General features: G+C 50.9%; 5 protein-coding genes across 11 annotated transcripts in view; 2 read left to right on the plus strand and 3 right to left on the minus strand.

Annotated features, from left to right (window-relative positions):
• Window positions 1-6,065: 6,065 nt before the first annotated feature.
• On the minus strand, window positions 6,066-65,231 carry CBX5 (chromobox 5). The gene is given in 6 exon segments (XM_074935352.1): window positions 6,066-14,985; window positions 24,163-24,260; window positions 28,521-28,707; window positions 29,872-30,050; window positions 65,086-65,112; window positions 65,115-65,231. Coding segments are annotated over 6 exon segments (759 nt in total). The 3' UTR covers window positions 6,066-14,834.
• A 689-nt stretch (window positions 65,232-65,920) lies between these two features.
• HNRNPA1 (heterogeneous nuclear ribonucleoprotein A1) lies at window positions 65,921-74,404 on the plus strand. Of its 5 annotated transcripts, none has more exons than XM_074935746.1 (11): window positions 65,921-65,960; window positions 66,680-66,796; window positions 67,450-67,596; window positions 68,749-68,959; window positions 69,114-69,206; window positions 69,301-69,396; window positions 69,755-69,826; window positions 70,188-70,307; window positions 70,725-70,850; window positions 71,653-71,715; window positions 71,946-74,404. In XM_074935746.1, the coding sequence occupies exons 1-10, from the start codon at window positions 65,946-65,948 to the stop codon at window positions 71,706-71,708; spliced, it is 1,053 nt and encodes a 350-aa protein (XP_074791847.1). In that variant the 5' UTR covers window positions 65,921-65,945; the 3' UTR covers window positions 71,709-71,715; window positions 71,946-74,404. The 5 variants fall into 5 exon arrangements, with proteins under 5 accessions (XP_074791847.1, XP_074791848.1, XP_074791846.1 ...); XM_074935745.1 differs by lacking the exon at window positions 65,921-65,960 and adding an exon at window positions 66,203-66,330; XM_074935743.1 differs by lacking the exon at window positions 65,921-65,960 and adding an exon at window positions 66,280-66,405.
• An 8,780-nt stretch (window positions 74,405-83,184) lies between these two features.
• Window positions 83,185-103,110, minus strand: NFE2 (nuclear factor, erythroid 2). 3 transcript variants are annotated; one of them, XM_074935083.1, is made up of 4 exons: window positions 102,810-103,110; window positions 91,661-91,742; window positions 90,209-90,340; window positions 83,185-84,850 (listed from the first exon to the last, which is right to left on the minus strand). In XM_074935083.1, the coding sequence occupies exons 2-4, from the start codon at window positions 91,709-91,711 to the stop codon at window positions 83,738-83,740; spliced, it is 1,296 nt and encodes a 431-aa protein (XP_074791184.1). In that variant the 5' UTR covers window positions 91,712-91,742; window positions 102,810-103,110; the 3' UTR covers window positions 83,185-83,737. The 3 variants fall into 3 exon arrangements, with proteins under 3 accessions (XP_074791184.1, XP_074791183.1, XP_074791185.1); XM_074935082.1 differs by having other exon boundaries at window positions 90,137-90,340; window positions 102,810-103,108; XM_074935084.1 differs by lacking the exon at window positions 102,810-103,110 and adding an exon at window positions 90,639-90,720 and having other exon boundaries at window positions 90,137-90,340; window positions 91,661-91,824.
• A 17,730-nt stretch (window positions 103,111-120,840) lies between these two features.
• On the minus strand, window positions 120,841-127,111 carry LOC141975280 (protein mono-ADP-ribosyltransferase TIPARP-like). Its single transcript, XM_074935577.1, has 6 exons — window positions 127,094-127,111; window positions 123,381-123,736; window positions 122,970-123,141; window positions 122,067-122,254; window positions 121,716-121,976; window positions 120,841-121,282 (listed from the first exon to the last, which is right to left on the minus strand). Exons 1-6 carry the CDS (start codon window positions 127,109-127,111, stop codon window positions 120,841-120,843), a joined length of 1,437 nt encoding a protein of 478 aa, XP_074791678.1.
• Window positions 127,112-127,294: 183 nt separating this feature from the next.
• Window positions 127,295-141,413, plus strand: part of COPZ1 (COPI coat complex subunit zeta 1) — an 18,216-nt gene continuing 4,097 nt past the window's right edge. The window contains exons 1-5 of the mRNA XM_074934759.1: window positions 127,295-127,436; window positions 137,350-137,418; window positions 138,196-138,277; window positions 138,888-138,979; window positions 139,756-139,811. Coding sequence (XP_074790860.1) covers window positions 127,302-127,436; window positions 137,350-137,418; window positions 138,196-138,277; window positions 138,888-138,979; window positions 139,756-139,811 — 434 coding nt within the window. The 5' untranslated portion in view covers window positions 127,295-127,301. The remainder of the gene's footprint in view (window positions 127,437-137,349; window positions 137,419-138,195; window positions 138,278-138,887; window positions 138,980-139,755; window positions 139,812-141,413) is intronic.

Raw genomic sequence — 141,413 nt, forward strand, 5'->3', positions numbered from 1 at the left:
GGGGACACGGCCTTGGATCCGCAGCTTCCCCGCACCGGGTCGGAGCAGCGATCTGTTACCAACTGGTTCCTCTGCAGAGACAGGGCCTGGGAGGCTATAAAATCGCCCAGCCTCCAGCAGGGACAGGCGCCACCCAGTGGCCATTCTAGGGACAGCAACGCCAAAAACGCACAGCTATAAAAGGTCAGAGCAAATGGATTAAATTATAGTAAAATCAGTAAATCTAATAACTCCAATACATGTAGAGTATGACACGAGTAACAAAATACCCTCTAAATATAAATTGCATTAAAATATCATATACAGAAATATAGGCCTATATTCATGATTATTACTACATTATTTGATTATTAATATACTATTATTACTGCTAAATATGTAGACTACAATAGTACCTTAAATATGTAGAGTACAATAGCCACTTGGGCATTGTCCTGTATGAACACAGAGAGTCCTGTTCTAATAAGAAATATAAAATATCAATAATAAAAGAGGGGCTAAGAAATGAATGAATGAATCCAATAATGTGTAAATATTAAGTAAATCTTATGTAAAATATGAAATATCACAAAATCAGAACATATTTTCCCTGGGTACATTGGGGTGTTATTGATTATTTTCATGTGGTTATTCTACTATGTAATGAAACACCTCTTGCAGTCTGAGTGTGCAGGATAAAGGCCTTTTGATGGCTTTTGGCAGAGAAAGGGAACAGATGTGCGGGTTTTAGTTCAATGAAACTGTTTCAAAGTTCATTCAATTGTCAGTAAAACAACAACACACCAAGGTGGCTGTTCCCTGGCACCTCCCCCCTTTTTTGGGCCCCCTTTTTTCTTCCACAGCCTCTGAAGTAGATTGAGGTGCATTCAGAAGATGGGAAAACTGAGGCACAGAGAGAGGAGGGGATCTGTCCACAGTCACACAGCACAAGTCCATGGCAGAGCTCAGGATAGAGCACACTTGTCCCGACTCCCAGCCCGCCCTGCTCTGAGCCGCTGGATTAGTTGTTTTCAGCGTGGGGCCCACAGACCACTGGGGTCCACAGAGGGTGTCTGAGATTTCCAAAGGGGTCCCACCCCTCCATTCAAAATATTTTTTAGGGGCTCACAAACGAAAAGAGGTTGAAAATCACTGCACTAGACTCGCCTCCCCTCCCAGGGCTGGGGAGAGAACCCAGGCGTTCGGGCCTGCACCAGCATTTGAACCAGGGCCTTGTAGGCCCCTTGGGGGGCACTGAACCGCACTGGCCACTGCCCTTTGCCAGCCCGCTCCGTTCCAACTCATGCCCAGGGCAGCACGGATGATGCCTGCTCCATTCCCAAGCACAAGGCCCAGCTCGGCCACCAGGTGTCGCTGGAGGACAGGGTTAGGGAGCCACCTGGCCTGCGGGCTGCATGGGGCTCTGGGATGACTCCTGTGTGCAGGAAAGTAGGGGGGAGGGTGGGGGTGGGATAATGGAGCCTCTACAGGAGCCCAGCAAGGGGGGGCTGGAGCCGGAGGGGCGAGGTGAGCTGAGGACCAAGTCCTGGTGAGCTAGCACACAGCTAATGAATGGATGGCAGGGGCAAGAAGAGAACCCAGAGGTCTTGGCTCCTAGCCCCGCATCCCTTGAGGCCACCCCCCCAAGCTGGGGATAGAACCCAGGAATCCTGACTCCTAGACCCCTTGACCCCACTCCGCTCCCCGAGCCGGGGATAGACCCAGGAGTCCTGGCTCCCAGCCCCTGCAGTTAATGGTGTCGCAGCATCTGTCTGTGTAAACTGCTCTGTGAAGGAAGCTCTGCCCCACCCCAATTTGCTTCAAACCCCACAGCCAATCACCCCCCCCCACCCGCTTCCCTGAAGTCTCTCCCCTTCTCCACTCCAGTTCCCACCCCATGGCCTGCTGCCCCCTCCAATGCCCTGGCCCCGCTTCCGAGTCTGCCCCCTTCCTCCAAACAGCCCCACGAAGAAACCACAGAGCTGAACTCCGACAGCCTTCCATGTTCTGCCAGCCACCCTCGCGGCCCCATCGTCCCCCTGGCGCCAGCCACAGCACTGCTGGCCCCACAGCAAGGCAGGGGAGCAGCACGCAGACCTGTCTGAGCCCACGGGCAAGTCCTCGCCAAAGCCACTGCAGCCAGGGCCCACATGCCCACAGACACGCTCAGGTGTGCAGGCTGGTGCTCCAGGTTGGACTCCCAGAATCTCTCCCCAGCTCTGAGGGAGGAATGAGGTCAGGACTCCTGGGTCCCACTGCAGACTAAGCAAGCCATTCAGTGTCCGTGCTTGGGCAGGGGCCTGAGGGACAGAGATGCTGGGACCTGCAACCCATGGGGTTTGGGTGCTGGGAGCAATCAGGCCACACACCCTCAAACTGGGCAGCCCCAGCAGAGGCCACTTGTGAAAGCTGCAGCTTGTCCCCTGTGTGGCTCCATTTGCTCCCCTGCAGCAGAGCCAACGTGAACTTGCCTTTGCAAAGCCCTGAGTGCCGCCAGCACAGCGTGCTCCTAGCTCCGCCACTGACCCGCTGGGCACAGCAGGAAGAAAAGAACCCAGGAATCCTGGCTCCCAGCCCCCGCTGCTCTAACCACTAGAGTCCACTCCATGCTCTGCACTAGGACTGGAACCCAGGAGTCCGGCCAGCCAGATACCCCGAGGCAGGAAGTGTTGCATCAGATTTAGCACCCGTGGGACTAAGCCTGCATTGGGGGTCACATGGCTGCAGCCCCCTCTAGGGAACATGCCACCCCGAAGAATTGAAGCTTGCAGTGTAATCACCCTTTCAGGTTGCCCAGGGAACCACCCATCTGCAACCCCATGGGACTGACTGCCTGGAGTCTACACTGCAAACTGGCATTCGCCAATAACTCCACCTCCGCGAGAGGCAGCGGGAGAAGCCCTACACAGGGAGTTAGTTGGTGTAACTGCTTCGCTTGGGGGAGTGGATTTTTCACAACCCTGAGCGATCTAATTACACCAAACTGTGTAGCACAGACCTGGCTGCTGCGTTGACACTGGAATTTAGTGACACCACTGACATTTTGAAGCATTAACTCCCACTGCTGACCATCTAGCAGTCACACCAGCCGGCTGTGCCGGGATTGTGGGGCCAGCATGGGCACAGGGGGGTGACTTGTCCATAGGCCCCTCTTGTGGGAGGAGCCTAAGGGAGCGGTGAAAGGAATCTCCATGGGAAGCCCCCAACGCAGGAGAGAGATCAGGTCAGAATGGGACACGGCAAAGGAAAGGGACAGTCCTGTTCGAGGGCAGGACTGAGGCACATGGGGGGGGGGCCAGGTGTGTGGGAGATCACCCCATAACTGCCTGCCCCTTATATCCTCACAGGACATTAGTCTGTGGGGCTGAGAAACAGCAGCTTGCACCAGCCTTGACTTCACCGCAGGTGTAAGCGGGGGAATAGTCACGCTCTTGGGGGGAACTTTCCTGGCTTCTGCACTACCCCGGTGAAGTGGGCTAGTGAAAGGATCCGAGTCCTCACTCCCACACTTCCTTTACCCAGTGGCCTTCCTGCCCTTGAGGACTCCCCTTCCACTCTCCTGTCTGGCAAGAGTCCTCATAACCCCAACAAGGCTGGGCCCAGGATTCCTGGGGGGCTCGACCCCCAACCCTGCTGTGGTCACCTAGGACAGGGGCTAGGGTGTCCCCACTCCGGGGTACTCTCTCTGCACTGGGCACTCCTCTGACCCACTGACCATTACATACAAGTTAAAGCAAATGCAGGTTATTTAATCAACAATTTTAAAAGGAATAAGGAAAACTGGGAAAGGTTAAAGGAAACACATCACCCCGCTCTGTGGCAGGGAACATCACAAACAGTGCCTCTGGAACGTCCGGGCAGATCACAGTCTGTTCCTTGTAAGTCCCAGGCCTCCTGCTCAGGCCCCGGCTGTGCTGCAGGGATGCTGTGGGTTGGACACTTGCTCTGATGGTGGCCACACGCTCTCAGGCTCTAAGTGGTAGGACCCTTCTTCCCAGTGTCGCCCCTGCCCTGTCGGGGTTACGATCCAAGCCTGGCCTGCAGAGCCTCTTAAATGAGGCGTCTCCCTGTGCTGGGCCCACTGCCCAGGGTCCCCCTCGCTCTCCCCAGCTGCTCACCGCCCCCAGTTCCAGACTGCTCCAGCCCCAGCTGCACCACTCGGTCTCTGCACTGCTGCTGCTGCTCTGCCTCCAGCGCCCTGGGCTGCTTCTCTGGCCTCTCTGGCTCTGGCTGCTGCAGCTCAGCTCCCAGCACAGGTCTGCTCTGCAGCCTGTGACTCTGCTCCCAGCACTGACCTGCTTCCTGGGCTGCTTTTCGGGCCCCTCTGGCTCTGGTTGCTGCAGCTCTGCTCCCAGGGCACGTCTGCTCTCTCTGGGCTGTGCCTCTGGCTTTGGGGCTGCAGCTCTGCTCCCAGGACAGGGTCTGCTCTCTCTGGGCTGCTTTTCTGGCCCCTCTGGATCTGGCCCAGCTCTGCTGCCCAGCTCAGCTTGGGCCCCTGCTTTCTCCTTAGCTCGGCCCCCCTCTGTCTGACCCAGGCAAATCCAGCTCACACGGAGGACGGGACCTCCCTGGCCTCCTGACTGCCTCATTAGCCTGCCTGCCCCATCATTCAGGCTGACCTGGAGCATTCACCTCTCCCCATTGATCCTGGGGGCTGTCAGTCTCAGGGTCCTGATTCCCCATCGACCCTTCCCCCTTTTTAGTACTGGGAGCTAGCAACTAAAACACCCCCACTGAACGTTAGTAAGGGGGCAACAGTCCCCTTACACAGGGAAGAATTTCCCGCTCCGACTGTGCCTGAAAGGACGTTGGTTAAATCGGCGTAGCTTCCATGGCTCTATGACAGGGGTGGGCAAACTTTTTGGCCCAAGGGCTACTTCGGGGTGCAAAACTGTATGTAGGGCTGGGTAGGGAAGGCTGTGCCTCCCCAAACAGTATGGCCCCTGTCCCCTATTTGCCCCCTCCCACTTCTGCCCCCTGACTGCCCCCCTCAGAACCCCCCACCCATCCAACACCCCCCTGCTCCTTGTCCCCTGACCACCCCTTCCCGGGACCCCCCCCATCTAATTCCCCCCCCCCCCGTTCCCTTCCCTGTCCCCTGACCACCCCACCACAGAACCTCCACCCCATCCAACCGCCCCCTGTTCCCTGTCCCCTGACTGCCCCCTGGGACCTCCTGGCTCTTATTCAACCCCCCTTACCATGCCGCTCAGAGCAGCATGGCCAGAGCCACACCACCCAGCCGGAGCCAGACACGCTGCTGCACTGCCCTGCATGACCGGGCAGCCCTGCCGCCCAGAGCACTGCCCGCGCAGCGGTGTGGCTACGGGGGAAGGAGGACAGGAGGGGAGGGGCCAGGGGCTAGCCTCCTGGGCCAGGAGCTCAGGGGCCGGGCAGGACAGTCCCGTGGGCTGGATATGGCCCGCGGGCCGTAGTTTGCCCACCTCTGCTCTAGGGTGCTTTGCACCAGCTTAGAATCTGGCCTGATGTGTCTGTTTCGCCCACATGACTGAGTGATGCACCAAGAGCAGGGTGTGCGTGGTGGGGGTGTCTATGCAGGACAATTATATCCACACACACAGAGACAAGAGCAGGGGAGGAAAAATCACACAGGATACTGTACTGAAAAGTAACCATTTATTAGAACCAATACAAGAGTATGAAAGAGTGCGAAGGGACAGGGGGCCTTTGTAACATGTCAGTCTCATGATGGGAAAAAAATCCCTAGTTTAAAAACATCACTATTTAAAAAAAGCATAACATACATTAGCGGAGAGACAGGCTACGCTACTGAACATCACACGGGAGAGGGGAGAGCCGTGAGCCACACGCCGGCTCAGACAGACACTTTGCGCCACACAGTAGCGCCTGGCTAAGGTCTGGAGGACAGAGTCCCACTCTTCCCTAGCAAGTCAGTTCTAACAGGGAGATGGGTTTGAATGCTGCCCACGGCCCCCACACCAACAGTGCTGTGCCACCTACTGCCTAGGCAACACAGCGGTGACACAGCAAGGAAACACACACACCTGGCACGTGGTGGGAGCAGCCATGGGTTTTTCTCAAGTCTCTTCCAATCGCGCTTCATCTTGCAGCCCTTACTCACGCCAAGCAGTGATTGGATGGCTGGCGGGAGCGGAGGTTGGGCCCATAGATTAAAGTAACACTGTCAAAATAATTTAGGACTAAAATGTGTCAGACCTTGAAATGATCCAGCCTGCTGAGCAATGGCTTCTGAACTCTCCAGGGGAAGAGTCTCATTTTGTCAGAGATGTACTTTTTTAAAAAAGGGGGTTCACCCCCTGTTCAGGGGAGGGGGGAACATCAAAAATGTGGGAGCTGAACCCCTAAAAGCTCAGATTGGCTAGGAAGGAAAGATGCCCCCAAATGGAATGGCAGGACCTAGCCCCCTGGAATACTAGAAACTGACAAGTAGAAAGTAGCCCTGTATTTTGCCGATTCACCCTTATAGGAGCATGGACTATACATTTGATCAAAAGGAGGCATGTATGCTACAACAAAACAACTGCGCTAGGAGACAACACCAGGCTGAACTAAGGCTCTGTCTTGCCTCTGCGTGTGGGATCAGAGCACGTTTTAATCATTAGCAAATCATGCCTCACCAATGGACTTTTAATCAGGGGGAGTCCAATTTATAAGAGGAGGAAGACAATCATCATGTTCCAGCTTAGAGAAGGCTCAGCTGTGATCCCAGATAAAATTAGAACATCTGTGACAAAAATTCATGTGTTTAATTAAAATGTAATTAATTTCCCCACTTCACTTGCAAGTTACCAGTCCTTGCAAGTGGCAATGTCCATGGAACAGACAGAGAGGACAGACTGGAACTAGACTCTCTAAAAGTTAATAGTTGTTTAAACGCAGGCCGGATCCAACCTTTAGCACAAAAGACTTGAAATCGTTGGCAATTGGCTTTGAGAACTGACTCGGCCTAAAAAGTGTCCACACAGAAGTGCTCAGTATATAAAAGAAAGATTTTTAAAAAAACACACTAGTTACAAAGTTGGCCAGAGACCACGCCCATATCTCAGAATGATCCCTCCCCAGATCCCTTCTATGTAACAACAACAAAAGAAATTTGACAAAAAATTAGCGTTCTGCTTTGCCATAAAAAAAAAAAACAACAACAACACCAGGAACAGCAACTTGACAGAGGGAGGAGATTGGCCAAGGGGACCGTTTCCCACAAAGGGGAGTGCGGATACGTGTCGGAGGACTGCCCAGTGCAGCAGGGCTGGGGAGCGTTGAGTTGGCACAGGGAGTTCTAGCTGCCTTGACTGCACTGGGTTACAGCCACTTACAAGGGATTAAAATAAAGAGCAAGAGAGGTCAGAAAAGCATTTTACCCACCCACAGCCCTGGATTCTGGGTGTTCCTCCTTGGGAGAGTTGGAGATAAGAGTCCCCCTCAAAATGGCATTTTTAAACAGGTGCAACAGCTGCGGCCTGTCCCCCAGCTTTACTGAAAACCAGCCCCACACGACCAGTGTTTGAATGTGGGTCTTGTTCAGTGACAACTGCACGTCAGGAGACCAGGAGCCTCAACTTGGGTCTTGGCAGATATGGAAGAGTGACTTCCATCTACAGTGCAGCTTCCTTATTGTGATGTGGGCATCCTGCACCCCCAGCCATTCCTTTGGGCGGGTTCTCACTCAGAGGCTCGCTCCTTTGCCTTTGGTCAGGTTTGTCTGAGCAGTGTGAGTGGAGAGAGGGGGCAGATTTAGGATCCAAGATTAAATGCTTTTCAGTTCCCCTTCCGCGTGCCACATGCCAGCCCCGTCCCAGTCGCAGCCGACCCCGCTTTGTGTTTGAAAATTACCCTGGTCCCCCCACCACTACAAACCGAGCGTTGAAGTGGCAGCTGGCTGGGGAATCGCTTTGACCTCCCTAGCTAGCATCAGACTTCAACTTGAAAACTATGGTGCAACAAGAGGATCCCAATCCTGGTGTCCATCCTCCCCCAGACGTAGCACACACAGGGGGGAATCAGACCGCATGTGACAACGGGAGGCATGCAGTACGTACTGCATTCTCGGGGCTTCCCTCAGTCTGGCTTTAGCCTTTCTCAATTTATTTTGCAGAACCAGTGTGAACACTTGTGTGGACAATTATCTCAGGTTGGCTTAAGCCAATTCTTAACAAGCTAAATAAGTGCAGCATCCACACAGCCTTTCACACTCGTTTAATTAGGTTAGTTTCAAACCGCGCCATTACGGGCAGCTTGTTCACAGACACTAAGCTGTTTTCTTGAGCAAGGGACAATTTGAGAGGGCTGTTTGCGATAAATGGGGCCAAGGAAAAGGGTTGAGTTTTGGTTCCCAATAGATGCCACAAGGAAAATGTCTCCAATTTCAGATGGTACATGCCATTCCAGGAACTTAGTCTGGCACTTAACCTCCTGCCCCAAACACCCTGTGAGAAGAGGATTAGGACCAGGGTACTGCTCACAGCTAGACATGCAGGCTGGGACACAAAATAAGCAATGCCCGGAGAGCTTTTCAGTCTAGCATTAAGTATTTGGTTTTGGCCACAAACACCGAAAACCTCCCCCGACCTACTCAGAGTTTGCTAAGGGGTTTCTGACATCACTTCTTTACCCACCCCCTTCCTCCCATGCCAGCTGCTGCATCTACTTTTCGAGCAACACTGACACCAGAAATTAGCAAAACAAAATCTAGCCAGAAGGGAAGGTGGCTGGCCAGCTGCAGAGAAGCTTCCTCTCTGCAATAGGAAAAGCAGCAGGACTGAGCATTCAAGAGCAGTTAAAAGGGAGCAACTGGGGAGGGATCTGGGGCAGACTCAATAGGCAGAGATCTGTCTGGCGCACGAGCTTGCAGGGAGGTCCAGGACAGCCCTATTGACAGGAGATGACACCACATACTACGCTGCCTGAGGCTGCAACCAACACAATCTATTACTCTGTCTAGAAGCCACTTTGAATGCTGAAGCAACTTAAGAACCATTTTGCATCTCCCAAAGGGGCATAATTCAGGCTGGAAGGGAGAAGACTAACAGCTACCCTCAAGACTGACTGCTGAAACAGCACCTGACATACCAAGCCTGCTGAGCCATGTGGCTCTAATCTGATTCATATCAGGCTTTTTATCCAGAGCCATTTTACTGCTTCTATTAGAACACGCAGCACAGCTAAAATGAGAGTCCAATAGGATCATGGGGAGTGTATTTGCAACCAGCTCTGGTCACAACCAGTGTTCCCTCTAATTTTTTCCACACATGTGCGGAATTAATTTTGTTATGTGCACCAACATGTAAGTGATGTTGTACCATATTGGTGCACATAACAAAATTCATGTGGTGGGGGTGGGGCTGAGGGGTTCAGAGTGTGGGAGGGGGCTCAGGGCTGGGGCAGAGAGTTTAGAGTGTGCGGTCTCCGGCTAGGGGTGTGGGCTCTGGGGTGGGGCCAGAGATGAGGGGTTTGGGTGTAGGAGGGGGCTGGGGCAGGGGGGTGAGGGCTCCGGCTGGGGGTGCAGGCTTTGGGGTGGGCCAGAGATGAGGGGTTTGCAGATGACACTAAACTGGGAGGAGAGGTAGATACGCTGGCCGGTAAGGATAGGATACAGAGGGACCCCAGACAAATTAGAGGATTGTGCCAAAAGAAATCTGATGGAGGTTCAACAAGGGGCTCTTAGGATGGAAGTATCCCATGCACCGCTACAGACTAGGGACTGAGTGGCTAGGCAGCAGTTCTGCAGAAAAGGACCTAGGGGTGACAGTGGACGAGAAGCTGGATATGAGTCAGTGTGCCCTTGTTGCCAAGAAGGCTAACGGCATTTTGGGCTGTATAAGTAAGAGCATTGCCAGCAGATCGAGGGAAGTGATCATTCCCCTCTCTCTGGCATTGGTGAAGCCTCATCTGGAGTACTGTGTCCAGTTTTGGGCCTCACACTACAAGAAGGATGTGGAAAAATGGGAAAGAGTCCAGCGAAGGGCAACAAAAATGATTAGGGGGCTGGAGCACATGACTTATGTGGAGAGGCTGAGGGAATTGGGGTTATTTAGTCTGCAAAAGAGAAGAATGAGGCGGGATTTGATAGCTGCTTTCAACGAACTGAAAGGGTGTTCCAAAGAGGATGCATCTAGACTGTTCTCAGTGGTACCAGATGACAGAACGAGGAGTAATGGTCTCAAGTTGCAGTGGGGGAGGTTTAAGCTGGGTACTAGGAAAAACTTTTTCACTAGGAGGGTGGTGAAGCACTGGAATGGATTACCTAGGGAGGTGGTGGAATCTCCTTCCTTAAAGGTTTTTAAGGCCCAGCTTGACAAAGCCCTGGCTGGGATGATTTAGTTGGGGATTGGTCCTGCTTTGAGCAAGGGGTTGGACTAGATGACCTCCTGAGGTCCCTTCTAAGCCTAATATTCTATGATTCTATTAACTCCCCCCAGCTCTCTCTCCCCACAGCAGCACCTGGGCTGCCGGGGAGAGGCGCCTTTCCCCACCGCAGCAGCTCCGGGGCTGGGGCCACGGTATAGGCACCTCTTCCCTGTCCACAGCAGGTCCTTCCACAGTCCGGGCCGCCAGCGATGGTCCACCGATTCGGGCTTCCCATCCCTCACCAGCGGCCCGGAGGAGCAGCAGTGGCTGTGGGCTCCTTTCTGCCTCCCGCCCCGTCACTGCCTGCTGGTGACGGAGGGCGGGGATGGAGAGAGAAGTCCTGGGATGGCAGGCGAGGCCCCTACTTAGCATGGGTCGGGCGCCATTATAAACTTGGTACTGTCTGGGCTGGGCTGGGTCGGGGCTAGGAGAGAGGCATCTCTCCCCACCACAGCCCCGAGCGTCTGTGCGGTGCTTAATAGGCTGCTGAGCAGCCACGCAGCTTAGAGGGAACTTAGGTCACAACACAATCAATGGTGGATTTCGCTTAGATTTGCTTCCAGAGAGCAAAGAGTTAAAGAGAGACAGTCTGTGCGGGAAGAAGGGGCCGGTCTCCTGTTAACAGTGCCTGTCCTCTGCGTGCTGCTCCATGTTCTATAGCATTTCACACTAGCTCAGAGATCGCCAGCAGGCTTATCCACTCCCGAACACTTATCCACTCCCATCTGCAGCAGACACAGAAAGAGCATTAATCCATCTTTATTTGCAACTCCTGCAGTGGTTCTCAACCTTTCCAGACTACTGTACCCCTTTCAAGGATCTGCTTTCAGCCCAGGGAGGCGGGACTCATGCTTTGGCTTCAGCATGTATCTGTTCGCAGCTCTCCTGCTTGCCACCCCCGTAATGATGGCCCTGCACTTGCAATCCCCCATAACCCATCCTGTCAGACCCAGGTTGAGAAACAGTGATACAGTATATAGGGCAGTATAAACAAATGATTGTCTGTATGAAATTTTAGTTTGTACTGACTTTGTACTGACGTGTACCCCTAATTGAGAAGCACTGCTGTATAGCAGCTGCCTTGCTCCCTCTGAGTTTGGTGCAAAGGGCTGTAGGAGGTTGGGGGCTGCAGGGAGAGAAAGAGGAAAACAGAGTTGGCAAAGATCAAGACTCCAGCAAATCACGGGAAGACTAGCTGACTCCCTTCAGAGAAAAGAAATCCATGCAGAGGCAGGGATAAAGCAACAGCAGCAAGTCTGCCTGCTGGAACGGCTGGAGAGGAAGGGGAAGAACAAGGAGCATGTGATGCTGGGAGAATGGGGGCCAGAGAAGAAGTGGAAGCCACAGGTTGACATGCCAGCAGCTTTTTCTATACCTGAGCTAATACCTGAAAGCAGCGCACCAAGTGGTACAGACTACAGCCAGGCTATGCTCTTGCATCCCGCCCTGTAAAAGCTTCTTTCGATATCCCCACCTCCCCCCACATTACAGGTGGGGAAGCCCCTAAACTAATGCAGTTGGAAGGTAGCCAGCTGTTGCCATTACCTATTGTACCAACTACATCCTACAGCAATTCACATACTAGCATCAATGTTTGCTAACAAGCTACACAGCAAGGAGCCCATGCTACCCAGCTCAGATCCAAATACAGATGCGTCAGGCTTAGCCCTAAACCTACGCAAATCCTAACCAAGTGAGAATGACGGGAATCCCCAAGCTCCTCCCAAAGCATCATCACCACATGCCCTGGCTCTGGGAGTGCTCTCTGACTAGCCCAAGGTCACTCAAAGCAAATTAAAAAAAATGTCATAACCCCATAAAAACACACTCAATCTCTGTGGATTGTGCTACTGCCAGAGGTACCTGTGCAAGCCCCACAGTTATTGGAACAAGAGGCTGTAAGACCACAGGCGCTTAATGATGAGCAAAGTCAGTTACAGAGATGCCAGGAACGCTGCTAAGCAGAAGCCTTGGAAGGGTGCCAGGGCCAGGAGCACCTCCCAGCACATATGAAAAAGTGTGCAGCATTAGGAACTTCAGCATTTCTACTCTGTGTGCTGGCAGCTGCAGCTTGGCTGGCCTGTTTGGCAGTGTGGCTCAGAAGGCAGATTTTTTAATTTCAAATCACTCTCAACATCAGCCAGGACAATGCAACTAGAAATACTGACCGTGCCAATGGGAACTTTCAAAAGTAAATGATGTATTGAGTATGCTGCTCTAAGCAATGGCCATGCTAACCCTTTGCCTGCACGCACCTCCAAAAGGCACAGAAGACGATGGCAGGTGCGTCAGTGAAGTGGAAATACTGCTTAGTGATATGTGCTCAACTAGAAGTTGTGTTAGAGACAGAGTGAAATCCTGGCCCCACGGAAGTCAATGAGAGCTCTGGCATTGATTTCCAGGGCGCCTGGATTTCCCCCACAGCATCTGAACCGCTTGCAAGCAGAGTTCATCCAACAGTGTGAACATTATACTGAAAGGGCTTGTGCCCAGAAGAGAGACAGACAGACACAAAGGCTGAGAACAAACTGCGTCATGTGCTCTAGAAAAGCAGAACAAGCAAAATTCTGTGTGCCCACAACAAAGACTAACCAGAGTTCAAGGGCCAGGAAGGGAGTCAGCACTGATAAAACTCCCTCTGTACCCAGTCTACAGATATGCCCCAACGCCATTCAAGATTTCCAAGCTCACTATAAAGGGAGAGAATCAGGGTAGCAAAGGGGTGGGAATGACGGAAGATAAACAAGAACAGGACCAGGCCTTTGGACTGAGGAAAGTCAGGATGCAACAAGGATATTTTCATTCGAGAGAATAAACCCACAACCCCTTTCCAATTCATCCACTTGCAGGTCCCCACTTTATGCAATAAGCCTTTCCAAGCCACAGTGAAGGCCACAAAACCAACTAGCTCTCATTCTTGCAGAAGTTTTGCACAGGGAATGAGCCAACCAGAAACCAGTGTCGACACCGCAATACCATAATTTTATTACTTCTAGTCATCAAGGAGGACTCCGTTTGCAACATTAGGAGCGGGGAGCTTAAGACATCCACCAGTTCCTGCGGGCAAGGAGACCGCCACAGGCAAGAGCCCAAGTCCAGCTAAACTACACAGGACGTAGGATCAGCATGAAGAGTGAACATGATGCTGGAAAGCAAAAGAGGGCTGTGCGGAGATGCTAAGGAGCAGACCTTGCAACCAGCCCTGGGTCAGTTCTCCACTCTGGCCTCACCATACTCAGGGAGGGAAAGAAAAAGGAACCCCCGAGAGCAGTGCCTAATGCTGTAGTGGCTCAGTTCTGCACCACCTTGCTGTACTGCCAGCTCTCTTGGGCAGCAGAGCGACTGTCCCAGATACCCATGCCTTGCAAAACGAGCATTCATCCCCCTGGGAAACAGCAATGCCCTCTCTGCTCCACTGGCAGGTCCTACAGCCTGGGGCATATTTTCCAGGGAGAAGTGCTGTGCACACCAGACCAGATCAGCTGTCCACGTTTCCAAGGCAGAGCTCATGGGGGAGGGAAGGAGAGGTCCTCAAGGGGGAAGCCACTTTGGTAACACAATGCTTGTGGCCTTTGAAGCAACAGCCAATGACAGAAATGGATCAGGTGCCTTGGCACAAAGCCAGGCCACCTGATACGCTCACACTATGGAAATACACAGCCCAAATGAGAAACGAATATATACATACATACTGTATAAGATCATACAAAAGCAGTGGCAGGCCTCCACCTGCGCCTGACAGGGGATACACAAATCGTATTTAAAGTTAAGAAGGCTCTGCTTTTCCTATCTCCCACGCATTAGACTCCTCCTGGAGGAAGGGGGCTCGCTCTGCATCTGGGAACCAATACTAATGCAGGCTGGGCTTGCAAAGAGAACACAACTAGCCTGGAAACTATCCTAGGCACGAGACAGGCTGGAAGGCATCACAACCCAGGACAACTGGTGTCCCCCAGCATGGAGTCCAGATGCATAGTCCCAACAAGACTTTGCCAGTTATGTAACAACACACAAGCCAGCATACAAAGGCCACACTGACCATCTCAGGATGTTGCCCTGTGTAGCATTAGCAGGAGGGACAGGAGGGATTTCCCAAATGCAGACAGCTCCTATTGCTTTTCCAGCCAACAGCCATTTGTGCACCTGGACAGGATAACTCCACTTAGTTCTGTTTAGGAAGAGCATCGCTGCCATTCTCGGCATTTAAAGCGGCAAAAAGGGATGGAACCAAAGGGAACCAACAACTCTGTAAACCCCTGGAGGCTCTAAGAGGATGTGAGAAGTCAAAACCGTTTTCTGGAGGGTGGGGGGAAGAGAGAGGAGACACAGCACATAAATCTCGTGGGTTTCACTAGAGATGAAGCCGAACATGAAGCAAACCATTTATGTTATGACTGAACCAATAACAGGTTTCTCCTGGGAGCACAGTAATAAGCACATTTCAATGGATGTGGTCGGGTCAGGTGGATGTGTATGTACAGCTAAGGATGGCCCAGGGTGGCACTTTAGCTTTTCGCTGCTTCTCTCTCTTTGTTTTCCGTGTCCTCTGGATACGCGTGCCAGGTCAGTCTCTCCTCATAAAACGCTATCACAATCTGCGGGCATTTCACGTTGGCTTCCTTTGCTAGGACCAGGTCTGCTTCATCTGTGTCTTTCCTGAAGATTCAAAGAGAGAGTATTACTAGGTTCCTTGTTAGCTCTGGGCTCCCACTGGCCAGCTTTCAACATTACCTTAGAACCTCAGAGTTACAAACACCTTGGGAATGGAGGTTGTTCATAACTCTGAAATGTTCATAATTCTCAACAAAACATTATAATTGTTCTTTCAAAAGTTGACAAGTGAACATTGACTTAATACAGCTTTGAAATTTTACTATGCAGAAGAAAAATGCTTGATTTAACCATGTTGATTTAAATGAAACAAGCACAGAAACAGTTTCCTTATCTTGTCAAATATTTTTTTAAAACTTTCCTTTTATATTTTTAGTATAACACAGTACTGTACGGTGTTTGCTTTTATTTTCTGTCTCTACTGCTGCCTGATTGTGTGCTTCCGGTTCCAAAGGAGGTGTGCGGTTGACTAGTCAGTTTGTAACTCTGGTGTTCGTAACTCTGAGGTTCTACTGTAATAGGACTATAAAACTCTGCTGTGAGCAACAGCGTGAACATGCGCGCGGACACACACACACACACACACAGATACCTCCCTCCTTCACAGGATGTGTGTCTGTCTCTTTATGTATATACATAGCTCTTCTCACCACAATCCCTGAGCACTTTCCAGACATTAATGGGTGTGATCTCCACAGCTCCCTTGTGAGGAAGGGAAGCATCGTACCCATTTCACAGATGGGAACCTGCGGGGCAGAGAGACTAAGTGACTTGCCCAAGGACACAAAGGGAGTCTGGGAGTAACTGAACCCAGGTCTCCTAAATTCCTGTCCACTAGATTATCCTTCTCACTCAGTGTGCAGATTAGTTTTGGACAGTGCCTTGAAAGCACATAGCACTGTGAATGCGGCTAACAACTTTAGTCAGATGTCAAGGCTAGACTATTAAGCAGCTTCAGTTTCTATGGAATGCTTTCCATTCCCAAAAATCACTTTAGCATGTGACTAAACACTGACCACCCCAACTACCATTGGTGTTAGCGAGTTAGAGCATTCCTTAGGAACTCTCCACAGACCTGCACTAGCTTGGGGACCAATACAGTGCCCTTTCAATTTCTTGTTTTGTGCAGCACAAGCAATCGTCTCTGGGGTGGAACAGCCAACACAACGATACCCATATACGTAAGGCAAGAAATTTCCTGTTAAACTGTACGTTCACCATAAACGTAAAAGAAGTTACTCACTTTGTCCAGTAACAATGACTCTTTGAGATGTGTGTCCCTATGGGTGCTCCACTGTAGGTGTGCTTGTGTCCCTGCACTGCTGATCAGAGAACTTTGGTAGCAGTGTCTGCTGGGCCCACGCGTTCTGTTTCTCCTCATGCTGAGCCATGAGGCTAGTCAGCGTGCACGGGCTAAGCCCCCTCAGTTCCTTCTCTACCGCGGTCATTGACAAGAACTCTGAAGTAGAGGGGAGGAGGGTGGGTCATTACTGCACAGGTGAGTAACTTCTTCTTCAAGTAGTGTCCTTATGGGCGTTCCACTGTAGGTGACTCCCGAGCAGTACCCGTTCTGGAGGGCTGGAACTTCAGAGTTGGGTCAGTTACAGATGACAGTATTATGGAGCTGAAGATGGCATTGGAGGCAGAGTCCCCAGTGATCGCATAATGTTCTGCGAAAGTGTGGACTGATGCCCATGTGACATTATCTGATTAGAGTATAATAATGCAAATCATTGTTGCTACCACTGTTATATAATTGCAACAAATCTTATACAAAGTGTAATGCATGGCCAGAAAGGGTTAAGCAGCTCGCAGGCTAAATGACCCAGAGCCAACCTTTAGAGACATGTAGAAAAGTATGCGAATGGTAATTAGGGCCATTCCATGGTGGTTAGGCTAGAAATTTGAAATGCAAACCTATACAGTTAGAAATCAGAGGTGATACTAATTGTATGTGTGTACTCATATCGTTAGATGTTAGTTATGTAAACAGACAGTTCAAAGGGAAATATTAACATTTAAATGAACCGTAATCACTGTATTCATCTCTCTTTGAAATGTATAGCAAATCACCTGAGAATGGTGGAAAACGGGCAACTGCCTCATGATAATCTGTGTAGCTAATTACCGGTGATGCTTAGGAAATAGGTCAACGTCAAAAGCTCCATAATTGCCTATTGTTTGCCTAAGGACTCCGAGTTGCCGAAGAAGACCTGGAACTGTATAAAAACCCTTTGGAGCCTGATCCTTTTTATCTCAGATGTGCTTAATGCTTCATGAAGGGGAAGTTTAAGCCATAAGACTGAGATCTCCAGTCCTAATCTGGATCACCCTGAATATGAACATTGGACTATAACCTATGGACTAATTCTGAAAGAACTCTTTGCAACTACAAAACTCACTATCTATACTATGAATCTGATCTCACAACTGTACTCATGTCTGTATGTAGATTGATCTTTTAACCAATACTCACTCTTTTCTTTAATAAATTTTAGTTTAGTTAATAAGAACTGGCTGTAAGCGCATAATTCGGTAAGATCTGAAATATTCATTAACCTGGGAGGTAGTGTGTCCTATCATTTGGGATTGGTAGAACTTTTTAATATGATGAATAAGATCCTCATCATATTTCACTTGGGTGTCTCGGTGGAGGCCTGAGGCTGGGTTGCTTTAAGTGAACTGTGTTGTTGGCTTCTGGGTAACCAGTGAGGTATTATAGAAGCTGTTTTGTGCTGGCTTGGTAAATCTAAGTACTGGAATATCCACCAGCTTTGGGGACTGTCTGCCCCATTCTTTGCAGTTCACCCTAACTGAGTAACTTCATCGTGACTCCCCAGGACTCCAGTCACAGCCCATGTCACACTTCTATAGATCTCTGAGATAGGAACATTCTTGAAAAAGGCGATATATGAGGAGATCAACCTTGTGGAGTGTGTAAGAGTAGTATCTGGAGGGGTCATACTGCGAACTTGGTAACATTGTCTGATGCAGTTCGAGACCCACTTGGAGAGTCTTTGGGCTGATACTGGTGAGCCCCTGGATCTGTCCACAATGGAAAGGAAAAGCTTGGGGAACTTTCTGAAAGCTTTCATCCTGCCCAGGTAGAAGGCTAGGGCTCTCCTGCCATTTGGAGTGTGTAATTTAGCCTCCCTGTTGTCTTGGTGAGGCTTGGGATAGAAGGTTGAAAGATGAATCAACCTTAGGTTATCTTCGGAATGAATTCTGGATGCAGCCTGAGCGTAACCTTGTCCTAAAAGGATACCATTGAAGGGGGGGATGTGCCAGCAGAGCCACTATTTCTCCTATTCTCCTGGCCGAGGTAATTGCTATCAAGAAGGCCGTTGTCACTGACAGGTATGTAAGCGAACAGGTGGCCATGGGTTCGAAGGGACGCCTAGTCAGTCCCTAGTCATATTTAAGTCCCATGTGGGAGTAGGAAGTTGAGGTTATGGGAAAAGGTTCACTGTACCCTTGAGGATCCTTTGGTGGTTGGGTGTGACAGCACTGAGCACCCCTCTACTGGATAGTGGAAGGCTGTTAGCGCTGCTACGTGCACTCAGAGAGAGCTCAGAGACAGCCCCAATATTTTTAGGGCCAGAACATAGTCTAAGATGTGTGGAATAGTCACGGATGTTGGGGAGATTTGTTGTGAAGTATACCAAATCCGAAACCTGGACAATTTTTGGAGTTAAGTACCTTGTGTTGAGGACTTTCTACTGTGTAATAATACCTCCTGCACATCGTTCAAACAGGAGCTTTCTAGGTGTTTGAACCAAGGATCCATGCCTTAAGGCAGAGAACCCCCAAGCCAGGATGTAGGTCCTGGGAGAGGAGGTACGGAGTGACAGGGAGAGGGATCGGCAGGCACGTTATGCATTGTGATAGCTAAGGGACCACGGTGTGTCTCAGCCAAGTAGGAGCGATCAGAATGACGTGTGCTCCATTTCTTTTTATTTTCAGCAGAACCTTCAAGAGTAGGGGAAAAGGAGGAAAGGCATAAAGAAGGTCCCCATCCCAGGGGAGGAGGAGGAGAGCATCACCTTGGGAGTGTTGTCTTATCCCTGCTCTGGAGCAGCAGCATGTACATTTCTTGTACAGGTAAGCGGCAAACAAGACTGTGGTCGGTGTTCCCAGCGACCAAATAGACTGTGAAGTACTACTGGGTTTAGCTCTCACTTGTGGTCATGTGGGTGTGACATTACACCCATATTCTTCATAGAAATATTGTTGTGATATGAATATAGCATAACTAAGATATGTTTTATGCAAGATGGGTCATGTGAGGCATCACTGAAAAGGTTATGATCTACTGAATGTGTTTATCCAATTTGCATACATGTATAATTTCTGTATCTGAAGTTAGGAATATTGACTATGTAACAATTACAACTGTGTGTACACGAGGGAGAACACCCACCAGACAGTAAGCAATCAGCCTGAATGAGCCATTTAAGGACAATAGAACTTTGAAGATACTAATCTCCCACCTTTCTGAGGAGCTTCCTGGGATGTTGCTTTGACATTGCAGGGTCATCTGATGAGGTCACCTGATATGGAGTACCACCGTGGACACTGCTGGTATTTTTCCAGTGGAAACAAAAGATTCCCGCCTTATGTAAATTCTATTTATGGCTGGGAAGTAATGCCATCAGGACTCTTCTCCATTGCCTCCCTATCCAAGAAGGAAGATTGCTAAAAACACCTGAAGGGAAAGACTGAGACAGGGGTCCAGTCTGTAAAGAAATAACTGGAACCCTAAGCTACAGAAACTCTGCAACCTGCCTAAAACAACGTTTAGGGTGAAAAATTACATTTTGTAGCCTGTTTCTTGAGTGTGTTAAGCTTAGTTTGCATATTTTGTTTTATTTGCTCAGTAATCTGCTTTGTTCTGTTTTCTATCCCTTATAAACCTTTTGTAGTTAATAAACTTATTTCTTGTTTATTTCAAAACCCAGTTTGTGCAGATCTTTCTATTCAGTACAAGACATTATTATTTTGGGTTTATATCCCAAAGGAGGTGTGCATGTGAGTGCTGGCCATTCTCCTAGCTACGTCCTCCCACATAGAGCGGATTTCAGTCTGTGTCTGCAGCAGGTTATGACCTTACCTATGTGTGTGCTGGAGAAGGCTTGAGAGCCTAGCACAGCAAGAACAGGGTGAGGAAACCCAGGCTGGTGGAAAGGGCAGGCTCAGTGAGACCCCAGCACATCAGGTAGCACCCCAAAAGGGAGGTCCAACCTGTCACAGTGGGAATTTGCAACTAAGACTGTCCACTATTGAGTTTTGTGTGCCCAGGAGGTAGGCTGCTGCCAGTGTGACGTTGCGGGAGTTCCACAGTCTCATTGCCTCCATGCAGAGGGAGGGTGACCAGGCTTCCCCTTGTCAATTTATGTAGTACATGCAGGCTACATTGTCTGTTAGGACTCATCTGCGGTCCTTTGATCAGCAGAAGGAAGTGGGCGCAGGCATTCCTGACTGCTCTTAGTTTGAGGAGGTTGATGTGAAGGGATATCTTTGTGAGTGACCATTTGCCTTGTGTCGTAAGGCTGGTGGAAAGGGCAGGCTCAGTGAGACCCCAGCACATCAGGTGGCAACGTGCACCACCCTATGAGCAATGTGTTGGTGGTGAAAAGCAACACACTGTGGAGATGGACCTGGCCGCAGTGTCAGTTGTGTCAAAGGCAGATGATAGCGCTGTCTTTGCTTCTAGCTGTCCCTCCTGAACGATGACCTTAAATTGGTCACAATGTGACTCGGGCAGCTGTTCAATAAAATCATTCAGTTTTGAATAGTTTACGTAGTTGTATTTCACCATGAGGGCTTGGTAATTGGCGATTCAATTGGAGCGTGGCCAAGAAGTACTCCTTCCTCCCAAAAAGATCCAAACGCTTCCAGTCCGTCATAGGGAGTGGACCTCATCTGGTGTTGACAGCCATGGGAGTTAACAGTATCCACCACAATGGAGTTGAGTGGAGGGTGGGAAAAGAGGAATTCGGTCTCCCTTGCTAGGACATCTTGCTAGGTCCTGGAAGAGGAAAAATTGTATGCCAGAAACAGCGGGGGAGGCATAACGGCATCATCCGGAGAAGAGGAGGAAATGGTCCTCAGGGTCACTTCTTCGTCAATGCCACCCTCCTATTCCTCCACGATTTCTTCCAGTGGTTCTGAGGCCTGGGACATCCCGGCCGAAGGGGTGTAACTCATGGGTTCTCGAGTGGGGCTAGAGGTTCAAAAGGCATGGTGGTGATATGCAGCCCAACGGTCCCAGTATGGCCACTGGGGTGGTGGCATAGACATCAGTGGTGGTGCTCATGGATTGCCATACCAAGGTGGTGGTGGTGGGGCCATCTGAGGGTATCCTTGAGGGCTCTTCTGATATTGGGCACCACAAGGAGCCTGTGAGGAGTATTGAGATGTCATCTCCTCAGCTTCACTGTCCGAGCCCTCACTGGAGGGCGGGGGAGCATGGCACGACAGCGGGGAAGACTCCTGTGCCGAACGAAAACTCTGTGTGGCGGTACCGGCACTAAAGAGGAGACCACCTCAGCATGTCTGTTACAGAGGTCCCTGGAGTGTCGGAATTCGGCAGTGCCGGGGGGGGGGGGAACGGGACAGGGACGGGATCTAGGCAGTACCAGTTGCTCTGGTGCTGGATGAAGCATCAAGTACGGTACCAATGCAGGATCGCGTACCAGTAACGCCTTCTTGGAGGAGTGCTTACTCCTGTGTTTGTTCCTCGGTGCCACTGACTCAGCGCCCATGCCCATCGGGTCCAAAGGCTTATCAACGGTACCTGCCACTGAGGACTTCCATGAGCCATAGGAACAGGACTGAAAAGGTCTTGGTGCCAGCAGTACTGAGGATACTGAGTTTGCCAGAGAATGTTTACAGCTATCTCGGTGCTCACTGCGGGGACTTCTCACTCTCTTTTTTGATGATTTGTGAGAAGCAGCTTTTTTCTTTGACCCACAGTCTTTAAGTGTTAAGGGTTGTCGAGAAGACTCACATCTGCCAGGTGACTTGTGGTGCAGGTCTGGAGAGGGTCGGAGAGCTGACTCCATGCAGATAACCTGCCTGAGCTCTCTATTCTTAGAAGACGGGGGCCTGAGTTGCTGGCAAAGACCATGCTTTTGTTGGGGGTATCCTTCCCCAAGGCAGCGAATACATTGGGAGTGCTTGTCTGCGATAGGGACAGCCACTTTACAAGAGAGGGACTTCTTGAAGCCTGGTGAGCCGGGCACACCCCATTGGGGGAAGGGAGAGACAGTTCATGTGAAGTTCTCTGATCGGCAGCGCAGGGACGCAGGCACACCTACAGTGGAGCAGCCGCCGGGACGCTACTCGAAGAAGAACTGAATAGTGGAGCAACAGCTGCCCCAGCGCTACCATCAAGTAAAACTGCCAGATAAATTCAATTCAATTCATGTACTGGATTATAGGAAACTTCATTTCCTGCTCCCCACGATCACCTTCCACCCCAATCAGTGTAATGCTGTCCACTTTGGTAATGTTAAGAACAACATTAGTTTAGTATCCACCCCTCACCAGGGAGCTCTCTCTCTCTGCCTCTCTCATCTACCAAGATTTTGCCATCTTCATCTTGTGGGATCACTTGCAGTTTCCACCTCTGTTCCATAAACATAGTCCATTTATATAGGATACTTTTATGCACACCTTCTTCCTGGAGTATCACCATTCCTACACCGGGTGTAATCTGTGCTGTGCAACTGAGGTGGCAGGATAAGACCTGTCAATCACCATGTCAGGGGCTGCCTCTACCTTCAGGAACACAACCCAGTGAGAAGGTATCCAAACCTGAAAGCCCACTTAATTATTAACTTCCCCAATTAAATCCATCTGCAGAACACAGCAGTGTAACTCTTCTACTGATCTGACCCAAAACGTAGAAGGGTAACGGTGAATTAGGACAAGACTGAACAGTCAAAGTGCAGATGTTCTCCCCCCAATGCAGAAATGGCAGCAGCAAAACCCCCTGGCTGAGCTCAGAGTGAATGTTTTAGAGGCAAAACTTTTGTTTTCCATTTGTAAAGACAATATCCCAGGACCAGAGAGGCCTCTGCAGATGTTGCCTTCACTCCTTGTTTGCAGCATCTGGCAAAAGCCTGCAAGATGACCAAGTTGCTGCCTTACACATTTCTTCATACAGCACGTGAATTTACAATGTAGAAGTGTGCTCACTCTTAATAAGCTTATTACTCCTCTAATACAACATCTTTAGCCACCTGGTAATGTATGCGTAAGGTGCTTTTTCACCTTTAACTAGCGAGTACAGAACAAAGAGAACTGTTGGATTTCTATATGCACAAGAGCTTACCAGAAGATAGGCTCAATTAACAGCTGTAAGGGCAACACCCAGTGTGTGTCACTTTGTCCTTATAATGTTTAGATTTGGTGCATATTGCGGGCAGAGGACCCGGAGACCTGTGGGAAGTACAAGACTCTGCCTGCTGATGTGAGGGAATTGAGGGAATCTGCTTCTGTCCTGCTGGGTTTCAGGGAAGCCAAAGCAGAGCCAGGGCTCACTCTGTGCTGGACTCTGGGCCAACGAGGGCAGGTGCCACGAGCCAGGGAGCTATTTACGGCAGGGCTGGGAACTGGAGCAGGCAGGCCAAACAAAGCTGCAGCCTTCTCCTGCCTAGCAAAGCTGCAAGATTGCTGTGCCTGAAGCGCCCAGCTCTTTGTCTTTGCAGAGGGTGGGGGAGGGGCCACTAGCTGCCTGCTACATCGGCCCAGCAAGATACCAACCCAGCTGGGAAAAGCAAAGGAACCAAGAAAGCCAAATGGGAATCTCTTTCAAAGGATTTCCTGTGCGCTATCACCGGGGGGGGGGGGGGGGGGGGGGTGTCGTCAGGAGGAGCAGAGTTGGAAACTGCCTAGTTGCTGGTTCCAGCAAGAAGCTTGAACTTGATTGTGTTCTGGGACAGGGGAGCGAGCCTCTGAACCAGTGAACACCAGGTCAGTGGCACAGCAGAGGTAAAACCTAAGATAGGAGGGGCAAGCCTGAATGAGAGAGAATGAAGCCACACAAAAGAAAGTGGAGCTACCTAGCTGCCCTAGTCCTGTTTACTACAGTGGCTCACTTGGGACCATTCCTTCCCTGGGTGTGTTAGACGAGAGCACAGACCAGAAAACCATCCAAGCTACTAATCTGAAAGAGGCGGGGGGGGGGAGGGGAGATGACAACACTCCGGGACTTACCATTTCATTAAGAACATTAAATCTCCACAGGAGTCTGTGGCACCGATGATCTTTTCTGGCTCTAATCCTCTTTCAAAGCCCCTGGCAATATCGTTGCTCTGGCAAGGATAGAATGGGTTGAAAAAAAAATTATAATGATTTATATTATCTTTGGCTGTTTCTTTACATCCTGACAATTTAGAATGAAGCAGGCTTAAAAGGGCACTGGCAACCCTCTGACATGTAGAAATATGGTGAGGTTATAAAAAGATGGCTAGACTCCTTAACTTCTCCAACTCATTGTTTGGAATCTACAATTCATGAGTCAATAATAATGAACACGGAGAGAGGGGAAAACAAGGAAATCCATAAAGCCAAGCCCCTATTTTAGGGCAGTCAGTTTAAATTTACAGCTGGTGAGAGGTCCTGGATTGATAACAGACATCCCCAAAGATCAAAGTCTGCTCTCCCCAGAAGAGGTATAGCTCTGGCTGCAGGGACGCTAGCTTCTCGAGCCTACCACAAACTCCAAAGGAAGAGGGGAGTTTGATTCTGTCCATGAGGTCTCTGGGCTGAGGCCGCCAACAATGGGACAATTTGTACATTTTTACTAACAGTCTGAGATGGGGCTTGTGAGCGCGTGAGGGAGGCGGGGGTGATGCAGCTCCTTGCACATACCATCTGATGGCTGTTAGGTGGCCTGACAGCTTTCAGTCACCACAGGCCATAGTATCTGGGGCGAGGGTTCTCTCTTTCATTGCAGGAGCACGTTATTCTCAGATACGCATGTTTGCTGCTTGCCATGCTGTACAACAGATGCTGCTATGCAGATCAAGAGGCAAACAAAGAGGCAGCCAGTTTGGCTTTGGATGCACTAAAAACATTTGCCAAATGAAGAAACGCTCAGAGGGTAATGAGAGAATACAGACCCAAGCAAAATCTGGCTACTTCACTAGTGACTAGGAGACCCACTGGGAATGCACCAATTTCAGTAAATGAATAAAATACAAAAAAATCTAAGCTACTGCAGAAACAATTTGCACTGCAATTTGGAGACAACAGGCGTTTAGTTTTTATATTAGAAATAGGTCTAAACCAAAGTACAGACCTGAACACTGTACAACTTTAGAAGAGTGTGGGTCTGGAGGAGAACTTCATGGCTGGAACTCATCACTATCTTCAGCTGCAATACTACAGTGTTGGGGCTAAATTTTCAAAAGAGCTCAGCACCCAAACAACTGCCTTTGAGAACAACGGGAGCTGGGCGCATTTGAAAGTCTCTCCACTTCATTTAGGTGCCTACACAGCCGCTGAGCACATTCAAAAATATATGTTTGACCCCAAACAGGGGTACTCAGCGCTTTCTAAAAATCTAACCCTAAACATTCTGTGGTATATTTGGTTAAAACAGGGAAGTCTTATCAATGACAGCTCAGCTACTAGATCTAGCTGAGACAGCTAGACAGCTTAACAAACAAATCATATTTCTGTTTGAAATAGTGGCCCTATTATTGTTACATGCAATAACTGAGATTACCATCACTGAAAGATTAGAGGGGGGGAAATTTCCCAAGAGTATATTTTGTGCATTTCACAACACTTTGTGTATCATCAGTTTCACTGTTTCTCCTATAAATTACCCAGCTTCCCCTTTTGTCTTTACACAAGAAAGGAGAGGAAAAAAACATTTTTTAGAAAGTGTGACTAAACCACAGAAATTGACAGGGGACTTGGGGACAGGTACATTATCTCAAACTACTTTCAATTCTTTTTTTTTAAAATTATCTAGATTTCAAAACAATGTCCCTTGTAACAATGATTAAGAAATATCTGCTATTCCTTTTTTGCCCCAAGAAGATGTATGCAAGTCTCCAGCCTTTTAATGTTCGATCATGGACTATCATGGCTGATGTAACACAGCAGGGGAGACTCCAGCTTCAGATACATGGCAATTGCCATGAAAAGTACTGGTGGATGCAAGCATGGCATGGATTTTTAAGACCCATACCAGTGTTTGTTGATATTTGCATCATCTCTTTGGGAAACTGTGCCAAGCTAGAACATTGGAATCAGAAGACAAGATGCTTCAGCTAAGCTGCAGAAATCAAACTGCTCATTTTACTGGTGGAAAGCTTTAGTTCCAAAACTTTAAATAGGATACATAATGGGTTATAAAACTGTAATCCCTACACACTAAGGGTAACCTTCTGGATATGAAATATATGACCTTATTACCCCTTATGATTTCATTACCGGCAGACAGTAGCAATGTGGGTTTGAATCTCCAATGACTTAGCCATAACTTTGTACACACACAGCTGTAAAGGGCAGGGCATTTCTTCAAATAAGGTTGTAAAAAAAGCAACGAGAAGACAGTTCTGCAGGAGAGTTTCTTCAGGAAAGGAAAATCTGAGACATAAAATACTGCTCAACGGTTCCTCATTTATGTAAGATTCCATATATTAGTCTTTTCCACAAAGATGGGGTTTAATAACCCATCTTCTCACGCTTTGTGCATTGGACAGCGAATACTGCACATCTGGGAAACCTTTTTTTTTTTAAAAAGGGAGTCAACATTTTTATTTTATACTTCAGCCAATAAGGCCCCCTTGCCCTCATCATAATTGAGTATCAAGGTGCTTGCAGTGCCAGTAATTTAACCAACAGGCATCATTACCTCCAGCATCCTGTCTGGATTTCCTACATTTTCAAAGCTACATCTGGGGATTTACTTTCAATGCCCCATTGGCTTTTAATGGTGGTTAAAAGTCTGTGCAGAACTTTGAAACACAGAGCTCCTGTTCTAAGAGAAAGCACCATGTTTCTGCCGCTCTGTTGTATTCCTTGATTTCCTTTCCTCTCTTGACCATGAAAGGTCCACCCCACCACCTCTGCAGTCTGGGTAAGTAGGGCTACATGATACTCCCTCTATAGCTGCTTGACCTTCCCCAGTTTCCCTGGGAATTACTGTTCATCAGCCTATACTGTAGTTCTGGCCTCCAGAGTTTGAAAATTAAATGGCTGGGTTTCATTAAATATTTGCTAACAGATTAGAAAGGCCTGTCAGTCTTTTGTGATCTTCACAGCTGTGAATAGCGCTTTGTCTCAACGAGGCTAAGGCCATGACCTCCATAAAAGTTACTCTGGTTTCCCAGGTCTACTTTAAAGGTACAAGGTTCTGGAGTGATATCTAGGCCATATTGAAATCAATGGGAGTTTTGCCACTGATTGCAAGGAGGCCAGGATTTCACCTCTGACCTTTGAAGCCCTTACTAGCTAGGCCCATCTTGGAAAATGTATTTCATGGCAGCTATTGGCTGGTACAGATGACCAAGTCCATGGCCAAACACTCAGGAGCCAGAGCTGTCACAGTGGAGATCTGTACAACGCCCAGCTGTGGGTGTCAGGAGGAGACCATGTCTTGTCAACTGCACAAAGAGATGCATCTTTCAGGAGATGCTGCAACAACTCTCCAAAGAGAAGAGCAGAAGTGCCCAGCAACATTCCAGTGGGAGGCAGCAATCAATAACAAAAGCAAGGGAAGGGCAGAGGAGATGGGTCCTACTTTGCACAGAAGTTGCTTGGAATCCTAACTATGCCAGACCTTCTAGATATTCAAATGCATTTGGGCTCAAGATAGTTAATGTAGCCTCTTAGTCACTGCACATAGTACAATATAAATACGAATTTTAAATTGAAATTACAACAGATAGAAATGTAAAAAAACCCCACGATGAACTTTTCCCTAAAATCTGCTCCTAGATATGGCAGTGAATGAATGCTTGAGAAACACTTAAGAGCAGCGAGAGCAGGCATTTTACTGATGCATCCTCCCTAGAGCCCCAAATGACTGTTGCAGACTGAGACATACAGGAAAGCCTCTTGCTTTAGGCACGTATTGTTTTAAGGCAAGGTCTACTTTAAAACACTTATGTCAAGCTTAAATCAGCATTTAAAGTCTCTTTCTTCAGTTAAACAATAAGCTGTATTTCTTGTGTCCTAGCCTACTGCAGTTTGCTCCTTGTTTGTTTATTAATCTTTATTATATTTAAGACCCTAATTATTTTTAGTGATTCAATTTTTTGGAGTCAGCGGCAGCATTTAGTTCATCCTATTCTAGGGCAGCTTTCCTGAAAGTCGTACAAAGCTGGCAGACTGAAGCACAGCCAAACTGAGGTGTTGCTCTATGCCAGTTTGCCTAACAGAATACACCCTCTTGACTCTTTCGTTTTTATAATTCTCTCATGTAATTTTTAGGAGGTTACGGGTAGGAGATGGTTTCCACCAGCACAGATCAATATATTCTGTGCAGAACAGGGCTCGCTGCTTTGCTAGAAGCTTGTGGCAGAATGGGGTGAAGGAAAATCCTGCAAGCTCACCTCCCTCTTCTTTTTGGTTTTGATGTCCTCGGCACTGTTGGAGAGGCTGGATTTCCTCTTTGTGCTTTCGGATTTTTCTCTTGATTTGTTGTTCTCACCCTCCTTCATTTTTTTATATTTTTTCATAAACTCAGAAATCAGCTCGGGGCAGTCCAGATTCTTCTCGGGTTCCCAAGTGTTGTGTTCCCTGCCATGGAAAAGATGGGCAACAACAATCAAAACAGAGGTGGAGAAGTTTTAATGCTGCCATCCAAAGATCATAGACATTGACCTACTCTAAGGCAAAGTTAGTTAGTTGTTAGCAAAGGTTTTAAGCTGAGTTCCCCATTTCCTTTGGAAGCCCAGACACCTGGAGTATCAATACTTTAGACACCCTTGCACTTCATGAACACAGACTGCCGTGTTGCTAAGTGACTCATAAGGTGAAGGTTTCAAAATGAAGCATAATCTCAGACTAACAGGAGACAGAGAATGCATTTGATTATTTTAGAATCACCTGGAAGTCTGCAGAGCTCTTCACTGCAGTGATAATGGAGGTCATTATCTTAAGTGAAGACATATGGATAAACCAGGTTTGACTAAACAAGGTTCTACCAGATTTTCTATACAAATACATACTTCCCAATCCCTCCCCCCAGAACCTTCCTTTCTGATCATCTGTGTTAAATGTTCTGCCCCACCCCCCACCCCCAGTATAAAGCAGTGTGCATCCATTTAAACAACCCATGCCAAGATAAAAACCTTGCACATTTTCAGTCATGGCTGTGCTTCACGGTAGACTACTAGATTCCCCAATGGTCTGGCCAAAAGCCATGACAAACACACAGGACACACAACCTGCAAAAAGTTTCCCCATTGGGACAGATTAAGAGGAAGTTAAGGGGGAGATTTTTTAAAAAGGCACTTGAAGTATCCCTCTTCTAAACAGCCATTTATCCAAGCTGCAGTTAATAGCATCTCCACAGTAAGTCTAGACAATAACTGCTCAGGTGCACCTTCACCCGGGAGTCAGTCACTGGTGCTCAAGTGAGGAGGAAGACTATAGACGAGAGTGCTGGTGAACAACTCAAGTGGAACTACCAACTCCATGAAGTGAGAGAGGGAACGCAGATGCCAAAGGGAAAGTAACTTTTGCCAGTGTTTCACAACCCACTCACAATCCCAGGCCCTCTCCTCGTGACCCACTCATTTAAATGGATGCACGCCACTCTTATCTGGAGTGAAGAAGGCAAGCTCCACCCTTGAAGGTGTTTAGGAAAGCTTGAATGAGGGCAGCGAAGGTCAAATTTGAAGCACTGCCTGGAGCGCTGCTAAAGAAGATAGCCCAAGTCAGAAGGAAAGTTGGACTTACTCAGAGAATCCTTTCCACTTGAGAAGATACTCCACTTGACCCTTCACAACACGCCTGTCTAGCACCTTCTCCACAACATACTCCTCCTCATCTTCAGAGGACGAACTATCTGCTGTCCTCTTGGTTTTCTTTCCCATAGCGCAGGAAGTTCCACCTAATGCACCAAGGCCACCCAATTCCTGCAAATCGGAAGTGAAATGTTGTTAATTGTTGGCACTGATGCAGGCTTCAGCACTGCTCCCAGCCAAGGTATCACCCACCCGGGACCCTCTAAGGTTTCTCCAACTCTTGTCACTAAAGCGCCGACCCTGCAGAGAGATCCATGGTCAGAGCTCACTGCAGGATCAGGGCTTAAAAGGCCACTATAAACAGAAGGGGAAGAATGAGCGTGAACAAGACTAGGGGCCTGTCATTTAAGGACTTGACAAAGTGACTTTGTCCAGAATTGCAAGATTCTTGAAGCGAGTTGGTATTTCCAGTTGAGCTGTTGATGATAGCTAAACTGATCCATTTTAATCTCTGGAAGGCCTGTCTACCCTGGGCTGGATGCGGAGTTCAGTAAATAAATATATTCCGTGGATTTGCCCAGCAGGAATGCCCCCATCTAAAACTACAAATACAGCCATATCTGGGGACCCAGTTACAACAACGGGGCCCTACCTATGCCAGGGACATTTTTATAGAAATTCTGAACACTAGTCCAGCACCACAAAGGTTAGCAATGTTGGAAGCCACAGCACGGATGAGCAAGGGTTATCATATGGCGTTAAATGCCAGTGGTCCGTCTACATTAGGGCTTCCTGCAGCAGTGGAGCTGAACATTCGCAATGGTGCCATTTTTTTTTTTTAAAACAGTTTCCTCCGTGTAGAGAGGGCTTGACTGTTCTTGAACCAATTCTACAACCATCGCCTTTACAGATACCAATGGATATAACCGCCCTATCCTCCTCGGAAGGCAAATATTATCTCTGTTTTACAGAGGAGAGAAAACGAGGCTCCGAGTTTGAAATCATGACTATGTTAAAAGACTAGACCCTGTCACCCTATATTGAAAGGTCCAGATGCAATTTAACTAGGTTGTATCCTGATGTAAGAGAAACAATTGGACTGGGGTAACACAGACAGGACCTTAAACTCTGAGCCTCAGTTTCTCCTCTCTGCAAACCAGGGATAATACTCAGCTATCTCCCAAGAGAGTAGTGAGGTTAAATTAATCAGGTTTGAGATCTTTAAATGAAAACTGCTATGCAAGTATTATTAAAAGATCTGAACAGATATCATCACTTTCCAAAACATACATGGGTCAGAAACAAGGGAAAGTTCAGCCCCAAACTAGAATTCAAGTAATTGAGAAATAAAAACGGGCTCTTTCAACCTTGACTATCACGTTACTACTGTGACTATTGGGCTGTAGCCATTAAAGGCAGGTATTCATGGGACAATAGTTAAAGTTCTGTCAATGTTAGATATAAAATGGCATTTTTCCAGGAATTTATAACTTGGCAATAAAAACCATTCCAGACAAACATGGGGTTACGAGGTTTCGGTCCCAGAGTGAAGTTTTAGAGAAAAATTAATAAAGGCAGGGGGAATCAATTACACCATTTGACGTACAAGAGTGAAAAAAGTGGTTATAGCAGATTTGTGCTCCTATAACTTTACTCTGCTTCCAGTTTAACAAGTCTAACAAATTATTAGTCCATAAACCTTGTGTGGTCCAACTGCATTGGGTATTAAGTTTCATTTTATTTTTAAATTACAGATCCCCTCTAGTATAAAACTCGGCCATTGCACATACACAGAACAGTCATTGCTGCACGTGGCATAGCTAATTAGAAAAAGGGTCCCAGTTTAAAATATTGACTTTTCAACAGTATTTCTTAGTACACAGGCTTACCAAACTGGGAACCTTTCCAAGCTCCGAGGTAAATGCATATTTTTATAACCTCAGTTCTTGTTTCTTTAAAAGAGGAATTCAACAACCCACCCCCTGAACACGCAACATGTGATTTAGACAGAAACCAGGAAATTCCAAGTTAAAGCAGACTCCCAGTTCTTAACTTGGAATTTCCTGGCTTGTGTCAGTTTAGGCCACACAGCTAACGTTCATTAAACAGTTATGCATTTAGTCCTATGAGGCACTAGTATACTTCTGGCCCAGGAGTGGATGAATAAGCTGCCTGAGGGCAGAAAAAGCAAATGGACAGAGCTTGAAACAAGCCAACCACCAGCAGACCCAATTTAATTGCACTATTTCAGTGAACCTGGGAGCATGAACAGGAATCCTAACCTGGTTGCTGCATCAACAGAATTGCTAACTACAAACGCAGAATCTTTATTGATGGTGATGCATGGTCCACAATTAGCCTAATTTTCTTCACAGACCTCAACGGGAGTTTGCTGAGGCTTTTTACTTGTAAAACTGGCTCATGCACCAGACACAAAAAAACAAACCTGGAAATCCATGGAATCATTCCACACAGTCTGTTTTCAAAGTAGAATCACACTTTAAAAGCATTTTTAATGGCGTTATGCCCCATTCACACAGCTCATTGTACATGTTTTACAACACTAAGGGCTTGTCTACACTTAAATGTTACAGCAGCACAACCACAGTGTAAGTAATCCACCTCCCTGAGGTTGCAATATTGATGTAAGAATTCTTCGGTCGACCTAGCAATATCTACAAAAGGACTTAGGTTGTCTTAACAACGCCACTCCCCTGACCGATGTAGCTAAACCAACCTCATTTTCTAGTATATAGAATTAGGCCTCGTCTACACAAGGAAGTTCTAACACAAAGACAGAGCCTTGGAATAACTACTTTCACATATCAAAGTCTGGCCTTTCCTGGAGAGAAGGGGAAAAAAAAAAAAAAAAAGATACAGGGACTTGGTTGGCTTAACTACATTGCTCAGGGATGTGGATTTTTCACATCCCCGAGCGACACAGTTTTCTAATTTAGGCCTTATTCTTTAACTTGCTTTACTTTAATTGCAACTAAACTGCTTTACAAACAATCCCTCCCCCAGGGTTATTCAAAAGCATGGTGATTTAATTAAGGGTTACAGCTCTGCACCGGTGAACCAGCACCACTGTAGTACTTCAGTAAAGACGTTACTGCACCGATGGGAGAGCTTCTCCTGTCCACGTAGTTATCCACTTGTACGATAGGCAGTAGCTATGTCAGTGAAGAAGCCCTCTCGTCAACATAGTGCTGTTTACACTGCGGGTTAGGTTGGCGTAACTAGGTTGCTCAGCGGTGTGGATTTTTTCACACCCGAGCGATGTAGCTATACCAATGTAAGTTTGTAATGCAGACCTGACCTCAGTCTGTCCAGGTGGTGACCATATGTGGCTACAATCCTACACTCACCTTAAACTACCCTCTCTGCCGCAGCCTATAGTCATGTGCAACATCTGTCTTTTTGTCATGTTATCATTTGGCTGAGGCCATGTTAGCTAGCTGGTAAGCAGCCTGCTGCTCACCCCCACCTCAGCGTTAGCATATGCTGCAGTCTAAGAGCTCAATTCTGCAAAATAACAAGCACCACAGAGTTAAAGGCGCTCTCAGCTCCTTGCAAGATAAGGCTCAGAAGAGAGCGCATTTATTAATTCCCTGAAAGAGATCACTGTTCTAGTGTTACCTGCCTGAAAACATAAGAACCGCCCTACTGGGTCAGACCAAAGGTCCATCTATCCCAGTATCCTGTCTTCCGACAGTGGCCAGTGCCAGGTGCCCCAGAGGGAATGAACAGAACAGGTAATCATCAAGTGATCCATCCCATCGCTCATTCCCAGCTTCTGGCAAACAGAGGCTAGGGACGCCACTGATGGACCTATCTTCCATGAATTTATCTTGTTCTTTTTTGAACGCTGTTATGGTCTTGGCCTTCACAACATCCTCTGGCAAGGAGTTCCACAGATTGACTGTGTGTTGTGTGAAGAAATGCTTCCTTTTATTTGTTTGAAACCTCCTGCCTATTAATTTCATTTGGTGACCCCTATTTCAGAACCTCAGAAAGTTTGGGGATTACATGTTTTCAACATCTTATTTTAATCCAGAACGTAAAGAACCACAAAATTAGCAGACTCAATGTAGTTTGATTTTAAAACAAGTCACTTGTTAAACCTGTTTAAGATAGTTTTGTAGTAGAATAGCAAAGCCTATGTTATAGAAATGTATGCTAGAGTATTAAGAGGAAACAAATCTGTACTTAAACTTTAAAAGAACAAAGGTGAAGAGGGAAAAAAATGCCATAAAATGTAGTTGGTTGCGCTATGATACCATGGTAATGGGCATCCTGAACATACCTAAGTGTGGGTAATTTATTAAGTTAATAACTTTGTGAAATCACATGTACAAGACCACCCCCTAAAGCCCCCTCTGCTAAAGTGCACTGCTCCAGGTTTTCAAAACAGATCCACACCCAGTGTCTACCCAATGTGCTGAGCTCTTTTGAAAAACTGGCCATTTATTTTCATGCCTTAACGGGAGCTCTGAGCTCTTTTCAATAGCAGGCTCAGTTTCTTGTAAACATTATAGAACAGGAACAGGAGCTGCAGCAACTCAAATGTCAACTCCAGATGCAACCCAGATCCAAAGAGAGAAATAACTAGTGGGATTTTCCCTTGTATATGTCTACAGCAGCTGGACATCTTGTGAACTAACACAATCACTTTTCAATTTTGGAGTCTTAAGTACTGCTACTAGAGAATCCATTGGCAGTCTTTTTCTAAAGGCAGATATCTCTAATCTTCCTGGAAGGGAGGAAGATGGGCAAAATTAAACAATTGGAAACCTGTAGGAGTTTTATGGAAGCCTATGTGGCATCTGCTATTACAGGCAATACAGAGACAGTATTTACAATACTTTGGTAATACTGCAAAATAAACTAGTAAAAAAGTGTTTGTAACACAAAGCTAAAGGTTAAGATATCCAAAACAAAATATACATTTCCTATGCCACTGTTGTCTATCAAGTTTGGTTACGTTGTTTCTGGTAGCATCCACAAAGTGCTAGATGCTGCACAACCACAAAACATGATATGGTCCCGGTAAGGATTTCAAAGCACGTAATAATCCTTAAATATTCCAATATCTCCAGGATAGAAGTGGTAATTATCCTGATAAATCACTCAACCTCCAAGAAACCCTAGAACTTCTCACTTCTAGCAGTGGAAAAAAAATCTAGTCTCTCTCTACACACTACAAGAGATGACCATTCTGGAAATGGCTTTCAAAACCTTGATCTGACAGTCATGTTCAGCAAGCATAGTTCATAGCTCCTAGTGGAATTGAGGTAGAATTTGGTTAAGAAAACCATTCAAGACTAGGTCATTGCACAGCCTCAAATGATTTTCAAGGAGAATCTGTTAACATGTTTCAGAGTAGCAGCCGTGTTAGTCTGTATTCACAAAAAGAAAAGGAGGATTTGTGGCACCTTAGAGACTAACCAATTTATTTGAGCATAAGCTTTCGTGAGCTACAGTTCACTTTATCGGATGCATTCAGTGGAAAATACAGTGGGGAGATTTATATACACAGAGAACATGGTAACAATGGGTGTTACCATACACACTGTAACCAGAGTGATCACTTAAGGTGAGCTGTTACCAGAGAACCTTTTGTAGTGATAATCAAGGTGGGCCATTTCCAGCAGTTGACAAGAACCTCTGAGGAACAGGGCGGGGGGGGGGGATAAACATGGGGAAATAGTTTTACTTTGTGTAATGACCCATCCACTCCCAGTCTCTATTCAAGCCTAAGTTAATTGTATCCAGTTTGCAAATTAATTCCAATTCAGCAGTCTCTCGTTGGAGTCTGTTTTTGAAGTTTTTTTGTTGAAGAATTGCCACTTTTAGGTCTCTAATCGAGTGACCAGAGAGACTGAAGTGTTCTCCAACTGGTTTTTGAATGTTATAATTCTTGACCTCTGATTTGTGTCCATTTATTCTTTTACGTAGAGACTGTCCCAGTTTGACCAATATACATGGCAGAGGGGCATTGCTGGCACATGATGGCATAGATCACATTGGTAGATGTGAACATGAACGAGCCTCTGATATTGTGGCTGATGTGATTGGGCCCTATGATGGTGTCCCCTGAATAGATATGTGGACACAGTTGGCAACGGGCTTTGTTGCAAGGATAGGTTCCTGGGTTAGAGGTTCCGTTGTGTGGTGTGTGGTTGCTGGTGAGCATTTGCTTCAGGTTGGGGGGCTGTCTGTAAGCAAGGACTGGCCTGTCTCCCAAGATCTGTGAGAGTGATGGGTCGTCCTTCAGGATAGGTTGTAGATCCTTGATGATGCGTTGGAGAGGTTTCAGTTGGGGGCTGAAGGTGACGGCTAGTGGCGTTCTGTTATTTTCTTTGTTGGGCCTGTCCTGTAGTAGGTGACTTCTGGATACTCTTCTGGCTCTGTCAATCTGTTTCTTCACTTCAGCAGATGGGTATTGTAGTTGTAAGAATGCTTGATAGAGATCTTGTAGGCGTTTGTCTCTGCCTGTGGGGTTGGAGCAAATGCGGTTGTATCGTAGAGCTTGGCTGTAGACAATGATCATGTGGTGTGGTCTGGATGAAAACTGGAGGCATGTAGGTAGGAGTAGCAGTCAGTAGGTTTCCAGTATAGGGTGGTGCTTATGTGACCATCGCTTATTAGCACCGTAGTGTCCAGGAAGTGGATTTCTTGTGTGGACTGGTCCAGGCTGAGGTTGATGGTGGGATGGAAATTGTTGAAATCATGGTGGAATTCCTCAAGGGCTTCTTTTCCATGGGTCCAGATGATGAAGATGTCATCAGTGTAGCGCAAGTAGAGTAGGGGCATTAGGGGACAAGAGCTGAGCAAGCGTTGTTCTAAGTCAGCCATAAAAATGTTGGCATACTGGAGTGGATGGGTCATTACACAAAGTAAAAGTATTTCCCCATGTTTATCCCACCCCCACCGTTCCTCAGACGTTCTTGTCAACTGCTGGAAATGGCCCACCTTGATTATCACTACAAAAGGTCCCCCCCCCCCCCACGTCCTGCTGGTAATAGCTCACCTCACCTGATCACTCTGGTTACAGTGTGTGTGGTAACACCCATTGTTTCATGTTCTCTATGTATATAAATCTCCCCACTGTATTTTCCACTGAATGCATCCGATGAAGTGAGCTGTAGCTCACGAAAGCTTATGCTCAAATAAATTGGTTAGTCTCTAAGGTGCCACAAGTACTTGTTAACATGTTAAAATTCTAGTGAAGACAACGCAGCTGTGCTTTTAACAGATTAGCTGGTCAAGGGAATCCCTAGGGATCACAGCTAATACACATCCAGACAAGACCTATGTTATCTGTGTAGACTGTAAACTCTTGGGGCACAGACCTGTCTTCTTACAGTACATAAAGCACATAGTACATTTTGGACATAAAGGAATCTTTGCTAACTAGCTACAGTTTGAAAAAGCATTAAATACCACATGTTCCTTAACCCATGATCATTAAAGAGTTGCATGTTTAGAGAACTGGGACTTTTCATAATTATTCATAGATTCCAACACCCAAAGGGAACATTGTGATCATCCGGTCTGACCTCCTGTATAACACAAGCTATAAAACTTCCCCCAAAATAATTCGTAGAGCAGATCATTTAGAAAAACATCCAGTCTGGATTTAAAAACGGTCATGATGGAGAATCCACCACAACCCTTGGTTAGTTGCTCCAATCGTTAATTATTCTCTCTGTTAAAAGTGTATGCATTATTTCCAGTCTGAATTAGTCTAGCTTCAACTTCCAACCATTGGATTGTGTTATACTTTTTCTGCTAGACTGAAGAGCCCATTATTAATTATTTGTTCTCCACATAGGTAATTACAGATTGTAATCAAGTCACCCATAACCTTCTCTTTGTTAAACTAAGTAGACTGAGCTTCTTGAGGCTATCACTATAAGGCAGGTTTTCTAATCCTTTAAATCATTCTTTTGGCTCTTCTCTGAACCTTCTCCATTTTATCAACATCCTTCTTGAATTGTGGACACTATAACTGGACACTGTATTCCAGAAGTTGTCACTCCAAAGCCAAATACAGAGGTAATATGGCCTAACCACCCCTACTTGAGATTCTCCTGTTTATACATCCATGGACTGCATTTAGCCCTTCTGGCGTCACACTGAGAGCTTGTGTTCAAGCTGCTTATCCACCATCCCCCCAAGTCTTTTTCGGTGTCTTCCCAGCATACATTCCCCCATTGTGTAAGTATGGGGTATGTTCTTTGGTCAAAGATTTACATTTAGCCATATTAAAACACACATCGTTTGCTTGCATCCAGCTTACCAAGCAACCCAGATCGTGCTGTATCAGTGACCTGTCCTCTTTGTTATTTACCTTCCCCCTATTTTTGTGTCATCTGCAAACTTTTATCAGTGACTATTTTATGTTTTCTTCAAGGTCATTATCAGAAACGTTACACAGGGTAGGGCCAAGAACCAATCCCTGCGGGACACAGCTAGAAACACACTCTGACCAAGAGACCCTTGGTGCCAACTGGCAGAGGGCATAAGGGGTCCATGGGGAGTTTTTATGAGACCCCGGGGATCCCTATCTACATAATAATTAGCCAAAGAGGGCATTTAAAGGCTCTACTGAGAGCCCATAGCCTGCTGGTAGTCATAATCACTTTGAAATGTATGTAAGGATATTATTTAAAAAGTTATGTATCTACACTGAAAACTACGTTCTTAAGATATGTAAGGTAAGACAAGTAACTAGAAGGTGATAAACAGGAATTGTTCAAGCAAGAGGCAGTAGCATTTATCTCCCTGGCTGGTCATTGTAAGTCTATTTACATATAAGCCACCAGCTAATCAAGACTGTGAAGTTGACAAGAGATCACAAAAATCTACAGGAGGGAACACACAGCAGAAAGGTGTCCTGTTGATGTCAAACATTAAAGAACTAGTCTGGTACAACAGGAGAATGCAAGGAGACATCACAAGATCCTTCGCTAGAGAGAACAAGCTGAGAGTGTGGCTTGTTTCATGAAAAAAGGATCAGGGCCCACCTGGCTGAAAAACACTGTTGAACAATATTACAAGACATGACAGTGATACCAGAGAAATTCCCCAGACTCCATTTTGTACAAATTGTTTGTACATTATTTATTATATTAGTGTGTTGTTGAACCAAGAAAATGTATGTTAAATTACAAATAGTTCAAAAAAGATTGGAAATTGTAATGGGTTTATTAAAAGAAATTTAAAATTAACTTGTAAAACATGTATTAAAATTTAATGTGAGCAATTTACAGCCAACCATTTGTTTTTCTAAATATAACTCATAAATATGTCATGAAACAGTTTTACCCTAATTTTGTTTAAACAATTGTGTGTGTGTAATATTATATTTGCAAGAACTTGTTATAAGAGTCAAAGCCAATATACACAGAGTTATGATCATTATATGTCACTTTACAAATAAAATGAAATTAAAATAAAACAAACAGGAATGCAAGCAATTTTGCATCTATTATAGTGATCTTAATGCTTCAGATACTGGTGGTGACTGAGATGCTTATTTTAATACATTGAATTAAAAGAAAGCTTAAACGGTTGGAGAGAGCTGAAATGATTACATCCTTCTAGTGAGGCTGAATTGGGGAAGTAAGGTATTCTGCCAATGAAAAGAAACATATACTCAGTCTCAAAAAGAGAGACTTGAGCCAACTTTGGACAAAGCCAAACACCCATCGAATTCACTAGTAGGTGATAGCTAGATATATAAATATCTTGAAACCATTAAGGAAGGGACTGATACCAGAGAAATTTCCCAGACTCCATTTTGTACCCCTGGCTTCCATTTTAAATAAGCAAGAGTCACTCCGCCATTAGAAGCTGCAGGTCACACAGCACTAAAAATAGAATTGGCAGGAAAACCAAAGTAGGGGAAAGGTCCTAACACTGAGGTAATCAACAGTTGCAAGCTAAGAACAGACCTGGCAGTTTAGAATGTGGGCAGTTGTGCAAGAAAGATCTGACAGGAAGATATTAGCAGAAGTATCTAGAAAGTTCTGACAGGACAGTATAAAAGTCAGTGTGGCAGTGGGCAGCCGGAGGATTAGGAGCTGCCAGTAAAGAAGCAGCAGCAGCAGGACAGTAGCAGAGGAGTCCTGCCCTGCCACTGGAACGCAGAGACACAGACGGGGACACAGAGGAAGGAAAGGTTTCAGAGTAGCAGCCGTGTTGGTCTGTATTCGCAAAAAGAAAAGGAGTACTTGTGGCACCTTAGAGACTAACCAATTTATTTGAGCATAAGCTTCCGTGAGCCACAGCTCACTTCATCGGATGCACTCAGTGGAAAATACAGTGAGGAGATTTATATACATAGAGAACATGAAACAATGGGTGTTACCATACACACTGTAACCAGAGCGATCAGGTGAGGTGAACTATTACCAGCAGGAGAGCGGGGCGGGGAACCGTTTGTAGTGATAATCAAGGTGGGCCATTTCCAGCAGTTGACAAGAACCTCTGAGGAACAGTGGGGGGTGGGGAGGGGGATAAACATGGGGAAATAGTTTTACTTTGTGTAATGACCCATCCACTCCCAGTCTCTATTCAAGCCTAAGTTAATTGTATCCAGTTTGCAAATTAATTCTAATTCAGCAGTCTCTCGTTGGAGTCTGTTTTTGAAGTTTTTTTGTTGAAGTATTGCCACTTTTGGGTCTCTAATCGAGTGACCAGAGAGACTGAAGTGTTCTCCAACTGGTCTTTGAATGTTATAATTCTTGACGTCTGATTTGTGTCCATTTATTCTTTTACGTAGAGACTGCCCAGTTTGACCAATGTACATGGCAGAGGGGCATTGCTGGCACATGATGGCATAGATCACATTGGTAGATGTGAACGTGAACGAGCCTCTGATATTGTGGCTGATGTAATTAGGCCCTATGATGGTGTCCCTTGAATAGAGGAAGGAAAGAGAGACCTGAGGAGAAGACAGCGAAGTTAGGAGACAGAGTAAGCTTGTCAGCTATAATCGCACATAGTACAGTATACTGTTTGTGCATATATGGGTGTGCTTCGGTTAATAAAGGTGTATGAATGTGTGTAAGCTGCAAAAGGAATGTATATATGTAAGATTTAAGAAACATTTAAGAGCTGCTGTCAGTGTCCTGCGGAAGACTGGCCATCTGAAGCAGGGCGCAGCCACTTAGAATGATCTCAAACTGTATGTTATTACGGTTTGGGGTGCTCTCTAACTTGCAAGGGATTTGTATTTTAGATTATCATTGTATTAGGGATTATTATTTGCACCAATAAAAAGGTTCCTTGTTTTAGTAAAAATACTGTTTTAGGTTAATCGTTTATTTATCAGAAGGCTGTATCCATGTCCTCTGGGAAATTCCTTAGCCACCCATACCTGAGGAAAACAGATTGAGGAGCACAGGTGGGTGGTTTTAAGGGAAAACCTTTAAGGAGATATTTAAATTCACCTCTCTTGAGGGAACCCTTGGTAAACCCAGGTGGGAGTAATAGGTTAGCTAGAAATCTGTTTTCAGGGTAACAACGGTAACTAGTTAAGTAAGTCTGGGTTCTAGAATACCTGTTATGTTTTTATTTTACATGTAACCATTTGTATCCAATATTTCTACTTGCTATCATTTCAATCTCTACTCTTCGTTAAATACACTTTTACTTGTTTTCACTATAGACATGTAAGAGCTGTGTGTTAAACGGAGAGATGATCCTGAGGGGAAATTTGTAATCTGGTGCACGTTGCTGCTTTAGGAGCAGCAGGTCTGTGAATTCTGTCAATGTCCAATAGACTAAGGGCTGATCGCTCCAGGGGGATGCGTGGAAGGCTCGAAAGTTGGAGCATACTTATAGCTAATCTAGAGCGAGACAGCAAGGCCTGCCTGGGGAGAGCTTGTGTTGCCCGTGGCCAGTGGGGTTGGGGAGCTGACTCCTAGCAGGCACAGACAGCCGGCTTCCTCACACTATGAGCAGGTGGTAACGAGGTACCTCACAGCCTTGGGGAGCGTCACACCTTCCTGTTCAATGACAATTTGCCCTTTACAGTTACATTTTGAGACCTATCGGTTAGCCAGCTTTAGACCCATATAATGTGTGCCATGTTCATTTTATATCTTCCTAGGTGGTTTTTTTTTGTTTGTTTTTTTTAATAAAAATGTCCAAGTCAAACGCCTTACAGAAGTCTAAGTATATTACAGCAATACTGTTACTTCTACCAGTCAAACCAGTAATCTTAGCAAAAAAAAGCTATCCAGTTAGTTTGATAAGATCTATTTTCAATTAACACATGTTGATTAGCCTTATTTATATTACCTTCCCTTGATTCTTTATTAATTGAGTGGTGTATTAGCCACTCCATTATCTTGCTCAGGATCGATGTCAGAGGGACAGGCCTATAATTACCTGCATCATCCTGTTTATCCTTTTTAATTATTGGCATAACACTAGCTTTCTTGCAATCTTCTGGAAATTCCCCGATGTTCCAAGACTTACTGAAAATCAAAATTAATGGTCCAGTGAGCTCTACAGGAAGCTCTTTTAAAACTCTTGGATGCAAGTTATCTGGACATGCTGATTTAAAAATGTCTAACTTTAATAGACACTAGTTAACATCCTCCTAAGAAAGTTAACACATCTTCATCAGATCTACAAGCCAGAAGAATAATCAAAATCCAACAATCCTAAACCTTTGTCTAGATTCATGATGCTCTCAGACCTGTTGCTAGCCTCTGCAGAATGAGACTACCCCTAATGTTTCTTTAAAATTTTACTCAATTTCTCTCAGAATGTTAATTCTGAATTTCTGGATTTGCCAGCATGGAAGCTAACTGTATTTGTGCACATTTACCCACCCATGCCCTTACACAGATGTCAAGAATTTTTAATTCCCAAGTTTTCCATCACTCTAACATGGACTCTTCATCTTAAAAAAAAAAAAAAAGTCACCTGAAATCGCCAGACGTTAATTTAGAAATGAATCCAATTCCCTATGAAGTTAATGAAACATATTACACTAACTTTAATGGGAGTTGGATCAAGCCTCTCAAGAGTTTCTTCTTATTTTTAAGATTATGATTGTTATTATTAAAAAAGGAGCTTGCTTGCAGTGATAGTATACAGGGATAATTCACAAATGCAGAGCTCTGCAACCTGAGCAGCCGGTTCATCTATCAAATCATGGATGTTTATTAGTGTGGGATTCACAGCAAGGACTAGAGAAAGCTCAAACAACTATGACTAAAATTTAATCTCCTCTAAGGAGAGGCTTCCAAATGTTTATGAAGCCCTTGACAACGTCCCTTTAATGCACAGTATAATTTTGTGTCCTGCTATCACTTCAGTGTATTTGTAATACAAATTATACTTAAGCTATATTGCCTAGAACTTAGATAAATAAAACCAAAATAGTATTAAACTGTTTCCACCCCATACAACAAGGTAGCCTTGGCAGCTTCTTAACCATCCATTACAATCCAAAGCAATTTCTCTCTGTAGCAATTTAAGAGCTTGTAAAAAATATAATGGCCGATGATAGGCGAAACAAACCACAGAGTTATTGAACCTTGCGGGCCCTCTGAAGTATCTCTTTTGATGTTTAAGTGTGAGTTATTGTGTCACAATATCATAAAAGTATGCTCAGTGCTACAGATATATTGTTATTTAAATGACACCAAAAGAAGCCAGTTTCATACAAGAGAAGGCTACTTTTACAGAAATCGGAAGTTCCCATTTCAGATCTACAAGGCTAGAAGAGATAGTTCATTTAGAGCAGCAGCTCTCAATCTTTTCAGACTACTGTACCCCTTTCAAGAGTCTGATTTGTCTTGTGATCCTCAAGTTTCACCTCACTTAAAAACTTAAAAAATCAGACATAAAAATACAACAGGTGTCACAGCAGACTAGTATTGAAAATTTCTTACTTTTTCATTTTATCATAGAATTATAAAATAAATCAATTGGAATATAAATATTGTACTTACATTTCAGTGTATAGTATATAGAGCAATATAAACAAATCATTACCTATGAAATTTTAGTTTGTACTGACTTCACTAGTGCTTTTTATATAGCCTATTGTAAAACTAGGCTAATATCTAGATGAGTAGATGTACCGTTGGGGGTATGCAGAGGTCTTCCAGGGGGGTACATGTACCCCTGGTTGAGAACCACTGATTTAGAGAAATGTAATACATTTTGTTCTTCCTATATTGTATACCACAGTTAATCACCAACCCTGAATCAGCCTACAAATATGGTTATTTCCCTCTTGCAGGGGTACTTTAGGTCCAATACAGGTTCTGGATAAAAAACATTCTACAAAACCCATTAATAGAAATATTTAACATATAAACATTCTCTTGCAGTGTGTGCAACCCAAAAACCAACAGCATTGGGCTAGGGCAGGAGAACCAGAAAATAAAACCAATTCATCTATTTTAATTGTCCAAACTAAATGAAACGGCAAATCTGCATCAATGAACATCAGTGGAAGATCCTAAGTCTTCACTGCAAAAAGATGTACTTTTAATATCAAGATAAAAACTACAGTTCCTTGTCTCCACTAGGATTTTAGCTATCTTTTTTGTAATTTTGAAAATTCTTTCCATGCTAATGTTCTAAAGTGTTCTCACCAACACAGGTAAGATATGCTGAACAAAGAAACAAAGCCAGGTTAAACATTAAAACACAGCAGACATCTTGCAAGATACTGAATCCTAATGAAGTTCAAGCACCTAATACAATCCAGCCCTAAATCCTTATCTGCCCTAGGAAAACAGATGTATTTAACATGTTAAAAAATGCTTTTTTCCCAGTGTAGATGTGGCCTTGAACAGTAACCCACAGATAGAGCCTTCTTCCCATGGCAAGAGTAGTGCAAGAACACAGCATCACTATGACAGCAGCCCCCCAGCCCCACCTGCATCTAAAACCTTAACATTTTGTGTTAAACATGCATTTCAGAGTTTTACAAGTTCACAGTGACGTGTACATTAAATGAATTACAGCCCCATTTTAGTGAATCAAGATGTGTGACTCTTCTATGAGCATTAACTTCCAAATGAGAACAACCAGACCTTGCCATTTCCACTAAATTGAGATAAATAAGGCGAATTCATACTTTTTATGGTGCTGTTTCACTGCTTATGACTAAAATTACCAGGCCTTGTCTACACATATGAATTGTACCGCTGCAGTTGAATTGTTACAGCCCCCCTAATGTAGATGCAGTTATACTGGTATGGATATTCTCCTTTGGCAGCATGCGGCACCTTTACACAAACACAAGTGGGTCTACACTAGGACCTGTACTGATCTAACTATTTCAGAAGGAAAATCATACTCCTAGCCAAAATAGTTAAAACTGGTACACTAATTGTATGTACCTTAGGGTATGTCTACACTAGAAACTTCAAAGCGCTGCCGTGGGAACACTCCTGCGGCAGCGCTTTGAAGTGCGAGTGTGGTTGCGTGAGGGGGGGGGGGGAGGGAGATATGATTTTTCACACCCCTGAGCCAGCAAGTTAGAGCGCTATAAAATGTAAGTGTAGACATACCCTCAGGCGCCAGGGCCACTGTTTATACTAGTCCTTCTCCCACCAAAATATCTTCCTGCCATTGCTCGAACACCAGGTCAGCTCCCCATGGCAGAAGCAACAGTAGGACCACTAGTGCAAAGCAGCCACCTGCATTTTAGCTACTACAATGAACAAGACTAGACAACATGTTGGTTAAAATGCAACAGCTGACAGCATCTTTTTACAATAGCATTCTCGCTATTGCTTCCACACGTGGAGCTGTACCAGCACAGAATGATGGAAATGTTTTTGAAGGGAAGCCAGAGCAGAGATTGCAGTTATTCTAACTGGGACTAGCAGACACTATAATTATCAATGCTCCAAAACATTTTCCACTATAAACCCTGTTTTTCCCATACTTACAACTTCATAAAAATATTCATTGAAGTCTTCTGTGCTTGGTCTCTGCCCAGAGGAAATTTGCTAAAAAGTGGCCAGAGTCCCTTCAGCAGTATGAGACATGGTAGAGACAAAAATCACTTTTCCCATTGTAATACCACCTTAAAATAATACATAAAAGCTAGAGCAAAAATAGGCTCAATTTGAAACTTGGAACAGATGTGGTTCTTGCTGAGAACGAGAGCTTCTACTTGGTTTGAAAAATATTTTTGATTTAACAAAAGTTGTTGGAAATTATTTTACTAAGAATGCTCAGAAGCAAATGTTGTGAAGTCCATAAGTATCCTTCGGCCCTGTCTTACACCTAGACCAACTCTACACTAGACTTTTGTCAACAGCTACGTTGTTCAGAGTGTGATCCCAAACAGACATAGCTATGCAAGCAAAAGCCCCTAGAGTATGCACAATATGCCAGCAAAAGCAGCTTATTTCACTGGGGGCGGGGGGAAAGGGGGACGATGGGGGGGGGCACGACCTAGATAACTGTGCTTTTGCCAGGTTTCACCAGTATAAGCTGCATCCACCCTAGGGGCACTTTGATGGTATAGTCTACTGGTATACCTGCACTAGGAAAGCACAACTAGTGTGGACCAGGCCTTAGTTTTGAAACCAATATAGTAAAACGGTACAACCCCCTAGTGTGGACACTGCTGTATGTAAACAAGTTTATACCTGTATAACAGTTTCCACCCTAGGGGGCTACTTTATATCACTTTCTAAACTATGTGCAGACCAATTCCTAAATTAAGAAACAAGGTGCTTTTTAAAATCGACTTAGGTAACCTGCCTTATCTAACATGATTTCAAACACCATTTAGCATCCAGTGCAGACACAGCTTAAATCTTCACAATCATGTTAGCTAGTCCTATCATAACCTAGAAAATAGCCTAAAGTCCTGTTCTTGACAGGCAAAAAAAGGTGTGTTTTTCAATCGAGTTAAAGGTAACACAACTGAAAAGCTCCATTAAGATACAGCCAAAGTAGGTTTGAAGCCATGTTAGCTGGCTGTGCTTTAGCCTAGCCTCTCCCCTAACCTAAAATGTGGTAGGCTAATTCAGACCTGTTAGCCTGCATCGTAAGCCATGCCTGCACTAGAAAAGAGGTTTATTTTTAAAAATGTATTAAGAAACCCTACTGTAAATATGGCAAGTCGTAGTTTTAATTCATGTTTGCTAGTCAAAATAAACATCAAGTTGTCAATAAATAATGCAGAAGTGTACTATAAAAATAATTCTGATCTGTATTTGGGAACAAGCCAGGTGATATATACATATGATGATGAAATACTTTCTGTTCCAACAGTAACTAAGGAGGATATTAATCAGCAGCTACTAAAGTTAATATTTTTTATATCAGTATGCCCGGCTAACTTACATCCAAGAGTTTTACAAGAACTGGCCGAGGAGCTTGCTGGACTGTTTAATGTCGATTTTTTAAATAAGTCTTGGAGCACTGGAGCAATTCCATCAGACTGGAAGAAAGCCAATGTTGTGCCAATATTTAAGAAGGGTAAAACACGACGATATAGTAATTATAGGCCTGTCAGCCTGACATCCATCCAGGGCAAAATAATGGAATGACTGACCCATTCATTTAGAATATCAATTTGAGGACTTGTCATAGATTGAGATGTCAATAAAGGAGGTTCTGGCGCAGACTGATAAATTAAACAGTAATAAGTCACTAGGACCAGATAGCATTCACACAAGAGTTCTAATGAAAATAAAATATGAAACTGCAGAACTACTAATTGTGGTATGTAACCTATTTAACATTTAAATCAGCTTCGATACCAAAAGACTGGAGGATAGCTAATGTGACACCAATTTTTAAAAGGCTCCAGAGACTATCTTGGCAACTACAGGCCAGTAATCCTTAATTCAGTGCCAAGCAAATTAGTTGAAACTATAGTACAGAACAGAATTCAGACACAGATGAACACAATTTGTTGGGGGACAGTCAATCTAGCTTTTGTAAAGGGAAATCATGACTCGCCAGTCTAATAGAATTCTTTGAGGGGGGTCAACAAACATGTGGACAAGGGTAATCCAGTGGATATAGTGTACCTGGAATTTTAGAAAGCCTTTGACAAGGTCTCTTATCAAAGGCTCTTAAGCCAAGTAAGCAGTCATGGGATAAGAGGGAAAGTGCTCTCATGGATCATAACTGATGAAAAGACAGGAAACAAAGGGTAGGAATAAATGGTCAGTTTTCAGAATGTAGAGAGGTAAATAGCAGTGTCCCCCAAGGATCTGTACTGGGACCAGTGCTGTTCAACATATTCATAAATGATCTGGAAAAAGGGGTAAACAGTGAGGTGGCAAACTTTGCAGAGGATACAAAATTACCCAAGATAGTTAAATCTAAAGCTGATTGTGTAGAGTTACAAAAGGATCTCACAAAACTGGTGACGGGGCAACAAAATGGCAGATGAAATTCAATGATGATAAATGCAAAGTAATGCACATCAGAAAACATAATCCCAACTATAGGTACAAAATGATGAATTCTAAATTAGCTAGTAGGGGTCTATTACATGAGTGGGTTCATGAGGTTCTGTGGCCTGCAGCGTGCAGGAGGCCAAACTAGAGGATTCTGATGGTCCCTCCTGACCTTAAAGTCCATGAGTCTATGAGAATCTTGGAGTAATGGTGGATAGTTCTCTGAAAACATCAGCTCAATGTGCAGTGGCAGTCAAAAAAACTAACAATGTTAGGAACCATTAGGAAAGGGATAATAAGACAGTAAATAGCACAATGCCACGATATAAATCCATGGTACACCCACACCTTGAATACTGCATGCAGTTCTGGTCATCCCATTTAAAAAAAAACATATTGAAAATGGAAAAGATACAGGGGACAACAAAAATGATTATGGAACAACTTCCATATGCGGAGAGATTAAAAAGACTGGGACTATTCATCTTAGAAAAAGAGGCAATTTAGTAGGGACATGATGGAGGTCTACAAAATTACAAATGGTGTGCGGGAAGTGTTATTTTCTCTTTCACATAACACAAGAACCAGGGGTCACGCAATGAAATTAAATAGACAGCAGATTTAAAACAAACAAAAGGAAGTACTTCTTCACACAAAGCACAGTCAACCTGTGGAACTCGTTGCCAGGGGATTTTGTGAAGGCCAAAACTATAAAAGGATTCAAACACAGAATTAGATAAGTTTCTGGAGGATAGGTCCATCAATGGCTATCAGGCAAGATGGTCAGGGATGCAACTGGTTTCCCCTAAGCCTCTAACTGGGACTTGAACACAGGCAATGGATCATTTGATAACTGCTCTGTACTGTTCATTCCTTCACAGCAGTTCTACAACTTTATTGGACAGCAATAAACTATTCTGACAACAAAAATTACTACACGACCCCAGGAGGGGGGACCAAAGCCTGAGCCCATCCAAGCCCTGCTGCCCCAGGTGGGGGGGGCCAAAGCCCAAGCCCCACCACCCTGGGTTGGGATGCAAAAGCCCAAGAGCTTCAGCCCCAGGCAGGGGGCCTGTAACTTGATCCCCACTGTCCAGGGCTGAAGCCCTCAGGCTTGGGCTTCGGCCCCTGGCTGGTGGGGCTTGGCCTTCGGCCCCTGGCCCCAGCAAGTCTAACGTCAACCCTGGTGACCTCATTAAAACGGGGTCATGACCCACAGTTTGAGAACCACTGCAAGCATCTGCCATTGGCCACTGCGGGAAGGCAGGATACTGGCCTGAATGAACCACTGGTCTGAGCCAGTATGGCCATTCTTATGACTGATACAAGACTCGGTTAAAAAAAAATTAAAAGAGGATAATATAATTAATTGTACTAGGGTCCTGAAGGGATCAGTCCTTGACCGTATGTTATTTAATATTCTATCAGTGACCTGAAGAGAAAACATCATTACTGATAAACAGTTGCAGATGACACAAAGATTGGGGGAGCTGTAAATAACCAAGAGGATAGATCACTGACAGAGTGATCTGGATTACTTGGTAAGCTGGGCGCGTCAATCAATGTGTGTTTCAATAAGGCCAAATGTAAGGTACAAACAACACAGGCTTAGGAACTAAAATCTAGAAATGCAGGCTATCCTTACAGGATGGGGTACTCTACCCTGGGAAGCAGCAAAGATGAAAATGACTTGGGAGTCATAGTGGATAATCGGCTGAACATAAGCTTCCAGTAAAATGCTGTGCTTAAAACCTCTAATGCAATTCTTGGATGCATCAATAGAGGACTGACTCAGAGTAGGGAGGTTTATTTACCTCTATATTTGGCTATTGGAATCCTGCGTCCAGTTCTGGTTTTCACACTTCAAGAAAGATGCTGATAAATTGCAGAGGTTTCAGAGAAGAGCCACAAGAACGATTAAAGGATTGGAGAAGATGCATTACAGTGAGAGACTCAATGAGCTCGATCTATTTAGTTTAGCAAAAAGAAGGTTAAAGCATGACTTAATCACAGTGTATAAGTACCTATTTGCAGTAAAGTGCTCTTCAATCTAGCAGACAAAGGTATAACAAAATTAAATGCCTGGAAGTTGAAACTAAGTACATTCCAACTAGAGATAAGGCACACATTTTTAACACTCCGCCCTGGTCTATACTACAGGGTTAGGTCGAATTTAGCCGCGTTAGGTTGATTTTACAATGAATGTGTCTACACAAGCAACCCCGTTCCGTCAACCTAAAGGACTCTTAAAATCGACTTCTGTACTCCTCCCCGGCAAGGTGAGTAGTGCTAAAATCGACCTTGCTGGGTCAAATTTGGGGTAGTGCGGACGCAAATTGACGTTATTGGCCTCCGGGAGCTATCCCAGAGTGCTCCAATGTGACCGGTCTGGACAGCACTGTCAATTCTGATGCACTAGCCAGGTACACAGGAAAAGCCCCGGAAACTTTTGAATTTCATTTCCTGTTTGGTCAGCGTGGCAGGCTCAGCAGCACAGATGACCATGCAGTCCTCCCAGAATCGTAAACGAGCTCCAGCATGGAGTGAATGGGAGACACTGGATCTGACTGCTGTATGGAGAGAAGAATCTGTGCAGACAGAACTCCGATCAAAAAGAAGAAATGCTAATATATATACCAAAAATCGCACAGGGCATGATGGACAGAGGCTACAACAGGGACACACAGCAGTGCTGCGTGAAAGTCAAAGAGCTCATGCAAGACTACCAAAAGACAAAGGAGGCAAACGATTGCTCTCGGTCAGAGCTCCATACATGCTGCTTCTATGATCAGCTGCATGGCATTCTGGGGGGTGACCCTACCACTACCCCACCACTGTCCATGGACACCTGCAAGGGGGGAGTCTCACACAACTTGGAGGAGGATTCTGTGGAGGAGAATGCACAGCAGGAAAGCCGTGAATCCATTCTCCCCGGCAGCCAGGACCCTTTCATCACCCTGGAGCCAATACCCTCCCAAGGCGGGATCCCCAACCCTGAAGGCAGAGAAGGCACCTCTGGTGAGTGCACATTTGTAACTATAGTACAGGGTTTAAAAGCAATAGTGTTTAATGTTTGATTTGCCCTGAAGACTTGGGATGCATCTGTGGCCAGTACAGCTACTGGAAAAGTCTGTTAACGTGTCTGGGGATGGAGCAGGAATCCTCCAGGGACATCTCCATGAAGCCTTTGCAGAAGGTTTCTGGGAAGGGCTGCCTTATTTCATCCTCCACGGTAGAACACTTTACCACGCCAAGCCAGTAGCACGTAGTCTGGAATCACTGCAGCACAAAGCATGGCAGTGAACGGTCCTGGGTTTTGGTCGCATTCAAGCAACATTCGGTCTTTATCTTTCTGTGTTAGCCTCAGGAGAGTGATATCATTCATGGTCACCTGGTTGAAATAGGGGAATTTTTGTAAGGGAACAGTAAAAGGACCTCATTCATGCTGGGCTGTTTGCACTTAGCTAAAAGGGATCATCCCATAGCCACGCGGTGCGGGGAGGGGTGAAGGGATCATCCCAAATAGCCATGCGGAGAGGTGGGAGGAGGTGTGTGCTGCACATCCACCTGAAAACCACAGCCCCTCCTTTTAAATGGCAAACCCAACTGGCATTGCTTGCTATGGGAAAGGAGGACGCTGCAGTCTGAAAACATTCCCACGTTATGAAGGCGTGAGAAGCCAAACCCGCGTACCCTTTGGCTTACCATGGCTGCCTGGAAACCGAATTCTGTTGCCCAGCCATGTGTGATGTGTCACCATACAAGCAGGCGCTCAATATAAAAGGCAAAATGCGACCTTGTACCTAAGGCACATGTGCTGTCTGCTGTGAATTGCTTGATTCACTGTGAAAGAGTCTCCCTTTTGTTCTCATAAATGTATCATCTTAAATTTTACTCTCCCTTTTTATCCCCCTGCAGGTGCCAATGCTTCTATGCTCCCCCTATCATCTCCATCCCTGAGGTTATCGCAGATTAGAAGGCAAAAAAAATGCACTCGCGATTACATGTTTTCCGAGCTCATGCAGTCCTCCAGCACTGATAGGACACAGCTGAATGCATAGAGGCATTCAGTGGAAGAGTCCAGGAAAGCATTAAGTAAGCACAATGAGAAGAGGCAGGATGCAATGCTGAGGCTAATGGGGGAGCAAACTGACATGCTCAGGCATCTGGTGGAGCTGCAGGAAAGCCAACAAGAGCACAGACCGCCACTGCATCCACTGTACAACCGCCTGCCCTCCTCCCCAAGTTCCATATCTTCCCCACCCAGACGCCCAAGAAAGTGGCGGGTGTGGCTCCGGGCACTCAGCCACTCCACTCCAGAAGATGGCCCAAGCAACAGAAGGCTGTCATTCAAACAGTTTTGATTTGTAGTGTGGCTACAATAAGCCACGTACCCTTGTCCTTCCCTCCTCCCCCACCGCACCCGGGCTACCTTATCAGTTATCTCCCTTTTTTTTTTTTAAATTAATAAAAAAAGAATACATGGTTTCAAAACCATAGTGACTTTATATTCTTTGCCAGCTGTGATCGAAGTGGGGAGGGTGGTTGGCTTACAGAGGATTAAAATTGACAAAGGGGGCAGGTTTGCATCAAGGAGAAACACACACAACTGTCACACCATAGCCTGGCCAGTCATGAAACTGGTTTTCAAAGCCTCTCTGATGCACAGCGCACCTACCTGGTGCTCTTCTAATCACCCTGGTGTCTGGCTGTTCAAAACTGGCAGCCAGGTGATTTGCCTCAACCTCCCACCCCGCCATAAATGTCTCCCCCTTACTCTCACAGATATTATGGAGCACACAGCAAGCAGTAATAACAATGGGAATATGGGTTGCGCTGAGGTCTAACCTAGTCAGCAACCAGAGCCAGCGAGCTTTTAAACGTCCAAAGGCACATTCTACACTTGCTCAGCCTATAGTTGAACTGCTCCTTATTGCTGTCCAGGCTGCCTGTGTATGGCTTCATGAGCCATGGGAGCAAGGGGTAGGCTGGGTCTCCAAGGATAACTATTGGCATTTCAACATCCCCAACAGTAATTTTCTGGTCTGGGAAGTAAGTCCCTAATGCATCTAAAGTAAGTCCCTTCTTGCAGCCGCTCAAACAGCCCAGAGTTCCTAAAGATGCGAGTGTCATGCACCTTTCCCGGCCATCCCACGTTGATGTCAGTGAAACATCCTTTGTGATCCACCAGTGCTTGCAGCACCATTGAGAAGTACCCCTTGCGGTTTATGTACTAGTTGGCAAGGTGGTCCAGTGCCAAGATAGGGATATGGGTTCCGTCTATCGCCCCACCACAGTTAGGGAAACCTATTGCAGCAAAGCCATCCACTATGACCTGCACATTTCCCAGAGTCACTACCCTTGATAGCAGAACGTCAGTGATTGCATTGGCTACTTGAATCACAACAGTCCCCACAGTAGATTTGCCCACTCCAAATTGATTCCTGACTGTCAGGCGTTGCAAGCTTCCACAGGGCTATCGCCACTTGCTTCTCAACTGTCATTAGAGCCCCACTGCTGCCATGATGTCCCAATTGCCACATCCCGTGCTTTCAGGAATGTCTGTGTCCATGTCCTCCTCACAATTGTCCTCGTGCTGCTGTCTCTTAGCCAGGTTCTGCACTTACTGCAGTATAATGCATGAGGTGTTTACAATGCTCGCAAAAGCAGCGGTGAGCTGAGCAGTCTCCATGCTTACCGTGCTATGGCATCTACACAGGTAACCCAGGAAAAAAGGCGCGAAAGGATTGTCTGCAAATGCTTTCATGGAGGGAGGGAAGGGAGACTGACGACATGTACCCAAAACCACCCGCGACAATGTTTTTGCCCCATCAGGCATTGGGAGCTTAACCCAGAATTCCAATGGGCAGCAAAGACTGCAGAAACTGTGGGATAGCTTCCCACAGTGCACCGCTCCGTGAGTCGATGCTAGCCACAGTAGTGAGGACGCACTCCGCCGACTTAATGTGCTTAGTGGGGACATACACAATGGACTGTATAAGATTGATTTCTAAAAATCGACTTCTATAAAATCGACCTAATTTTGTAGTGTAGACATACCCTCAGAGCAATTAACAACTTTTGGTAACAACTTACCAAAAGTCATGGTGGACTCTCCAGCACTGAAAATTTTTAAATCAAAATTAGATGTTTTTCTAAAGGTTATGTTCAACTTCAACCACAGCTCTTGGACTGGAAGCAAGATTTAATTTGGGGAAGTCCTACTGCCTGTCTCATGCAGGAGATCAGACTAAATGATTATAATGGTCCCTTCTGATCTTAAAATATAAGAATCTAAGGGGGAGTCTTAGGGCTTGTCTTCACCAGCTAACATGCTAAAACTACATCATGCCTCATCTACACTAGAATTTTAACATGTTAGCTAACATGTTAAATACACATCCTTATTCCTAGGCCTTGTCTGTCTTCACTATGAAAAGAGATGTGTTCTTAACTCACGTCAGCAGATCCAGGAAAACCCTAGTTCTTCAAGTCTTCAACTCAACCATCTAATGCATGGGAAAACACAGCTCTCTCTTCACTAGGATTTACCTCATCGTTAGTTAATTCAAATTAAAAATACATCTTTTTCCTAATGAAGAGCTGAAGGTGTGATGTTAGGTACTCCAATGGGGAGTCTATGCTTTAATTTGGCCAGTCTAGCATGTGTTAAAGGCATTGTCTAAACCAGAGACGGGCAAAGTTTTTGGCCCTCGGGCCACATCTGGGAATAGAAATTGTATGGTGGGCCATGAATGCTCACAAAATTGGGGTTGGGGTGCAGGAGGGGGTGAGGGCTCTGGTTGGGGGTGCAGGCTCTGGGTTGGGGCCAGAAATGAGGAGTTCAGGGTGTAGGAGGGGGCTCCGGGCTGGGGGTGGGCTCTGGCTGGGGGTGCAGCCTCTGGGGAGGGGGGGGGGCTGGGGATGAGGGATTTGGGGTGCAGGAGGGTGCTCCGGGCTGGGATCGAGGGGTTTGGAGGGTGGGAGAGGGATCAGGGCTGGGGCACAGGGAGAGGCGCAGGGGTGCAGGCTCCAGGTGGCGCTTACCTCAAGCAGCTCCCAGAAGCAGCGGCATGTCCCCACTCCAGCTCCTATGCGGAGCCACGGCCAGGTGGCTGTGCGTGCTGCCCCGTCCGCAGGTGCTGCCCCTGCAGCAACTATTGGCCACAGTTCCCGGCCAATGGGAGCTGTGGGGGTGGCACTTGGGGCGGGAGCAGCATGCAGAGCAGAACCCCCTGGCTGCCCCTACGTGTAGGAGCCAGAGTGGGACCATGCCGCTTCTTCCGGGAGCCGCATGCAGTGGCCCCCAACCCTGGTCCTTGGCTGAAGCACCGGAGTGGGTGCTTCAGCCAAACCCCACTCCCCAGCAGGAGCTCAAGTGCTGGATTAAAACGGCTGGCGGGCCAGATCCAGGCCGCGGGCCATAGTTTGCCCATCCCTGGTCTAAACAGCACTTTTCAAATGCGTTACATAGCACATTAGCTAACACATACTAACATCACACCTCCTAAACTAGACAAGGTCCAAGGCATAGCCTAGGAGTTTTCTAATTCAATTTTTGAAAAGAACTGGTTTTCCTAATATAGGGATACCCTAGGAGATAAATGAACTCGCATTTCTGTGCAATAGGGCCTTGATCCGGCAAACCCTTGTTTACAAGTCTTGGTTACACTCAGAAAATGCACTGTATTTGAAAACAAGTTAACATAATCTTAAATATGATTCTGCCCTTAGTGTGGACAAGAGCAGGCAGCTCTGCTTAAAGAGGCATTAGCTGTGCATGGTTAACCATAAAGCCAGTGTCTATAGCTTTATTTTCAGTGAAGTTAGCTCAACTGAGTACTTTAACTCCATTGAAAATCCCCCTTAGCCCTGGTCTACACTACAGTGTTAGGTTGACACAAGGCATCTTATGTCAACCTAACTCTGTAAGCGTCTACGCTAAAATATCGCTCCCGCCAATGTAACTTGTGCGCTATGCCAACTTAATTCCACCTCCGCAAGAGGTGTAGTGCTTAGGTCAACATCGTTCGATCAACACAGTGTCAGTATAGACACTGCTTGCTTACATCAACTGTTACTGGCTTTCAGAAGCCATCCCACAATGCCCAATGCTGAGAGTTAAATCACTGTAAGTGCTCCTGGTGAGGGGGCACACTGCCAACACAAGGAGCACAGTGTGGACATGCAAAAGCGATTTAATGAGTGTGGTGGCCGTACGTCGACATTACAGAATTATGTCAACCTAAGTTATGTCCATATACCCTCAATGGTGCAGCAGACACAGATTAACACCTTGAAGAATGTCTGAATTTAACTCCATTGAAAAATACCACAATAATCGGCATGGCCTATGGGATAATTTGTGGGAGTACGGGATTGTAGGATCAGGGCCCTACTGGATTCAAGGATCCAATAAACTTCTCCAGGTTAATTCTATTCCTCTCCCTATCTTCCCTTTCTGTTTTGGGTTTTTTTTTTTTAAATGGAAATTAAATGTGTAAAACTGTGCTACAACAACATTATGCATGGCTTCACTGGAAACTTCAAACAACTGCGGCAGGAACGCTCCAGCGGCAGCGCTTTGAAGTGCGAGTTGGGTCTTTTCTAAGCTGAACTGTCCTGGTTTTTTTAATCTCGCCTCACGTGAAAGCTGTTCCATACTCCTGATAATTTTTGTTGCCCTCCTCTGTCCCTTTTCCAATTCTAATATATCTTTTTTGAAATGGAGCGATCAGAACTGCACACAGAATTCAAGACGTGGGTATACCACGGATGTATTTAGCGGCATTATGATATTTATTCTCTTATTATCTATCCCTTTTCTCATGGTTCTTAACATTCTGTTCGCTTTTTTGACTGCTGCTGCACACTGAGCGAATGTTTTCAGAGAACCATCCGCAATGACTCCAAGATCTCTTTCTTGAATGGTAAAAGCTAATTTAGAGCCCATTATTCTGTATGTATAGCTTGGATTATATTTTCCAATGTGAATCACTTTGTATTTATCAACATTGAATTTTATCTACCATTTTCTAGCCTAGTCACCCAGTTCTGAGAGATCCCTTTGTAACTCTTCACAGTCAGGTTTGGATTTAACTATCTTGGGTAATTTTGTATCCTCCACAAACTTTTCCATCTCACTGTTTACCTCTTTTTCCAGATCATTTATGAATATGTTGAACAGCACCTGTCCCAATTCAGGACCCTGGGCTTCTCTGCTATTTACCTCTCTCCACTGTGAAAACTGACTATTTATTCCTACCTTTTATTCCCTATATTTTAATCAGTTACTGATCCATGAAAGGACCTTCCCTCTTATCCCAGGACTGCTTATTTGTCTTAAGAGCCTTTGGTGAGACACCTTGTCAAAGGCTTTCTGAAGGTCCAAGTACACTATATCTATTGGATCATCCTGGTCCACATGTTTGCTGACACCTTCAAATAATTCTAATGGATTGGTGAAGCATGATTTTCCTTTAAAAAAGCCATGCTGACTCTTCCCCAACATATTGTGGCGTGTGTGTGTCTGATAATTCTGTTCTTTACTATAGTTTCATCCTATTTGCTTGGTTCTGAACTTCGGCTTACTGGCCTATAATTGCCAGGATCACCTAGAAACTTTTTAAAAATTCAGCAGTACATTAGCTATCCGCCAGTCATCGGATATAAATCTGCCAGTTTAATCTCAATGGTGTTTTAACAGGACAATTTAAAATATAGGTAACCATGATTAATTATTTGAACTGATCAAGTTAGCAAAAAACATCCAATCAGTGAACTAATTTTGCATGTTATTTCATTTGAAAGGCATAAGTTTTGGAGATACAAATACAGGGCACTCCTTTTATATGAATCACATCTGTACTGGATGATTTGATTCTTATAAGCAGTTGATTCTTACAAGTGGAGTATTTTATGTTCTTATAGGAATGATTTTGTCCCACTGGTTTTGATCACTATATGCAGTTGATTCTTATTTCAGCGATTCTTCTAAATGGAATGCACTTTATCAGAATTTTATCAAGTATTAGATTAATTAAAACTGAAAGATTCTAAAAATCCAGTCTACTTTTTGCTCTTCTCTCAGGTTGAACAATAAAAATCCAGGAAGTCAGTTTTGGAGGGGTGGGGGTGGCCAATTTTCCTTTTAGCTTCTAAGTGCTGCATACTGAAATAACACTCTTATGCAATGTTTGTATCCCAATCACTTGTTTCCAGTAGCATAATTATTGTTTAAAAATCATGAAAACATTTCTATTGTTTTAGGACTTATGAGGACTTTGTTTTGGCAAAATTGAGAGCCAGGTTGGTGGTATTCTGAAAACAAAAGTGTGGAGAGCGGGGTGAGGGGTAGCATTATAACAACAACAAGTTACCTGGCTCCTCCTTAGTTTGGCTTTTAGATTTGCTTTAATAGCGTTGCCAGTTTAAAAGATCTGGCTGTCTGGTTCATGTCTTTTTTTAAGTGAATGGAATGGCAAAGAATAGAGTCCACATTTTTAAGCAAATAGGACAAAGTAGCAAGGTCCTACCTTTCTTGCTCCTGTTTGGTTGAAGCATTTTAATTATGCTTAAGGAACTGAGAATTATGCTGAGGGACCTGGTCTTATTTAGTCTGCAGAAGAGAAGAGTGAGGGGGGATTTGATAGCAGCCTTCAACTACCTGAAGAGGGGTTCCAAAAAGGATGGTGCTAGGCTGCTGTCAGTGGTGGCAGATGACAGAACAAGGAGCAATGGTCTCAAGTGGCAGTGGGGGAGGTCTACGGTGGATATGAGGAAACACTATTTCACTAGGAGGGTGGTGAAGCACTGGAATGGGTTACCTAGGGAGGTGGTGCAATCTCCATCCTTAGAGGTTTTTAAGGCCCGGCTTGACAAAGCCCTGGCTGGGATGATTTAGTTGGGGTTGGTCCTGCCTTGAGCAGGGGATTGGACTAGATGACCTCCTGAGGTCTCTTCCAAGCCTGATATTCTATGATTTTCAGCATTTGCAAACACCATCTATCGATTCTGGGTTGACATTTATGCAGAAAGCCCCAATAATATGGATGCACAGCTGGAGAAACCACGCAATGTTTCAGAGTAGCAGCTGGGTTAGACTGTATTCGCCAAAAGAAAAGGAGTACTTGTGGCACCTTAGAGACTAACAAATGTTGCCTCTGCAACCTCTACGTTCTGAGGCAATGAGCCTAAATACACTTGGGCCAGAGCACAAGAGGACTATTGTATTCCTACTTCCACAGATCCAATGGCTCAAAAGGCTCATGTGGAGGAAGCAGAGGGGCAATGGTTGCTCTTCCAACCCAAAGTTTTTAATGGAGGAGTTACATTCAGCAGTACTGTCCCAGTTTAGAGAGAATTCCCTTCCTCCCAAGCTCACTCCTCGCCCAACTTGCTCTAGTAACACAATGAAAGGGCTTCATATTAAGGATCTTTCTACCCAAGAAGTATAACCATGCCAGGAGACCCAGTTAGGTCAATTTTGTATTTTGGACCAGAACATTAAGAGTCCCCGCATCATACTAAAGCCTTGAAGGGACACTGGTAAGGTCCCATCTGCACTACAAATGAAATGGTGTTCCATTGTGTCAGGCAAACTTGGTTGCATTTGCAGTACTAGAACTCCCTTAATGTAAAATTTAACATTGCAATGATGTAGATTTTGTGAGTGATTTGTACAAGATAAGGGCCAGAACTTTATTTCTATCGTAATTTCTCCACTCATGAAGACTGCTAACTTTGCCCTTAGTTACAAGCAATGAAAAACATCCAAGTGTGTGTCTGGTAAAGAAACATTTGCAGCACATGGTAACAACACCAGCTCTATAGAGATGAGTGCATATTGTTGCAATATCCATTATAGTTCCCTTTGGATAAACATAAAAATCAGAATTATCTATACATTTCTAAAGTAGCTGCTTTATTCTAAGGAGGATCGTTGGAGCTCTGATGCACAAAAGTAGCCCCACTTCCAACATTCTGAAGCTAACATGTATCTCCAAAAGCTTTATGGAGCTACTGTCTCATTTTACGGAACAGTAATTACAACACATACAAACAAATGCTATTAGGATTAGGAGATCAATTGGAGAAGAATGCCTCCTTTCTGAGTTCAAAGATCCTAGCCCCTTCCCCAAAATTACTGCTCTGGCTGTTCGTCAACTGGGTTTAAATCTGAAGTAAAAATTGCCATTTCTGAAACTCAAGCTGGTGGCAACTATCTTGCTGAGAAGTTACTGACATGGAAGCCTTATAGAAGATGGTTAAACCAATATTAAGAGGATGAAAACTAGTTACAGATCAAACAGAAACAAGCAAGTGGCTTAACATTTGGAACAATAACACGTTTAGTCTCGTCATTATACCAAGCAGACTATTAAATAAAACCACCACTATCAATCTGTAGGTCAGGTGTTTTAAATTACAAGGGCTCTCTCTGCTTCAGGATATACAACTAACGCACAGTGCAGGGATACAAATATATTTAGTAATATGTTTTAAAATAGCATTGGACAAATATTAAAACAAGCAAATCTGTCTGTTATTGTATTAGGAAGTGCTCAGATACCAGGGTGATGAGAGCCATACAAGTACTTAGGCATACAGAAATTAAAGTTACACAAGGGTAAGTTCTGAAGCATAGGCTCCAGTTACCTGGTCTAATTTAACATGTGCGTGTGTATATAACTTGGTTTCCAAACATCATGGTAACTAGACAGTGGGGGTAAGAAATAAACCCCGTATTTCAGTAAGGAATACCACTCCCACCATTAAATTCTCATTGCCTCTTGTTCTGAAATAGGTGGGCAGAATACAGTCTCCTCAAAGGAAACCCTCAAGCATAGGATTTGCCTAACAAAAGCAGGTAACTGGTTCATCAAGTTCTGAAATCCTGCCTTCCTTTAGAGGGGGAAAAGGCTCTCTGAGTCCCTCATTAGACACCTGGACAATTTTGCCACATAGACCAATTCTGGAGGCAACGGCAAAGGAAGAGTTAATAAGAATTCAGACAATCAGTATGAAATTAGATTACCTTTGCTTTATTATACAATTACAAGAGTGGTAAAAATCAGTCAAAGACATCCAGATACTTTTTCTTTACATACAGGATTAAAGCTTGGTTCTATCTTGCTACATATAGAGCAGTAACATGTATCTGAGTGCCCGAGCATGGTAACTGCTACAGCAGTGGTTTTCAACTGCTGGTCCACGGACCCCCGGGGGTCTGCAGGCTATGTCTAAGGGACCCACGAAAGGCTGTTATAACCATAGAACAGTGTTTTTCAACCTGGGGTCTGCAGACTATGTCTAAGATTTCCAAAGGGGTCCACACCTCCATTCAAAATTTAGGGGCCCACAAAGGAAAAAAAGTTTAAAACCACTGTCCTATGGCATACAACAGACAAAGATCCAAATCCCATCTGCCCCTTCTGTTGCTATTAGCTTTGTATCCATACATGAAAATTAATCCAGAATAAGGTAGCGTGTGTGTGAATTTAAAGTGGATTACCTCTCTATATAGATACTTATTCCAGAATAAGCATGCCTTTTTCCATGTTTAAACTAATTCAGAACAAGGTACGCTTATTCTAGAATAAATGCATCCAGACATGGAGTTAATCAGGAATAGTTAACCCACAGTAAATTGCAGTGTTGTTGTAGCCATATTGATCCCAGGATATTAGACAGGCAAGATGGGTAAGGTAATCTCTTTTATTGGATCAACTTCTGCTGATGAAAAAGACAACCTTTCAAGTTTACACAGAGCTCTTCTTCAGGTCTGGGAAAGGTACTGAGGGTGTTATAGCTAAATACAAGGGTGGAACAGATAAGGAGTTAACACATGTTGCAAGAGACCACTCAAAGTGAAGTAGGCAGTTAACACCACTACAGTATTAGTGGGTTTCAGATAGAATGTGAAGTTACAGTGGCTCATTATAACTATCTTATTCCAGATTAATTTTCACATGTGCAAACACAAATACCGTAACAGTGTACAAGACCATGTCCCAGGACACTTTAGTGCACTTGGAGTCATGGTGTCTACAAAACCAAGAATGTTGTGAACATGTCTGGAAACTACTACAGTAGAACCTCATAGTTACGTATACCTTAGGAATGGAGATTGTTCATAACTCAAACGTTCGTAACTCAGAACAAAACATTATAGTTGTTCTTTCAAAAGTTTACAACTGAACATTGACTTAATACAGCTTTGAAACTTTACTATGACAGAAGAAAAATGCTCCTTTCCTTCTTTTTTAGTTTACATTTAACACTGTATTGTATTTGCCTTTTTTTTTTTTTCTCCTGTCTCTGCTGCTGCCTGGTTGTGTACTTCCAGTTCCAAATGAGGTGTGCTGCTGACTGGTCAGTTTGTAACTCTGAGGTTCTATTGTATTCCCAAGAATGTAGATGGGCCAATAGTGGTGCATACAATATTTAACCTAGAGTTGCAGTGAGGGGTGAAGCGCTTGGTTAGGAGGAACCCTGAATGAATGTGGCAGAGTTTGGGCTCATAAGACAAGATCACTGCTCTGAAGACTTAACAACAAACTGGATCTGGATGTGAAATGAAGGCATGTAACATGGGGGGGGTATAACTACAAATAAAGAAAAAAGAAAAAGAGTACTTGTGGCACCTTAGAGACTAACCAGTTTATTTGAGCATGAGCTTTCGTGAGCCACAGCTCACTTCATCGGATGCATAGCATATACCAGTATATGCTATGCATCCGATGAAGTGAGCTGTAGCTCACGAAAGCTCATGCTCAAATAAACTGGTTAGTCTCTAAGGTGCCACAAGTACTCCTTTTCTTTTTTCTTTTTACGAATACAGACTAACACGGCTGTTACTCTGAAACCTACAAATAAAGAGAGCACTGGGAGGAAGAGGGGTGTCTACAGGGATTTGCAGGGCTGGGAGGTCACACAGGCACAAGAGAAGCTGCAGGATATGCAGGGCTGGGAGCAATATGGGGTTTTCAGGTGAAATCCTGGGAACATCAGGGTTTTGGTATGAAAAATGAGAGTGGGGGAGATGTTCACAAAGGATCTCAAGCAGAGCTACAGAGGGATTTGCAAGGCTAGAAGCAGGCCTACTGTGAGGGTTCTAGAGATAGGGGATGTGTTGGGAGGTTGCAGGGCTTAGAACATCCATGAGGTTTGCAAAGAATAGTGGGGAGGGCTAAAAAGCTAAGTGGTGTTTGCAGGGGGCTGCTGGAGATCATGCAGGGGGCTGCAGTGCAGAGTATGGTTTGTAGCTCTCCTAATCAGGAGGCTGTAGGTGAGCAGTTGCAGTGGATCCTGAGAGGAGAGGAAGGACTGTGAGGTGCATTCAGGGAGAGGAGAAGGGCTGCAGGAGAGAGAGATGGGAGATCCTTGGGAGGAGGAGGAGGGCTACAGGGGGGTGGTTTTGCAGGGGATAAGGGAGATGGGCTGCGGGGGTATGTTTGCAGGAGATCTGGGGGGTGGGGCAGGTGGGACAAGGAGGGCTGTGGGGGAGGGTAGCAGGGGAGATGGAGTTGCAGGGAATGGGGACGTTGCAAGAAATCCCAGGGAGGAGTGACAAGCATGAGAGTGTGTGGCAGGTGATGGGGGTGGAGTGGGGGGGGAGGAGAGATACAGGAGATCTGTGGTGGGCAACTGGTGGGGGAAGCTGTAGAGAGGTGGGAGGCCTGTTACAGGGGATCTTGGGAGGGGATGTTTGCAGGACAGGGCAGTGCAGGGGATCCAAGAGGTTGACGGGGGAGGCTACAGGGGATGTTGGGGTGGGGGGTGCATGTGGGAGGTTTACAGGAGATTGGGAGTAGGAGGAATTTTGGAGAGAGGGATTTACAGGGGATCTAGGAGGAACTAAGCAGTAGGAAGCAGGATGTTGTGGGGAACCCAGCGGGGGGAGGGAGGGTTACAGAAGGTTGGGCGGGGGGGCGGGGATTTTCAGGGGATTTAGGATCCCAGGGAGGTTACAGGGCAGGGCAGCACAGAGGATCCAGGGGCTGTTGCAAAGAGTCGAAGAGACAGTGGGGAAGGAGATTTACAGGACAAGTCTGTGCAAGGGATGGGGGGGGGGGGCAGCAGGGGATTCGTGGGGGGGGAGGGTTACAGGACAAGGCAGTGCAGGGGATCGGGGGGGGGAGCAGGAGGGGCTGCAAAACACAGCGGTATACGGAATCCAACCAGGGAGAAGCAGCAGGGTCGCTTCCAGGGGGAGCAGCGGGGGTGTTGAAGGACAGCGCAGTGCACGGGTCAAGAACCCAGGACGATGTGGCCAGGGCCCCTACCTTTCCCAGGTCCCCTCCTGCACTTTGGGGGTGCACCCCATTTCGCAACCCCCATCTCATCGGGTCCAGAGGCGGGCACTGCGACGTCGGGCCCCGATTGGCCCGCTGCCCCGCCCATCAGGCTGAAGCACCACCCTAATGCGCTTCAGGAGCACTCCCCGAGACACCGCGCGCCCATTAGCCCGCCGCGCCATCAGTCTCAGGGGAAAGCACCTCCCCTTCCCTAATGCGGCTGCCTCATTGGCGGAGAAGGCTGTCGCTCCCAGCTACCGCGCCCTCCCTCTTCCGCGCAGTTGGCACTGGTGCCTCGTACTGCCAATCATGCTACATTAGCCCCGCTCCCGCTCCTCCATTGGCCAGCTAGCCTGTACATCAGGCGTCGCGGGCCCGCCCCCTAACCCCTTTCATTCCATACAATGAGCCCCTGCCGCCCCCCCCCCCGGGTCTCCTGCCCGAACAAACCGATGCCCTAACTCAGCAAGCCTCCCACCCACCGGGTACCTGGGTACGAAGCGGGTCCGGCACGGCACGGCACCGACTCCCCCTTCTCGCAGGCCCTCAGAGCCGAGGCTGCTTCTGCGCAACGCCCGCCGCCCGCCAAAACAGCCCCCCCAGCGCGCAGGCGCCTGGTTCCCCACATTGCGCATGCGCAGCCAATGCGCTTCCCTCCTCCGTTTGTACACATATGGGAGCGCCCTTAGGTTTATCTCAGCGCATGCGCAGATGAGCTCTTTCTGGCTGGTGCGTTTTTATTCCCTTTTCCGTGATGCTGCCAGGCAGAAGCCCAGGTCCGGTCTGTTTCACAGGGCTAATGCTCGCGGTCTAGTGCCAGTGACACAAAACAGGTAATTTAATTCTTCCCACCACAATCATTGACACCCTCGCCTCATCGAATGATTGACAAGACAGCCCGCCAGTCAAACTCAACGCTTGGCAGCAACGGCCAAACATTGGGCAGTTTAGAGCGTGATTGTCCATCAGCAAACCAATCAGAGGTATCTCTTGAGAGCGGAGCGGGAAAGACAGATGGGGGGGGAAGTCATGGACTCCCAATGAGATACGTTAATGGGCGGGGCTTAGGCTGCCTTAGCCAGTAGACTGCCACAGTGGGGTAGGTCAAGGATTTCCACCACCAATGAGATGTGTCTGTCGTTCGTGGCTATCCAATCGGATGTGAGGGGGTGTGACCCGACCCCCATCATCCAATCGGAGCGCGCGGCGGGCGGAGCCCTAAGGGGGGCGGTGGAGTGAGGCGGCGACGCACTCGTCATTCAGCCCTTTCTGTATCGGCGCCTCACGGAGGAAGCATCGCGCGCGCAGCAGTCTGAGACGGAGGCCTGCACCCCCCCCCACCCGCCGCCATGTCCAAGTCCGAGGTGAGCCAAGCCCCAGGACTCCGGCCGCCATCTTCTCCACGCGGCCCTCCCCTGGCCCTGCTGCTCCGGTGGCTCTTTTCTGATTTCGGGGCCTCTTAGGCTTCGGTCTAACCTGCGAGGCCCCTGCTTGCGCCCGCGGCGGTCCGCATGCTGCGCGTGCGCTCCCGAGGGCGGGGAGGCCCCCCCCAGCTTTCGCGCGTGCGCGGCCCTCCTTTCGCCCCCTGTGGGCGGCCCTTTCGCGCATGCGTGGCGGAGACCAGTCTCTGGGTGTGGCCCTCCCGCGCTCCGAGCCCTCGTGCCTGCGCCCGTCTTTGTGCAGAACCAGATCCGAGCTATGGCGGCCGGCCGAGCGGCGCGTGGCGGACATCGTGTGCGTGTCTGCTCGGCTCGCCCTTCTCCCGCGCTAGGCGCCTGGGCTGTGCAGGATGCAAGGCCTCGTGGGGGGGTAGGCCCGGTGATCAGTGCACGGGGAGGCTGGCCCCCTCTTTCTCAGTGCTCAGCAGCCTGAGGGGCCAGAGCTGTGGTTAGCCTGGAAGCCACTGTGTAATGGGGGTGGCTTTTCCCCCCACTGCCAGGCTATTCTGATCCCGTTGTGGGGAAGGGAATTCCTGCTCCCCTAGCCTAGATCAGTGCTCCCTTGGGTGGGGGAGAACGGGTATTGTTAGCTCCAGGAGGCTGTTTATCTTGTTCCCATCTCATGGCTTGTTCTTCCTCTCTAGTCCCCTAAGGAACCCGAGCAGCTGCGCAAGCTCTTCATCGGTGGCCTGAGCTTCGAGACAACAGATGAGAGCCTCCGTGGCCACTTCGAGCAGTGGGGCACACTCACTGATTGTGTGGTGAGTGTCCTGGTCCCAGCGCCATAGCTGAAGCACTCTAGGGCTTTTCTTGGGCAGGGCAGCTGTGTTACAGTAACTTAGCAGCCTTCCAAAATACTTTTTGTCAAACGGAGTAAAAACGTTTCCTTGCAGGGAATAGGAAGGGAGCAAATAAACTTATATGTATTTGATATTAAAACTCAGAAATGGGTGAAGGAATCTCATTCTGTGGCATTACTGGTTTTTGATGCAATGGGGAGAAATGAAGAATTTTGTTTTTACTTACCAGTTAAGAGTCCTTAAATCACTATTCCTAGATAGTGGAATAGTACAGAATTGGTCTAGTTGCATACTTAGTGTTGCTCTGAAGGGTTCACTGTACATAGGGATGGCCATATTGTGTCAGAACAGTGGTCCATCTAGCCCAGTATCCTGTCTTCCAACAGTGGCTGATGTCAAATGCTAGTTTAGAGGGAATTAACAGAAGTGGGCAATTGTTGAATAATCCATTTTGTCATCCAGTCCCAGCTTCTGGCAGTCAAAGGTTTTCAGTAACTTGTAGGACAAAACCAATGCTAGATAATAACCTTAGATGTTCCTTTGTTCTCATCTGTATGCCACTTTGGTTGTTTCACATTATCTACTTCGGTCACTAATAGAGATGTCATTTCTAGGTAATGAGAGATCCAAATACCAAGCGCTCCAGGGGCTTTGGGTTTGTTACATACTCTACAGTAGAAGAGGTTGATGCTGCCATGAATGCTAGACCACACAAAGTTGATGGCAGAGTTGTTGAACCAAAGAGGGCTGTATCCAGAGAGGTATGAATTAATGTTTAATCTAATCATGACGTTTCTGTAGCCTTAAATTGGCTGTTCACGCACTGGTGATAGTGTTAAATGGTCCTGTGTGGATGTGTAGGGAGTGGGATGAGGTTATTGTGATTATGGTGTGGCTATAATCAAGGGTTTAAACTGAAAAGAATAGCTCCTGTCCTCTTCATGGGTTGGGGAAGCAGCCACTCCCCACACACAGAACTCCCCCTACATTAATCATGCTGGCTGTAACTGCCAATGCACTGGTGCCAGCAAGAACATGTGCTGCCCCTCCCGCCCCCAAAAAAAGGACATTAGTCAATGGCATAGATCGGGGTGGGCTGATTTAATCCGGCCCTCGAGCTCCAGCTGGGAAGCGGGGTCGAGGCCCTCTCCGTGTGCGAGTGCCGCAGTTCCTGGGTGCAGTGGCATGTCCCCCCTCCAGCTCGTATGTGCAGGAGCAGCCAGGGGGCTCTGCTCTGTCCCCGCAGCTCCCATTGACTGCAAACTGGCCAATGGGAGCTGCAGGGCAGGGCTGCCGTGCCTCCACGGATAAGCGGGAGTGGAGACATGCCGCTGCTTCCAGGAGCTGCTTGAGATAAGGGCTGCCCGGAGCCTGCACCCCTGAGTCCTTCCCATGCCCCAGCTCTGATCCCCTCAATCCTAGCCCGGAGCACCCTCCTGCATGCCCCACCCTGGAGCCCACACTTCCAGCTGGAGCCCACATATCCCCAGCCCAGAGCCCCCTCCCACACCCTGAACTCCTCATTTCTGGCCCCACCCCAGAGCCCGCACCCCCTCCTGCACCCCAGCCCCAATTTCTTGAGCATTCGTGGCCCGCCAAACAATTTCCATACCCAGATGTGGCCCTCGGGCCAAAATGTTTGTCCAACTTTGGCATAGATGGTACTGAAATTCTTAAAGCAGAACCATGCCATTAGTCACTCACTACAATTGATTATGAAGGGGGACAAAATTTCAGCTGTGCACTAGCCTTTAACTTCTGTTCGCAGTCATAGTGTACAACTACCACAATTTTGAGTGTTGGCTTTCTTTGTTTGAGCTATCGGAGCCTTGCTGTTCAGACCAGTGTTTGTGGTGTCCTAAATTCGTACATCTCAGATAATACTTCATATTGCTCTATTCTGTCCTGCATAGGACTCTCAGAGGCCTGGAGCTCACCTTACAGTGAAGAAAATCTTCGTTGGTGGGATTAAGGAAGACACAGAGGAGCACCACCTGAGAGACTACTTTGAACAGTATGGCAAAATCGAAGTGATTGAGATCATGACAGACCGTGGCAGTGGCAAGAAGAGAGGTTTTGCGTTTGTCACGTTTGATGACCACGACTCTGTGGACAAGATTGTTAGTAAGTATCCCAGCGAGTCTATTACGCAAAACTCTGCAAACCAGTGAAGAATTTATGGTATTTGAAGGGGAATTGTCCTTGGCTTAAAATCAGGACGCAATTGTGGATGTAACAGTTAATAACAACCTAGTAATGTCTGATTCTTCCCTTTCAGTTCAGAAGTATCACACTGTGAATGGCCACAACTGCGAAGTGAGGAAAGCACTTTCAAAGCAAGAAATGGCCAGCGCTTCATCCAGCCAAAGAGGTGAGTGCCAGTTTCTGTAAATCAGTTTGAAATTAATCCAAATGGCCCCTTGATAATTAGCTGTGCCATTCACAAACACTACTCTCTCTTCTAGGTCGCAGTGGCTCTGGGAACTTCAGTGGTGGCGGCCGTGGAGGTGGATTTGGTGGAAATGACAACTTTAACCGTGGCAGCAACTTTAGTGGTCGTGGTAAGTGACTTGAGGGATCATTCTGACTAAAATTAAAAGGATACTGTCCGGCTAACAAAACTAAAGTTTTAGTCCATAGGTTAACACACCTGCTGCTGCAGTTCTGGCTATTGATTTTACTTGTTGATTTGGACGTTGGACTAAGTGCAATTCTCCTTTCTTGGCTCTTGCGTTCTAACATAGTACAAGGGCTCATTCAGGCAGACCTTGGAATCCCTGATTCCTTGCAACAGTCTCCATCAATTTATACAGCTGCTTCATTCTGTAAAACTGGCTTACAAAACCGTGTGCCCTGGGCGCCATCACCTGACAGTTTCCCTTCCCGGATAGACTGAACACAAAGGTTTGTTCTTTTCAGGTGGGTTTGGTGGCAGCCGCGGTGGTGGCTATGGAGGCAGTGGAGACGGCTATAATGGATTTAGCAATGAGGGTAAGGCCAAAGCATAACTTTACTGATATGTCAGCGGCCAGGTTGCCTTGTTTCCAGGCTCAAAGGTGCTACGCCCATGAAGAAGCGCTGGTGACATGAGGAAAGTGACTAAACTACAATCCCTTGGCCTGGCGGATGGCTGATACAAACTGACTACAGCATGGACCCAACTGGATCCATCCAGATAGAATAATTATTGTGTTAAGCATGTCACATTGATTGGTCACAAATTTTCTGTACAAATATATTGATTTATCAAAGTGCATGCTGTGATCAGTTCTTTGGGGAGTGTCTAATTCCATCAGTGGACTGTGGGTTGTGAAATACTGGAATTCAGCAGTCTTGTGTTTTTATTTTGTAGGTTATGGTGGCGGCGGCGGCGGTGGGCCTAGCTACTCTGGGGGAAGCAGAGGCTATGGTGGCAGTGGCAACTACGATGGCTATAACAACGGAGGTGGTGGCTTTGGCAGCGGCAGTGGAGGTAAGTATCCCCCCACTGTCACTAGGGGACCTTGCCCAGAAGTGGACTATTTGGCTTTCAAACAGCAATGCCAGTTCTTTCTGCTCTGCTACAGTTTCATGACAAAAGCCTTCGTTACTAGTAGACTGACATGGGGCATAACTTCCTACGCTAGGTGAACCTCCCCATTATCACATGGTATGTTGTACCTCCTGTTTCCCAAAATTCCGTTCTGTGTCGTCTCCAGCCTTGGGCCACCTCTCTCCCTCCCCTGCCATGTTGCAGAGGTAAGAGAACGTCCTCACTCTTGAGGCTGCCTTTGAGTTCTCAAAATCAAGCTGCAAAAACTGCCCTGCAGTCGGATGCCCTGCAAAGTGTACTGTTGCTGAGAAAGGCATTACAGATCACAGCCTTCCTATTGCTTGTTCCACTCCTTAGGAAGCAGTTTTGGAGGTGGTGGAAACTACAATGACTTTGGCAGTTACAACAACCAATCTTCAAACTTTGGCCCTATGAAAGGAGGGAACTTCGGAGGCAGGAGCTCTGGTCCGTACAGCAGTGGTGGTGAGTCTCAGAATGAGGGGTCCGTCCTTGTAAAGGGGAGTAGGCGTGAGAGAAGCCTAAGCCAATATCACGATGCCACACTTGTGGTACAAGCTTAAAATCTACCTGCCTAGTTGTCCGCTGCAACTAATTGAGATCCCGGACTTTGTGGATCCTCCCCTTAGGCTGGGGGAGGTCCTTTAGCAGTGGGCAGGCTTCCACCCTCCCACTTGCAGGTTCCCAAGAGGGCCTACAATTATCTAGCTTTAACCACAGGAACAGTCACCAGCCCACAGTTACAAAGCTTTTCTCCTGACATGAAAATATCCTTGTCCATTTAACCTCACACAGACTTAACTTGCTATAATCATAATAAATCAAATGTAATTCTAGCTGAGTATTACAACTTGAATATCCAACAGGAACAAACTCATGCTTCAGAAAATGCTTATATTGCAGACATTCAAACATACGATTGGGATGAAAAGCAGTCCTTCGCAATTTTGGCTTACCTGAATCTAATCCACTGCCCTACCTTACAGTCAGGTTTGCCAAACCCTCAATCTCTGTGTTTGCTATAACACAGGGCTTCTCAAACTGGGGGTCGAGATCCCTCAGGGGGTCGCGAGATTATTACATCGCAAACTGCCAGCCTCTACCCCAGACCCTGCTTTGCCTCCAGCATTTATAATGGTGTTAAATATATGAGAAGTGTTTTTAATTTATAGGGGGGTCGCACTCGGAGGCTTGCTATCTGAAAGGGGTCACCAGAACAAAAGTTTGAAAAGCACTGCTATAACGCCGTCTCCAATTGCTCTCTCAGGTGGCTACGGTGGCTCCAGTAGTGGCGGTAGTTATGGCGGTGGGAGACGGTTTTAACTACCAGGTAAGCATCTGGACGTTGCACCTCTCAGTCAAACGTATCATGCTAGCGAATCAGTAATAGTAACTAATGTAGCTGAGCAAGTACACAGTAAAAAGACTTAATTTCAGTAAAATGTGGTTGTTTAAGCTAATATTCCGATCAGCTATCTGTGGGAACGAACTTGCTATTGGATTGTAGCCTTGAGTCTCAATGTGTTTAGATTAACAACTTTATTCCATATTATTCAACAGGAAACAAAGCTTAGCAGGAGAGGAGAGCCAGAGAAGGGACAGGGAAGCTACAGGTTACAACAGTTGTGAACTCAGCCAAACACAGTTGTGGCAGGGTGTAGCTGCTACATGAAGACATGTGTTAGACAAACTCTCCTTTGCAAACATAAGGACTGTATTTGTGACTAATTGTATAACAGGTTATTTTAGTTTCTGTTCTGTGGAAAGTGCAAAGCATTCCAATAAGGGTTTTTATGTAGAATTTATTTTATTTTTTTCCGCACCCATGCTGTTGATTGCTAATTGTAATAGACTGATCATGACGCTGAATAAATGTGTCTTTTTTTAAATGTGCTGTGTAAGTTAGTCTGATATAAGTCAATTGAATGCCATCCTAGCTATATGAATGCAGCAGTACCTGCATGTAACTAGACCAGGTATAGCTCAGCAATAGTCCACTGCAGTATCACTGGGCAGGAACAGTCATTTGTGGGCCTTTTCAGGCCTCCTGAGCTGGGTCCTGAATACTAATGCCAGAGGATGTGTGCATTAGCAAACTTCACAGCTGTAACCACCAATGGAATCTGTAGATTTCGGTGTGCTGCCTCTGTGTAACCCTTGTAGACAGAATTTGGCTATCCTGTACCCCAGCTGCCGCAGATGCAGCTGTTGGTGAATTACAGCTGCAAAGTCTGCTAGTGTAGATGGGTCCAGAGACTGTCTTACAGCAACCAAAAGGGGCTAATTCTTTGCATGGTGTATATGCCCATGTAAACCCTTTCTCACCCAACAAGATTACCTTGCCTGAACAAAGTATATCAGGATCCTGCTCTATACAAGAACAAAAGTCAGTTGATGTTGAGTAGCTTAGGCTGTAAATTGAAGTGTAATGGACCAGTCCCTGCCAGCCAAAACTTCCCATAAAACTGTCCCTGGGTTATCTCACAAAGTTAGGGGCATTAACTCTCATTGGTATGGATCTTCTGTCCAGTTACCCAAACCCTAATGGCTGACAGAGGTGGGAACTAAAACTCCTTTGCTACTTTTGGAAAAGGAAGAGCAATTCTAAAACCCAGATCTAGCAGTGGGGGGGGGGGTGTAGTTCTGCTGAGAAGCACACCCCGAATTCACAGCAAGCAGCAGGAGATACTAATGGAGGCCAGTCTAGTGGCCATGAAATCTTACCTGTGTAATGATAAAGGAAAGCTGAGTGCATCCAGGGTTACTTTGAAAGCAAGCTGCACTTTTGTTTCTCGCAAAGCTATCCAGCTCAGATGCCTATGTTAAATGTTTCCACCAGCTGGACAGTGGTATCGTGACCATAGGTAGATCAGCTTGGGCCTCATGCTGGGAAAGTTGCATTGCATTTTTCTTTAACACAAGTGCTCAGCAAAGGGGTTGATTCTCAAATACAGCTTCCAGCTTTGAGAAACAGTTGCAGTTTCTCAGACTGCTGAAACCAAACTCTAATCTCTGCCTCTTCTAAGCACTGAGTGGGTTCTGCAGAAGTTGTCTGAATGGTAGCCTCTTGATATCTGAGGCATTTTCTGACTGATGCAGTGTGTTTCCATTGCAGTTTTAAACCTGTGTTTAAACATAGCCATTCAACTGCTGTAACTGAATCTCCCTTTTTTTGTTTTTAAACTGGTTGATAACTAACTGTGCCTCAGCCTGTTTTAAAGGGGAACTGCAGAGGAAGAAACTGACCTCAGGGGATAGCCCCAAAATGTAAACCAGCTTCTTCTGCTCCTCATTAGGAATATCAGATCTTTGCTGGCGTGTACGAGAGGGCTGGAGATGAGGTCGGATGAACAATCTTCCCCAGCCCTGTAATTTGAGGAACATTAAAATCTTACTGCCTATGTTTTAGAGGTTTAAATTCCAACTGCTGAAGTAGTTGGGATAAAAACTCTGAACTTGCACGCCTTCTTCCGTTCTAAGCTTCCAGCGCAGTGAAGACCTGAGCTTTCTGATGTAAATGAGTATAAAATCTACATTTTGCAGTTCCCCTCTTATGCAAACTGCTGCTTCCTCCAGCTGCCTAAAAGCATAGCTTTAGTTTCCTTCTGTTTGCTGCATTGCAGAACATGGGAGTCATTGCAGAGCTCTCAGTTCTTCTGCTGGTATTTCAAATCAGAAGGCATTCACTGGTGATCTCAATCCTTTGATAAAGAGCAACTTAGCCCCATGGTAACTGTTTGAAGCAGGCCTCTGTCTAAATCGTGTTGGCATATTTCTAACCGATCTCTTCAGTTGAATGATTATGAAGTGTATTAATGTGGAATGCAAAAAAAAAAAAAAGTTTTAGTTCCATTGGGTTTTATGTGGCTGAGTTTGCAATAGCAGGTGGATCCTAAACTTATAGAGGGAGACGAGACCTCAGGATTCATGGAGTATACTCTTGGCATGGCTTGATAACGTTGAGGACATGGTAGCATACCACAACAGAGGAAGGCACTCCAAGAGCCAAGAACTAAGTAGCTTAAAGATCCAGGAGACATGCAGATGTTGAGCTACTAGGAGCTGCTAGCAAGCATAGCACGAATGGCTTCGAGTTCAGACACTTCTACAGCTGAGAGAGAGTAGACACTTGTGTGTGGAGTCCAGTGTACACAGATAAGCCAGGTGCAGGCTCTGCACTCTAGGAGGGAGTGGAGTATCAGTGACCATCGAAGGAGGCAGACAAGAGTAAAGATCCTTGCTCTTAGGACTAGCAGTCAGATCCAGAAGGCAAGGTTTTATTACTGTGCTTGTAGGTAAGAACAGATTTTACTTATGTCCGTATGGTTTTGCCTGAAATTAATTTGTCGAGTACTTTTTGCTAAAGCTTTGTGTAATGAACCCAAGTAGTCAGGCTAGCTGTCTTGAAATCTACAAGATGGGCTGCTTTTTTAAACTCGCCCAGTGCTGTAAGCGCAAGCACCAGATGGCTGGAATATAGTGACTTTAAATTACTTGGTCACTGGCCTGAAAGTAATGCTCGCCCACGTATTTTGGCACGTTCATTCTCAAGTCACCGCCTCTCATTCTATTGCCATTATTATTGGAGCTGCTTAATGTTTACCCACTTGCTTAGCACTGCAGTCCAGGTGCTATAAACTGCCTTAGTGCGCTGTCTGTACCTTTCAGAGGGCACTCAAATTGGCCAGCAGTTAACTCTTTAAATTGCAATGGGGTGGTCATGCAGGGTAGCTTTTAAATGTACTGGAAAGCAGCTATGCTGGAGAATCTAATGTGTGCCTTCACTTTTGTAGGAGGAAATGCCCAGTGCTAAGCCTGCCCTCTAAACTAGAGGACTCCATGTACGTCTGCAGTGGCTGCTTTAAAAGGTGAGAACTGTTGTGGGGGTTTCTCATTGTAGGCCACTCTGTTTATGACTGCTGTTAATGCCTGGTGTCTTCTCTTCATGGATGTAGTATGCTTTGTTGGGAAAACTACCTCTGTTGGGCCTGGGGTAGATTTCAACCCTCAAACAGGAATAAGGGGTGCTTTGTCTAATGTGAAGCAATTTAGAAGCCCACGCAAGAAGCAGACCTACTAGTGATCCCAGATGACTTGTGGTAATGTCTGCCCTCTGCTCATGTGCTCTCTCACTTCCTTGCAATACTTTCTCTTATCTAGCCGGAAGCCCAGTTGATGTCTCCATGGAGAGTCGCAGAGCTGCTGTGTAGCTGTGTTCACTCGTTCATATTTGAACGCATCTTTTTAAATAAAGATTTTATTTTTTTTACAATAAAGCTAGTGTGGCTGAAAGTTTTATTGTATTGCAGTAACACCCCAAGCCTCTGTCTTGAGTTAGTACTCCATTGTGCAAGGTGTTGTACGGATGCACAACAAAAACCGTCCCTGCCCCAACAAGCTTACGTTCTAAGTATGAAACAAGACAAGGTCAATACAGAAAAGAGGAAGCAATGGGGCAGTACTGGTCAACATGAGACAATGGATTTAGCACAGTAGCTGCTTCGCTACTGTCAAGATTTTGTAAACAAGGGAAAGACTGAGCGCCCCTCCCAAGCAGGATGGGCAGCATGGGGGGATGGGGGAAGCATGGCTTGGCTGAAATTGACACATGGGTGATGAAAGGCTGCCATCATTAGGCAGTCAGAGGTGGAAGCTGTCATCTCCATATTGAATGAGATGATGGCCAGAGAGGTAGGCTGTGAGTGGCCATGGAAGTGAAGGCAAGTAGTTTGATGTGAGAGAAAATGGGGAGCTCGTGGAAGGATGCAGAGGTGAGATACGGTCAAAGCAACAAGCTACGACAGTGACTTTTATAGCAGCATTTTGAATGGATGTGAGCAGGCTGAGATTGCATTCGTCAAGGCCCCATAAAAGGATGTTGCAGTACTTGAGGTGCAAGACGAGAACTTGGATATGAATTTTGCTGTGTGGATAGAGAGGAAAGTTCTTCTCTTACACAGCAAGAATCAGCAGAATGTGAGGCTCTAGAGAGGGCTGAGGTGAAGATGATACCCAGGTTATGGGCTTGGGTGACGGGGAGGTCTGTCTTGCTCTCGCTAACCTTAGGCCTTGCGGGACACCCATGAGATCTTGGACATGTTAGTTTGGACAGCAGACATCTGGCGTAGAGAGGTAGGTCTGCGAATCATCCATATGGAGGTGTTACTTGTGGATGAGATTGTGTGGAGCAGGAAGAGAGGGGCACCAAGAATGCTGCGTTAGGAACCCCCATAGAAAGCTGAGGGGGGTGAGGAGAATCCTCCAAACCTTCTGAAGGAGTGATTAGAGAGGTAGGAGAAGACTGTCACAAAAGCCAAGGGAAGACAAGATATTGAGAAGAGCACAGTCAGTGTCGATGAGGCCGGGGCATTGGTTCTCAGTTTAGGCTTGGAAGAGGTCATGTTACCTTTGACAGGTAACAAGCCTTGTAGATAGGGGGGACGTGGCAGATGTGGTATATCTTGACTTTAGTAAGGCTTTTGGTACTGTCTTGCATGACATAAACTAGGGAAATACAACCTAGATGGAGCTACTATAAGGTGGGTGCATAACTGGTTGGAAATCATAGAATATCAGGGTTGGAAGGGACCTCAGGAGGTCATCTAGTCCAACCCCCTGCTCAAAGCAGGACCAATCCCCAACTAAATCATCCCAGCCAGGGCTTTGTCAAGCCTGACCTTAAAAACTTCTAAGGAAGGACATTCCACCACCTCCCTAGGTAACCCATTCCAGTGCTTTACCACCCTCCTAGTGAAAAGGTTTTTCCTAATATCCAACCTAAACCTCCCCACTGCAATTTGAGACTATTACTCAATCATTCCCAGAGAGTAGTTATCGGTGGTTCACACTCTTGCTGGAAGGGCATAACGAGCGTGGTCCCTCAGGGAGTCAGTTCTGGAGCTGATTTCACTCAATATCTTCATCAATGATTTAGATAATGGCACAGAGAATACACTTTCAAAGTTTCAGAGCAACAGCCGTGTTAGTCTGTATTCACAAAAAGAAAAGGAGTACTTGTGGCACCTTAGAGACTAACCAATTTCTTTGAGCATAAGCTTTCGTGAGCTACAGCTCACTTTATCGGATGCATACTGTGGAAAATACAGAGGATGTTTTTATACACACAGACCATGAAAAAATGGGTGTTTATCACTACAAAAGGTTTTCTTGCGGACGATACCAAGCTGGGAAGGGTTGCAAGTGCTTTGAAGGGTAGGATTAAAATTCAAGATGATCTGGACAAACTGGAGAAATGGTCTGAAGTAAATAGGGATGAAATTCAATAAGGACAAATGCAAAGTACTCCACTTAGGAAGGAACAATCAGTTGCACAAATACAAAATGGGAAATGACTGCCTAGGAAGGAGTACTGTGGAAAGGGATCTGTGGGTCATGCTGGATCACAAGCTAAATATGAGTCAACCATGTAACGCTGTTGCAAAAAAGCAAACATCATTCTGGGATGTATTAGCAGGAGTATTGTAAGCAAGACACGAGAAGTAATTCTTCCGCTCTACTGCACACAGATACAGCCTCAACTGGAATATTGTGTCCAGTTCTTGGTGCCACATTTCAGGAAGGATGTGGACAAATTGGAGAAAGTCCAGAGAAGAGCAACAAAGATGTTTAAAGGTCTAGGAAACGTGACCTATGGGGGAAGATTGAAAAAAATTGGGTTTGTTTAGTCTGGAGAAGAGAAGACTGAGAGGGGACATGATAACAGTTTTCAAGTACGTAAAAGGTTGTTACAAGGAGGAGGGAGAAAAAAATATTGTTTTTAACCTCTGAGGATAGGACAAGAAGCTTAAATTGCAGCAAGGGCAGTTTAGGTTGGACATTAGGAAAAACTTCCTAACTGTCAGGGTGGCTAAGCACTGGTATACATTGCCTAGGGAGGTGATGGAATCTCCATCATTGGGGATTTTTAAGAGCAGGTTGGACAAACACCTGTCAGGGATGGTCTAGATAATATTTAGTCCTGCCTTGAGTGCAGGGTACAGGACTAGACGACCTCTCGAGGTCCCTTCCAGTTCTGTGATTCTATGAGAGCTTTGAATGGCTGTGGGTTTGGAGAGATTCTAGGATGTGATTGGAATCCCAGAGAACGTGTTGGATGTAGTCAGAGAAGCAAGGGGAGTTAAGAGGTGGACTCACTAACATGGGAGATGAGAAGAGAAGAGCTTGTCTGGTTAACATACGTGTCCCAGCTCACTATTAATGACAAATTGCTTCCTTTCTCATTTTACCATATAATTATAAAATCAATTGAAATATAAATATTGTACTTGTATTTCAGTGCATGGTATTCAGAGCAGTATAAACAAGTCACGGTGTAAAATTTTAGTCTGTACTGACTTCGCTAGTGTTTTTCACGTAGCCTGTTGTAAAACTAAGCAACTATCTAGATGGGTTGATGTACTCCCTGGAAGACCTTTGTGTACCCCCAGGGCTAAGTGTCCCCCTGGTTGAGAACCACAGCCCTAAAACTTGTCTGTATCAGGAGGGGAGTGAAGCAGAGGTGTAGGCGAAGGGTGGGGCAAAAAGTGGGACAGCAGCGGGTGGGATGAGCTGGCTGGGCCAAGTGGAGGAGGGGATAGAAACCTATAATATGCGTGTTGTTCCAGTCTACATGGTGAGTCTCTCTTCTCAAAGGTTCTGTGCGATTTCGGCAGCGTCTGAGTCATACCACAGCTGCTCTCCAGTCCCATGCACCATCACTGGCTTCTCAGGCAGACATGGCGTGATTTTAAACATCCCAAATTTAGAGAGACTAAGGGACAAGCTTCGGAAAAGCTTTGATTGTCCCATGTTACTAAGTACATTGGTGACTAGGCCAAGGAGAGCCTGTGCTGGCTCTGTAAGAAAAGACCCCACAAAGCCATGCTTACAGCCCCTCTTTCAGCAAGGGCTGCGGTAAATGTTGTTTTCCTAATCTCTTGCCCTGTGATGCCAGCAGAGGAATCTGCTCTATTCAGCTGCTGTGACGAGTCATGCAGCCCAACTGGATGTGGGTCAATGCAGCCCTGGAGCCTTCCTCCCAATGAATGAACAATTGGCATTTGAATCAACTGCACCATGAGTGGCAAGGGCAGCTGCTGCACAGGGCTCAGCTGAGCCCGCCCCCGCCTGGCCACCGCAAGCTGTTGCACCACTTCCTGCGGTGCGTCAGCTGGGACTGTGACCGGAGTGTGAGTGTGTAACACTCCCTCAGTGGGAAGGGAGCGCCGGATGCTGGAGTACAACATCGGAAACAGCAAGGGCCTCCGCCCACAGGCTGTACTGGGCTTGAAACATCCCTTGCTGGGCAATCACCTCCGCGTTCCGTCCCACACAGCCCCTGACCCATCAGAGGGGCCGCAAGGAACATCTAGTCTAACCCCCTGCCAAGACACAGGACTTGTGTCTAACCATCCAGGACAGATGGCTATCCAGCCTCTTTTCAAAACCCTGTGAAGGAGGCACCATGACTTCCCAGGGTGTCTGTTCCATTATCCTGCTCACACAGTTCAGAAGTTTTTCCTGAGATTCAATCTAAATCTGCTATGCTGTAGTTTGAGTCCATTGCCTCTTGTCCTGCCCTCTGTGGCAAGAGAGAGAAAAATTTCTCCATCTTTATTATGGCAGCCTTTCAAGTATTTGAAGACCGTTATCATGTCCCCTCCTCCTTAATCTCTCTTTTCAAACTAAAGAGTTCCTTCAGCCTTTGCCCATATGGCTGGCATTCGATTCCTTTGATCATCTTTGTTGCTCACCTCTGGATCCTTTCCAGTTTCTCCACATCCTGTCTATACTTTGGTGACACAGTACTCCAGCTGAGGCCTCACCAGGGCCGAGTAGCATGGTATTATCACCTCCCGAGATTTGCGTGCTCTGCCTCTGTTAATGCAACCCAAAACTGCATTTGCTTTTTTTGCAACAGCAGCGCATTCCTGACTCATGTTGAGGTTGTGATCCAGCACAACTCCCAGATCTTTCTCCGCAGTGTTGCTGCCAAGCCAGTTATCCCCCATTCTGTATTTGTGCATTGGGTTTTTCTTCTCTTGGTGCAGCACCTTCCATTTCTCTTAGTTGAATTTCATTTTGTCGGCTATAGCCCAATTCTCCAATTTGTCAAGATCCCTTTGAATTTTAGCTCTATTCTCTGAAGTGTTTGCAATCCTCCCCCCCAATGTGTTGTGTCACCTGCAGATTTGATCAGCAGGCTCTCTGTTCTTATATCCAGGTCATTAATAAAGATGTTAACTAACACAAGACCCAGAACGGATCCCTGTGGAACCCACCTTGAGACGACCTCCCAATCTGACCATCCTTCCTAACTGTCAGGGTGGTGAAGCACTGGAATAAATTGCCTAGGGAGGTGGTGGAATCTCCATCATTTGAGATTTTTAAGAGCAGGTTGGACAAACACCTGTCAGGGATGGTCTAGATAATACTTAGTCCTGCCAAGAGTGCAGGGGATTGGACTAGACGACCTCTCAAGGTCCTTTCCAGTCCTGTGATTCTATATTCAAACAGTGGGGTGGGGATAAAAGCTTTATAAGTGGGTTCAATTCTGGTGGGAGAGGGCGGTGTAAAGAGTTGGTTGCATGGTGGCCGTCAGTCCAAGCCATTGTGGGGATGGAGAAGCCCCTTTATGCACTGCTTGCACTATAGAGATCCCGCAGTCCTCCAAGCTGATGTGCTGTCTCCTCTCGCCCCTGGGCTGGGCTGGGTGCTCCACTGCGAGTTTGGGGAGGGGGTATTGTTCCATGTTAGTTATCGCAGTTACGGTACCATGCAGAGAGCTGGAACTGGTTCACCCGCTGCAGCAGCCATGTGGACATCTGAAACGCAATGCACCCACACTACATAATGCACCCCCACCACACCACACTCACAACACACCCACACAACAACACACAACACCCACCCTTCCCTACAATACACGTGTGACACCTCCACACAACACACACACCTCATACCCACACCGCACAAACATCACACCATACAATGTGGGCAAGCAACACACTTATCGTACAACACCGCACCACAGAATGCACCCCCCTGCACAATGTACACATAATGTACATACCATACAACATGCAACATACACAACGCACTATATGTAACCACAGAATGCAGACAACACCCACCCATTCCACACAGTGGACACCACACAATGTGCGCACACAATGCGTATGCCACACAATGCGCACACACCACACACCCATTCTGGGGCCATCAGTAATTGTGATCTTCATTAATTATACACCCAGAACCAAAGCCCAACAGCGAGGGCTGGGCAGCAAAGTGTCTGAGAGCCCTGTGGATCAGGGACAGGTGGATGGACAGGGGGCTCTGCAGTGTCTTATGGGGAGGCCCAAGCAGGGCACAGTCAGATCATTCCTCCCGCCCCTCCCTCCCTCCCCCCCCGACTTTGCTTTATGAGCTCAACACATCTTGGAGACTTATATTTGCAAAAAGCAGAACCCAGGAATGGGCCGCAAATGCCCCCGGTGGGAATGGGATCAGCCAGAAATGGTGCAAGGACAAGTGACGTAGAAGGGGGAGAGCAGAGATCCTGACCCTGAAAGTTGCCCCACCCCACAGCCTGTTCATACTGCCCCACGCACGCCCCCACTCCCTGTCCATACTGTCCCACGTGCTCTCCCCACACCTTGCCCCACTCCCTGTCACACCACATGACCTGCCCAGCAACACTGCCTCAAGTCCCACTTTTCCCAGCTCCGATCCAGTTTCCATGTGTGTGGGCAGCGCAGGGCAGCTCCGCTTGGCACTGGCCTGTGCTGCCGGCCCACTGAGGCCAGGCGTGCTGCGAGGAGGCTGAGCAGGCTTCTGTGCAGAGCCATGACCCAGGACGAGCCAGGAGGAGCAACCTGCGCCCATGGAGTTACAGCGCTGGGAAGTGGGTCAGCGTCCCTCGCCCAAGCCCCGGGCTGTATACAGACTCCCCACCAATGCAGGTGCTGGCTGTGTTACACAGCCAGAGACTCCCACCACGTACACACACACATACAACCCCTTCACTGCCCGCACACACAAACCCCCCCACACCCCCCTGCACTGTTCACACACACGCATGCCCTCCCATATCACACAGGCTGCAGCCTGTTCTCACCGTCCGCCTCCCCCTCCCACCCCAGTGACGGGCACGGAGACACGGGCTCCCAGCAGGTCCCTCCGGGCGCTGTTTATTGCGGGACAGTCGGCAGCTGCGGGCCAGGTCTCTATTTACAACAGTCCAAAGGGGGAAAATGCTGCCGGGGGCACTTTGCACCAGGGCAGTTGGGGCCACGGCTCCCCACATTTAACCCTCTGAGCTCTGGGGTCCTCTGGCCGGCCTCCGGGCCACAGGATCTCAGCTGCTGTGCTCAGCTCCTGCTCATATGGCCCACCATGATGGTGGATTGGCCCCGTTCCCAGCCACACGGGCTCAGTGCCACGAGCCAGAGGCCCCAAGGCTGGCCTCTCCCTGCCCAGCATCACCCTGAAGAAAGGCTCTTCTGCTCCCCCTCAGGGACCCCCTCCTATCCCCTCCCTCATGGGCCTGCACAGCCCCCTGCCCTTCACGCCCTGTACTCAGGGACCCCCTCCTGTCCCTGTCCCTCTTGACCCTGCACAGCCCTGCCCTCAAGGACCCCCTCCTGTCCCCGGCTGCCCCGTCCCCAGCCCCTCTAGCCCTGCCCTCAGGGACCTTGGGCTCCTGTTGCTCTCAGTGACTTTGCAAAGGGGCATCTGACAAACAAGCTTATGGATGCACAGGAAGGAAGAGACTCTGGTTCTGTCAGCGGTGTGGGGCTCATGCCACCCCGCCTCCCCCCCCATGGCTGGGCCAGCTCCTTGCGGCTCATGGGGCAGAACCCTTCTCCCTCTCTCCAGGCCAGGTCATTTCCGTGGGGTGAGTGGGCGTGAGAAGTGCTGTTCTTCCCTGCAGTCAGCAGTGTTGCCCCAAACACCCCCTAGGACAGAGATCAGGGAGTAGGGAGCAAGGGACTCAGCGCGCCTGGTCTCTGCAGGGGAGTGAAGGGGGCTGGGGCAATCATCACAGAAACTAACAGTGTCACGTCTGGGACGTGGGCGCATAACGCACTACAGGGTCCCCCCATCCCCATATGACACCTCTAGGGTTCACTTGGGTGTGTAATGCTCTGGCAGGCCCCTCTATTACCATATGACACCTCCAGGGTTCGGTGTGTAAGGCAGTGACAGGCCCCCCCATGCCCTTATGATGCCTCCAGGTGTGTAATGCACTAAAAGGCCCCCCCACAAGCAGGTCTGGTTGCTGGGAAAGAACACAGACCCCACCCCACACACAGGCAGGGCCTAGCTGTGGGGCCCCAGGGCCGCCCCGCTCAGTCCCCGCTGTCCAGCTTCTTGCTGCGCGGCACCAGAAAGATGCCGCCGTCAGCGGTGAGCTGCAGGGAGAACTCGTCAGGCGAGTAGGGGTTCCCCGCATCGTCCCGCAGCATGAGGAAGACCTCGCGGTACAGCTGGCCCAGCTTCTGCTTCATGAGGCCCAGGGTCTTGTCCACCTCGCAGCGGTCCCGCAGCAGCTGCTGCCGCTCCCGCCCCAGCTGCTCCAGCTCCTGCTCCAGCTGCACGATGTTCTCCAGCTTGCGCTTGCGGCAGTTCTGGGCCGCCACCTTGTTCTTGCCGCGGCGCCGGATGTCCCGGATCAGCACCAGCTGCGGCTCCGTCAGCTGGTACTTGGACACCAGCTCGTTGAAGTCGTCCACCGGCAGGTTGACGATCTTCTCGGTGGGGAAGGGGATCTTCATGGCCAAGGCGCGGCGCTCGTCCCGGCTGCAGGCCAGCTCGGCCCGCGGGGGCGCCCGGCCCTTCTCCAGCTGGGGCTTGAACGGCTCCGGGGGCTGCATGGCGAAGGGGGACGCTTCCTGCAAGGTGGGCAGCAAGGGGTAGTGCGGGCCATAGTCCACAGGGTACATCTCCGCGTAGTCGGGCCGTAGCCTGCTGGACTCCAGCCCCTCGGTCTCCATGGAGTCGGCGTCGCTGTAGTTGAGCGACAGGCCCGAATCTGATTCCAAGTCCTCCTGGGCATTGCAGGGTGGCGGGGGTCCGTAGCCCTCAGCCCGGCCCCCCTCAGCCCGCCCGCTGGCCTCCCCCTGGGACTCGCTTAGCAGCCCGGACAGGGACGGAGTCTTGTTGGTGCCCATCTGGCCCAGGGCGGTGGTTCCTGGCCCCGGGTCAAGGCTGGAGGAGATCAGCATCCCAGTGTAACCATAAGGGGAGTCCATAGGGGGCACAGGGCCCATCCCTAGTCGGGGGCATGGGGCCGCCATGACATCCAGATAGTGGCGGTCATAGACTGGGGCAGGCTGGCTGCAGCTGGGCACCAGGCCATCCCCCAGCGCTGGGCAGTGCCCGTAGTTGGCAGCGGGCGCCATTTGGTGCATGAGGGTGTAGACTGCAGGGTCGTAGGGGGTCTCATTCGGCACATCCAGGCCCTGTGGGGTTGAGAGACACAGGCTCATTAGTGGCTGCTAGGAGCTTCCCCCGAGGCATCGCTGGGCCAGGCCTCCCATGCCTGAGGGATCTGGGGTGTTGTCCCCATAGTACAGGGTAGGGAAACTGAGGCACAGGGAGGGTAAGCGGCTTGCTCATGTTCAGAGCCAGGGTCAGTGGCAGACTGAGGAATAGAATCCAGGAGTCCTTACTCCCAATTCCCTCCTATAGCCCCACAGTCACGCTCCCCACCACCCCCTAGGCCGAAAATACTGGTGCAAAAGCAACACAGGGATCCAGACTGGACCAGTGTCCCCTTCCCTCCCTCGACACATGTTCCCCCAACCTCCTTCTGCAAACTCCTATCCCGTCTCCCACCTCATGCTCCCCAACACCCTCCCCTCCCGCAACTCACTCTCCGCCAACCACCTCCCCTCCCCTCCCCCAACTCACACTCCTGCAACCACCTCCCCCCCAACCCACTCTCCCCTCCCCCAACCCACACTCCTCCAACCACCTCCCCTCCCTCAACTCATGTTCCCCCAACCGCCTTCTACAAACTCCTGTCCCCTCTCCCCCCTCATGCTCCCCAACCCACTCTCCCCTCCCCAACTCACTCACCACCAACCCCTCCCCCAACTCACACTGCTCCAACCACCCCCTCACTCATCTTTGTTGCCCTTCTCTGAACCTTTTCCAGTCCCGCTGTATCCTTTTTGCGACAGGGTGACCAGAACTGCCCCCATTATTCAAGGCCTGGGCGTACCAGGGATTTATATTGTGGCATTATGATGTTTTCTGTCTCATTATCAATGGATCCTTCCATCCTCTTCGCTTTTTTGACTGCTGCTGCCCACTGAGCTGACATTTTCCATGGTGATGCCAAGCTCACTGTCTTGAGTGGTAACAGCTAATTTAGACCCATCATTATATATGTGTAGTTGGGATTATGTTTTCCAGCGTGCATTACATTTATCTACAACATTGGATTTCATCTGCCATTTTGTTGCCCAGCCACTGAGTTCTGAGATCCCTTTGTAGCTCTTCACAATCAGCTTTGGACTTAACTAGGGGTGATTGTGTATCCTCTGCAAACTTTGCCACTTCACTGTTTGCCCCCTTTTCCAGATCATTTATGAATATGTTGAACAGCAGAGGTCCCAGTACAGATCCCTGGGGGACCCTGCTATTTACCTCTCCCCACTGTGAAAATTGACCATTTATTCCTACCCTTTGTTTCCTGTCTTTTAAGCATTTACTGACCCATGAGAGCACCTTCCCTCTTATCCCATGACTGCTTACTTGGCTTAAGAGCCTTCTGTGTGGGCCCTTTTCAAAGGCTTTCTGAAGCTCCAAGTTCACTATGTCCCTGGATCACCCTTGTCCACGTATTTAGTTGCGTCCGCGTTGCATCTGAAGAAGTAGTTTTTTACCCACGAAAGCTTATGCCCAAATAAATCTGTTAGTCTTTAAGGTGCCACCGGACTCCTTGTTGTTTTCATGTATTTATTGACTCCCTCAAGGAATTCTAATAGATTGGTGAGGCATGATTGCCCTTTACAAAAGCCATGTTGATTCTTCCCCAACAAATCGTGTTTATCTGTGTGTCTGATAAATCTGTTCTTCACTTAGTTTCTACCAATTTGCCCAGCACTGAAGTTCGGCTCACCGGCCTGTAATTGCCAGGATCACCTCTGGAGCCCTTTTTAAAAATTAGTGTTACATTAGCTACCCTCCAGTCAGCTGGGTCAAAGGCTTATCTCAGTGGTAGGTTACATACCACAGTTAGTAGTTCTGCAATGTCATATCTGAGTTCCTTCAGAACTCTTGGGTGAATCCCATCTGGTCCTGGTGACTAATTACCAGGGGTGCAAGTAGGCCGGTACAGGCCGGTACGGTCAGTACCTGCCCTTACGCAGCCGACGTTAAACACTGCGGCAGGGCCGCCGACAAGGTGGGCAAAAGAGGCAGCTGCCCCGGGGCTGGCAATTTAAAAGGGCCCGGGGCTCCCAGCCGGTGCAAGCTGGGCGGCGCAAGCCAGGCAGCATGGATGGGCTGGCTGGGGGAAACTGACCCCCCAGCCCCGCCCCTTCCGCCCAAGGCCCTACACCTTCTGGGGGCCAGGAGCTGGGCCCCCATACCGGTAAGAGTTTAATATTACTTTCACCCCTGCTTATTACTGCTTAATTTACCAATTTGTTCCAAAAACCTCTCTACTGACACCTCAGTCTGGGACAGCTCCTCAGATCGGTCACTAAAAAAAAATGGCTCAGATGTGGGAATCTCCCTCACATCCTCTGCAGCAAAGACCAATGCAAAGGATTCATTTAGCTTCTCCTCAACGGCCTTGTCTTCCTTGAGTGCTCCTTTAGCACCTTGATCGCCCACTGGCTGGCTGGCAGGCTTCCTGCTTCTGATGTATTTAAAAGCAGTCTTACTGTTAGTTTTTGTGTCCTTAGCAAGCAGCTTCTCAAATTCTTTCTTGACCACCTTTATTTTAGTTTTATGCTTAATCTGCCAGAGTTTGGGCGGCTTCTTATTACCCTCACTGGGACCTGATTTCCAGGTTTTAAAGGATGCCTTTTTGCCTCATACTGTACTGCTTAGCCCTGGTGGCATTCTTTTGGTCCTCTGATTGTCTCTCCTGGCTTGGGGTATCTGTTTAGTTGGAGCCTTTACTATGGTGGTTTTGAACCGTCCCCATGCTGCTTGCAGGCATTTCACCCGTGTGACAGCTCCTTTTAATGTCCAGCAAATGGCATCCTCCTTGGTGTGTTGTTCACCTTTTTAAAGTTAAATGTCACCGTGGTGGGCTTTCTTGTGTTATCCCCCTACAAGGATTACACAGTGGTTGCTATTCCCAAGCAGGTCAGCTGTATTCACCTCTTGGACCAGATCCTCTGTGCCACTTAGAACTAATCAAGAACTGCCTCTCCCCTCATGACTAGCTCCCAGGACTAGCTGCTCCAAGAAGCAATGGTGGAAGTTAGTGGTGTCGAGGAATTTTATCTCTGCATCTTGCCCTGGGGGGACATTCATAGATACTAAGGTCAGAAGGGACCATTATAATCATCTAGTCTGACGTCCTGCACAACGCAGGCCACAGAATTTCACCCACCCACTCCTGCAAAAAACCTCTCACCTGTGTCTGAGCTATTGAAGTCCTCAAATTGTGGTTTAAAGACTTCAAGGAGCAGAGAATCCTCCAGCAAGTGACCCGTGCCCCATGCTACAGAGGAAGGTGAAAAACCTCCAGGGCCTCTTCCAATCTGCCCTGGAGGAAAATTCCTTCCCGACCCCAAATATGGCGATCAGCTAAACCCTGAGCATATGGGCAAGATTCACCAGCCAGATACTACAGAAAATTCTTTCGGCTTTTGTAGCCTCTCTAATCTTCCTGAGCATTTACAGGCACCCTTGCCAGGCTGGTCAGGGCGCCAGCATTGCCTGCCCCTCTACCCACACTCTGCAGCACTGCCCGCCCTAGAAAGGGGTCAGAAACGCCTAAGGCTGTGGGGATGGGGAATGCAGCATGCTGGGAACTCACCACCCCTTGGAGGTAGAATGGGAGGCCCAGAGCATGCTGGGAATATGCCACTTCTTGGGTTGGAGGAATGGAGCATGCTGGGAATACCTTGCCCCTTGGGGTGGGATGAGGGGCCCCAGAGCCTGCTGGGAACATCCTGCCCCTTGGGGTGGGATAGGAGGGCCCAGAGCATGCTGGGAATGTGCCAGTCCTTGGTCTGGGATGGGAAGGCCCAGAGCCCTCCCCCTTGGTGTAGGATGGGGGGGCCAAGAGCATGCTGGGAACACCCTGTCCTTGTGGTGGGATAGGGGACCCAGAAATGCTGGGATTGCCCCACTACTTGGGGTGGGATGGGGGACCCAGAACATGCTTGGAACATGTCATTCCTGCGGTTGGAGGGGGAATGGAGCACGCTGGGATCACCCTGCCCCTCGGGGAGGGGGTTGCAGGCCCAAAGCATGATGGGAAGACGCCCAGCCCTGCAGCAGGTGCCTGCCCTACAGAGATGGACAGCGCGATATCGTCCCTACCAGAACAATGGAGCCAATTCATCTCATCAGACAGACGCCTCATTGTGCGGCCGGCCCCCCCGCCCCACCCCCACCAGCTGAACACCACAGCAAGGGCCTTGCAGTGAATGGGGCAGTGTTGGCGCAGGGGCAGGTGAGCGGCTCCATCCCACTGGGAAGATTAAAGAGGCGGTTGCATGTAATTAATACCTGCAGCTCTGCCGGGGCCTTGGGAGGACAGGGTGCTGGGCGGGGGCTGTGTGTCCCCAGAGCCCAGGCTGCCTCCCCACACTGAGCAGGTCACCTGTGCCTGGGGGAATGGATCCAGGGGGCTGCAAAGAGTCTCAGGGAGGTGGAGCTAGAACTCACCAGCAGGAGGCGCGCTCCCTTGGCCCGCAGATCTAGCAGCTCCCTTATCCTCTTGGTGGGCCCAGCCACTAAGGGGCAGCATTTCTCCCTCGCTCAGGGATCCCCACTATGGGGACGGGGATTCGGTCAGCGCTGGGAGCCGGTTAGCGCCACTGGGAACTGGGCTGAGGCCAAAGGAGGGGGGAGCAGTTGGGAGAAATTAGACCCAAACATCAGGTCTGGGGTGAGCTCTGTGTTTCCAGCCAGGGCCAGATTGGCTGGGGCAGCTGGTCCATCGCAGGGGCGCCCCACTAGTCCAGCCTTGACTTATCAAGGCCAGGCCAAGAGCCAGCCAGTGCACTCCCCTCCTTGAGCTGGCAGTGTCCGTGCCAAGGTGGGGTGGGGGCTGAGCCATGAGTCCCCTCCCTGTGCCAGGCTCAAGGGAACCCGCGTGACTTTCGACCCAGATCAGAATTTCCCCTCTCTAGGTGCTGGGAGCAAGTCGCCCGCTAGGGTCTGGGCTCTGAACCTGCCCAACCACGTGTCACTTGTGTGAGCCTAGAGCAGGCAGCCGCCCAGGAACAAGGCCCCATTGCAAGGGGAGATGCCAAGCAAACTCCCTGGGAGACAGGCAGCCAGGTGGGTAGCAGTAGCCCAATGGGGACAGGGACCTGGCAACACAGCGCCTTGGGACCCCAGCATAGCTTCTACAATAACTGCCCCTCCAGCTTCTCTAGCTCCCAGGAGATCGCAGGGCTCCGTGGTGGATGCAGCGACCGGCTCGGCCAGCAGGAAGGAGAAGGGGGCTAACAGCACCAGGCACTGCCACTGCCGCAAGCAAGGAGGCTGGGATCCAAAGCCGGCCTGGCTGGGGGAGGAAAGCAGAGGCTCTGTTCAGGGCTCACCTGCAGCTCCGCGATGGACATGATCTCCTGCCAGGTCAGCTCCATCTCCCCCTGCTGGCCAGGCTCACTCACCGGTGGTGCAGGCAGGAGCGTTGTCCGGGCCCGGCCCTGCTGGGGAGGGCAAGGGGGCATCTTGCCGGCCCAGGCCCTGCCCAGCGTCTGCTCCAGAAGGGCCACGCCAAAACCGGCCGTGGCAGCGAAATTCTGTGGCACAAGGAAAGAAAGAATTTGATTGGATAAAGGCCCAGCCTTCCCACTTGCTGACTGGTAGAGACAGGATCCACCCTAGCCTTCCTGGCTGCTGATTGGTAGAGAGGATCCATCCCAACCTTCCTGCCTTCTGATTGGTTGGGACTGGATCCATCCCAGCCTTCCCACCTACCAATTGGTAGAGACAGAATCCACCCCAACCTTCCTGCCTGCTGATTGGTACAGATAGGATCCATCCCACCCTTCCTGCCTTCTGAATGATAGGGACTGGATCCACCCCAAACTTCCCCACCTGCTGATTGGTAGAGAAAGGATCCACCCCATCCTTCCTGCCTGCTGATTGGTACAGACAGGATCCGTTCCAGCCTTCCTGCCTGGGGATTGGTGGAGACAGGATTCACCCCAGCCTTTCTGCCTGCTGATTGGTAGAGATAGGATTCTGCCCCCACCCCTCCCCCAGCCTTCCCATCTGCTGATTGGTGATCTGAGCTATTTCTCTCTCTTGGGAGCTGGAGAGCTCTCTCTGACATGAGGCACCCTAAGGAGCTCTTTGCAGCTCCCAGGTTCCCTAGAGGCCTGAGGCTTGTTCTGTCCAGCATGGCCTGGGCATGGCCGGGGAAGTGGGGATGCCCAGGATCACCCTGCTCTGTGCATCTCCCTCGGGCCTGCTGGACCAAGTGTATGGAGGGGCCAGGCTCCCCTTGGGCCCCGCTGTGGAGACCGGCTCCAAATCCCAACTCCCCTAAGTCTGAGGGGTTGGCTCGGGGGTCACAGTCTGGAGCTGGGTGGCCTGAGGGGTTCTGGCTCTAACTCCTTGCACAGAATTGGGCTGGGGGGCACCCCCTTCCTGAAGTTCAGTGGGGACTGGATCCAGGCCTGGCTATAGCGGGGGGGGGGGCATTCATAGGAAAGACTCCAGTACCTGATTCCAACTGAGCTCTTGGCAATCTCCCAACCCAGCCGGAGATGTGGGGTGAGCTCAGGACCATGCCCACCAGCCTCCACATCCCCACTCGCCCCGCTGCTACCCTCTTACCCTACCCCAGCCTCATGCCTCCTCATTTCTCTTCCCCCTCTGCCTGGGGCGATCTCTCCACCCCCTCCACCCCTTCCTGAGCTCCCTCCAGAGTCTCCCACCCTCCGTGGTGTCCCACCGCAGCTGGGGGGCTGGGGGGAGAGGCTGCAGTACGGGGCCCTTTCCCGAACACCACATTTCCTTCTGCAGCCCGGTGGGATGTTCCCCACGGCGACCTCAGGCGTGGCCACTCCGTCTGGTGCCCCGATAAGCCTCCCCTCCCTGGTCGCTCCCCTCACCTCTGAGCCGGTTCTGTGAATTTGCAGCCCGCAGCTGGCAAAATCAGACATTCATGAAGCCGCGAGGAGGCCTGCTTTGCTCCTGCAACACACAGATAAGGGCCCTTATCACCCGCAGCTGCATGGCCCCGGCATGCACCCCGGCCAGCGGCTGTCACGCTCATGCCCAGCCAGCTCCCTGAACCCCACTGTGCTCTACCTACCCCCTCCCAGCCCTGACCATCCCCAGTCTCTCTCCAGGGCCAGACACACCCGTGAAACTGCCCAGAGCACAAAGGATGCAGTGTGATCTAGTAGGTAGTGTACTGCACTAGAACACAGGACGCCGGGGTTCTGTTCCTGACTCTGGCCTGCTGCATGACCTCGGGCAAGCTGCTTCCCTGCTCAGTGTCTCAGTTTCCCCTCCTTGTCTCTGTTCAGCCTGGGAGCTCTTTGGGGCAGGGTCCATTTCTCACTCTGTGTCTGCGCAGCACCTGGTGCTGCAGCACCCTGATCTCTGTCCGGGTCTCTAGGTGCTGCTGATACGCACAGAATAATCCTGTTTTGCAGCAGGAGCCGATGGTGGGTCATGGAGGGGGGCCCCAGTGAACCGACTTAGATTGGCCATGATGCTGGGACTCACGCTTCCGCCCTGAGAGACTGCACCACGCTAATGACCATGAACGGCCAGGTCTTGGATTTACATTGCACCCTCCTGGAGCACAGCGCCCGCTAGCACGACCCTTGGGCAATGGGGCCGGCGCTGACTGCCACGGGAGAGCGCACCCTATTGAGCCCCTCACTTTGCTCCCTGCAGCACAGCACCCCCTAGAGCCACAGTGAGGCAATAGGGCCAGCGCTGATTGCCAGGGGAGAGCGCCTCCCTGCTAAGCCCCCGCCCCGCTCCCTGGTTCCCCAGCCCTCCCTAGTGCCAGCGCCTGAGCGTGCGGGCAGGGCTGCCTCCCTCCAGCGATTTCACAAGAGGCTCCTTGCGGCAGGGGAGGCCCTGGGCTGCCGGGAAGAGAAGCAGAAACGGCCCCGTCACTTGCCAGCCCCGCCCAGCGCCCATGTTACCCCCTCGCTGCTGGCAGTGCCCTCCCAGGGGAACTTCCCTGCCACTCCATTCAGCTCTGCCAAGCAATGACCCCTATGACTCCCCCCCCCCCCCCCACCGATACTGAGGTTGCCTGTACGGGCGGGTCGGTGTCTTTTACCCCACAATGGAGCTGAGTCCCACTGGGCTTGTGCCACCCCAGGAATTAACAAATGACATGGCCAGGACGGCTCCATGGGGCACAAAGGCACAGATCTCGGCTCTTCCCCATAGCCAGACTAACTCTGTGGGCCCCAAAGGCAAAGATCTCGGCTCCCCCCATAGCTGGGCTGGTTTTCTGGGGCCCAAAGGGAGAGACCCCAGCTCCCCCACCCCCCCATGGCCAAGCTGGCTCCATGGGGCCCAAATGGACAGATCCCAGGTCCTGCCCTTGGCCCAACTGGTTCCGTGGGTCTTGCAGGGACAGACTGTGGCAGATCGACGCTCCCCTGCCCCACACCCCCTTCTCATTCCCCTCTAAGTCCACCCCAGCGCCAAGGCTAAGGCTTATGAGGAGAGGCTGAGGAAACTGGGATTGTTTAGTCTGCAGAAGAGAAGAATGAGGGGGGATTTGATAGCTGCTTTCAACTACCTGAAAGGGGGTTCCAAAGAGGATGGATTTAGACTGTTCTCAGTGGTAGCAGATGACGGAACGAGGAATAATGGTCTCAAGTTGCAGTGGGGGAGGTTTAGGTTGGATATTAGGAAAAACTTTTTCACTAGGAGGGTGGTGAAGCACTGGAATGGGTTACCTAGGGAGGTGGTGCAATCTCCATCCTTAGAGGTTTTTAAGGTCAGGCTTGACAAAGCCCTGGCTGGGATGATTTAGTTGGGGTTGGTCCTGCTTTGAGCAGGGGGTTGGACTAGATGACCTCCTGAGGTCCCTTCCTACCCTGATAGTCTATGATTCTATGATACGGCCGGCCTTCACAGGGCGGGCACCCAGTCAGAGCCAGATTCTCAGTAGAGATGGTCCTGCCAGGGGCACGCTGGGCAGCAGCTCCTTGGAAAGTCCAGCCTGGCTCCCCATGTCCTGGGGTTTCAGCTGGGCCTGAAGTGGTAATTTGCGTCCCGAGTGCAGAATGGCCGTGAAACCAGATCCGAAAGCGCCTGCCTCCCCCTCCGTGCACTGGGGAAGCCTGAGGGGCAATTCACAGGAAAGACGTGGGGGAAGGGGAATCAGCCCAGCCCCGAACCTACAGACACGATTGGGGCAAGAAACCAAGGAGACGACGCAAGGGTGAGAAACAAAGGCACACCCTGCTCAGGCCACCTGCTGTCCTTCCCTCCATCCACCCATCACCAACCAGGGGAGTGTTTGAGTACTTCATCTACGGGAATCCCACCAGAATCCAGGCACAAAGCCCCCCTCTACCAGTGCAGTCCCCTCTCACCCGCCCCCAGTTCCGCATGGCAGCATCACCCACATCGACAACCCAGCTGGGATCATATGGCCCCCCCCCAGGCCCTATTTCTGGGATGCTGTTCTGCAGGGCTGGGCTCTGGGTATCCCCAGACAGCACCCGTTAGGTGCCACCCAGACGTGAGGGGTGGGTCTAACCAGTGATGAGCTCTGAGGCCAGGGGGATGCTGGGTATGGTCAGATCAGGATGGGGGGGGCAGAGCATAGGCACGGGAAGTAGAGGTGCAGGGAGGTATGGCAGCACCCCGAGGTTTTGCACCCAGCATCCCGGCTGCCGGCCCGGGGTCCCGTCTGCTGGTCCCGCTGCTGTCCAGGGTCTTGGCCACTGGCCCCAGGTCCCGCTCGGCCTCTGGCCCCGGGGGCTCCACTGCTGGCCCCAGGGTCCCGGCCACCAGCCCCGCATGCGAGATCCTGGCTGCCGACCCCACTCCCATGGCTCTACACTCACCCCTAGCTGTATTCCCCCCACCTTACCCCTGTCCACGTCCCCGCCCCCCCAGAGATAGCTCTGCTCCTGGCCCTAGCTCTAGGGGCCAGTGATAGACACAGACAGGGATAAGAGGGGTACAGCTCAGCACCCCCACTCCAAAAACTTCCAGCGCCACTGGCCCAGAGATGGGCACTGCCACGGGCCATCCAGGTGGGTCCCATGTAACTGACCAGGCAGGTCAGAGACTGTTTTACAGCTGATTGGTACCAAGTGGGCCACACCCATTGCTGTACCAGAGAGGCAGCTGTTGGATAACGGGGCACGGCGTCTTCCCCCATGACCACCCATCCAAACCCAGCAGACAGTGCCTGCAGCTGTTTCCACGTCTGCGAAACGAGTTTGCCGGGACTCAGGCCAGTCCCTGGATCACAGAGATACCTGCCCCCCAGCCAATCCCCAAAAGATCCCCTGGGCCAGTCTCAGCCGAGTTCCCCCAGGCTGACAGGCTCTGGAAACTGAGCTGCCGTGGGGGCACGGCAGGGCTCGCAAGCCCCGCTGGGAAGCTAGTGAGGTGGTTCTGAGCATAAATAGATTTCTTGGCGATAAAAGCAGAAGGGCACATTCAGATCCCTGCATCCAGCCTGGTAACTGATGGGCATGGATCATTTAGACACACGTCCATCCTCAACCAAAAGCCTCCACATGATGGAGAATCCACCAGTCCCCTGGGAAGCTGCTCCCAGGACTAATTCCCCTCCCGGTTACAGACTCATGTCTCAGCTCCTCTTTGAACTGGGAGGGATCCAGCGTCCGGGGTAGGGCATTCCGGAGGCTCCTACTCTCTGTAGTTATTTGTTAGGTGTATTACGGTAGCATCTTGGAGCCTTACTCATGGACCAAGACGCCAGCGTGCCAGGCGCTGTATAAACACAACAGACAGATGGTCCCTGTGCCAGAGAGCTTACAGTCCAATGCAGCCACTTCTGGGGTGGGATGCAGCAGCTTCCAGCTGGAGGCCTGGACAACACTTAAAATGTTGGTCGACAGCTATGGGACTCAGGGGTGTGAAAAATCCACCCCCGACACCCGGCCTCGGTTCTCAGTTCGGACTTTCACTGGATCATCTCTGTCCTGCTGCATTTCCAGAGGGGCCAATTCAGCTCCAAAAAAATTCTCCAAATCTGCTAGGTTTCTTGGTTTGCTTTTCCCCCCTTCGCTTTTGTCTCCATCCCTGGCAACTTTGAAAGGCTGTTTTCCTCCAAGGCCTGCTCTGGTTCAGGGAGGGATTGGTGGGGGAAGGTTTCTGGCTGGTGCTACGCGGGACGGCGGACGAGACGCTCCCAACGGCCCCTTCAAAGCTATTACAAACATTTCGTAATTTTCCAAAAATATATATAATAAAAAACAACGGAATGTGGAAAGAGGAAACAACCCCTTTGATCCCAGAAATGTGGGGGTTGGTGGTTTTTCTCCGAAAATCCCCCCCACACCCACCATACACACACATGTGACTTAAGTAACCAATCAGAACTGGCCATGGGGAGCCTGTCCCCACTCCCAAATCCTTGAGGTGGGCCCTGACCCTGGCGCTGCCCTTGTGTTCCCTGCTCTCATCCTGCTGCCTTTGGGCATTGCGGGTGCACTGGGCCGGGCCCTGGAGGGGCTGGGGAGCAAGTGGCAGCTCCCTGTGGGGGCAGGTTGGCAGAGTGCCCTGTGCTGTCTCCTGCGGATGCCCTGTGGATGCCCCCAGCTGTCTCATCCCTCTTGCCCTGGGACAATAAACACTCCCCGGCCGCAGGAACGCCCAGCCAGACCGCCTGCTGCGCTCACTTCTGCTTTCAGGTAGTTTCCAGCAAGCGGGAAGAGCAGCTGGCCACAGCATCATCCCACCGGGACCAGCAGGCCAGGCTGGGGGGAGCAGAGGGGGCCTCAGCTCTGCTGCCTTCTGCCACCAGTGCTTGGTTTCCACCGAAGCCAGTGTGGACGGGGTTAATGGGCCTGTTCACCAGGGGGGTGAGCCAGTGGAGAAGCTGTGGGTGTGGGGTGGGGAGTGCTGTCCTGCGGGCGTGCTGGGGACTTCCTGTTGAGCAGCCCAGGTGGTGCCTGGATGCAGGACTCTGTCCGTCTCTCCCATCCGTCCGTTTGTCTGGTTTTGACCCAGCTCCCCTCCATGTGGATCAGAGCCTCCGGGTCAGGGGCAGCTCCCCACAGGGCTGAGCCCGATGCCAGCTGGGGGCAGATTTGCACCGAAGCAACATGAGATTCACTCTCCCTCCGCCGGCGTCAGATCCCAAACCCGAGTCCCCCCTTCAACGCCACCAGTGGGGGCATTTTGCCAGGCCTAAATGTCAGACCCCTCCCGTTCCAAGCCACGTTCTCCATGTGGGTTAGAGCCCAAGGGAGTGGAAACCAGGACTCCTGGGTTCTCTTTTTTGGCTCTGGCAGGGGAGTGGGGTCTGGGGGGTTAGAGCCATGGGGCAGAGAGACAGGACTCCTGGGTTCCAGCCCCAGCTCTGCCCGTGAGCCCTTTGTTAGAGCAGTTTTGCCACCTGATGCTAGGGCCCTATAGGGAGCAGGGCGCTTTTATTGCAGGGAGATGCAGGGATCAGAGGGTTAAGGCACTGAGTGGCTCCCTCCCCACCGCAGCCTGTGGGCCGTTATTACCTTCTGGGCCCCTGGTTTCCCGCCCGTGTTTCGACACAGGCCCCCTACGATTTCCCAAGGCCCCGGCGGGATGTTGCACAAGGCAAAACCCTCTCTTGGTTAACACTGTGCCTGGCTCCCGCAGGGCATGTCCCCCACCCCTGCTCCTGGGCCCAGGGTGTGGGACGGGGTGGGGGGGGGCATTTCCTTAGGAGGCGCCTCCCCACCAGCCCCGGCCACTGCCCAGCCCTCTCGGCTCATCAGGGTGGCCCTGCCCAGCACCCTTGGCCCCGGCCTCCCTGCCATGGGAGCAGCACCATGCACTGTGCTGGGCTCACAGAGCAGGACCCTTGGTGCAGACACTGCAGCACCCCCCAGCCATCCACCCAGCGCAGCCACTTGCAAACACTGGTCACTGCCCTTGTAGCATCAAAGGCAGCGTGGCCTTGCGGGTAGTGCACTGGACTGGGACTCAGGAGAGCTGGGGTCTGTCCCTGGCTCTGCCTGCTGGGTGACCTTAGGCAGGCTGTGCCTCAGTTTACCCATCTGTACAATAGGGATCACAGCGCTGGCCTGCTCCGTGAAGCGCTTTGAGATTGATAGAGAAGAGCCTGGCAGGATTGTTACCATGGCACTGAGAGCTGGCAGTTTGCTCCAGACCCTGCAACGGCTCTGACAGCTGAGATTCCACCCCCGCCAGCAGTGCTGACCCCTGCCTGCTCCCTCAGTCAAGTGCCCCATCCTGTCCTGCCTTCCAGCTGCTGGGTCTCACATACTCCCCCACCAGGTGAGACCCACATCCCCTCCCCCACCCATTCCAGATGTCACCCAGTGGAGCAGGATGGGGATACTTTCCCTCCGGACCCCTGCGCCTCCCAGCTGGCGTCCTGCAACCTTAGCATTAGCAGGAGCCAGCGAGCATGTGTGCACCACTGCCCTCTGCTAGGCAGGATAAGAACTGCTCAGCTGTCAGAGGCCCTGCACTGCTGACGGGGATTCTCCCTTAGTGCAGGTGGCTTTGACACCAGTAGGATCCGAGTTCTATGTCTCATGCAGCTATGACATGCAGCGTGGAGCTGGGCGTGGAGTTCCCAGTGCCCACGGCTTTGCTATAAGATTCTGCCCAGCTCCTGTATCTGTTGTGGGAAGACCCTACAATAACAAACCAGCCTATGTGGCACAGTGCTCAGGGAGATCCGCAGAATAACAAACGAGCGTGCGCAGCCCAGTACTCAGGGAGACCCTACAATAACAAACCAGCATGCACAGCAGCGTGCTCGGTGGGCTTTTCAAGCTCCCAGTGACGTTCAGGTTCAGGCTGGAGTCAGTGCTGGGATGGGGCTGCCTGGGGCTTGAACCCAGAGCTGCGTAGGTGCAGCCTGGTCTACTCAGGGCTGGGGCAGGCTAGACAGGCAAAGGTGAGAGACAGGCAGAGACTCTCAGTGGTCGGGGGCAGGGGGTTCCCCCAGGACCATTGCTTGTTCTGCCACTTAGCCTGAGACGTAGCTTGTACCAAGCATGTGAAACGCTGGTGCCCTGCGTGGGTTATCAGCAGTGGGGATCAAACCTGCAACCGGATCTTCATCCCTAAGCCTAAAACATCAGCTCTTAGGCAAGGCCAACTAGGCCTATCAAGCCATACCTGGCCTAGGCACCACAAGAAGGGGACAGAGCGCCACACTGAGTGGGCGTGGCTTATACACGGGCAGGTGGGTGTTGTGTGCACATGCGTCAGTGTGTGAGCTCCACTGTCCTCTACTGGATGGAATCCACACCACTGCACTCTGTGTCATAGCCCCTGTACTGCTCCCAGGGAATCTCTTTTCACATGGGTGTCCATCCGGGAGGGAGTGCCTCTGGAGGCATCTGTCCCATCCTGCTACCATGAGGTTCTGGGGGGTCTAGGGTGTGACTCCTGTGATGCCCCGGGGGGCTTGTCTCAGGCCCCTCTTCCAACCCAGGCAGGGCCGAGCCCTGCTCTGAGCCAATGGCCCCTGCCCAGGAGGATTGGCCTTCAGTCTCACTCCACTGGCTTGGAGCCTTGGGGCCAGCCCAGGGGCTCCAGAGGGAGGGACCTGATGGGGATCATGGTTAGTGTGTGTGGGGGGTGGAGCCGGCTGCAGATTCCCACCCTGGTTTTGGCAGTGCAGCCCCAGGGGCGCATCCGGCCCCATCTCTGCTCCTAGCAAAGGGGTTCAATCCAGCCCCCCTTCTGGGTTGTTTCTCTGCAGTCACCAATGGAGATGATGCAGAAGTCTGGCTAGAATCTGGCTTGCTTGCCCCTGGCCAGAGCAGCTGGCTGGGGTGGGAGCCTGTGTGGGTTTGGATTGGGAAGGAAGCTTTGGGACTTGCAGAGGCAGCTGCTCCTCGGTGACCCTGGGGTAAATCCAGAGTCACACCATGCACCTGAGTGGGGCGAGTCCAGCTTCACACCGGCCTAGCTAAGTGCCGAGTTTGGCTTAGAGGGGGCGGAAGCAGGCACGGTTCTTCCAACCCTGTGTGCCAAATCAGCACTCAAAGCCATGAGCCAGAGCTGGGGCAGGGAGAGGGCTTGGATCCCCCAGGAAGGCAGGCCTCTGCCCCCAGAGCTGAAGGAGAATCCCCACTAGCTGTTAGCAGTATAAGGTGTATGACACACAGCTCAGCCGATATGCTGCACGTGTTGCTCTGCTGAGGCTAAGAGAGAAGGGACGCCTGCTCCGGCGTGACACGCCCTTGGAGACAGGAGTGAGCTGAGACTCTGGGGGGAGATATTTCCTTTGCTGTTTCTCTTTGTTACCAGTCTGAGGACAAAGCTGCCACAAGGCTCAGATCCTCAGAAAGAGAGAGAGCTTCAGGAACCCCCTTATCGCCCCTCAGCGTGAGGCCCAGGGCCCACCCCCTCAAAGGGCAGCCAGCAAAGCTGGGCTCGGCTGGCCCCTAGTCAGGTACATGGCTACCCAGCCAGGGCCTGGGCACATCCAGTAAGCCAGTGCCGCAGAGCTGCCGATGGCCTGTTGGTACCTCCAACAGCCTCCTCACCGAGCTCTCAGGCATCCCCAGCACTGGCACATCCCCGGGCGCCTCCACCAAGCCAGCTGCCCCTCTGCCTGGGAGTGTGGGGCTCTGGCAACACCTCCAATCTGAAAAGCAAACAGAGCCCAACCCCCCTGAGCTCTGCCTAGTTTCCAGTTCATGCTAAACGGCTGTGGGTGGCTCTGCACCCCAGAAGTGGCTGCTTTTGGGCAGTGGGGAAGAGGTTCCTGTGTCAGCAGGAAACCCTCTGGGACCCTTCAGGGATAGAATCCAGCCCCTGCTGCTCTAAGCGTGCAGCCCCAGCCACTTGAACTGAAGGGAAATCGCTGTTGGCGGTGAGGGGGTTATGACACTCAGTGAAGCAGACCTGCAGCCATCCAGGAGAGGGCAGTGGTGAGCGCTAACTGGCTGGTCACAGGTTTCCAGGAAAAGGCTGGGAAGAGACAGGCTTGGAGCAGGGTGCCTGGGGCAGCAGAAACAGCCCCAGGGAAGGGCAAGGCCAATGGGCTATTAAGTCCAGGACCTGGCTCCGCTGTGAGACCCCTTCCCCGCAGTGTGTCCAGCCGACCACACTGTCCCTGGAGCCCAGGCCTGGTTCTGCTGCACAGCGCAGCAGCCCGGATCAACTCAGCCCTACAGCCCCAGCCTCTCTATTTATTACCAGTTATTGCAGCCGCAGGTGCCATGCCCATTTCCCTGTGTCTCTGTGATATCATGTGGCAGGGAGTTCTCCTAGTTCACACTCTCTCCCGCACATGGTCAAGCCCCGCCCTGCTGACTTCAATAGAAAACACTGTAATGAAGCCAGGGCCTCATGAACCATACGGCAGCTGCAGGGAGCGAGTTTAGCACTCTGCCCCAAGAACCCAAACCCCGACACAAGCTAAAGGAAAATCTTCTGCAACTCTTCACACTACAGGGTCTATGGACCATGGGTAGCAGTGCTGGGTGTACCCAGGAGAGGGCAGTGGTGCATGTGTGTGACACACACACACACACCCCCGCCCCAGCCTGGCCATTTAGATTGTCCTTTTCCACCAAGGTCCCACCCAAGCCACAGACCTGGGTTCAACCTTCAGAGCAAACGCTCGACTCTCAGCAACCTGCCAGGCACAGAAACCTGCTGCATGCATCACAGAAACAAACTCTAGAGCCACAGGGCCACGAGCCCTGGGGAAAGAAGAGCTGCCAGTGACCCCACCCCCATCCCACTCACCCCACACCGAGGGGAAAGTGCAAATGCCCGTGAGCTCCCCCATGAGAGCTGCTTCTCACCTAGCTGGTGGGAGAATTTGCTGACCTCTGCACTGGCTGTGTGTGTGTGTGTGTGTGTGTGTGTGTGTGTGTGTGTGCGCGCGCGCATACAGTGTGTCCGTGTGCGTGTGCACTCTGTGTGTAGGGGATGTGTGTGCAGTGTGTGTGTCTAGGATGTGTGTATGTGTGTGTGCATACAGTGTGTCCGTGTGCGTGTGCACTCTGTGTGTAGGGGTGTGTGTGTGCAGTGTGTGTGTCTAGGATGTGTGTATGTGTGTGTGCATACAGTGTGTCCGTGTGCATGTGCACTCTGTGTGTAGGGGTGTGTGTGTGCACTGTGCATGTGTGTAGGATGTGTGGATGTGTGTTGCACACCAGAAGGTGATGTGGGGGGAGGAGGGCTGTGTTTTCCACTCACCTCCAGCGAGTCACTAACTCACACCCAGAGACACAAGGGCACAGACGGGAGAAGGCGGCCCCCAGGCTGAGTCCCCCCCCAATCACCCTCCTGACCTGCTGTCTCTCTCCTGCCCTCTCAGACACAAACCCTACCCCCGCCGAAGCCCCAGGATGGGCAGTCGGGGCAAGTCTCCGCAGGACCCCCCAGCGCAACTACTGCCCCACAGGCCACTGAGCGCAGACCCCCAAACCCAGCAGGGTGGAGCCCGTCTGATCAGAACCCCCAGGGGCTGCAGCATCTCCGCCCCACATGCCCAGGGCTTCATACCCCCAGCTTCTTTGTGGGCCCCACACCCTCCCCACGTCTGCCCCCAGACCCATGTGTCCTCAGCCAGCTCACAGAGACGGGCCCAAGCAGCAGGTTTCTGACCGGGGTCTGGGTCAGACCCTCCCCACAGCTTGGGCGGCCGGATAGAGATGGGGATCTGGGGGAGGGGAGCGGGGGTGTTGGACAGGGACAGGGATCCTGGTCAGGGGGTTGGATGCGGGCCCCGATTGAGGGGCTGAACAGGGCTGGGGATTCGTGCCGTGGGGGGTGGCACTGGAATCCGGGGGTTGGTGTTGGGGTTGTACCCTGCCTTGTTCCAGAGCCTGGGGCCCCAATCCTGGTGCATTGGGGGTGGGGTGCTCCTGAACCACCCCAGCGAGCAGTTCCATGGAGGCAGGACAGGGCTCATCTCCACCACCACCCCGCCGCCCGCCCCGTGGTGACCCATCTGCCTTGGGAAAATCTCCCACCCCCAGCTGGGATCTCGGGTTCCCAGCACCTGCCGGAGCGGCACAGCCGCGGGGACCTGAACAAAGTCTCCTTTGAGAGGCCGTGGCTGGGCCGGGCATCACTGCTGGCTCCTACCTGCCTGGGATCCCCAGCCGGGGAGTGCGCGGGGGTCTCACTCTTTCCCTGTCTCCGTCACGGTGGCTCCTTCCCGCCGGACCCCAAGGTGCTGGGGAAGCCGAGCGTGGTCCCTGCTGCGAGCTGGGGTGCCTTCTCAAGGCACCTCCATCCTGGGCAGCCCTGGGGGGCCCTTGCTGGGCTGTGGGGCACACCGAGGGCAGGGCTCTCGTCCGTGTTCTCCTCTGTGAGGCTCTGCGCCTCTCCCTGGGGTTGCCTGTTATTACATAAGCGGGGCCAGCCCTGCCCCGCCGTCTAACGGCCTCCCACCCCCCCTGCGAGGTGTGGAGGGGAAGCCACAGAGAGCAGTGTCCCTAGGGGACGCTCCCCCCCCCGGCCTCCGGGGGCTGCGCTGCAGGGAAACAGGAGCCCTCGCTCCATGGCACACGGTGATAACACAGACACGCACCACAACACGCCACAATCCCCAACAACACACAGACACGCAAAGACTCCTGCACGCAGCGCCACGCACACACAGCCACACACACACGCTTGTGCGTATGCACAAACACAGCCACACGAGCATGCACAGAGCCCCTTCCCCTGCACACAGAGTCTCACACACACACCCAGCAGCACATGCACTCACACACAGACACACATACAGCCACACGCCCAAAACGGAGCCCCACAAACACCCACCCAGCCACACACACACGCTTGTGCATACGCACAAACACAGCCACAAGCATGTGCCCACAGAGCTTGCCTCCCCCACATAAAAAGCCACAGACACACACAGAGAGAGCCCCACAAACACACACACAGCCACACATGCGCACACCGACAGCTCCATACACAAAGACAACTTTAAAAGGGATTGTTGAGCCCTGAGAAAGACAAACACAAACCCACAGACGCAGCCCCCAACTCAGCTGAAATGTTACATGGGTTCATCCACAGGGGTGTGTTCTTTCTTTCTTTCTTTCTTTCTTTCTTTCTTTTCCCCCCATTGGAGTCCAAGAATTTTTGTGACTTTTTGCCACATTTCGGTAAAGTCTCAAATATACCCAGGTAGGTGTTCAATGCAAATTCATTTTAGTCAATAAAACAGCTTGAGTTTGTCTCACAGGAACCGGTGGCAGGGAGGGAGAGAGGTGCCTGTGGCCGGGGGTGCTGGGTGATCAAAGGGGGCACAGCAATCCTGGGGTTAGCTGGGGAGCAGCAGGGTGACCACGGGGTCCAGGAGGGCATGATGAGGGGGGCACCAACATCACCCATTTATGTGAGAATCTTGCACATTTGTTAACCCCCCTGCCAACCATTACCCAATTGTACTGATGGGGAAACTGAGGCACAGAGAGGGGCTGGGACTGGCTGAAAGTCAGATAGAAAAGCTGAGGCAGATATGGGGAGTGGAACCCAGGTGTCCTGACTCCCAGCTCCCTCTGTTCTAACCAACTCCACTCCACCACGCAAGCCACTTGGGTTCTACAAACAACAGGCCCTTACAGTCTCAGTGGGGCAGCCAACGGCTGAGTGGGCCACTTCTGGGACGACAGTGGGGTCTTGTGGTTCGAGCAGTGGAGACTGGGAGTCAGGACCCCTGAGTTCTATCCCCAGCCCTGGGAGGGGTGTGGGGTCTGGTGATCAGAGAGGGGTTGTGTGGGGGAGGCAGGAGGAATGGGCATCAGGACTCCTGGGTTCTATTCCCAGCTCTGGGAGGGGAGTGAGGTCGGGGGGAGGAACCGCCAGGCCATTGCCAGAAGGGGAGACTGCAGCCGCCTGGCCAAGGCCTGTGAGAAGGAACCAAAACTGGCCAATTGCACAATGAGTCAGACACATTGTCTCCGAGGCGGGGGCTTTCCATGGAGAACCGTCCCCATGGGTAGGGGGCCCATTCCCTGGGCCGGATGGTGAGTGAACCCCCTCACCCCTGGGAGTTCCCTGCCGTTGGCCCCAGAGCTGGTGCCATGGATGTGGGTTGCCATGGAGACTCAGAGCTCATGGGCCAGGACACAGGGGAAACAGGGCCCTTGCCAACAAGGCCTCGTTGTGAGGAGGCTACAGGGCCTAAGCCAATGGCAGCCTGGCTGGGGCTGCCATGTGGGCCTGGGGCTCAGGACACCTGGGTTCTATTCCCAGTTGGGTGACTCTGGGTAAATCTCCTTCCCTGCTTGTGCCTCAGTTTCCCCTCCCACCTTTTATCTAGTCAGACTTGTGAGCTTTTTGGGGCGGGGGCTGTGTCTCACTCTGGGTCTGTGCAGAGCTAGGGGAGCCCGGAATATAAATAATAAAAATGGTTTACACTCTTTGAGTATTTCTGATTGATTTTTCCCGTAGTACCCGTGGGTCTAAGCAGAGAACAGGATCCCACCACACCAGGCGCTGTACACACCAAGTGAGTCTCTGTCCCAAAGAGCTCACAGACAGCCCTGCATGGGGTCTAATGGGTTACAGCGCAGGACCCGGGAGTCAGGACTCCTGGGCTCTGTTCCTATCTCTGGGTAGGGAGTGGAGGTCAGTGCTTAGAGCAGGGGTGACTAGGAGCCAGGACTCCTGGGTTCTATTCCTGGCTCTGGGAGAGGAGTGGGATCTAGGAAAGGAAACTGATGCATAGAGAGGGGCTGTGACTCCCCCTGGATCACATCAGCCACCTGGCTGGAAACACAGGCATTAGCGCTCATGGATATTTCTTACTGCACCTTGTGCTAGGTGCTGTATATTCATGGCCCACGATTCCTGGGTTCTAATCCAGCTCTGAGACAGGAATGAGGTGCAGTGAGTTACCTCGGGTTGGCTGGAAGCCAGGATGCCTGGGTTCTGTCTCCAGCTCAAGGAAGGGAGGGTGACTAGTGGTTAGAGCAGGGGGCCTGGGAGCCAGGACTCCTGAGTTCTGCCCCTGGTGCTGGGAGGGGAGCGACTGCTGCTGGGTTGAGCTTGAATCACATTGGCCATCGAGGAGCAAACGGCCCCATTGCTTGTCACAGAGAGCCATCCCCACCCCCCTCCCAGAACCAGGGATAGAACTCAGGAGTCCTGGCTCCCCCACCAAACCACTAGACCCTGCTCCCAGAGCCAGGGATAGAACCCAAGAGTCCTGGCTCTTAGGCACCGCCAGTGAGTGGGTGCAGGCTGTGATTCCACGTGTCCTGCAGTTTTGGGGGGGGGCCCGTGGAAGCCTGGCGGAGCGCTTAGGGAGTGCATCCTAGCAGGAAGTGCACCCCCTGCACCCCAGGGCATGGCAGGGGGCGGTGGAGGGATCTGATACCTGAACAGTCCCAGGGCAGTGGGGGCTCCAGGGCTGAGGCTGGGGGAGGGTTGCCTGAATCTGGCCCTTTCATTCTCCTGGGCTCCCCCTCCCCCAGGGCTGGCCCAGGCCAAGGCAGAGACAAAGGCTCTTTTATGGGCCCAGGTAACCAGGCATCCCCACGCACCTGTCTTAAAGGCGCAGGCAGTCTTTCTGCTGCACACGCCGCTCCCGAGCTGTGAGCCCTGGCGTGTGCCCTGTCTTCACCCAGTGCATGCCTGTGCGTATCATGGGTATGACATGAGGCATCCGTCTGTACCGGGGCTCACATGGAACAATCCCAGCAGCACGTGTCTGTGGCATGCATGGTGCAGGCGTGCTAGTTCAGTGCATACTTGCCCCCATGTAAATAACATGGAACACCCCCCAACATGGCTTAATAGGGGATCATGCAGCTGCACACGCCTGCAACATGCAACCAATGTGAATGCTAGAGCAGCATCTGTCTGCACAGGCAGTACATGTCAATGCTCGATCATCATGACTGCAACACGTGATATACACGAATGCTAGAGCAGCATATGTCTTCAGTAGGTATACATGTGACTGCTCGGTCATGGTCCTGATTCTTCTCACACTGGTGTAAACCAGGAATCTCTCTGTTAAAGTCAGTGAAGTTATATGGGTATCTAGCTCTGGTATGAGGAGATTCAGGAGTAGCAGAGCTGCATAGAACTGCAGCAAACAGAACATAGGAATATCACACCACATGTTTGCCGCATGCCTTACACATGAACCCTGGCGGCATGAGCTAGTCGTTACACAGCTGTGACATGTATGGTGTGGAGATGCTCTAACAGCACATAACCGTGACTTGCTTCCTATAGCAATAATACAGATCACAGGACACACCTGCAACATGCTTAAGGATGAAGCCTGGGTCAGCATCTAGCTGTAATGGGCACCACACAGAAATACCATGTGTGTAATGTATTATGCAGGGCACATAACATAGGAATCCCATGTTAGCACATGTCTGTAACATGTCCACAGTAATACCACGGCAGCACGTCTGTAACACGCCGCATGCAGGGATGCCACGGCAGCGCACGCCTGTAACATGCAGCGCACAGGGATGCCACGGCAGTGCATGCCTGTAACATGCAGCACACAGGGATGCCACGGCAGCGCACACCTGTAACATGCAGCACACAGGGATGCCACGGCAGCGCACACCTGTAACACGCAGCGCACAGAGATGCCATGGCAGCGCACGCCTGTAACACGCAACGCACAGGGATGCCACAGCGGTGCACGCCTGTAACACGCGGCACACAAGGATGCAATGGCAGTGCATGCCTGTAACATGCGGCGCACAGGGATGCCATGGCAGCGCACGCCTGTAACACGCGGCGCACAGGGATGCCACGGCGGTGCACGCCTGTAACACACGGTGCACACGGGTGCCACGGCAGCGCACGCCTGTAACATGCGGCACACAGGGATGCCACGGCAGCGCACATCTCTGACACGCGGCGCACACGGGTGCCACGGCAGCCCATCTGGCGCATGCCACACTATGGTATCAGAGCCAGGGTATCACAGGCTCTGGATGTTTTTCCTCCCTTGTGCGACCCCCTCCCCCGCACACACAGGAAGGCCGTTACTGTGGTTTCTGTGCCACCTCCTGTGTATTGTGCCATATGGACAATTTATAACCCCCAGGGCCTGAGCCTATTTCTGGGGCTTCCCTCTCGCCTGCCCAGGGGATCCTGGGACTCGTAGTCTGAGGAGGGGGCCGGGAGCACCAGATGCAGCAGCCGGGGAGCTGCTCAGCTCCCTAGGCCGAGAGACGCTTGGCCGAGCCAGTGCTGGGCTGGGGCTGCAGGGCGTGGCGACCCCACCAGGACAAAGTCAGGCCCTTTTGTTCAGTGCCTTGAAGTAGCCACCCCACCCACCCCAGAGGTGACTGCATTTCACTGCTGGAGAACAGGTTTCTGAATAAGGATCTGCCAGGCTTGGCAGCAATGTGGGGCTGGGGCTGGGTGCAGGTGAGCCAGTGCGGCATCCCCCTGCCCCCCTCCCACTTACTCTAGCCCCAGTCACTCCCGCTGTCACCCCAGACATATGCCAGGTTCAAGTCCTGGGGATGCTCACTGCCCAGGCTCCCCTTGGGATTGGACCCTGCCCCATGGAGCAGCACCCTGGACCCAGACTCTGGAGCAGCTCAGCCCGAAAGGTGGGTGGGGGGCCAGTTGGGTGAGTGGCTCTGGGGGGCACAGACTTGACGGGACCGCCCCTTCAGCTTCAGGGGGGACCCAGCACAGCTGTCCCACACCCCGCCTGGCCCCGTTGCTAAAGAGCCCAGGCAACGTTATGTAACTGGTCTCGCAGCGGGGTGGCTGCCTCGTCTAACGCAACCTTTATCAGCACGGCCCAGTGTATCCGCCCCTGGCAGCGTCCGGCCCAGCTTCCTCTGCAACTGGCCAGGGAGGCTGCAGGGCTGGTATCCCTGACACCCAGCGCTTCCCCTCCGCAACCAGAGCCCCCACCCCAACCCACGGCTCCAGCAGCCTCCGCCACTGAGAGCTGTGGGGACCTCACTGTGGTTACGGAGCAGGGCTGGAAATAGAACCCAGGAGTCCTGGCTTCCTGCCCTGCTTCCCCACAACCACTAGATCCCTCCCCTTTCCCAGAGCCAGGGATAGAACCCAGGAGCCCTGGCTCCCCACCCCCACTGTAACCTCTACACCCCCCCCCCCTTCCCAGAGTCAGGGATAGAACCCAGGAGCCCTGGCTCCCAGCTCCTGCCACTCTAACCACTAGATACCACTGTCCCAGGGGCTCAGCTCCTCTGTGCCAGGGGATTGTGCAAGCAAAGAGCACCCCCTGCCGTCAGAAGGCAGCTGGATTCCCAGGGCCACCCTGCAGCCATCTCGGTTTGGGGCTGATCCATGCAGGGGAGGGGGGCAGTGTTGGGTTTTCTCTGCTGCGGTTTGAGGTTAGCACCCCCACGCCAAGCCCCAGGACATGGGATTAGCTGCTCTCATCCACAGCCTATGTGCACCGGGGAAAAAAGAGGGACAGTTCAACCAGTAGAGACTGTCAATAGGGTAGGAAGGGGCTGTGGGTCGGGATTGAGGGGCACCAGCAGAGCTGGGGGCTGGAAGCCCAGGACTGGGGTAGCAGGGGGCTGTGGGTCAGGACTCAGGGGCGTTGCCTTAGTTGATGCCAGGGTCTGTGTGGGTCCAAGCACTGGCTGCAGAGCCAGATGCCAAGTCCCACAGAGTGCAGGGGGTGGGGGACTGGTCCTATTTCAGTATGTGGGGCAGGGGGGAATTTTCCATTGCTCAACAAGGGGCGGCTGGGCCTGTGATGCCTACTCTGCTCCCCTGCTGGTTCTGGTTTTGGGGACACATGGACACCAGGTTGAGCCCCCACAAACTCATCTCACCCAGAGTCCTGAGACAGGAGCACCTTCCTGTGATGGCCCATCACTCCCCCACCAGCCCTGTTTGGTCCCCAAGCCCCCCCCATGCTGTCCCTACCATGAACCCCCATGTCAGCCCTGCCGCACCCCCCACACCAGGTCAGCCCTGCCCCCACTCCCATGCTGTCCCTGCCATGCCCCCTACATGATGCTGGCCCTGCTGCACCCTCATGCCAGCCCAGCCACACACCAAACCCCATGCCAGCCCTGTCCCACCATGCCAGCCCTGCCGTGCCTCTGCTGTGGTTCGGTCTTTAATGATAGGGTTGTGGGGTGTTTCCCAGAAGGACTCTGGCCTTGTGTCCAGCCTCTTCCATGGGCCCCGATGGCAGGACAGTAGGAGGAGGGGCGTGAGACCTATGACCCCACCCTAAGCAAGGCCCACAGGTGCTCCCAGGCTTGGGGGGTGTTACCTGTCAGCTCTGTGTTCTTGGGGAACCAGGGCACAGTACCCAGCCTGTCTGATTCACGAAAGACCTTACCCCCAGACTCTGCTTGAACCAAAACTGATCAGAAGAAAGACTTACAAAAGACAACAAAAAGGCCGTGGGAAACACCCCTAAACCCCTCCGACAAGGGTGACAGGAGTAAAGAAACTCCCCTGGCCTCATTTGCATCGAAGATGGGACAGGGAGGCACCTTCATTAGCATACAGAACAGAGAACAGAGATTCCAAGGCAAGAACCGCGCTGAACTCTGGGACCAGAAAAGCAGGGAAGCACTGCATGATGGGGGAGCTCTGCTCCAGATGTTAATGAACCCACGCCTGCACACACCCAGCTCAGGAGTGATTCTAGTAATAAATCCTTTATTGGTATCCAAAACAGTGAAGCTCCCTAATTGCATTGTGAGCTCCCTCCAAGGAACACAGCCCATAGCCAGGAATGATCAGCTCCCATTGTCTAGCTTCAACAAAACAACTCTGGTATACTCCCTTGTTTACATACAAACAAATCTAGTGTTCTCCCTTGAACCATGTTGTTTCTCTACAAAAACCCTACCCATGCTCAAAATCTGCATCAGTTCCACTGGGGCTTCATCTTCTCCTGACTGATTGTGCTGGGGGCTCTGCCTGACTCCTGCACTCTGGACCCTCAGCTACCACCCACCACCTGGGAACCCCGACCGATTCAAGCTTCACGGAGTGGTGAGATCCCAGCTCTCTCTCTCTCTCAGTGTAGCCTTCTGACCCTGGCTTGTGTGATCAGTTATAGTTTAGTAAACCTGATTTTTATACTCAAATTTAAGTTAGATTTAATATTATAACTGTTATGTTCGTTTGGCTCCCCTATGGTTATTACCCATCAATAAATAACTTTCATGATGAAGCTGGTTGCTTCTCTCTCTCCCCCCTCGTGAGTATTTTTTGGTTTCCTCATTCGCTCTGCAGCAACGCTCCTCGTACCTAAGCTAAAAGATCCCTGCAGCGCCCAAAAATCCTGTGGGGGTTTGCTCATCAAGTGGGTTACTACCAGTGCAATTGTAACATGAAAGTGGGGATAGAGACATGCTGAACGTGGGACATAGAATCATAGAATCATTGAACTGGAAAGTATCTCGAGAGGTCGTCTAGTCCAGTCCCCTGCACTCAAGGCAGGACTAAGTATTATCTAGACCATCCCTGACAGGTGTTTGTCCAACCTGCTCTTAAAAATCCCCAGTGATGGAGGTTCCTCCACCTCCCTAGGCAATTTATTCCAGTGCTTCACCACCCTGACAGTTAGGAAGTTTTTCCTAATGTCCAACCCAAACCGCCCTTGCTGCAATTTAAGCCCATGGCTTCTTGTCCCATCCTCAGAGGTTAAGAACAACAATTTTTCTTCCTCCTCCTTGTAATAACCTTTTACATACTTGAAAACTGTTATCATGTCCCCTCTCAGTCTTCTCTTCTCCAGACTAAATAAACCCAATTTTTTTCAATCTTCCCCCATAGGTCATGTTTCCTAGATCTTTAAACATCTTTGTTGCTCTTCTCTGGACTTTCTCCAATTTGTCCACATCTTTCCTGAAATGTGGCACCAAGAACTGGACACAATATTCCAGTTGAGGCTGTATCTGTGTGCAGTAGAGCGGAAGAATTACTTCTCGTGTCTTGCTTACAATACTCCTGCTAATACATCCCAGAATGATGTTTGCTTTTTTTGCAACAGCGTTACATGGTTGACTCATATTTAGCTTGTGATCCAGCATGACCCACAGATCCCTTTCCACAGTACTCCTTCCTAGGCAGTCATTTCCCATTTTGTATGTGTGCAACTGATTGTTCCTTCCTAAGTGGAGTACTTTGCATTTGTCCTTATTGAATTTCATCCCTATTTACTTCAGACCATTTCTCCAGTTTGTCCAGATCATCTTGAATTTTAATCCTACCCTCCAAAGCACTTGCAACCTTTCCCGGCTTGGTATCATCCAAAAACTTTATAAGTGTACTCTCTATGCCATTATCTAAATCATTGATGAAGATATTGAACAGAACCGAACCCAGAACTGATTCCTACAGGACCCCATTCATTATGCCCTGCCAGCATGACGGTGAACCACTGATAACTACTCTCTGGGAATGATTTTCCAACCAGTTATGCACCCACCTTATAGTAGCTCCATCTAGGTTGTATTTCCCTAGTTTGTTTATGAGACGGTTATGCGAGACAGTATCAAAAGCCTTACTAAATTCAAGATATACCGTATCTACTGCTTCCCCCCATCCACAAGGCTTGTTACCCTGTCCAAGAAAGTTATCAGGTTGGTTTGACATGATTTGTCCTTGACAAATCCATGCTGACTGTTACTCATCACCTCATTATCTTCTAGGCGTTTGCAAACTGATTGCTTAATTATTTGCTCCATTATCTTTCCAGGTACCGAAGTTAAGCTGACTGGTCTGTAATTTCCCAGGTTGTCCTTATTTCCCTTTTTATTGATGGGCACTATGTTTGCTCTTTTCCAGTCTTCTGGAATGTCTCCTGTGTTCCATGACTTTTCAAAGATAATTGCTAATGGATCAGATATCTCCTCAGTCTCCTTGAGTATTCTAGGATGCATTTAATCAGGCCCTGGTGATCTGAAGACATCTAACTTGTCTAAGTAACTTTTGACTTGTTCATTCCCTATTTTAGACTCTGATCCTACCTCATTTTCACTGGCAGTCTCTATGTTAGACGTCCAATCGCCACCAATCTTCTTGGTGAAAACTGAAACGAAGAAGTCATTAAGCACCTCTGCCACTTCCACATTTTCTGTTATTGTCTTTCCCCCCTCATTGAGTCACGGGCCTACTCCGTCCTTGGTCTTCCTTTGCTTCTAATGTATATGTCTTCTTGTTTCCTTTTATGTCCCTAGCTAGTTTGATCTCGTTTTGTGCCTTGGCTTTTCTGCTTTTGTCCCTACATACCTGTGTTATTTGTTTATATTCATCCTTTGTAATTTGACCGAGTTTCCACTTTTTTGTAGGTCTCTTTTTTGAGTTTTAGATCATTGAAGATCTCTTGGTTAAGCCAGGGTGGTCTCTTGCCAGACTTCCCGTCTTTCCTACGCAGTGGGATAATTTGCTCTTGTGCCCTTAATAATGTCTCTTTGAAAAACTGCCCAAAAAACTGCCCTAGGAGGATTGTAGCTTGGAAGTGTTGCTCGACCCAGTCTGCTGAGTCCAGGGCCATATGCGGGTAGCAGATGGAAAGTGCTGCTTGACCCAGCCTGCTCAGGCGTACCCTGTTCTGGTGCGGTGCCCATGGCATAGGAGGGTGGCAGCCTGGAGGTGCTGTTTGACCCAGCCTGTTGAATCCAAGGCCATATGAGAGTGACAGCTTGGGAGTGCTGATTAACCTGGTCCTCTCAGATCTGCTCTGTTAATGTGTGTATGTGTCTGACTGATTCTGGGGCTGGAAGAACCCAGCCCTGGGGAACCTTGGTCCTGCAGGGTAGCTCCACTGGGAGGGACTTGCAGCAGGGAGAAGTACAGCGCCGTATGAGAACACATGTGACACAAGCAGTACATTGATCGAATTACAGAAACGCCCCGCCCCCCGAAGAGTAACCCTAATAAATGAGCGTACCCCAAAGTAACAGGCAAAGCTGGTAACAAATTGGTGGAGGAATGCAGGCAGCACGTGACCCTAATCACGTGGTACTTGTTGAGTAGTTGCTGTGGAGTGGGGAAACTGAGGCACAGACCTGCGCAAACTGTCTCTTCCTTTTTCAGACTAAGCTCCTTTAGCGAGGTCTCTCTCTCATAGAATATTTGGTAACGTCCTGTAACTTTTAAGTTAAGATTCATGCTTAGAATAACGGTAGGACCATGCAATAAGGAGTTAAAGAGTTGTGCCTTAAAAGTAAAGATTTTAGAGCAATACTGTGAAAGGGCTTTTGGTAGGGATCATTAATGAGATAAGGGAAGTAGATAGGGCTGAGAAAAAAACCCTTGGCTGCTCACTTGAGACAGGAAAAAACCAACAGGTTAGAGAGATGAGTAATGAAGAAGGGGAAATGCCCCTGGGAAAGGGGATGCTCTAAGGGAATCAACTCCAGGAAACAGCCCCAGGATCGGAGCTGCCAGACCTCGGCACTCTGCCAGTGGTACTGTGTGGAGGTTGGAGTCCCGCAGATGGACCTGATCCTGGCTGGCCATCAGGAAGGGTTCATCTGTCTTGTTGGGAGTGGTGAGCATTGGGTGTATGGGGTGTGCATTCTGTTCTGGTGATTGTTAATAGGTGGCGATTGAGTGGGGTATTGCTGTGTGGGGCTCTTTCGCTGGTGGAAGACCCCATAAACTCACAAAAGATTAAGTCCTGAGTCCACAGGGAAAGGGTGTTTGCCCAGAGTCCACGGAGGAGTAAAGTTAGCCTTTCGCCTGGAGTCCTACAAACTGGGTAAAGGTGGGCGTCCCTAGAGTGTATAAGTAACAGAGAATTTTGTGCGGGTAACAATTAGGCCAAGCAGTGATGTACAGACAGTTTTCAGTGAAGGAGCACTCTTTGACACACACCTGGGATGGCCTGTGCTTTATTGTGAATCGGACCAGCCCTAGTGTTTATCAGGTAGAAATCCTGAATGGAAAAAACAGGAAATCCTGGTGGAAATGGTTTCATTCCTCACCGCTCAAAGAGTGGAAGGGTAAAACACCTGACCCTCAAGGGATATTATAACTGTCTTCTCTGTCCTGCCAGCCACCCTTCTTGGCTAGCAAGAAGGAACGGCTTGGGGCCATTGGAAAACATGCGTTGGGTGGGCTTGTCAGTGCCTACCCCGATACTGAGGCAGGAAAAGGCCAGAGAAGTTTTCAACTTATTATGGCCACCCTCACGTAGGTCACTGCTTCATGTTCCCCCTGCAATATTGGTCCCAGGCTCTCCCAGTATATATGGGGGTTTGTTCTCTCTTCTCTGCCCCTTCACAGGTCCCGAACATGAGCCATGACATCCCATCGTTGCACCAGCCCCCTGCTGTTCATAAGTGTCTGGAGTCTGATGCGGTCCAGGCTCTATGCTGTACCTGTGATCCCTCTGAGCCTCTGGAGGGGCTTGCCAGCTGGAGCCCAGGAAGTAAAATTGCTCTGCCACATGCATGGATTCTATGGGAATGGGAGCAACTGGCCCTGCAGCGTCGCTACCAGTTCTATGCTGTCAGCAACTCCTCGGGTTGCCTCTAGGAAAGCGTTGCCAATTGCACGCAGAGTGCGCCGAGGAGTCACTCAAGTTTTGTTATGAAACTAAAACCACAGCAGACTCCGTCCCATTCTTCTGTAAGCCGTTGTGATCTCAAAAGGGATGTACACCATCAAACGCAGCCAGTGACAGCCTCCTGGGTGGCAGAAGGTGCAGGATAGTCCTGGTTTCTTCTGCTGTTTGGGGAGCAACCATACCCCTATGTGTCATCATTGTCATCAATACCCAGACACCTCCGTTACCCGGAGTTGAACTGCAGCTGTCTCTGATCACACCCCAGGCAAAAATATCACACGGTTCCCCATAAACTGGGAACTGCTGAACTGGACTTTAGCTGGACATGACCTGATTCAGCAAGGTCCCCGAGACTGGGTAGTTCCATTAAAGGGCACACATTGTGACAAGCTCATGCCAACAATTTGGTTTAAATTCTATGGGCACATTGATTCCATGAGCCCGGTTTGTGCAGAACAGAATTGGGCCAACAACAACCAAAAAAAACAGTTTTAAATTTTGACCCTCTGATCACAAACCTCACTTCCCTCCAACTTTTAAGTGCCCCAATTTCAGGATCCCATGTGTTAAAATTGGATCAACAAGAACATTTGGTTCTTCAACCTCAGACTTCTCTGAAGGAGGTTCAAATCCACTTAGAGGGCATGAATATCTCTTGCATAGCACCTGTATGCGCTCCCTTGATTGGAACTAGCCATAAGGGTTGGGATGAACGGGTAAGAATGTGGCAAGGGGCTGACCATGTAAATAGAGTAAAAGGGGAATTAAGTGATTAGATTGCACCTGTAGGAATAGGAATCTCTTTAGATGATGCTGCAAATATAGAAGTTCTGGCTAATAAACTATCATATGCCACCGAAAATATAGTAAAGAAATATACCCCATTAACAACATCTTTGAAACAGTTAAGTGAGGAACAGTAGTTAATAAGTAAGGTATTTCCTGGGTGGGAAAGACTGATAGAAAAAGATGAAGAGTTAATGGTGTCTGGTGTACAGTCCCTACAGAATAATGTCTCATTGACCTCAGTGTGTGAGCAAACTCAGCCTCTCACCTAGCATGTAATCATGGGAATGATTCGGCAAGCCAAAGTAGGACAAATTCCCATGGAGGCAATCAACTTGATCCTGCCCCATGTAACGAAGGAAGAATTAGTTCTCCGGCCCTGGTGGAGACTAGTTAATGCTTCATACAATCACCACCAGCAAAGCTTGCAGTTATTCTTGATAACAGTGGCAGGCAAAGAAATTAGAGTAATCCACCCAGTAGTCCCACTGGGATTACAGATTAATGATAACTCAGTAATGTACTCCAGAGATCCTAACGCTTGGGCCTGGCAGAAAGATAATGTGTGGAACACAGTAAATGTAAAGGGGTGTAGGAGAAAAGAAGGTTTGGGCTATATCTGTGAAGACCAAGCATTGGAGGAACATGATGAATGCTTCTTCCCACAACCTAGGAATAAGTCTCACTGTTCCTTCCATAAAAAGAACAGGAGTACTTGTGGCACCTTAGAGACTAACAAATTTATTTGAGCATAAGCTTTTGTGAGCTCACTTCATCGGATGCATGCAGTGGAAAATACAGTGGGGAGATTTTATATACACAGAGAACATGAAACAATGGGTGTTACCATACAGACTGTAATGAGAGTGAGCGGGTAAAGTGAGCTATTACCAGCAGGAGAGAAAAAGCATGCATCCTATGAACCGAGCTGTAGCTCACTAAAGCTTATGCTCAAATAAATTGGTTAGTCTCTAAGGTGCCACAAGTACTCCTTTTCTTTTTGCAAATACAGACTGACACGGCTGCTACTCTGAAACCTGTTCCTTCCATGTTATCAAGGAAGAGGGGTCTGTTATTATCTATGTTGGTAAAGCATGTATGTGTGTAAGAATGAGATGTAATATTGTATTGATTAATGGACATTGGATTCAATCCATGGTGCCTTACATTAACCGCTGTTTCTGTAATGTAACCACTATTGTTAGCTGTGATATTAAGTTTACTGTGCCTATATGGACTGTATAACATTTAAATGCCTCTCCTGAGCTCTACAAAGAGGTTTCCCCCATTTCACTGGGAATGGGTCTCACTGCCAGTAAGGGACTATTAACTCATCCCTCCTTACAAACTGAGCTGCAGAAGCTCTGAACTTTGGGGGAGAAAGGCAAACTCGAAATTCAGCACCACAACCAGGCGATCTCTAGGCTAGCCGCTACAGTTAAAAACACAGGCCATCACTCCTGGTGGAAGACTGCTTGGGTGGAGCCCCAGTGCAACAGGTCTTTTAAATATTGTGCTTCACCCCATTGTGGTGATAATCGATTTCCAAATTATACTAGCAATTTATCTGGTTCTACTGGTTTGCGGGATCCAGCGACTGATGCGGCAGCTGCAATGGATGGAAGATCAGACCCGGTACCACAGAGTAAGGCTGTGATGGGGATACTCCCTCAGCGCAAGCACCCCATCAACAGGGGGACTTGTTACCTAGCAGCTCTGTGTTTTTGGGGAACCAGGGCACAGTACCCAGCCTGTCTGACTCACGGAAGACCTTCCCCACCCCAGCCTCTATTTGAACAAAAACCAATCAGAAGACTTACAAAAGGCAATGAAAAGGCAGTGAGAGACACACCTAAACCCCTGGGATAAGGATGACAGGATTAAGGAAACTCCCCTAGCCTCATCTGAATGGAAGATAGGACAAGGAGGTATCTCCATTAGCATGCAGAACAGGGAACAGAGATTCCAAGGCGAGGACTACAGGGAAGCACTGCATGATGGAGGATCTCTGCTCCAGATGTTAATGAACCCACGCCTGCACACACCCAGCTCAGTAGTTATCAGACCAATTCTAGTAATAAATCCTTTATTGGTATCCAAAACAGTGAAGCTCCCTAATTGTATTGGGAGCTCCCTCCAAGGAACACAGCCCATAGCCAGGAGTGATCAGCTCCCATTGTCTAGCTTCAACAAAACAACTCTGGTATACTCCCTTGTTTACATACAGACAAATCTAGTGTTCTCCCTTGAACCGTTGTTGTTTCTCTACAAAAAACCCTACCCATGCTCAAGTAAGTGCTCTGATGCCTGGATCCAAAATCTGCATCAGTTCCACTGGGGCTTCATCTTCTCCTGACTGATCGTGCTGGGGGCTCTGCCTGTCTCCAGCACTCTGGATCCTCAGCTACCACCACCACCTGGGAACCCCGGCTGGTTCGAATGTCACGGAGTGGTGAGAACCCAGCTCTCTCTCTCTCGGTATAGCCTTCTGACCCTGTGATCAGTTATAGGTTTGTAAACCTGACTTTTATAATTAAATTTAATTTAGATTTAATATTATAACTGCTTTGTTTGTTTGGCTCCTCTATGGTTACTACCTGGCAATAAATAAATTTCATGATGAAGCTGGTTGCTTCTCTCTCTCTCTCTCCCCGAAACTCGTGAGTGTTTTTTGGTTTCCTCATTTGCTCTGCAGCAACGCTCCTCGTACCTAAGCTAAAAGATCCCTGCAGCGCCCAAAAATCCTGTGGGGTTTGCTCATCAAGTGGGTTACCACCAGAACAAGTGTAACATGAAAGTGGGGCTAGAGACGTGCTGAACCTAGGGCATATGAGGGTGGCAGATGGAAAGTGCTGCTTGACCCCATCTGCTCAGGCGCACTCTGATCCAGTGTGGTGCCCATGGACTAGGAGGGTGGCAGCCTGGAGGTGCTGTTTAACCCAACCTGCTGAGTCCAAGGCCATATGAGGGTGACAGCTTGGAAATACTGCTTGACCCAGCCCACTGAGCCCAGGGACATATAAGGGGTCAGCTTGGGAGTGCTGATTAACCCGGTCCTCTCAGATGTTCTCTCTTAATGTGTGTGTGTGTGTTTGTCTGATTCTGGGGCTGGAGGAACCCAGCCCTGGGGAACCTAGGTCCTGCAGGGTAGCTCCATTGGGAGGGACTTGCAGCAGGGAGAAGTAGAGCTCCATATGAGAACACAAGTGACACAAGCAGTACATTGATAGAAGTATAAACCTCCCCCCTGCCTGAAGAGTAACCCTAATAAATGAGCATACCGAAAAGTAACGGGCAAAGCTGGTAACAAGGGGGCAGAGCTGACACCTGAGGGTCCCTGCCACCCCGCAGGGCTCAGTCTCTGGGGTTGTTTGCCCCTCCACAAGGCTGCCAGCTGGGGGTGGGAGCCTGGTTAGCACCAATTGCAGGGTGGTTTGGGGGCTGTGGGAAGTCTCTCTGTGAGCGAGCCAGGCCCCAGACCCCGGCAGCTCCAGCCCCACGCTCTGGGGCAGCTGGTGTCAAACCCACAGCTCCCTGCTTCCTCCTCCGGGCCCTCCATCGCCCTCACCCAGGGCCCCCTGCATCCCTGTGGCAACCTCCCTGACTGATGCTCAGGAAACAGAGGCGGTGCTGGGAAAGGGGATCCCCCAGCCGTGCTGCCCCTCCTGACCGCAGTGATGCAGCCCAAACCCCTTCTCTCGACACACCAGGACCAGGGGGGCAAGCACCTGTCGCTCAGGGGGCAGGGAATGATCTGGGATGTGGGGATGGGGGGGGGGGGGCGGGAGAGGGGACTTTGCTGCAGGGCTTAGGCAGGAAGCAGCAACACCCCAGCTGCCTGGGCCTGGGGGTAGAGGGACGACTTGGACCTAGGCCCATCCCCCTGACGGCAGAGGACCCCAGAGATGTGGCCGCAGCGGTGCTTGCTTCCCACCAGGAATCTGGCGGAGGCAGGGCTCTGGGGGGAGCTGGCTGAGAGGGTGGGAGCTGGGCCAGCTTCACAGGAGATACCAGCCTGACACCAGCCCATGGATTGGACCTCCTCAGCCCAGCAGCGACAGGGGGCAATGGGGGGCTGATGACTGGAGTCTGTGACAGATCCCCCCCAGCATCACACAACCCCCCTCTCCCAGACTGTGGGCAGTGCATTGCTGGGATAAATCTTGGGGTAAAACCCCATGTTTCTCCAGAGGGAAGGCTCGCAAGCACCCCGGTGCCCATGGCCATGAGGCACATGGAGTCGGGGAGTTCGCAGGGCCTGGGGGGGTGGGCGCAGGTCAGGAGTGACCCTGGACAATGGCTCCTCAGTGACTTTCTCCCCGTCCCTGGTGCCGGGGGAGCAGGCCGAGCCATTCTGGGCAGCAGGATCTGATGGCAGGTCTGCGTCAGGCCCATGGCGCCAATTGCCCGTTGAGAGCGGAAGGACAATGCGATTGACCCCACACAGTCCTGACTCCTCCCTCCAACCTGGGGCGCCAGGGCCCAGGGTGGCAGCACCAAGCTCTATTCCAGTCAGTGCCAAGGGTGGGGTGAGGGACTCAGGGTCTTCCACACACTCCCACCCCCTGGGAGCAAGCTGCCCTCTTCACCTGTGACTAGGGTTGCCGACAGTCCCTTATTAGAAGGGCCATCCCTTATTTTTTCCATCTCTGTACAGCAAGACTGGGAGTCACTGAGTGCGGCTAAAAGCAGCAGAAATCCCCCTGGTGAATGTAGGTGAGTCCTTCTTAGTATTGTTGTTAATAATAATAATAATGATCTCAGGAGGGAGGGTGGGGCTAAGAAAACCGTCCCTTATTTTTGAAGTACAAAGTTGTCAAGCTGACCTCTGACCCCCAGAACTCCCCATCACGAGTCCACAGCCACGGGCTCGGAGAGCAGCTTGTAGCGGATCAGGAAATAGGGGTAGCACTGGCAGCTGTCAAAGATGACAAAGATCTGTGGCTTCTTAGCGCAGTCCGTGCAGGAGTCGTAGAGGCGGCCGTCGTGTGCTGGTGGGGGGCGCCGGAACCTGGGTTTGCCCCGCGCCGAGCGCCCCACCAGCACCTTGGCCAGGAACATGTGGCACAGGCTGGCCTTGCCCAGCTTGGTGTAAGTGTGGGAGTAGGAGGCGTCGGTGGCGAAGTAGCTGCCCTGCCCGTAAGCCTCGCCGTTCTCCCCTGACACCCGGGGGTCAAAGTTCATCTCGCAGATAGGCTGCACTTTGCTGGCCATGGTGCCGTGAAAGAGGTGTCTCTCCAGGAAGCGCCGTGACGCACAGGGACGGATCTGGGCCATGAACTTCTTCTGGCTGGAGGGCGGGACAGATGGGGGTGGGGGGGTCACTGACGAGATGGAGCCCCACCCACCCGCTTCCTTGGTGCATTGCCCCAGGTTTGGGTATGATGGGTCAGGCACCAAGAGCAGCCAGGAGTCACCCCAGTAAGAAGCCGGGATCGCCAGCTGGCTAGGGATGGGCAGGGTGCCCCAGGTGGGTTCATGGCTCCAGCCCAGTCGCTTCCACGACCCAGAGCATGGGGACCAACCCACAAAACACCAGCCTTTGGGCGATTCCCATTCCCAGCCCAGGGGGAACCACGCCCCAGGATTAGTGCACTAGCGCTACAGTTCCAGCCATCATCGCAGCCCTGTGGCAGCAGCCAGATACAAGGGCACCAAGGGAAAGTCCAGAACCCACTAGCAGCCCCCCATGCCCTGCCCAGCCCCATGTCTGCCCTACTTACCCACAGTATTTCTGCCACAGGTAGTCATTCCGGACCCGGTAGACGGCCAGCACCAAAGCCTTGTCCTCTGCCAGAGTTTTGTGGAACAGCGTGCATGTGGTCTTATAGGCCCTCTCTGCTGGTGCCACTTCTGCCAGCGTGTACATGGTGCCCACTGGGGCCTTGGGGACCCAGGACGCAGGGTATGGGCCCCAGTAGGTGCCCTGGGGGTCCTCCCCAGGGATGGCGCTGGGGGAAGAGAGGGTGGCGCCTGGGCCTGTCCTGCCAAGAGAAGGCACACAAGGGCATGGCTAGTGGCGGGAGCTTCTTGGGTGCCCAGGGGCAGGGATGGCACCTGGCCAGAGCACTCACCGCAGGTGGGGCGCCAGGCGCCAGGGTGGGCGGAAGATTGGGCGCCGCAGGATGCGCCTGGTGAAGCCCGTACGCACATTGCGCTGGGTCATTTTCTTCAGGTCCACATTGTACAGCCGGCCACGCAGCTCAAAGGCGTGGTTCCACATGCCCTTCTCGAAGGCCGCCAGCAGCTCCCACCGCACCGGCTGGGCACAGAGAGACGCCATCATGGGACACCCCTCAGCCACGTTCCTCCCAGCCACGCACCCACTCCCAGCCACGATGCTCCCCAGCCATGCAGCACCACCACCTTCCTTAGCTACGCCACTCTCCCAGCCACGCAGCCCCTCCCCAAACCACGCCACTCCCCCAGCCATGCAGTGCCACAACCCTCCTCCGATACCCCAGCCACACAGCCCCCCCAACCACGCCCCTCCCCCACCCACCCAGCCAGGCCACACCTCCAGCCACACAGCCCCTCCCCCTTCCCAGTCATGCTGCTCCCCTGGCCACCCCTCCCCCTCCCCCTCCCCCTCCTCAGCTACCCCAGCCACACAGTCCCTTCCCCAGCCAGGCACCCCCTCCCAGCCATGCAGTGCCACAACCCTCCTCAGCTACCCCAGCCACACAGCCCCCCCAACCGTACCCCTCCCCCACCCACCCAGCCAGGCCACACCTCCAGCCACACAGCCCCTCCCCCTTCCCAGCCATGCTGCTCCCCTGGCCACCCCTCCCCCTCCTCAGCTATGTCACCCCCAGCCACGCAGCCCCTCTCCCAGCAACCCCTGCCCCTCCTTGGCACCCCAGGTCCCCCCAGCCACACTGCTCTTCACCCCGGACCACCCAGGCCTGGCCTTCCATTTCTCTCCCCCTGCATCCCCCACACCCTCTGCTCTCCTGGGATCACCCCCCTTCCCTCACCTCCTCGTACATGAGCCACTCGCCCCACTCATCCCAGTACACCTGCCACTCTGCGGGGAAGTAGGGGCTGCGGCTGGGGTCGCCGCTGTTGGAGAGGCGCCGGACGCGGTCATAAAGCTGGGTGGGCTTCAGGTCCATGGAGTTCAGGTTGAGGGTCCAGGATAAGCCGGCCCTGGAAGGGGGGGCAGCGGAAAAGTCACCAAGGGGCAGGAACCACAGGCAACGCCCCCCCACCCCCCATGCTGGCAGTGAGTAGCTGGGCGATGCCTCCCTCTCTCCCTCTGTCCTCAGCCAATGCTCTCCTGATGGGGGGGCTGGGACTGGAGCACCCGGGAGCTCCCCCCACAGCCAGCGCTCCCGCCCCGCTCCCCACGGCACCCCCCGCTGGGCCATGTCCAATCAGCCACGTACTTGTCCACGAGCTCCACGCTGTGGTGGCTGGTGCTGCAGTAGAGGTTCTCCAGGTGCTGCTGGGCCGACGTGCCAATGCTCAGCCACACCCCATCTGCCTGGCGCCGCATCTGCCAGTGGAAGGGGTTGGGGGTGTGGTGGCGCGGGCAGCGCTCCCGCTCCAGACACTGCCCCAGCAGGAAGCTTTCGCAGATCAGGATGCCGTCTTTCTGGTGGACGTGGACCTCCTCTGGACCAGCCAACTCCAGGACTTGCCCGCCCAGGCCATGCCCCTCGGGCTCCAGTGTGAGCAGCAGGGGGTACTGGGCCAATCCCAGATGCGGGCGCTTGGGCTTCTCTGCCATCTTGATCAGGCCCTAAGGCAGGGCGAGGGGGCGGAAGTCAGGGCAGAGATGGGACCTGATGGGAAGCCAGGCCAGGGCTCGGGGCAGACTGAGCCTGGGATTTGGGATATTGGGGGGCATCTGGGTGCCATTGGTTGGAGGGGCACTGGTGCTGGAAGGAAGAGCAAGGATCTTAAAGGGGATGCTACCCCCGGGGTCAGAGAATCACCATGGGCGGGGCGGGGGGCGGGTCAGTGTTGGCAACAGCCGGCCCCAGCTCTAGAGCACCCCAGCATTGGGGTGTGTGTATAGGGGTGTCATCCCCAGTCTACAGATGGGGAAACTGAGGCTCTGGGACAATGCAGGGACTTGCCCAGCAGGTCAGTGGCAGAGCTGGGAGAGGAACCCCAGCCCACTCGACTCAATACCTTGGCCTGCTGCAGTCCCACCAGTTTGCAATGGGAGCTGCAGCACCCCCCCCGCCCTTATTATATTGGAGAACTACCCCGAGTCTCCAATCAGCAGCCCCTCCCACGAAGCCAAGTCCCCCAGAGACCAAGGGAGCCCCTGCAGATCCCAACTGGGCCCACAGAGGGCAGGCCAGGGGGTACACAGCCACAGAGGCAGCACTGCCCAGTTGTCAGGCTCCTAAGGGAGACAGAGCGCCCCATCCTTCCCAGCAGCCTCATGGCATTGACCCTGGGCGGGGGGAGGGAGACGGGAGACATGGGCCTGGGTCCCCGGGGCAGACAGAACATGTTCTCCTCCCCCCTTGGGGTGCGCTGATCCCCCAGCCCCACCTCTCACCTCCTCTGCTGGAGTGTTGTAGTTGCAGACTCTTACTTTTACTTTTGCTTTTGCTTTGCTGGCCCCGCTGAGTCACAGGGCTCTCTCCCACCAACCTCTCAGCATGCCACCTGCATGCACAGAAAAGGGGGGGCTGGGGCTTCCCCCTAACTCCTGTTCTAAGCCTCTCACCCCCTCTGGATTTCAGGGAGAGAAGTAGCTCAGGGCCTGGCGCAAAGCCCCACCACTAGGGTTGTCAACTTTCTAATCCCACAAAACCGAACACCATGCTGTCCCCACCCCCTTTCTGAGGCCCCACCCCTGATTGCTTTATCCCCCCTCCCTCCATCGGTTGTTTGTTTTCCCCCCTCCTTACTCACTGTCATCAGGCTGGAGCAGGAGATTTGGGTGCAGGAGGTGGGTGAGGGTGAGGGCTCTGGCTGGGGGGCACACTCTGGGGTGAGGCTGGGAATGAGGAGTTTGGGGTGCAGGAGGTGGCTCTGGGGTAATGGGTTGGGGTGTGGGGTGTTCTGGGCTCTGGGATGGGGGTTTGGGCTCCAGGTGGGGCTAGAAATGAGGGATTCAGGATGCAGGAGAGGGATCTGGGATGGGGCAGGGGGTTGGGGCACATGGGGGTTGAGGGCTTCGGCTGGGGGTGTGGGTTCTGGGGTGGGGCCAGGGATGAGGGGTTTGTGGTGCAGGAGGGGTCTCTGGGCTGGGGCTGAGGGGTTCAGCGTGTGGGAGGGGGTGCAGGCTCTGGCTGGGAGTGCGGGCTCTGGGGTGGGGCCAGGGATGAGGTGTTTGGGGTGCAGAAGGGGGCTCCATACTGGGGCTGAGTGGTTTGGAGTGTGCGTGTGGGGGGGGTGCAGGCTCCGGCTGCGCCGTTAACCAGAATTTTACAGCCCCATCAGCAGTGCCGACAAGAGCCACCAGGGTCCCTTTTCACCTAGGTGTTCCGGTCGAAAACTGGACAGCTTGCAACCCTATCCACAGCAGGTTGGGGGGCAGCACTGGGAGTGGAACCCTTACTGCATATGAACTGATGAACACCTAGTGAGTCAGCTGTAAAGTGGGTAACTGAACCCAAGAACCCTGATTCCCTGCCCCACTCTAACCCACTATACCTCACACCCTACCCAGAGCCACTGATAGAACCCAGGAGTCCTGCTTCCCCCTCCCCCACTCTCAGCACTCCCTTAAAGGAGTAAATATTTGTACCACGAGGATTTGCATCTGCTGGACAACACAAGAACGACCTTGGCTCAGCCTCTGCCTTGTCCTGCTTTCTCTTTCGCTTCACGCTGTCAATAGCAGGGCTGTGCTGCATTTTGCACATGGAGCCCAACGGTGGGCTACTGCAAACAATGGCAACCTCCTTTGGGGAACTTTGTGTGGGAGTTTGTTCTTCCCAGGTGTTTAACTATGGTGTGGCTTGATCTCTCACCACCCTGCACCTGCTGTGATCAGAGCATGCGTAGGCAAGCATCCCTAGCCTGGCCTAAGCCAAGTGTGAGTTGGGTTTCGAGGTGAGGGAGACAGATCTTCAAACATGCACAGTTCTTTTTACCCAGCACCACCTCTTTTTACCTCCTTCTTTTCTAACCACCTTCCAACTGCCTCCTCCCTGCCAGAGGCCAAGCCGCTCAACCTCCCGAGCTGCCCTCTCATTGGGTGCCTCGCTCTCCCCTGGCAGCATTCGATGCTGGTGCATCACAGCTGCAGGCCCTAACACTCCCCATCTTGGGCCAAACTGCAGCAGGTCCTAGGACTGGGGTTAGCACATAGTCGGGGTTTTACGCACACTCGCCCTCAGATTTAAGCAGACCATACGTCATGTTTTGGCATGGACAGTCCCTTTTTTAAGCCCTGTCCTGGCCGTCCCAAGTTTTTTGGCAAAAGTGGGCATTTGTCCCATTTTCTCTTGGCGACTTAATCAGTTGGCGAAAACAAAAGGGATAAATACTGACTTTTGTCAGAAAAGTGGGGTGTGGTGTGGAGGAACATGGGGGGTGGGGAGTGGTAATGCCGGCCCCATGTGGGGGCAGGGCTTGAGCAAGCGGGGAGGTCGGGGTTGGGTGAGCGGTGACCCCAGCCTTGTGTAGGGGCTTGGGCCAGCCCTGCACTGTGTCCCATTTTCCCATTGGGAAATATGGTCACCCTAGATTTAAGGCCACGTCAGAGGCATGAAACGAGGGCTTAGGAGGAAGAGGTGTTACGTACTGCCCTGCTCGACAGATCACAATGCGTGTTACCGGGGGTCGGTCCCATCACCCCATTGCGCAAACGGGGAAACTGAGGCACAGGGTGGGGAAGTGATGTGTGGAGGGGGCTGGCTGAGGGCGTGTCCCACCCAGGAGCTGGTAGCCTGCATGGATAGAGGGGTGGGGTTTGCAGGCCCCGCCCACCAAGGAAGCCCCATGGGAGCCAGCATGGCTGCCCACCCCGCCCTCAAGGTTATGACCCCGGAGAGCTCAGGGTGCCCGGGTTAGGGTCATGACCCCACGCCGGGGGCGGCCCCCACAGAGGGGATAACGACTCCTTCCGGTCATGTGACATGTGATCCCGCCGGCCACAGCACAGGGCTGGAGAGCTGCATTACGTCACCGCTTCACTGGTCGCCATGGGAACTATCCCGCCCTCCCACGCTGACCCCCCCCCACCCCGGGAGGCGGGGACTTAGCTAGTGACCGAGAGCGGCGCCTTCGAATCACCGACCACTAGCTACGAAGGCTGAGGGGCGGGGCCTTCTGGGCCACGCCCAGTCATTGGAATCGAATGTCTGGTTGGCTGGATGTGAGAGACAGGTTAGCCAATGAACGGCCAGAATGGGGAGAGGGCGGGGCCTGGAGCTTCGATTGGCAGGCCACCAACCAACGGCGCGCGGCCCCTGCCGCTCCTGCTCCACGTCGGCAGCATCGTTGAGGCCAAGATGGAGGCGCTGATCCTGGTAGGAGCGGGCTCCGGCCGGCGGGGGGAGACTGAATCCTGAGGGAAGAAGGGGGGGTCGGACCAGGGGGGTGGCCACTGCCAGTGTGGGGGATGGGCACTGCCAGCCAGTGTGGGGGATGGGGGAAGGATGGGCACGGCCAGTGTGGGGGATGGGCACTGCCAGCCAGTGTGGGGGATGGGGGAAGGATGGGCACCGCCAGTGTGGGGGGGTGGGGATGAACTCAACTGGTGGGGGATGGGGGTTGGGTTCTGCTGTTGGGGAGGATGGGCTCTATTGTTGGGGGACAGGGTGGTGTTGGGCACTGCCAGGGGGGAAGAGGGGCACCCCCAGTGGGTGGGATGGGGGTTGGGCGCTGCTGGTGGGGTGGGGGGAGGAATGGGCTCTGCCATTGGGAGAAGCGGGGGCAGAATGGGCCCTGCCTTTGGGGGTATGGGGGAGAAAGGTAAGAGTGGTGATGTAATGTACTTAGACTTCTGTAAGATGTTTGACTTGGTACCGCACGACATTTTGATTAAAAAACTAGAATGATATAAAATTAACATGGCACATGCCAAATGGATTAAAAACTGGCTAACTGATAGGTCGCAAAATATAACGGTAAATGAGGAATTGTCATCAAGTGGGTGTGTTTCCAGTGGGGTCATCCTATGTCGGTTTTTGGCCCTGTGCTAATTAACATCTTTATCAGTGTCCTGAAAGAAAACATAAAATCATCACTTATGAAGTTTGCAGATGACGCAAAGACTGGGGAAGTGGTAAATAATGAAGAGGACAGGTCATTAATTCAAAGTGATCTGGATTGCTTGGTAAACTGGGTGCATGCAAACAGTATGCATTTTAATACAGCTAACTGTAAAGGTATACATTTGGGAACAAAAAGTGTAGGCCATACTTATGGGATGGGACACTATCCTGGGAAGCAGTAATTGAAAAAGATTTGGCGGTGATGGTGGATAATTAGCTGAATGTGAGCTCTCAATGCTACGCTGTGGCTCCAATGGCTGATGCAACCCTGGGATACATAAATAGGGGAATCTTGAGTCGAAGCAGAGAGGTTATTTTACGTCTGTCTTTGGCACTGGTGTGACCATTGCTGGAATCCTGTGTCCAGGTCTGTGCCCACAGTTCGAGAAGGATGTTGATAAATTGACAGAGAGCTTGGAGAAGAGTTATGAGACTAATTAAAGAATTAGAAAACCTGCCTTGTAGAGGTAGACTCAAGGAGCTCAATCTGCTTAGCTTAAGAAAGAGATGGTTGGTTACGTGGTGAGTTGATTGCAGTCTATAAATATCTACATAGGGGACAAATAATTAATAATGGGGTCTTTAGTCTAGCAGGGAAAAGTATAACACCATCCAATGGCTGGAAGTTGAAGCGAGACAAATTCAGAATGGAAATAGAGCATAAATATTTACCAGTGTGGGTAATTAACCATTGGCAAAACTTACCAAAGGTCATGGTGGATTCTTCATCACTGATAATTTTTAAGTCAAGATTGGATGTTTTTCTGGAAGATCTGTTCTAGGAATTATTTGAGGAAGTTCTATGGCCAGTGTTGTACAGGAGGTCAGATGAGATGATCACAGTGGTCCCTTCTGGCCTTGGAATCTAGGAGTGGGCACTGCTATTTGAGGAAGGGGAAGAATGGGCACTGCCATTGGGAATGGTCGGGGGAGAATGGGCACCACCATTGGGTACCCCTGCCATGCACATGGTGGCTGGGATTGGGCTGTGTAAGGCTCTGGCAGGGGAGAGGTTGCCCCAGGGCTGGTGCACCTGGCTCGAGGGGAGGAGGGGGGGCTGACCTGTATCACCCCTTGGTGTGGGGATAGCAGGAGCGTATGCAGGGTAACACTTGCTGTGTGGGGGTTGATTACCTCCTGCTCTGGGTGGGAGTTCCCCTTCTGTCTGGGCCGGGGGAGGGATTCCAGCTTTTGTGGGGGAGGATATGTATGATCTGGACAGACCATTAACCCTGGGGGCTGGCTCCTGAGATAACAGCTGTGACTGTCATGTGGGGCCCAGGGTGCTACTCTGTAACACAGGACAGTTGTGGGGGAGGGCAGGGCCCCTCCTCAAAAACCAGCTGCACCATCGCAGCTTGCTCTGAGACAAGTATCTCAAAACCTCGCATTCAGGGGAGAGCATGGAAAAACTGAATAACTTAGGCCTGAGTCTGTCGAGGCCCTAGGATGCTAGGTCAGACAGGGGCAAACCAGCCCCTGTTTGGTGCACCATGTTGACTCTGACAGTTTAAATGGTGCAAAATTCAAAGGCAAAATTCCTTCCTCTCCTGTCCAAACTTCTGGCACCGATGACTTCTGTGACATTCTTGTGTGTGGTTGGAGCAAAACCCCACAGCATTCTGAAAATGCAGCAGTGTAGGGCCGTGTGAAATGATCCCAGTGTAGTAAATAAACCAGGGGTCACTGTGCTGAATGGGGTGGTAGGCTTAGTTTCTGATTTAATAAAATTCCCCCGCCCCCCGAAAGCACCCGGAGCTGCAGTGTCACTTCCCCTTTGCCTCCTCAGAAATCTGGACTCTTTGCTGCAGGCCTTAGGCCCAGCTTCGCCCCACTGCTTCTCCCAGTACTCAGGGCCTTGACTGCAGGGTATGTTCCTGCATTGGCCTCGGGAGATGTGGGGTGTTGGAGGGAGGGATTGGAGCAAAGCACAGTTCTTGGGGGGGCGGGGGGGGGCTATGTTTCCTGCACCCAGAAGCTCCTTTGACTCTGCACAGGCGGGAGGGGCTGTCCACCTGGCATAGGGCTCAAGGTTGCAATCAGGAAGGTGTGATTTCGGTGTCTGTCATCTTCGCAGCTGCCAGGGCTAGAAATGACCTGGAGAGCTGGGGCAGGAGCAGCCCTTGTCCTGGGCGTTCCCAGTGCAGGTGTAGCCCTGTCTCGGGGGAATGGGACTGATTGGTTCTGACTGTGTGAATGAGCTGGGAGGGAGTTGGGCATGGCCAGTGGGACACAGGCAGCTGCCCAGGAAGAGCAGAGGGCCCCTTGGGCCAGCGGCCTGCCCCCGATGTTCTCTCCAAGCCTTGGCTGTGGAGGCTACTGCGCTGCACAACAGAAGCGGTTTAAGCCCAGTTTGTCCCTCTAGCCAGGCTGCCTGGCTCTGAGACCTGGGGTGGGCTTGCTCCCCACATGCTAAGACTCTGGGCACGCTGGATTCTGGGAGGTTTCAGAAGGGCCAGCGGGGAGAGGGCTGGTTGAACTCATGGATCCAAGCTGGCGCCAAACTGGTTTGGATTGGACTGGTTCTTGTCCCTCTGAGAGCCTGGTCAGCTCCAGCTAGTTCGCGTGGCACTTGCCAACCAGCCAAGGCATTTCTGTGTGTGGAACCCGGGCCTGAGTCTCTGCTGCATGTTTCCAGAGTCGGAACCCAAGGTGGGGAGGGGAACGGCAGCCTGAAGTCACTGTTGTGCCTCCCTCATCGTGGTCAGCTCCCGCATGGTCCCCTGCACAAAGGAGAGCAGCCCACAGGCTGTTCTAGTTCACCCAGGCCTGGCATGGCTGCCTGGGAGCTGCTGGGAGCCCAGGATGTCCAGCGCACTCAGCGCTCCAGTCACCCTCCTCCTGCCCCTACAGCTGGGTGGTGGGGCTACCCCTCCGCCCCACTGCATTCCGCCCCCTTTACGCTGCACCTGACCATTCCAAAGCATTGCCTGCCCGTCTGTCCGTCCTAGGGGATTGGCTCTAGCGGAGGCCAAGCTGATGTTACAACTGGCTCTGAAGCACAGGAAGGGCGGGCTAGGGCTCTGGACTTAGACTCTGGAGACCAGTCACTTACTCTGCCCCCGCCTCAGGTTCCTGTGTGTGCAGTGGAGATCCCCCTTCCCAGGGGTCACTCGCAAGCTGGAGCGCTCCGATCCTGCGGTGCTGGGGCCAGAGGAATCCTGATCTAGGTCAGAGCCCATTCAGATGGGGCAGCTCGGCCTGGGGGGTGACGGGGCTGGACTCTCTCATTTGCCCTGTGCTAGGGAATGATAGCCGCGGGGGAAATGAATCTAGGGGAGTAAAAACCTCTGGTGGCTTTCTCTGTCTTGGCCAGCAGCAGTTCTGACAGCCAGGGACGTGCACCTCTCTTATCTCAGTGCAGAAAGATCCTGGGCTTTAGGCTCTTAATATATTGTGCACCAGAGCCCAGTCGTCCGAAGGGAATTGTTTCTGAAAGCATGAAGTTGTTTTGTGTGTACAATTTTCTTCCAAGTCAGGTATCCAAATGCGTTACCCGAAAAGCCCGGCTACTTGCGGCATGCTTCCCTCGCTTCCCTGTGGGTGGATAGAGCACTGAGCTGAGCGTCAGGATTCCTGGATTCCACTTGCAGCTCTGCCACTGGCCTGCTGCTGGGTTCCCTGGGGCAAGTTACTTCCCTGCCCCGTGCCTCAGTTGTTCCATCTGTGAAATAATAATGATGCCAACCTCCTTTGTAAAGCGTTTGGAGATCCACTGATGCCTGACAATACCTGGTCTAAAGTGCCCTTCTGTGTTGCTCCAGCAGCTCTCTGCCCCTCTCCTTTGTCTGCAGACAGGTTCTCCAGTCGCCTTTGCAAATAATAATAGTAAAGCCCCACCTGTATTTCTTGGCTTCTGGCATCTCTTTTCTGGCGCTATCCCCTAGTTAGGGTCCTGGCAGCCATCAAAGGGTTACGCTGTGGCTACTGATACCGTGCTGACCATCTGGGCTGTTGAGCACCTACTTGAATTGATTGAAGTCTAATTTATTGAAACGTCTGAATTAAATGATCAGCATAAACTGTGCCGTAACTCTTAACATCTCGTTTTAATGGTTGATTGCTTGAGGCTCAAACTAAAAACCTCCAGAGAGAAATTCAGGCAGCTTCTCGAACTCCAGGCCCTCTGCCCTCCGGAAGCGCTCGTTATAGATTTAAAATGTGTATTTATTTGCTTTGCTCTGCAGTGCAGCATGGCTCTAGAGAAGTGTAAATCCTCTAGGGCTCCTCTTGAGTTCTTTGCCAGGCTTGCTTCTCATTTCCCTTCTGAGGAGGGATGGATGGAGCAGGGGCTGGGCTGGGAAGACTCAGCCGTTTCAGCTCTAGGCTGCTGGTTCTAATCCAGCGCAGGGCAGCAGCTATTGTAAATTAGTAGCTGGTTGCAAAAGAGGCTTGTGGTTTTTCAAGCTGGTTCCTTTGGCTCATGTACACCTGCCCTCTCGTCGGTCAAGGAGCGAATGGAGACTGGTCTCCTTTGTCATCTCCAGAGAGGGTCTGGTCCTGGTCAGGGTGAGGTATATGTGGGGGTAGTGCATTGAAGGGAATGCAGCTCTCCAGGGCTGTCCACCCAGCTGCACCCAGAAGAACACGGCTGAGCCCCCACGTTGGCGGGGAATCTCGGGACAGTCGCACCAATGCGGGATGCAGTTAACGGCTGGGGTACGTTTGAGAGTTAATCCAGAATAAAGCAGGGTGTGAATGTAAAGATGATTATCTATTCCAGTTTAACTCCATGTGTCAGCTAGTAGGTTAATATCAGTTTAACTCTTAATCCACTTTGAAAGTGGATTAAGCTAATTCAGAGTAAGGCACTCTTATACCGGAGTAAGAGCGTCCACACATGGAATTAATCTAAATTAACTCCCCAAGTTGACAAGCCCTAAAGAGTTTTTGTCCTGATTCTCAGACCCACTTGCAGTGACGCCCATAGGGGCAGCAGGTGCTTGGCACCTCTGACAGTCGGGCCCTTAGGTTGCGCACCCACCAATCAGGCCCCTTAGGGTGTCCCACAAATGGAGACCCCCGAATAGCCTGGTTGCTCCTGGCAGGTTCAGCCCCACTGTCTCAGTCTCCTGGGCTGGGGGTGGGGATCAGCCCAGCTTTCTGACAGGGCCCTTCTGGAGGCAAAGGGCTGCAGACTCGAGCCCATTCCCTGCAGGCCTAAGCCATGCTTGGCTTCTGGGGGAAGGCCAGTCCCATGAAGCCAGGCTCCCTAGGGCTGTGGAGTCAGCTGGGGAACTTGGCCACCTGGCATTTCCTGTCCTCTCCCCCATCCCCTGGGAGACAGAAGGATGAGCAGCTATGGGGAAGTGTCCCTTGGGCTGGTGCCAGGCAGCCCGTGGGGCCCTGGCTTCTCAGAAGTGGGGCAGTCCCATGCTGTGCCCAGTGGAAGCCAGTCCATGCTTCACAACAGGCAAGGGCCCAATCCTGGATGTGCTGGGCACCAGCAGCCTCCATGGGGAGCAGAGGGCGTCATGGGCGATTGGCACCACGCGGGCTCCAGTGCAGGGTTGGTTCTGGCAGCCTCCCCCCAGGGGCTGGTTCTCCTTGGCAGAGTCTCAGCTTGAGGAGAGGCCGCCATGCCCGTCTGGGAACTGCCCTGCACTCCTCAGATCCGCAGGTGGGTGGATTTCTGCACTTCTGTTCTGCTGCCGGGCCCCAGGCAGTAATGGGGGGCCCGGGACGGGGTGGGGGTGCCGCATGCAGAGCCCGCAGCGTTTGAGGTGAAGTTCTGTTATACACTCCGACTGTGGCTATGTGGAGGTCAGTGCATCACAGAACTTTGTCTCGAGAGCTTTTTAGCATCTGTCTCACTTGGGGTCCCCCAGGTCTCTGCTGCGCCACCCAGGTGCCTCCACCCCTTTTCTGTGGTCTGCAGCCCCGAGCTGTGGGTCTTGGCCTGTGTGGGGCTCTGCCGCATGCTAAGCTGACTCCTTAGACCACCTGATACGTCAACAACAGGCTCCCCCGGCTCCCAGCCCCTTCACCGCTGGCAACGCAGGAGCCTTTCAGGAGGCCTGGCGGTGCCCTGAGGCCTGGCGGTGGGGTGCAGGGAGCGATCTCCATGTGACACAGGCCTTGATCTTTGCAAACCCCATTCCTTTTACTCTGGGGGGCTGAGGGTCTCCTGAGCCGTGGGGCTGGAAGCACAGAAACGGCCGGGCCCCTGATGGGCTGAATCCCTTCGATCCTGCCCCAGCGTGCTGGGAGACTTCGATGCTACCAGCCTGAGCCCCTAACAGCCCCAATAGTGCTGCTCACCTTCCTGAGCCTCTGCAGACAAGCAAGCCCCATTCCAGGAGCTAAACTGCCCCATCTTGCACCCCCTCCCCTCAGGGAGCCAGTCCCCCCCCCCCCCTCGCACAGTGGTGTGCCAGTGTAAATCCGGGTGGGAATCCAGCTGTGTGTGTGTCCAGCTCCGAGCGTGGCCTGGAGACGAGGGGCAACGATGCTTGGGGTGTGCTGCCTCTCGCGTGCATCTGTGGGTGTCTGCGTGAATGATGCCCCCGATCTGCTGGGTGCCAGGGGTGCCGTGCTGCACGGGCAGGATCCCCTCAGTGTTCAGGGCTCAGCAGGCCGGGCGCTGCAGTGATGGCGCCAGCCTGGGTGGATGAAGACTTGCCATGAGCTGGGTCTGCACGGGGCAAAGGCCACGTGGGGTGGGGAGGAGCCACTATGGGTCACCAGCTCAGAGCCGTGCCTCACTAGGGTAGATGGGAGCTATAACAAAGGGCCTGGTGGTTGGGGGGCCTGGCATGTATTGGACTGCGGCCCCATGACCTGTGGGCTGAGAGGAGGCGAGGGGAAGGGCTGTGCCGCCTCCATAGCCAGGGTGGGCACCAGTTGCCCCCTCCTGGCAGCCGCAGGGGGAACGAGCTGGGGCTGGGCTGAGCATCGGCAGAGAGCCCATGAAGGGCCGAGTGCCTAGGGTGGTGCTGGTTGGGTAGAGGGGCTGGGGATTGGCCCACTCTGCCCTCTTAGTCAGGGTCAGCTCCCTCATGGCCCTTCACTCACCCTGTGGGGACAGGCCTGGGGCTAGGTGGGACCTATCAGTCCTTAGAGCCTGGGGCCAAGGCCTCATCTCAGTGGGACCTGCGCAGGCTCCCAGGGGCAGCTAGGGCCCTGGGGTGTCACGATGAGCCCTGCTGGGCCTGGGGCTGACTGCTCTGCTTCCCGGCCAATGGCTGGGACCAGGGTGGATCCTGGTGGCGATGAGGGGCTCTCGTCAGTCTGGGTGATAGCCAGCGGCCCCCGAGGAGCCAGAGCCCCCATTGCCCTGGCCCCACATTGCCAGTCGGCCCCCCAGGAGCCCAGAGCCCCCAATGCCCCGGCCCCCGAGGAGCCCAGAGCCCCCATTGATCGCCCCCCCCCCCCAAGCCCTGTGCTGGCAGCCAGCCCTCAGGGGGCACAGAGCCCCCATTGTCCCCTCCAACCCTGTACTGCCAGCTGCTGCCCCCCTTGTGCCTTCCGCATTCATGGCCTCTTAGTGCTTGGGCCCCTCGTCTGTCCCATGTCCTTGTGCAGAGGGGATACGGCCCCCGACTTACTCCGTTCCCAGTGCAAGTAATACCTGTAATCGGCATCATCTGACACTGAGCAGCAAAGCAGGGGCAAGATGAGAATAGAATCCAGGAGTCCTGCCCCCCAATCCCTTGCTCTGAACACTAGACACCACTCCCTCCCCAGAACTAGGGGCTACAACCCAGGAGTTCTGGCTCCCAGCCCACTTCTGCTCTAACCACTAGTCCCCGCTCCTTTCCTTGTCTTTGAAGCTGTCAGAGCTGCCATTGCCTTTGCTCCATGCTGCGGGGCCCCAAGGGGAAGTGGCTGGCCGGGGTGGGGAGTGATAAACGCGGTTGCTAGAGCTGCCCCGTGCAGAGCAGGGGGGTGGCAGCAGGAAGCCAGCTCGCCCGATAGCAGCCAGTTATTTATACGCCCGCCCGCCAAAGCACCAGCTGGGTGTCCTTGGTGAGCCGTGTCTGCAGCTGCTGTGGGCCTGGAGCTCCCTCTGCTGGCTGAGGACAGGGAGAGCACAGGGCTGGGGAGGCTGCGGGGAGGTGGGGCAGTGAGCTGCCTTGGGGGTGCTCGGGCCTGCAGGCCTGTGTGTTACCAGGCATGGGGCATTGGGCCTGTCTGCAGCTTGGGCTGGGGCCCCGGGGTGGCCTTGCTCGCACCTGGGGCAATGGGGGGGGCTGCACCAGTGCATGGAGGGGTCTGGCCCTGGAGGATCCTGAGTAGGGGGCGCCGACACACCAGGGCAGGGGCAGCCAAGAGGGGGTCAGGCCTGTGGTGGGGATGGATGGATGCTGGCACCCAAGGATGGGGGGAGCCCCCCCAGAATGTTCCCCTCCCCCCAGCTGTGCAGACACCCAGCCATTCATCTAGGTCATGCCATGGGCCGCTGGGGTTTGTATAATAATGTGGGACCTGATCACAGCTGGAGCCTGTGGGGTGGGGGCCAGGCTCCCCCCTGATTCCATACTGATTCTGATGTTTCTCTGCGGGGCCCTTTGGTGCCCCGTCCATGCCCGCCATGGGGCAAGCGGGCACGTGTGCTGGGCGCAGAGAGGGCGTGGGAGGCAGGGGTAGCTGGGCCTGGAGCGACAGTGACAGAGCTGGACTGGTTACAGAGCACCCCCGACGCCAGCTGGGGATGGCCCTCTGGTCTGCAAACCCCTGGGGAGAGGTGCCGGGGCAGCAGCATCTCTGTCTGCCAGGCGGGGGCGTCCTCCCGCAGCAGGGCCCACAGCTGGCGCTGTCTGGGGGAGGTAAGTCCAGCCCTGTGTTGAGTGCCCATCTGGGGGCGATACGCACGTCTGCTGGGCACCAGCTTGAGAACAGCCGTCAGGGTGGGGCTGATTTTCCAGCCCTGCTGACCTGGGGCGGAATCGGAGCTGGCCCCACGAGATGTGCCGAGATCCATGCCCCAGGGTGGTCCGTCAAGCCGGCTCCCCCCACCCCCCCAGCCCCACACAGGGAGCATGTGTGGGCCTAATCCTGGTGCCACGGCACCCGCCCCTCTGAGCTCCCAGCATAGGCGGTTCTGGGCCGCGGCTGCCCCATGTACTGCCCTGGCAGGCTGAGCTCCCTGTGGGTGGGGAGGGTGGGCTGGAGTGGCGCAGGGCCGTGGCAGCTCTGGGCAGTGACTGGGCCTGTGTCTCTGCAGGAGCCATCCCTGTACACGGTGAAAGCCGTCCTTATCCTGGATAATGATGGCGACCGCCTCTTTGCCAAGGTGAGTGCCCGCAGGCAGCGTGCTGTGGGGCGTGCTCTGGGTCCCGGGGGCACTGTGGGATGGGCAGGGACGGGGACAGGGGCTGCACTTTGGGTCCAGGGGTGTCATGGGGGAGGCCAGATGCCATGCTTTGGTTCCCAAAGGTGCCGCGGGGGGGGGGGGGGGTCAGATGCCGCACTTTGGGTCCCAGGGGTGCCACGGGGTGGGGCGGGGGGCATCAGATGCCACGCTCTCGATTCCAGGGAAACCATTGGTGTGGGGGGGTCAGCTGCTGCGCTCTGAGTCCCACGACCTTACCCTAGGGCAGGCAGGGGCCTGAGATTCTCGTTTGTGAGTGAATTCCAGGACTGGGAACGTAAGGATTGAGGGGAGCAACTCTGGAACCAGGCACAGGGCAAAGCAAACTCCCCCCATCCTGCCAGTGCCCCTCAGTCCCAACCCGCAGCCCCAGGCTCGCCCCCAGCTCTGCCAATGCCCCTCAGTCCTGACCTGTACCCACCCCTGGTCCTACAATTTCAAGGACATGTGCAGGAAAACAAGCCCTGCTTCTTCCCCTCCTGGTCCTGCAGTGCGCGGTGCTCTCTGGCTGCCGTGGGTGTCTGGGCGCCCAGAATCCAGCCCCGAGGTTTGGTGTGAGGGCTTGGTGTCCCTTTCCCAGTGCCAGGCTGCAGGCTGTACCCATCTGGACTGGCCTGGTCTCCGGGCCCAGCTGGCATTGCAAAGGTGCCGGGTGAGTTGTGCCAGGGCCAGGAGTAACGCCCGTGTCTCTCCCGGCAGTACTATGACGACACATACCCCACCGTTAAGGAGCAGAAAGCCTTTGAGAAGAACATCTTCAACAAGACCCACCGGACAGACAGTATGTGCCCTGGTCTGGCAGGATGGGGACCACGGGACTCCGGGAGGGAAGGGACACTGCTCACCAACACTGCCTGCGATCTCCCTGCCGGTTCGATTCATGGGCCCTGCAGCTCCACTCACTGCAGTGGGGTGGGCACGGGCAGATGCCGCGTCTCGCTCCCAGGGGCACCATGTGGGGGGAGGGTCAGACCCTGTGCTCTGGGTCCCCAGGGTGCTATGTGCAGGGGGGAGATTGAACACTACGCTCTGGGTCCCAGGGGTGCCATGCTCTGGGTCCCAGAGGTGTCATGGGGGGCTGGATCAGAAACTGTGCTCTGGGTCACAGGGGCACCATGGGCACCTCTGTTAGGGCAGGGCCATGCAATTTAGTCAGCAGCCAGACTCGGGGGAATCAATGGGGAATACCCCCATGCCCTCCCTGCCAATGATGCTCTGAACCAGGGTGGTCTTGGGATGCCCACCTAAAACCGAGACTGGGGCCATCCCATGAACGCTGGCTTCCCCTCCCTGCCTCACCAGCAGGCGGGCACTGGTGAGCCCACCCTAGCAAAGCCCCTTTTCCCACGAGCTGGCCTGTCCCTCACGTGTGGGCCTGTCCCCGCCCCCAGGCGAGATCGCCCTCCTGGAGGGGCTGACCGTGGTCTACAAGAGCAGCATCGACCTGTACTTCTACGTCATCGGCAGCTCCTACGAGAACGAGGTTCGTTCCTGCCAGGGCCCCCGGTCCTGGGGACACTCAGGGAGGAGTTAGAGCCTCGCGTCAGGGCAGCCCAGCCAGCGCGGGTGCTGGGGGGCAGGATGTTCTGTGCCCGCAGGGGATTGTGGGTACAGAACTGGAGGCGGGCGCCCACCTAGAGAAACCTGGCCCTTGCTGAGGGACGGGGCATCGCAGCCGGCTCCTGCAACTTGGGGCATCGCCCGCAGCCCCCCATTGCTTTTCCAGCTGGTGCTCTGCTGCCTGCCCCATGCGGGCGTGGGTGGCCTGGTTGCGGCAGAGCGTTCTTGTAGTGCCGGGGGGACAGCCTTCGGTTGCCACACAGGGAGCTGACCCTGGGCACGCTGTGAGGGGGGTGGGGCAGGGCAGTGGGCCCTGGAGTCAGCTACACGGTGCGCCAGATCGGCAAAAGGGCTCCATGCCAATCAGCTCCATGGAGAACGATGGAGACACCCCCATGGGCAGCTGTGGGGAATCCCCCACCATCCTCCACCCCCTATTGTTCCCAGTGGGGGCTGTGGGCACTGGGCCCCTTTGCAAATCAGGCCCTAAAGGCTGCCCCTGCCCCCCATCAGAGCAGTGATAATGCTCTGCCCCCTCGCCTGTCCATCTCTCCTGCCAGGGGCAGCCCCCCGTGAGCAGATGGCCCCTCCCCAGTGCCCTATGCCCGGGGACCTGCTTGGGTGTCAGCAGCGGGCTTGTGTGAGGGGGCGCTTGGGGCAGGGCCTGGTCTCCCTGACCTGCGTCGTCTCCTCTTCCAGCTGATGCTCATGGCCGTGTTGAACTGCCTCTTCGACTCGCTCAGCCAGATGCTGAGGTAAGGCCCCGTGAGGGGCGGCGGGGCGGGGCAGGGTGTGGGGAGGGCTCTCCTGCTGCTCGAGTTCCCCCAGCAGTGGGAGACGGGGGGCTGGAGGTCAGTCTGGGCAGTCTAGGACCATCTGGGGCTCTGGCGTGGGAAGTCAGGGGCTCAGCACACTGCTGGGAGCCTCCCCAGAGCTCACAGTGAGGGAGGCACCGGCATCAGGGCCACCCCTGCTCAGACTGGGCCACTAGGGGCCTCCTGTTGCTGCTGATTAGACATGGCAGGTGCCCAGATGCCATGGTGATGGGCTGCAGGGTAAGACCTGAGCCAGGATGAGGTGACCCGGAAAGGCCTGGAATGGGAGGTCAGCTTTGAGTCCTCAGTCCCCTCGGGCCAGGCCTGGGCCAGGTGTAAATCAGCAAGGCTCCAGTGACACCAGTGGAGGGGCTGATTTGTACCAACTGGACGTTTCTGAGGAACGGGCTATGGGCGATGTCTCCTGTTGGGCATCGGACCAGCTGCAGACGGCCGGCGGGGCGTGATCCTGCCAGCACCCCCCATTCCTGCTGATGGCTGCTCAGCACCCCAGGATAGAGGCCCACTCCCTACTGTGCACCTCCAAGCCAGCACAGCCCTGTGTCCTGCTTGCTCCACGAGGGGGATCTTTCTGGGGCAGTGAAGCCGTCCCCACCCATGGGAGCCCAGTCAGCCTAGCAGGGGAATGAACCAGCAGGGCCTCAGCTCAGCCCCTCAGTGCCCCGGTTCCTGGCAGGATCACCAGCCCCACTGAGAACGGGACAGATAAGATCAGAGTCCTGTCGCCCTAGCCTGGAGATGGGGGGGCCGGTGCAGTCACCGGGCAGCAAGGGGGTTGGCTGATCTAGGGCAGAGTCCAGAGCGCCAGGCACTATTGGCCAAACACTGGCCACCTGGCTGAGTCAGCGCTTCGGTCAGGTCTCGCTCCGGGCGGCTTGAACTCGATTGTGTCCAGGGTTCGCTCTCCAAACTCTGCACGAACCCTGGGGGTCACCTTTCCTCCTCGGGTTTGGATCAGAGCAGGGGAGGGGCCTAGTGGGCCAGATCATCTGCTGGCAGAAATCGCATCCCTGGTCTCCAGTGGGGCTGAGGAATCATGTGCTCGGGACGGGGGTGTAACAATGCTGCCTGTGGGAGCCAGCTGGGGTCACTCAATTAGGGTGAACTGCAAACAAAACGGGGCAGACAAACCCCAAAAGCTGGTGGATATTCCAATTAGATTTGCCAAGCCAGCCCAAAACAACCTCTGTATTACCTCCCTGGTTACTCAGCAGTCCAACTAATGCAGTTCCCTTAAAATCCCCAGCCTCAGGCCTCCATCTAGACATGTCAAACATATGATGACAGACACACATGTCAAACATACGATGATAAATTCTGAAAATCATGTTTCATCATAGAAAAGAAAAGGTTCTTCCAATCCCAAAGGACCAGCCACACACCCAGGTCCAATTATAACTTAGATCTTACCCAAAATACACACTTATAGTCAATTCTTGTTATTTAAGCTAAAATTTATTAAAAAAAGAAGAGAGAGAGAGAGTTGGTTAAAAGATCAGTATACAGACAGACTTGAATTCA

This window comes from Natator depressus, chromosome 20 (assembly GCF_965152275.1).
Source record: "Natator depressus isolate rNatDep1 chromosome 20, rNatDep2.hap1, whole genome shotgun sequence".
Taxonomy (NCBI): domain Eukaryota; kingdom Metazoa; phylum Chordata; order Testudines; family Cheloniidae; genus Natator; species Natator depressus.

Excerpts from the sequence above, each read along its gene's own strand:
- HNRNPA1 (XM_074935743.1), top strand. The coding sequence starts at position 66,295 with ATGGCGGCCGGCCGAGCGGCGCGTGGCGGACATCGTGTGCGTGTCTGC. Across the intron at positions 68,960-69,113 it reads CTCTGTGGACAAGATTGTTA|TTCAGAAGTATCACACTGTG; the intron begins GTAAGTATCCCA and ends CTTCCCTTTCAG. Across the intron at positions 70,851-71,652 it reads TGGTCCGTACAGCAGTGGTG|GTGGCTACGGTGGCTCCAGT; the intron begins GTGAGTCTCAGA and ends TTGCTCTCTCAG.
- NFE2 (XM_074935084.1), bottom strand. The coding sequence starts at position 91,824 with ATGAGCGTGACAGCCGCTGGCCGGGGTGCATGCCGGGGCCATGCAGCT. Across the intron at positions 90,721-91,660 it reads TTCACAGAACCGGCTCAGAG|GCAGGAAGGCTGGAACGGAT; the intron begins GTGAGGGGAGCG and ends ACCAATCCCCAG. Across the intron at positions 84,851-90,136 it reads TGTCCATCGCGGAGCTGCAG|GGCCTGGATGTGCCGAATGA; the intron begins GTGAGCCCTGAA and ends TCAACCCCACAG.
- LOC141975280 (XM_074935577.1), bottom strand. Across the intron at positions 121,977-122,066 it reads CGCCTGGCGCCCCACCTGCG|GACAGGCCCAGGCGCCACCC; the intron begins GTGAGTGCTCTG and ends TTCTCTTGGCAG. Across the intron at positions 121,283-121,715 it reads CTGTGGCAGAAATACTGTGG|CCAGAAGAAGTTCATGGCCC; the intron begins GTAAGTAGGGCA and ends CCCGCCCTCCAG.